Below are 101,406 nucleotides of genomic sequence, written 5' to 3' on the forward strand. Positions count from 1 at the left end.
TGGTGACCTGCAAAGGCCGTTCTTGTGATGCGCTGATTGCAGGCGCCTAAAGCTGTTTCGTGCAAGAATAACTGTTTAGATATTTTACTGGGTTGAAAACTTTGTGAAGAGCAGAAAGTCACCGATTGATTGAAAGTCACAAAGTCACAAAGATTGTTCTGTTACGATTTCGTATGCTTGGTTTGGTCGGGTCAGGTCGAGGTGGTCACCTTCTGCCCTATTTGTGTTTTAGCGATCGTTGGTTTTCGTTTTCAAGCAGTTCAAACAAATCATTTAACTGTCAATTTTGCAATATTGCTGTTGTTGTTTAACCCAACATTCCAGTGTAGTTATATCAAGCACACATATCGGGCCCATGCGATGCGGTTGTTGACGTAATGCAGTAGTTACTGTGCAGATTTTAAAAATAGCTATGATGTAATATTTGTCAAAATTTTGTATATGCGCAAGCAATTCGTGTTGTCGTTTGTCGAAACTCTTGTTTAATTGTCCATGGTTTCAACCGATTGTGATGATACAGTGCACCGTGCATAAAATTTCCACGTTCATCTGAATACACTTCGCTCTGCCGCATAGCTGGGTGTTGTGGTATCACACCAAATACCATGACTAATCTTTCCTCATTGCACGCTTTTAGCGCCGCCCAAGCGTTTTATTATTATTTATGCGTTGGACAGCAGTTATATGCAGTTGCTGAGATGAACCTGCCATTGTTTCATTGAGATAAGCACAGAGCACAGAGCAGAGATGCCAGCTTGTGATTGACGTTGTGTAAGCAAAGCTAGACATATACTTGTATAGCTTTGTCGGTAAGGTTAGGGGAAACTTTTTCCCTTCTGGGTAAGGGTTAACTACCGAAAAAAGGTGCCAGTAGCTGTAACATGTATTGATTATTATTGTTGCACCCCTTGAACTGACAGAAGATGAGCAAATGAAATCGATTGATATGTCCTTTTATTGCCTTCGATTGTTTTTAAATGCCTTTAAAAGTTTATTGAAGAGCCTCTTGTCTCGTTTGAATACTTTCAGTTCAACACACACAGCAATCCAGCATCTATGCGAAAAATAGCCTTTGTTTCAGTTGTGGGAAATACACCGCCACTGTCCAAAATGAATATGTTTATTCGATGTTCCATTGTTTATCGAATAATTTATGTCTCGATGCGAACATGAATTGTTATTCAAAACATAATTCGCCTAATTACTTTCTCCCGCCCGTACCTGTTTGTCGGTAATTACATAGAACATCGAAAATCTATGATTATTACCCAATTAAAACTCTATCGTGAATTTTTCTTTATCACGCAGGTTTAGCGCGTTTTTTCACGCCATTCCGCTTTTACTCTCTTTATATCCATCCGTAACTTTCGACATCGTATTTCATGGTCGCGGATTTTCACGAGACGTTACAGAGGCATTTACTGAATTACTCATTGGAAATAATCAACCAAAGTACTCTTCGTCGACTAGCACCGATTACGTATGTCTGAAAATCCGTTTGAGCAATTAGTACGGCGAGGTGGGGTAGTAAGAAACACGGTATGGCAGGCTTTTGTGTTCCTCACAGCTTGGTTTTAGTCAATACTTGTTTTGTAACAGTAATTGCTAATCAGCATTGGTTTATGCAGAAATAGGTTAGAAAAGTTTAACATTTGAGATGTCAGCGTTATAGGAACAAATCCAAGGAAGGCATTTTAAGAAGACTTTAACTGATCATACACTCGCCAGTTTGTCTCTGGCTCGCGACGTTACAGCAAAAGTCGGGCATGGCACGTGCCCAACTACTCCAAACCGAGCAGTTTATTTTTTTCGGTATACGTGTACCTCTATTTCTATAATAGCCCCAAAATAGAAATTATGTGCATCCGAATGACCGTATATGTTCCAGAAACCAGAAATAGTAATAGATTGAAAAATAGGCTGTCAAATGGCTCGTGTTATTTCATGTCACGAACCGGATTCGAACTTATGTATTGGAAGCCAACCTTTTTTTAACTTCCTGCAGAAATTGAGCGCATAAATTTATTGCTTTTAAACTTATCATGGCAAAGTTGTGAGAAAGATCCATAATTTAGCGACAAATTAACGTAAAAACCTAGCAATACATTTGAAATGAAGATACTTGCGCCAATGAAAGCTTTCAGAAATTTTTTTTGTTTAATCAATAAAATGTTTACCGCTTCGTGGTCAAGCTGCAGTAGGCAAACAAGATTCCACCTGCGGCCATCGGTTTTCGGGCGATGTACTTCCACGCTGAATAATGTGAGTCCCGCGTTGTGTGTTTGTCTTCATAGGCAAACTTGACACGTGGTGTCTCGACGTCCAGCCAATTTCGAAAGTGATTGGTTTCATTAAAGCTTTTGAAAGACAACACTCGCCCGCCTACCACGTGGTAGCTAGTCATTTGCGGGTGTATCGCTAACTAATTACGAAAACCAGCAATATATCCAGGATTGTTTTACCACTGGTATTACGTTTCTGAAGCTTCGTAACCAGCGTCTTCAAACGTATACTTAACAGCGAGCTTAGATTTCAAATAAGTCGTTAGACTTCTAAAATAGTAACCTACTCCGACCTAATGTTTTTGAGAAAAGGTTCATTTAGACTAAGATTTTTCACCGTTTACTAATCCTTGTTTTCCGTTGGTTTATTTCCTTTTGATTCACAGCGAAAAGTTTAAATAAGAGAAATTGACCACGCGCCGTAGTAAGCCACGACTTTGCTTGTGAGTCACAAACCAAGAAGTATTCGACAGGCATTTGGCTGACACTTCCAACCGAATATAAGCGTACTATTTACGTAGGCGCAAAAAATGGACTTTTCCCAATGTGAATGCAAACTTTTGTATAGGATAGCTTCGTCTCCGCATTAGATCATATACGGGATGAGTCCGTGTGTGTTATGACAACCGTACTAACGTCATCCGTGCTATAATTGTAAACCTCATTTCTGTATTATCGTGCACACTGTAATTCACAACCGCTTTAACTATGTAAACTAACACCGAACTAAGCGTATGTTAATAACAAAATTAATAGTTCGATGGTAATTATATCATTTTAGTATTTACGTATAATCCATGTTTTTACAAGTTAACGTAAATTAGCCAAGGCGACGTAACAACTAAAAGTGTGTTAACCATGACGTCATCGCTTCTTTTTTCGTCAAGTGACGAATGAGAGAAAGGCCATCGTAAGTGCGTGTCGTAGTTCAATAGCCGCTTTTCTATAGTTAACGTAGTTGTTTCGTTGCGAGCTTATTCTTACCCTAATCAACGTCCTCCATATCCCGGGCGATGTGTTTTTGTGTTTCAGAAACAGTGTTTTAACAGGTAGGTAAAAATATACTCACTATAAAGATTCAGTAAACTCTGGAGACGTGCTGTTGGTTTAACCATTTGTGTGTAAGCGGACGTTACGGCTAAGTTTGTGCACCTAAAATAGCTTTGAAGTGGAACCAGTCATAGAGTTTGAGTATTACGTGATGTATATCTATGTTGTACAGTCAACCCAGCCTCGTAAGCAGATGTGTAATGTTCAGTCTACTCATTGTGTAGTCGGGTTAGTCACCCAATGCTGTGTCAATCACAGCTTTAGTCTACAGGTCGGTTTACCAGAAGTTCAGCCTAAGCTTATTTCTAGCGGAGTTGTCAGTTGTTTACTGCCGCAGATTTTGTATTCGTTTGTATTGTTCTCTATGAGGTTCTTGTCTTGTATTTGAGGAGTGCGTGATATCTTTACTGCCGTTAGTAGCCGCGGGCGTATTAAGAGACGCGTCGGTTGTAGCAAATAGGTCGTTTCTTCTTCGAGACTTTTCCGCCCCAGTGGTCACTTTCAACCAACTGGTCGTCTCACGCACGCGACTTTATTGTTTTGCTTTTACTGCCTTTTGATCTGGTAAATGTTCCACTTCATTAAAATTTAAAGGCGACTGTAGGAATCGTTTAATTGTGGCTTGACAACCATAGACTTCGGAAGAGCACCACCCGGCTATGACCTACTATGACTTAGAGCAACTTTCTTGTCACCACAGCTGTCGAATTAGGTCTATGCTTTCTTAAACTCGGTTTCTGTCAGATTTTTTTTTTCGAGTCTTAAATTAATCACACCTGTTAGCAATTATGATACGTCATGCTAAAATTACGGAGCTGTGGATGTTGGGTGATACTTTGTAAGTTACAATTAGTCAATGATGGCCGAAAAAACAACCGATGCCTTCCGTACGTTCACTCGAGCCCGTAATTGATGCAATGAAGTGAATGCATTTCCCAGTACTCAATCATCTAACGATGCAAAGCCGTTGTCCATTGATTCACAATTCAGACAATCACCCATGTATAAGTCATTGTAATTTAGTTATACGTAAAATGATACAGAAAGGTGTTCAGTTGTTTCTAGCTATTGCTTCATCGATTCACGCTAGCATGTTAAGCCGTATTGTGCGTTATATAGTTTGTGGAAGCTTTACTAAACTTTGTAGCTGGGCCACACACACACATTCGTTTCGACTTCGCCGTCATGAATAATGTAAACGAAACTGGTGGCAGTAAGTGAATTTTCTCGACCACGGTTAAGTGCATTACAGTTAAATGAAATTAAATTTTAATACCGGCGCTTGTTCCAAAAACAGAATGTATTCAATGTCTGCTGGGGAAAACTTAAAACCTTCCCTACTATATCAGATTCGGCAGACTTGTAATACATTTAGAACGCGCCAAGCCACTGTACAGCAGCCTAACTGGAGTTATTTGCAAGGTTGTTATAAGTGACAAAACGCTTCTATACCTAAGATAAGCTTAACGCCTCCGTCCTCCATGTATTGCATACCGGGCGTGAAATACCTCAAATGAACTTCCTCCGTTTAGACAATTTTAAACCTTTTGGTAATCAATCTCGGTTGAGCTTTTATGTTGGAGGAAAGAGGCAGGTAATTATCGAAAGTTCCAACTAGCTGTGTAAGCTACGCAGTTGCTTGAGATTGATAGCCTTATCGTGCGTGTTTAGCATTGTTTACGCTATATTATGACCTAGTTGTTAGCAACTACGAAATTTCTAACCGATTCTGGTAATCCCCTTTCAAGTTCATGATCAGCTTAACGTCGGTTTTATTCGTATCCGAATGACCGACGAATCAAAAGTGTATTGAATTCAGAGGCAAAGCGTTGAAACGTAGAAGAACAACCGAATTAGTTTGGAAATCCATTGAATATGTGCGACTGTTGCACTGGGCATATTTACAACACGACTGTAATTTCATTTTGTGTGTATTGTGTAGTACCATAAATACGTTCCAGGAAAGACTATTCTTTGTATTGAAAAGCATTTTCTGGACAATCGAAAAGTCCGTAGATTTTTATCTCGATTGTTAGGGATTTCACCCGACGAAATTCTATGGTAGGATCTGTTCTGGATATTTTTGCTCCGCATGCTACTGTGAGGTTGTAACAATAGCAATAAGTTATAACAATAACAGCAACATCTGTTTAATGCTCACACGCATTTATTTCAGCAAAGTGCCGCGATTTGGCGTTTGGGAAGCATTGCCATTAACAATCTGTGCGCCAGTGCTGACAACCACAGCTACGATAATAATTTTGCGCGTACATTTTGAAATGTTAGATGTGGAGCGTAACGAGTTTAAAATTGATACAGAAGGCAGAGTTTAAAGTGCTTAACCCGTGCCGTATGGCAGACGTGGTGCAATGTTTATGCTTAACCATAAAACTAAAACAAAGGATGCTGATCTATTAAAAGCGCTCTAAACTTTAATGTGACTCTCTTCAAGCCGATCTTGTAGATTTCGCCAGCGGTAGGTAACCTGAATAAGAATACGGATATTTCCCTGTGGGAAATTGCATCCTTCTTACGCCAGCGTAGATTATTCTGTTCATTTATGAAGTGTTCACCTGTTTCAATTTTATTGAGCGCTCATTGAGAAAAGTAGGTCAACGCGAGCTCCGGATCATATTATGTTGTTAACATACTTATTTGTTCGATTTGTTTCATTGTTAGGGTTTTAGTGGCCGTAGTTTCAATAATCATTTGCTCTTTGTCTGATCGTATTAGATTAAGCTTACGTAATGTGTTTATACCATACGAGGAGGAAAAATCTCACTACTAAGTAAGATGGGTCTCAGGAGCATTATTGAGTGGGCGTTTGGTACTACCCACTATATGCCCTCTTATAGCATGCCGGGTTGCATAATCATTAAACAGAACCCATGGAAATTTGGAGTTACGATGACCATATGTCATGTTTTTGTTGATTACGCATCAGATTGCACATGATTTGGAGCGTGCATTGTTTACGCAGATGCAGCGGTTTTCATTTCTTGGAAAAGTGTTAATTAGAGGCGAACTGAGTCAGAACAGTCGCGTAGATCACAAAATGCAGCCAAATTCAGCGTTCTTGTCACGATTTCAAAGAGGTAATATTAATAAAACGTCATTTTATTATTTGTGAGGTTTCAGGCTGCGTAAAATACTATGCACATGAAAGCGGCAAAAACTTGTCTATAGTTTTTTTGGTTTTTATTATTGCTGAGTGCCGGCGCTTACACAGAAGAACCACGGTGCACGGTCCCACCAAACATAAACATATGCATGACTGGCTAAGTGTTGCAATTTTTCTACTTAAACCTACTGCACACTTACGAGTTATGACATCTCACTCACATTGACGTCATACATCTGATAAGCGTGACCAGATTGCAATGCAACTGTATGCGTTCTGTATCGTCGTGTTTTTGGTTAAGACGACGTTATTGTTGCGAAGGAGATTAATTGGAGATACTTCTCATCTAAAAATTTTGTTGTTTGTCGAGGGGCAGCCGCTGAATAACAACAAAGTGCAAACGGTCTTAAATTGAGGCGCACAAAGAAAGTCACGTCGGATTAAGGACAAGCTATGTTTGTTCCTTTACTCTTAAAAAGAACGCAAAGCAGTGCTTAATGGCACGATCTTACAATGGGATTTTGATTTTTTTATAGCTTATTGGACTTTGCTGAGTTGTGTATTGACATTTGGTCTATTTTGGCGTGGTTTGTAATATATTAGGACTGTTTTTATTGTATTAGATGTAGTAGTCCTCTGGACGTGTAATAGTAAATATGAGATTTTTATCTAAATATGCAAAGCAGATCTATAGCGTTTTTCCAAAAAGTGTTGCATTTATTGACACCGGTGGCATGGGTATTCGTATTGTATATTCTGCGCCGTGTAAACTGCGGAACCATTGTCATAACTGTTTCATACGTGTACTACCGTACAAGATTAGTGAGTGTTTTTTGTGTAATCAAATCTTGTGTCTTGTCACCTGCAGTTGCATACATTAGCTTTTGAGTCGACTTTTAATCTATCACCATTGCATTGTACGTTTTTTCAATGAGTATATCGTTTGTCGCACATCTTGGACAAATGGTGATGGAGCTTTTTGTTTTGATGGCTTTAGCGATTTTACACGTACAGCAATATGAGATAATGCACATTTATATAACCACGTTTTTGTTGGTCATGGTTTTGCGAAAAACGGTAACTCTCAATTCTCAAAACAGTTTTAAGAGTACAATGGCATTCTGATATGTCGCTGGGCTACAGCCAATTTAGAAACATTTAGAACACCAATGGCTTTCGTGGTGAACAAAACGGTTTAATTTGCATGGGACAGTAGCAAATAAAGCTCCTACTCTTCCTTTTTTTCACGAATGGATTTCATTCATAAGACTTACCTATCCCACTCTTGGCAATTTAGCTCGTGTGTATTGTACGCACGTATTACATCCGTTTGGATTTCGGCTGTCCATCTGACCAATCGATTGCGTGTGACTATTCACGGAAGTAGTAAGACCTGTGATTTTTATGGCCGTGTTCACCGAAGTCGTGACGGAAGTGTTTTACGTGTTTCATAGTACAAAAGGTCTGTGCCCCGGTATAAGACTCTAACGAACCAAACTGATATTTAATATACTCATGGCATTGGCCCAGCATTTTATTGCGGAATTACGCGCTTAGCACAAAATTAGAACATCAGTCGGTAGCTCCAACACACGTAGCTATTAATTAAAAATAGTGACACGCTATGTCTCAAAAAATGAACTGGTGTATTGAATTTTGTTATTCATAGATCCAATGCGTTAATAAAACAACTGTACTCGCTGTTTTAAGTGAAGTAATTTCACGAATTGGCTCAGTGACGATTAAATCTGTAATACAGACGCTTATTTCAGCAATTGTTCCTGTCGCTGGTCTGTACATCAGTCACCGTGTTACGCGTCGCTTTGCTACAGTTTCCTGTGTCTAAACTCTGACATCATTTCCCGTTTTTTTTTCTTTTCTTTACTGTCTCCCATACGTCACACAGCAAAAACATAATACTTCGTGTTCTATTGCACCTCTACTCCCTTCACAGTGCCTACTATTGAGGAAATAGGTTACGCTTTCAAGTTAAGCACAATGATTGAATTAAAAGGCAGTTTTCTGTGTCAACGTTTACTGTTTCAACGCTTCACAGCAGTGAGTTGTGTGGTATTAGGTTGTAATAAGTTAATAACATTTGGCAAACCACCGTCTCAGTGCTTAGTGATTGACGAGCGAGTTCCTGGCAGGATAGCTAGTAGCCATTCGTTAGTAATTTTGTGTAGATCATCTTGTTTGTAAACAACCTATGACGTTTTCCATGCTCGTATAGTATAACATCGCAGTGCTCTAATTGTGTTAAGTGTAGACATTTACAAACTTGAGAGATTACCATATTTTGAGCTAACAACGTTAAGATGGCTCTTTGACCACATTTTTGAATGATAAACAGGTTAATGTTTTGTAATAATGAAAAGTATTGCTGTGATATGTTTTAGTTAGTACGTCAGTCTTATTGTAGGTGCTTCTGTACATGTTTCTTTTTGCCTGCAAGAAAATTTTACAAAACGTTCATTTCTTTCTCAGCCTTACGTAATGATAGACCTAACGTGAGTAAGCTTTGTGATAGCGACTGCGGTGAAAGAATACCAAGCTGCGATAGACTGTACAGAACTTTAAAGACTCTCTAGACGCTATTGTGTTATTGCCATGAAGATGAAACGCTTCTTTGCCAACAAGCACAAAAAGAAGAAATCCACGGACAATTCCGAAACCATTTTTGACTCCAAGTTACTAGAACTGAGCACAGACACGGATATATCTGGCGAGTTTTACGAAGCTCAGCCAACTCAGAAAACTAGCAAAAAGAAACAAAAACAACAGAAGAAGAAACTGAAAGCACAGAAGTCTGCCGAGACCTGCGTCGTTCAAAACCCTGCAGCATTAGAAGCTGGACACACATTTCTCACAGCTAACGGCGCCAATGTTGTGTTGAGAAGAGGTTCAAATACACTGGACGTTCGTCCTCCTGCTGGTCCAGGAAGAAAACGCGACGAGTTCAGGATCCCGGGATCGGAGTCTAGTTCCAGAACTGCATCTTCTGCTTCCTCGCAATCTTTGTCTAACCAGCGATGGTCGGCAAGACGACCCTGGTCTCTCGTGGAGAGTCTTCGCGAGCAATCTTTAACCGAATTTAACGAATCCCCAAATAACCATAACTGCGATAACAATCAGCATAACATCTCGGCTCCTCCAGATATCTGCACTCTTCCGCGAGGAATAGCACTTAATGATTCTTCACTTACACTCAACTCGAGTGGCAAGGAGCAGAGAGTGAGAACATTCACTCTAGATTTCAGTTTCTTCCGCAAACTTCGAAGGCACAGCGGATCGAGTGACAAGAAGTCTCGCCCCGAGTCCGAACCTTTTGCCAGTAACAGTGAAGTGCGGGGTTCATTTCGGTTGAAAATGAAAAGCAAGAAGTTTAAAAACTCCAAATCGACGTCATCTGCATCCGTTTCTAGCAGAAATTCTGCAAGCTCCTTAACCCCTATAACATACTGTGATGCAGAGTGTGCGGATGTCGACCAGTCCGCAACGAACGGTGACTGTTCAAATTACGACCCAACCGAAGCAGATATTCCAGAAGAGCAAGATTGCTGTGATTGGTCGTCTTTCCATGGATCCACGGAGAAAAGATCCCACAGTTCCTCCAGCAGTGCGAGCAAGGACACTGTAATAAGTATCTCTGACACACCAAACAAATTTGCATTTGCACAAAAGGAAACACGAGAAACGAGTGAAAACCAGTGTGAGGTTTGTGCAAATTCTCATCGTGGTAGTGGAGAAAGTTCAGAATGCTGCTGCGCAGAAACTGAAACTGGAACTATCCTATCCATCGTTGATACGGACCCAGTTGTGTCCACAAGGCAGGTTGTGCGTCGTCGAAGCCAAACCACAAACGTAAGCCCAGCGTCAAGCAATTATTCCAGCAATGTTCAAACGGTCTATTCCGCGAGTGTGAGAGACGTGTATCGCGCAAGCACCGAACCTAGTGCGGAAATAGAACCGGCTATTTTGTACGGTGGCTCCCTTAAATGCATCCCCAGAACTCCACCTTCCCAACTCACCTCTCGAACCCTGCCTAAAAGAATCGGTAGGAATAATGTTGTCGTCAGGATTCAGGATATTCAGAAATCCAGCGCGATGTATGCATCTTCTCCTCAGTTGAGCAGCCCTTGTCGAAGAAGTCTTGAACTGAGCAACCTCACCCGACCCAGATCTTCCACTGTGAGATTTTCTGAATATTTTAGCGAAATCCCAACCACTCCCGAGGAATCGGATCAGTTTCCAGCCAGTCAGTTGAAGAATGAAAATGCGATGGTGGACTCCCCTATCAAGAGAGCGATCGGATACCCGGGCGTTGTTCTCCGACGACATCAGAACCGCCGCAACAAGAAGGCCACCCAGCTGAAAACGTCTAGTGCGGAATTGTTGCGGGAACGGCGGGCAAAATTCGCCATGTCTCTTAACATGGAAGATTTACCAACGTACGGACAAGTACAGGAGGATGATCTTAAATGGCGCACTCTCTCTCTTTTCTCTGCGGAGACTTCAGGAAGCAGGATCGTGCCAAAGCGTTGTTCAGTTGCTGGCGTGGATCGCCAGCAGTTACGGACGGCCCTTCTCTATCAAAGATGTGCATCTCACTGCACCAGCGTTGACGACATCAGTGCCATCAGTTTCATGCTCGGAGCAGATCAGTCGATTGAGGATCTCAACAACATGGACGATGATGAATTCCTTGATCTTTATCTCTCGGCTCGCGACAGCAGCTCGAACAAACGTGACTCGCCGCGTACTAGTCAGACGCAGGTAATGATTGATTACGATTTCGCTACAAAATAACCAGTTCCGCTGTTGACTTGTCGTGTCGATTTTGAAAGCAGAATGCAGTCATAGGTGCCAAATATAACCTTGGATCTGCATTTGCATGCAATTACACATCTAAATCCGCATGACTAGTAGGGATTTTCATTCGCAGTTTAGTAAGGGCGTAGAGGACTGTGACTATATTTAGCAGTGGTTTTTAAAGCTATGCCAGAAAACGGAATGTCAGTTTATTTATGCTTTTTATAACGTCATCGTAAATACGATTGTGCCGCAATTTGATTTCTTGTGGTGGTGGTTTCTCGTCAAAAACGCTGTTGTAGATGGTTTTGTCGAGTCGGCGTTTCATTACTGCATACGTCAGGTAGCACTCGCGTGCAAAACCGCCAACTCGAAGTAAATGTCAACATTTCGTCGAAACGTGTTCAAATTTTTCCGCCTTTTTTCTTGAATATTTTCAAGGCCAGCGAAAATGCTTGCTATTATTGCGCCAGTCTCGCGGTTGTTTACTGGACTTACTACTGCTTATTATTATTTTTCACCGAAGCGGTCAACACTCATTTTTTTGTTTGTGAAGTGGAAAACACTGTAATCTGGCAAGAAATGTACAGATCACTTTTCTGCATATTTACATCGTTTATGATAGGACCGTTTCCTCACCGTTTTCAACTCTAAAATGCTTAAGTGGAATTTTTGTGGAGAAAAATATCAAGTTTTTTTTTTCGGCGCCTCACAATTAGAAAATCACCTTGAAAGTGTGGGATATTTTGAACGATAATAAAGGTCTGTCATAATGCATTGTTACTTGGAGAACCGTAATAAGTATGTAGTTTATCAATGACCTTTTCATATAGTCTAAACTATACGCCATTGACGTATACAGACACAGGTTAAATCATTAAATAAACGATTGGAGCTTTAGGCCACTTTACCTCTTAGTATTCAGGGTGACGCCCAACGCTTGTTTAACGGATTCAACGCCCTATTTTAGACTTTGACTTCTTAAAATTAAACCAGCGACTTGGTTCCTGTATGCCTTTATACTAGTTGGCGCAGTTTAGTTATAAAAGATACAATTGTGTGGGCGTGCAGTACAATAATAGTGAAGCTTCTTTGATGTTAGTTATGAGGGTACGTGACGCCTATCAAGATTACTTTAAGGTGATTTTGCGTGGAAGATCAGTTGATATTTGGTATCAAAATTTACATGCAAATGTCGCAACCTTTTCCTAACCAGCTGAAGCTACGTTTGCATCTATCCACTATTTTGTTGGTATTATCACGCCGGCCAGCCAATCGTGTCGGAGAAGCACGTATCGCTGTAACTTGCACACGAGCTGCAGATTAAAATCATGATACGTAGATTTACGCTAACCTGACGTGGTTGATTTTACGTCACATGCAGCTATTTTGCTCACTGTATCATCTTCTGACCCCCACGCTTATGATAGAGGTAACCAATGCTCTGACGTCATTCAGCGTTGGTGGTGTTTGAAGGACCGTTTGTTTTTGCAATGAATCTCTATCGCTTGCTTTGTCGAGCTGAATTCTGAAACCACCCTGAGCTGAGTATATTTACTGGGAATTACCCTCGCTGGAATATTAAAATTATGAATTTTAGTAGGAGACATCTTTACGAAGGTTGAGTTTTGCACGAACGTGATATTAATACGACATTGTCCTTTCGGGAAACGCTATGTATAAACTTTACGTAATTTTTAGCTAATTTTCATACCAATTTCTTATGAATAATGTCACACCCGTTTTATCACAAAACTTCAAGCGCTTTTTGAGAAGCGTTCTAAATTCTAATAACCGCACCTAGTTCGTCATTAAATTACGTGTCACCGTCACCCAAGATTACTTATTGGTCAATGCATTGACCCGTTGCGTCAAAACTTAGTGTAATCCACTGACAAATCCCGCTTTGATTAAAAGTGGCGTGTTAAGAGAAACAAGAGTCGCGTAAGGCGTCATTATCTTTTTTATTATAATTTTATTTCTTTTTCATCTCAAATCTTTGCAATGTGATCATTGCATCCGAGCTATAAATAAGCATCCCATGCTGACACCTAGTGTGTATGTGGTCAACGTTGTCAGGGTATTCACGACCTTTACAGTCGACATTAATGGAGTTTTTAAAACGCCCACAGTAAACAGTTTCATGAAGACGGCACTGCATACGTCGCCAGACTTGGTGGCGTCAGAAGTCCGTAGGTAGTCTACTTGTTTTCAAGTCTCGGCTTGAAATTTCCGTCGGTCGGTTCTATATTGCCGTTTTCAACACTTCTGTGTTGCTACAGCGCCCATCACCTCACTTAGCGCAGGTTAAAAAATACGTCAATTGATCTCCATCAGCGCTGGCAGATGTTTTCGTTTGTTTCGAAGATAACGCCGGTTGTAGTCGGCTTGTCACGGTGTCAGATTTTTCTGTGATGATCAACAAAATTTCAACTTATTTTGATTTACGCCAGACGCGAATAGTATGTTTGTTCAAAGCCGCGATGTCGTTCACGTAATGTCGATCGCTTGATCGCCGTTGTAAACATTTTCCGGTTAGTCATAGCAGCCCCCAAGGGGTCGAGAGATAACTCGTCTTTAACCCATACTGTTTTCAACCCGTTTGTACCACTGTCCAACCTATTGGCACATCATACAAAAAGATCGATATATTTTGAAAATGAAAAAAGAAAAGAGATCAGAGCGTTTGAAAAATACCCTCATATCTGCCACAATGACCAAGCAAACTCTTTCGAATTAACTTTTCCTGCATTGCAAAAATTTAACTCCTTATTTTTGATTGCGGGGTTCTTTCCGCTGTCGTTTTTATCTGTTACCTTACGTGTAAAACAGCTGCCAGTATCTCCAACTAAGTTGCCGTTTCTTAGAAAAGCGATCTTTGAAGCTATTGCAAGGGATCTCACGAAAACCAGCACGCTTTTGACACTCGTATACTATCACGACCCAATCAAACGCACGCAATACACTAAAGCATTTGATCAAATCATTGTAGATCGCGGTTTAAGTCTATAGAAATGATGACGTGTCTCATAAAACTTATTTTTGGTATTTTCTTCAAAGGATTAACCTTATCAACGTAATAAAATTATCATGCTATACCGGTGCTTTTGGTGGCCCGATTACTGGAATAGGAAATGACACAAAGTTCCCACACATCCTAGGAACTCGACAACGTTAAGTGTTAACGATTCCAAGTTTTTCGTTATTTGTAACGTGTGCAAAACTAGATAGCCGAAATACTTTATGGTCGTGTGAGAAGAAACTCAGTTTAATATTTTCCAGATTATGTTTAATTATTTTCAATTGTTCATCCAAATATAGGTTCTAGTTTCTGTCTTACACGCTAATTTTCATTATGTAAATCGATATTTAAGTTTTCCTTGCTTTCTTAGGTGTTACTTATGTTTCTTACATATATAGGTCGTAAGTACATGAAACCGCTGCTTCCGCTTCTCAAGATACATAGTATTGTTCTGTTGTCATGGTTTGCATTTTTGGCGCTTCTGTATGAAATTTGCGAACTTATACTAGTCTTCCCCTGCAACGTTGTGCTTTCGGGTTAGTCAACTACTCTAGTTTCACATGAAACACGCTGCTTCACATCTGCTAAGGTTAACATCAACACAATTGAACAAATGAAATATTTCATGGAAACTGTTGGTTTTGATCTTGGAAACCCACTTCTCATCATATCTTAATATTTTCTTTACAGCAAGCCATTAGTTTAATGTTTTAGATTTTGTTATTTTATTGATTAGTCCGATTGTTGCACTTACGCCATAGTGTCATTATCGTCACATCGTTGTTGACGCAAACTTTTTAATTTCTTCACAGGAACCTAGCTCAAAACGTGTGAAAAATTTAAGAAAATCTGTGGCGTCTTTCGCTAATCTCATATCACCTGGGAAACCTGGAAGAAACAACAAGATACAGGTATGCTTTTTCACCAATTACCTTTTACGGTATCACTTTGTTTGATCCAAATCACAAACCGGATTAGATTTCACAAGTGGAAATATAACGGCCGGTTTTAATGTGGCTGTCACATTTTTGTCTTACTACTTAACTTTGTGGTTTGGCCATTTGATTTACACGTCGAACAATTAGACATAAGTCTTTAAGCTATAAATGAAAAACGCCGAATTGACAAAGTACTTGGTATTAAGGCGTACACGTGGCGCTCTGCACCGAGCATCGGCCAATAATTGGAATAAAAGTCGTTGTTGGTTATCCGAATTTCTAGAACTGATGGGACTGAGGGTCGTTTTTAAACCCAATACGTTAAGTTGTTTCTCTAGCTCTGGGCAACCGAAAATTAAACTCATTATAATTTGATTATGGTAAAAGCGCCTAAAATACATTTGCATGAACTTTTCTGCACGTAATTTTCAATGGTTTTCGAAAGTCGAGATAATGATGATGACTGATGAGCTTTGCGAAACTTGGAAACAAGGGTATTGCTTACAGAAAAACTTTTACAGCAGCTGCTGTTTTCAGGATGTGCGTACTGTTTGCACTCGTGTCGCTGTAATTACGTTGCTTTCAACGATTTCAAAAACCTTGTAGAATTATAATTAATTAATTCTGTTTTGCGGAAATGTTTACATCCGACTTGCAACACGTTCTCCTTTGAACGATTATGTTTTTCAAAGCCGAAGTTCATTAAGTTTTTAAGTTGGACAGGAACTAGTTGAACAATACGGCAATCGCCAATTACACCTGATTGGGTAATGTTTTAGCAATAGAAAACATACCAGATTTGCGTCTCATCTTGGCGCTCGTGGTGCCTGTTACGTGCATGTGGGGTGTTTATCTCTTGGCAAGCGCAATACATGTTTCATGTCGCACACCAAAAATACAGTACCCCGGTTTTACGTCATCACGCGACCCACAAATACTTATGTTTATGCATGTAAACTACAGAAAAACTTGTTTGGGACGTGCGGAGTGTGGGCAGCGCTGCGTATACCTTGTTTGTTTTATGTTGCAATTTACAGATGTTATTTTTGATATTTCTTCTGATGTATGACGTCTCAATTATAGGCTGTTAACGACAGAGCATTTTCAGCGAGGCGCCACGAACAATTTCAGAATGGGTTTGATACGAAATACTGTGTAATTATCTTTGCAGTAATGGCCAGTTTAATGTAAACCGCTCTTTCGTTCTTGTTTGTTTTTCGCAATGAGATGATAGCTATTAACTGCTCGGTAAGTCTGTTTCTTCGTCCGTAATTCATTTTGCTGTGAAAATCGATTACGGTAATGTGGGAAGGTTCTGCAGAATTAAGTTTTTACTTAAACCGAATAGTCGCAAACGAAAGTCCAATTCTAGCTACAGCTTTGTACAGATGTGATATGGCAGACAATTTTCTTCTTTCAATGGTAAGATATTTGTTAAGCTTGATTATTTCACCGTAAGTAGGTCACGCAGTCCTTTGTCGAAGATACAAAGTTTGGTTAGGAGAATGGAGATGCAAAAAGTTGATCTTAGTTCCTTTGGGTTTAATTGAAGTTTTAGATTTATGAAAGAAGATTTATGTTAGGACTAGGACAGTATGTTACAACATTCAAGTTAGGTTAACAAGAAACTGGAAAATAACATCGAACGTAGGATATATTCCAATGAAATAGAGACAACCAAGCGAACCCAAAGCGATTTGTGCTACTGTGCTGAGAATAGTACGGCGCAATTCGATCGAATGTTTAGACTCAATTTAGTTTCAAAATGTGGTTGTTTGTATAGTTCGTTATATATTCTACAATAGTTATAGTTTTGTTGTAATTCTCCAGCGAGCTTGAAGAAAGTCCTAACGGCCTGATAGCGTTTGATTGCCAACAACATTATGTATCAATTTCTCTTAACTATCGATTACTCTAAGGAAGGAAATCGGAAGGAAGGAGTACATTCATGCAGCATTCTATAAACTGAATAAGCCACAACATAAAACATACAAACTTTAACGCGATACATTTCAGTATGAATACTTTCAACCGCTTACGTAATAGCTCTTCTGGCAGTTGCGTATTCTTCTTCGTACGCGCGCCAGATAAAGAAAGCATGCGAGAGAGAGCAACACGATTTTTTCTCAGAAACTCATTTCCACAGTGCAGCAGCTATTCGAGCTACCGCGTGCTGTGTGCTCATTTAAGAGCTGGCCGTTCGGCTACTGATATCATTTTATAGAATGTTCAGTTACCGCGAATTCATCAGAATAGAGACGAGCTAGTTTGAAATGTATATGAAGTAGAGAAGTAGTTCATTTATCAGTCATAAAGGCTAGAAACATCTTATTAGTCATAACCTGTAGCGTGAGTACTTATATATTAATTCTATTTCAGCACATAGTACATAGATGTTAATTCTGACCAATCGTATTAAATATTTATAGTCTCAGACAGTCCTTCATAGTCAACCCTAGTCTTTGAGTTAAATATAAACTGTCGTTGTAACTAAAGAGCAGTAAGTAACCAGTATACAGATACTGGATGAGGTAAAATTAATGTGTAGATATAAAATCAGCTCCAACTTTACAGCTGGTTTAGCCAACTCATGCGACTATTAACTAAATTCACTAAGCTCTTATTTTGTTTTTGCACAGGCCTATAGTACTGACGTAAATGAACTTTATGTGTTTTTAATGCCTAAGAGCAGTGCCACTGAGCCGAAGTATGTCTGACACGGTTAAATTTATGAACGTTTTGCCAAACAAATTGCAACGGTACCTGATGAAGACTGTTAGTATTATGACCATTAATCGCTTAGACGAGGAACAAGCGTTTTTCCACCAGGTGCGTTGAATTACTCGGTAATTTTGGAGAAAATGTACGGGTTGTTTCAGACATGGTGCAGGTGTACACAGTTTTGAATTCATCCAAACCGGTAAACACTGTATGGCGTTTTTGAGAAATTATTCTCCTATGGCGCGACACACTACAGGCAGGCCTGAGTGTTTTAATCTCAAATTTAAACCTTAAAACCTGGCGTTTAATGGTGAAATTATGCGAATCGAATTCCTTTCGTTCGACTCCTTGCAATTAGTGGTTTGCCGCGACGTGTACGCTGTAGTCTCAATTCCATAACGGGTCTAGTACGTGAAAGAGTAATAGCCAGCTCCTGTTACCGACAGTGTGGGTCACCTCTCGGGTGTGGTTAAACTATTTAAATACCCATTAGCGCAGGAAATAAACCTCCGGTATTTTTGCAGAGGTCCTCGAGTTTTAAAGAATCGTCGGCCAACGGTCTGAAACCCTATCGACCTCCGGGCAGCCAGAACGGGAACTCTGTGACGGGCGGTAATACACCTGGACGTCGAAGCACGTCTAACAAATCAAGACGAAGCAAGCTTTGGTGTGAAACTTTCGACCACTCTGGTTTGGACGAGAGCGAAGTCAAACGGCAAGAAGCTATTTTCGAGCTTTATCAAGGGGAATGCGTTATGGTGCAAGACCTGAAAATGGCTAAGCAGGTAAACATATATTTCTTTCAAACCGCCGCAAACTGGTTTCGCCAATTTTATGGTTTCGGTGGGGCAATGTAACTCAGTTCGTATACGTCGTACGGGCTTCACAGATCGTGTATTTATACGCTCATATGCGTTATCTCATTCCTACGACGAGTCGAATAGGCTTGTTGATTCAAGTTAGTCACAGACTGACGATGTACACATGAATGATTCATGCCATTCCTGATGGATTTCGTATTTAGGCCGTCGATGTATTTTGTTTTAATTAGAAGAACTGGAAGGCCAAAGGCAATTAATAAGAAACTTTGTTTTGTTTTTCGTCTTTGTATAAAAGTCCCTCTTTGTTTTTAGACCTACCGCGATTCCATGGTCACCCTGAAGATGCTTAATGAAGATGAGGTGACTCGTATTTTTGGGACACTCGACTGTCTTCTTCCTCTTCATGAGGATTTACTCGCTCGCTTGGAGCGGACGAGAAAGGAAGACGGTTGCACAGATGGAGTCGGAAGCGTCTTCATCGAATGGGTAATTTAAGATTTTTTTGTACCGTGATTTAAAAGAAGCGTTCTTGTTTGCTCGCTCAACATCACCTTTTAACTGTTTTTTGTCTTCAGTTTCCGACGCTTTCCCCGTACAACGAGTACTGCGCCAATCAGGCGGACGCAAAAGAGACTCTTGACTCCGTGGTGGGCAGAGAGCATCGAGTGCGCGACTTCCTTCAGCGGTGTTTGGAATCTCCATTCAGCCGCAAACTTAACCTTTGGTCCTACCTTGATCTGCCTAGGTCCAGACTGGTCAAGTACCCACTGCTGTTGAAGAATATTTTAAAGGCTACGCCGGCGCACCACGAGGACGCTGCCTTGTTGGAGAAAGCGGTACGTTGTGAAATGGCGACACCGAGTCGTATGTCAATGCAATTGTTTTGTCATAATTGCCTATTTATCACGGGCCATTGTGGTAATGCGGATATGTGCATTTTGGCTGGCATCCCGAATAGCTATGTAGGAAGACCATCAACGCAAAGAGTGTTGCCTTATCTATAATAAACGAGCTAGACGTCTCGACACAAACATCGTCGGTTGTTAATTGAACTCGCGTGACTAGTTACCACAAATAGTGTTGCGGCGAACGCTTTGTCGCTTTTCGAAGCTGTCAGTTTCAACCTGAAACAATTAAAGTTTAAAATTGGTAAGACTGCATTATCGACTGAGGTAACACTATCTGTCTCCGCGCTTTAACAAATTATGCAACAAGTCGTGAATGATTTCAAAGACCTTTCAGTGTCAGCACTTCCGTATAACCCTAACCACTCACACTATTCACGGCAGTTTCCACTTAGCAGCAGCAGCAGCGCTGCAATACACCTGCTGTGACCTGTAGATTTTTTGTATTTACTTATTTACATCAACTTGTAAACACGGCACGCTTGCAGTTAAAGGTGACGAGCAAAATATCCAACGCGCGGTACTGCTGCAAGCGTCATTTCCTTTTTGCTCTTATCTGATTGGTTGGCTAATTGGCATGATGTGCGCTCATTCGCACCAATCACATTTGTCAAACGCCTTTCTTATTATGTCACAAAACGTGGTAGATTCTTTGCACGTATTAATCCGCCACAAAATGAAGCCTTCTTAATCCTACATGGTCGTGAGGGCTTATCTATGAATATACAATGTTTCTAGGCACTATTAATATGACACTCACGCCTGCATTATTACGTAATAAAGCTGTCATTATTTGATATCTGAACCGCGCTTGCGAATTCAAATATCTTCAAAGCATACGACAGCAGTTACACAATGAATATTTAAATTTTAATGGGTATTTCAAGAAGCCGCAACCAGTCAGAAAACAATTTGACGGCTTGTGTAGTATCGAGTAAAATTATCATGTATCGTGGAATCGAATTCGCGTTACTTTTACTTTTTTGAATTGGCAAAAACTCGCGCCCAAAGTCCATTTATGCGTGATGCAGAGTTACAATGCCCAGGAAAGAACTAAATTGCAACCGATAATTAAATCCGATGAGAGCTCGCTTTTATCTGCCGGTTTCCACATTAGTTTTAATAAAATAGGATGACGTCGGATTATGAGTGAGACAACAACAGGGATACTCACCGATCTATTATGGGGAATAACGTCTTATTTTGTCCCATTATTCCATCACAAATGTCTGAGTTTTTTGCTAATTATTCAGGGATTATTGACCACAAAACAGAAAACAATAAACGCAATTAACGAACAAGCGGTTGTTATATTTTGACGTGACGTTTTCACAAAAATAATAAATTACAAACGTAGATAAAAATACATGATGTAATGATTGGACTGTGCGACTTTAAGCTCCCAGCAAAGCTGTTCTTATATGACGTCATATATGCTGCGTTGTCGATTTGGTGGGAGTTGGTTCGAGTAATCTCATGACGTCATGTCTTGAATTAATCGCAAGATTGCTTGAGGATGCGCCACTCGAAAATTCAATTTAAACACAAGCTATGAGCTCACTGTTATAACTCGGCTCAGTTACTTGCCTTATTAGGTCGCTTTTGTTACAGTCCGCATTCTTCCAGCTTTGAAGTCATTGCCGTTATTTAAATGTCATTTCTATTCTAACACAGTTGGCCATCATCAACGAAATTATTGTACGAGTGGATGACTTGACCGGCGAGAGACAGTCAAGGTTCTTTCAAAACAAGCTCGAGTACCTCGACGATAAACAACGATGTCCGGAAGTGGAGGAAAGTCGTAACGTCATTTGCCAGGGTCAACTAAAAGGAAGCAGAGGAACGGTATGTCAACCAAGTCAAATCTTACGAAGGAATTTTTACGCATAAGCTGAAATTTAAGCGCACGAAGCTATTCTAAATTTAAAATACTCTATCGTAAATTTCTCACGATTAAGGATAAGGAATGGGTTTTCATAATATTTATTCTGTATTACAGAAACTTCATGTTCTCTTGTTTGACTTGGTCCTTGTTTTAACACGGAATGCTACCAGAGGGGACAAGCTCACCTATCAAGTATATCGGCAGCCACTGCCGCTTCGTTCCTTAACTGTGGAAACGGAAGAAACCGGAAAATTAAGCGGATCTTTCCGTGGCGGAATCCTCAACAGTGATAAAGGTTGGTTATCAAATCGACAATTTTTTCTTTGTTTCAAAGGCTGCCCAAATATAGCTCGTTTACTGTAAGCCCTGCGGTCATTTTACGTTAGTTTTTGTTTTTCTACAGCAAAACATTCTTTCCGTGTTCGCTCAGAAGAGCTCAATATCGCCTACACGTTGGTAGCTTCTGATGAGCACGACAAGAAACAGTGGATTAACTCTCTTCAAGAAGCAATCCATAAGTTTCGATCGAATGCTGTCCAGACGACCGCAAATCGTTCACCGATCGCCCGCAGAGCGGGATCCGAAAAGTCGGCGTTAGATAAATCTGGCGAAAAAAATGTAACTGTGAAAAGATCGTCGTCAGTGAGGAGTGAAGGTGGAAACTCAAACGCGTGGTACAGGAACAGAAGTATGACCCTCACTGGACAAGGACAAGGACACTCGTTTCGCAGGAACAGCAAAGACAAAGACTTCATTGGAGGCGATCTCAAGAAGAAATCGAGATCTCCATTGAGTTTCAGGAGAAACAGCAAACCCGTCGTGACCAAAACAGACAGTTCTGATTCGTTGGAGTTAAACAAACCTATCGATGACTCTTTCACGTGCCGGAGGAGCAGAAGCTTGACATCTTCTCCAATTAACTTCCTTGCCAGCCTTCCAAAACGCAGCAGTCACCGTGGAAGCTCCCGTATATCCAGAAGCGAAAGCTGCACCACCAAGCCTCCAACTGGTCGCGTGTCTCAACTCACTCACGCCTACAACCTCCGTTCTCAGAGTGGTGCCGCATCAAAAACTCTCCCAACGTCACCAAGACTTGCATCAGCAAGATCTACCCCAGATTTATCCATTCTTGAGACAAAGTCCCATTCTCAATTTGAACCGATGGAGACTTTGGCGGAAGTGAAAAAGCGATTTGCTCCTTCTCCTACCCCCGAACCTGACCATTTTTCTTCACTCGATCGGTTGTCTCCAGACATAGAGGTCTCCGTACAAGCCCCAACTCCCGTAGATACTCCTTCAACTTCCACTCAAAATTCTCCCAATGCCGTCAAGCCTCCTCATGCATCCGACGTATCCCATTTTATGATGGACTCTCCAGATGATCCAGCCGCCTCTAACACCTCCCAAAACTTCCCTATAGTGGAGGAAGACGCCCTCTCCCCCGGATACAAATCCGTCTCTTCCCTTCCTTCCATCCATCCTTCACTTTCCACTTCTATCATTATCATGCCAACTATTGCGTTGACCAACTCCTCGTCTGTGCCCATGTTGTCTTCATTACCGAAAAATAACTTTACACAATCTACGTCGTGCTGCACGTCATCCGAGTCTCTCGCGGATGTCTCTCCTCTGATGGATGACGTCACAATGATTTTGGACAATGCGGTGGAACGCTTATCTCAGGACGACGCAATGTCAGAAGACAATGATCTGACCATCAGTGAAGTGGACATGACCACAGACGCAGATCTTGTTGTGCTGGACACTCTCAACGAAATCATAGCCAACGTTTGCGATTCGCAGCCAATCGTCCCCTTTAGCAGTGAAGTGAACTACCACGAGGACTACATTACGATAACCGCCGAAGACGGACTTCCATGGCGTGGTAATGACATTGAAATGATGGTCTGATGACATCATCACTCGACATGACGTTTGAGGCGTGCATTAGTCTCATAACGAGAGTAATTTCGTCTCTATCAGTTCCATTAGTTTGTTTGTTTTTTACTTATGAGCGCATGCAAGTCTTTTGTCACTGTCTTTTGTATTATTTCCCTTTCTCCGCCAAACTGTAGTACTAAAACTCGACCCTCGCCAAGTCGGTTTCTACCACTGACGCGATTAGCTGGTTCTAAACGCGTCAGTACATAATGAAAAAAATACTAATTGACGTCTTACTGTGAGAACAACCGAAATTCCAACCACCGTGTTAAAACGCAATAGAGTAATTACTGTGCTCTAATTCGAACGAACAAAATATTTCCCCAGACCAAATGTGTTTGAAAGACCAACTTCAGGTTGATCTAGAATAATGAAGCAAACGAGCTATTTGTTGAACTTGAGTTTTGGCAAAATCTTTACCTTACTTTACATATCTTTGTTTTAAGCTCTGCCGTTACGGTGTCGTTATTTCTTTACGAAATCTTGCGTTGTTGTGGGCTTGCATTCGCCGCCGCACTCTCAATCGAATATTATTTATTAAAGCGGTTTTCAATTTCAACTACGCTTTATTGATCGATTCTCTCACTTCGTAACTTACATCGTGAATAAAATATCTGAAAGAACAAAAATGACACGTTGTGTTGGAGAGCTTCAGCTTGACATGTTAGTTTTGTTGGTTCGTGACTTGGCTAGAAATGTTCTTGCTTACTTTATCTAGGTCCAAGCTGGTACTAAAGTAATCTTTGTTATCTCGATGCTGATATCATTGTAAGGGGTTCGATAGAACGTTGCCGCGACTGTGGCATAAGAATTCATACTGTGTGCCAGTGGGGTAGAATGGTAGACATTCAAAAGCATATACATATTGCGTGACCATTTAGTAATACAGTTAAACCGGAAGTCTTCACTGCAACGTTCTTCATCTCGTTAGTGTTGTTTGCTGATATTGCTCAATCGTAGAAAATGTTTGAATGCAACGTATCTAGACAGGTCCCCTTTCAAGGCAGTTTTGAGTACAAGCTGAATGTTTACGTTTTGGTTGTTTCACAAAATATACTGACTATCACTGGAAAGTCCTTATTTACAAACAGAATAGCCAAAGCTCGGGCATAAAGCAGATATTATAATATGTTGGAGTGATCGTCTTCAGAAAAAAATTAGCAACAAATCATTTGATACAAATTGCAGAAACAGCACTCGTTGAAATCATTGAGTAATTTCACTCAGTAAAATCTTCTCTTGGCATTTTATATAGGCTACAGTGTCACAAAAGAAATCAGTTATAAAACAGTGATGAGCTCATAAGCGCCTTTACAAACATGTTTTAATTTAAAAAGTTCTTCAAAATTCAAGGCCACTTTTTGCAGTGCAATAACGATTTTAAAATATGTATATTTGTATGTAGGGTATGGCCAGGGCCCTATAGACCACATTCTGAACCTTTTTAAGGGATATCAAGCACTGATATATATATATTTATATGTTGTTTGTATGTTGGTTGCTTTGTCGGCCGAAATTGTTTGAAATGCACTGTGCGAGCCAAGACTTCTCTTCAATCTCGATATTTTTATTGATTGATTGCAGTTTTAGCCAATCTTCGCTTTTTGTCTAGAATATTCTTTAGTTCAGAAGAAATCTCGTTCGGATGTCGCACGCTTCCTTGCACTCTATCATTATTCGCAAGTTCCTTACGAGATCGAAGAGGCTTTAAACCCATCTGTAAACATGGTAAAGAATACATTCGTTCGTTAATTTCTTAAGCACTTAAAATGAAAGTTACTTACACACAAGATCCCTTGGTAGATGCAAAATATATGCTGACTATGGTAAAATAAATGTCTGCAATTGAAAACATACGTACAGACAGTTCTTTCATTTCTTGTACTGCTTTGCCTTTTACTTTGGCATGTCCTCGAATCGGCTTTAAACCACTCCTAAAATTGAATTGTGATGGTCCTGTAGGAGCTGAGGTCCTTCGTAAACAATTGGCACCAAGCGTAGCCGATTTTTCTTTATCGGTTAGTCTTAAATCCTTGCGAAAGTCCGCAAAAATGTCAACAGATTTTTCAGTTGTCTCCGCTCTAGCCAGGGTTGCAGCTTTTGCGTTGCCCAAGTTGAACTTCTTTTGAAACTTTTCTTCATCCTCATCGGAGAAGCTTTCTTCATCTGATTCGGAAATTGGTTTGGTCGCTCGCCTCAAACCGATGTTGCCTTGCTTGATCCTTTTCATCATCTCTGCCATCGCATCCCCGTACCAATCAGCAGACGGTTTAGGCTTGCTGGTTGTGTTGATGTTGCCACCTTCTTCATTCAAGCGAGCAGCCTTGCGGTCATTAATAAGTTTCTGCAGATTGCTGCAGAAGCAATGTAAGTAAAAGTGAAAACATATTCAAGATAGCCACCGTCCTGGTACAATGTATCGAGATAAACTTATAGCGATCGACGATAAACCGCTTGGTTAAAATATTAAAATGTTTTAAAAAACTGTAATAAACTTACTTAAGACTAAAGCCTACTGTGCATAAATTGTTGTTACATAACCAGCTCACATTAAACAATGAGGTGACTCCACTCACTTTAAACTATCCCCGGACGTTTGGGGTCCTGTCTCAGTTAAGAGTGGAGGAGGAGGAGGAGGAGGAGGAGGAGGAGGTGGTGGTGGTGCTGGTGCTGGTGGTGCTGGTGGGGGTGCACCCGACGTACTGGTTTCAACTGAAGCGGAAACTTTACTTTTCGCCTCTTCAAGTTCAGCTTCCAAGTTATCGCATTTGTTTACCAAGGTTGTTTTTACTTCTTGCAGTTCACGAACTTGTTCATTCAGACTTTCAACTGCCTCTGTCATATTTTTTAATTCTTCTTCGCTGCTCGAAGAAGCAATGATCGCTTCCAGTTCTTCAATCTAAAAAAAGATTCAATGAAGGTTATGTATGGTCATGACAGATGACAACTTCAACAGTGATTTCCTTGCTTATCAGGTACTTCAAAAATCGCCATGGGCAAAGTTGGCAGATTGAGATTTGTGTTAGAGCAAAATCTTTTATCCGTATCATCTGTATTTTTATGAATGTGTGCCTTTTTCGGTTTCGCACTTCGCTATATAAGCGCTTTCAATGGCTAACTCAAAAATGGCTTCTTAAGTTATAGGAAAATACCTTTTGACGACTATCAATTTTTTCCATCTCCAGCTTTTTATTTAGCTCAGCTATCTCTTTCAGAGCATCTTTTAGACCCGTGTCATCCGGAGAACCTCTTTTCTTGTCTCGAATAATGCTCTGTCGCTGAATTTTTATAAGTCGAATGAAAATCGTGATCAAGCAAAGTACAAACAATTTTCAAATGATGCGACTTTTTCTCCAGTAGATGTGCATACTAACCAGCCAAGATTTATTTTCTCCATACATCTGAGCTGCAAAACTCTCGGCTCTCTTTCGCACGTGCGATTCCATATCCAGCTCTTTACTTAGTCTCTTTAACTCTTCCGATGCCGCGCTCTCCACTGAAAATCACACAAATGTCGAATTACATCAACGACTCACATATGACATAACGTCTGAAAAGTCAAAAACTGCTACACATTTTAGTACACGGAGCACTATACCCAGAGGTGGGCAGTCGGTACTTTGAAAGTACCGTCGGTAACGGTACAGGTAGCCTACTTGGCAAAAATAGTACCGACGGTTCCGGTATTCGGTATAGGTTTAGATGAAGTATAGATACAGTAATTTGGTACTATATTAGCGCGGTACTGCCCACCTATGACTATACCTATACTTCAGGTAATTGTACGTTTCCTCATTGAAAACTAAACGTCTTTGGTTATATGTTAAAAACTTATTGTAAATGTTTCACAAAATTTTGTTTTAAGAACGTTTTTATAACATTTGACATTTATAACACAGTGTAAATAAAAAAATTGATAAAATAAGAGTGATAGTTTTTAGTTTCATTTGTAACGACATCACATAAATTTAAAAGCGTTCAGGTGATTTTGTAAAGCCAAACTTCCACCGTTCAAATGTTAAAGCTTCTGTTGTTTATACACTACCAAATGAGAGTTTATATAAAAACCAAACCACAATTTGCGGGACCGTATCTTACTCACATGGACACAAGATGCTTAGCTTAGCTATACATCACTGTTGAAATATAATCGATGAAAAGACGCAAAAATTCACGCTTGAGGTACAGCCCTTTTTACCTTATGTAATATTACTACATGCTTCCTTTATGGAGGCGTAGCAATAAATGAACTTGCAAATAAAAAGCCCCATTTAAAGTCGTAGGCCCTGGCCGTGCTTTATAGCAGTGCTTTTACCAACAGCAGACAAATTTATGTTTGACAGGACTTTGACTATAATGTTAGTTCTTTACCTTTTGTATGTTGTTGTATTTCTGCTTTTAGTGTTTCATTTTTCTGAATGACATCCTGCAATTCTTTTTTGAGATCTATGCACTACACAACATAAAAATAAAACAAAAATTAGTAAAAATGCAAAATGCTTTATATTACTGTACAGAAGCATGCAGAAAATTGATTTAAAAAGCTGTTATAATTTTATCCGAAAACCAATGTCTAAAGATTTCCTCTTGCAAACTTAGAGAGTGACCTCAGCAAACGAAGGCGGATTACCTCAGACTTTAACTCCGAGATTTCTTTTTGAGCCGTCTCCAAATCCTTTTCTAGTCTCGTTTCTGCAAGTAGATATTAACACATGTGAGGCTGTTACTATTTATTGCCGTTACGAACAATTTTGTTGTTATTCGAACTCGTGGGAGGCATGGCAAGCTAATCTCACCTGACTGTATAGCTGCGATTTCCTTGATAATTGAATCTTCTTCTCCGTCGTTCGTGCCGCCAAAGACTTCTGCCGGAGCGTCTTCAACTTCGTTTTTGGCCGGAACCATCTCTTCTTCTCTCACGCTCTTGCTTTGCTTTCGCCATCTTGCATGACGGGCGCTAGCACTGATGCGCCTCGATCGATTCTTAATAAAAGAAGAGGTCTTTTTTATTTACTGTCAATATAATACTGTTTATTTTATTGGCGGTAGTCACGTGTTGAAGTAGCTTAAACCCCGTTCAGATCACAGCATCCAACGTATTTATCGTTTTTTACTTAATTTTTAAGCACCAAGTTATTTTTAATTGAAGAATGTTGGCAACAAATTCTGGCTATTGTCGACAAGAAAATGTTTAAAAAAATTTAGCCTAATTGTGACGCATATATAGTGTTTAAATTAATAACGATAAAAATATCCCAACATCAAATACACTCGTCCGTCGATACGCAGTCATGGGAACCGATTTTGTACGCCACTAATAGTAATATTACACTAATAGTACGCCATACCGTACTGTATGGTGTGGGTGTATGCTCTACCCATACTTTGCTTGTTATTTGATACTTGGAAAAGACGTTATCCGAATTGCGATATACTTTTGGGAGATCAAATTTTTATTTAAGTTTAGTATCGCGGTGGATAGTATCTTTGTTTTGTTTTGCTAAATCGTCAGTCGAAGATATCCCCAATATCAATGCATTTGATAAACTACAAGCTTAGTAATTTTGGCTAGATTGGCAATATGTTAGTGCCACTCTCGTTTAAATGATTTGTTCCTTTTGTTAGTTCTTATATACCGGTAGGCTAACATAGCTCGCTACATAACCAGACCATTAAATTAAAATTTACCCAAAACAGCAATCAATAATACAAAGCTCGTTAAGTCGCAGCTTAGCTCGCTATAATTCACGTTCCAGTTTGGATTTCTCTAACTCACTTTCAACAAACTGTTTTGCTGGTAAATATGCGAGGCTATGGAAAGAGCCTTGCTACTCTTCACTCGTTCACGGTTGATGGTGCACTGCAGTGCATCAAACTCCTCCTGGACTTGCTCAGAAACTGGAACAAAATATTTGGCTCATCAACTATGTGTAGTTGTTGGTTTCTTTTAAAGAGTATATTGCTTATAGTTGAATAGGACTGTTTGCAAGAATCACAATTGAAGTACGGGACACACACATATAGCCTACACAGTTCACACAGACATACAAGTCATTCGCCAGCACACAACGCAAAATGAGTTTCGTTTTAGTTCATTCAGCATCACTTCCTCTATACTCAGTAACACATCTTGAAAAGTTCAACGCACACAAAATGTGCGGGTTAAATACAGTATATGTTATATATGTATATATAGTGTAGGTATTCTGTTACCTTCTTCATACTTGGCCACTTTTTCTTTAAGAATCTGAATCTCTTCTTGTTGTTTCATATACTGAAATAGTCAATATGGACATATAACGGTCTGTGCCATTGCACAAAAAAGAGTTTGGTAAAACGTGCTCTATTTATATTTTAAATTTCTATACGGTTTAAGCTTAAAGTTATATACAGTTTACGTATTACGTAACTATTCTTCCGATATAAAACAATGTTGTTTTCCTTCATAAAGTACTAAATTAAATTCTGTTGTTTTGTCATTCCGTATTTAAAACGATCCACAAATTAAGCTTATTTATGTAATAGTTTCTATGCAAAACAATCTATGTATAAAACACGACTGTCTTGACACAAAAAGTTATCACGCAAACTTAGATCATTCAAACATGTATCACTGAAGACTGACCTCCGATTCACTGATTTGTAGCTCAATGCCATCATTGATGTTTACTTCGTTTTCCATTGCTAAACCAACAGTCCAATTTTACACAAAAGTCTTTACCATACCGAAAACATATAAAAGGTTGTGGTTACGCCGATGAAATTCTAAACCGTTTCTTTACACCGCTAGCACTGAATTGATTGAGTGCACAGTAAGCCAACGTCTGATTAATCATTGATAGAATGGTTGACCCGTGGGTTGCGCAATGCCAACGGTGATAACGGTCATTAGATTGTTCTTAGTGAGCAAGCACAATGATCAGATAAGCAGCAGTGATGAATATTAACCATTCACGCGGATATTACTCAACTGCACTTTCCGGCCGATATAGGCTATATCGCTTTGTTTTTTGAACTAAATGTTATACAGACCAATGAACTTCCACCTCTCCTTTCCAGTACGGTGAATGCCGTTTGATATAGAAGCTGTCGTCAACTTCTCCCTAAATTATCTTTCAGGGCAATGTTTTGCAACTAAAAAGTTAATGATTAAACGTTTACATTTTTAAGGAATATAAGCCGCCTCCAGTGTATATTGTAGCGATGGGCTCGCCTTTCGCATTGGTAATATCACTCAAAGAGATGTGGCCAAGTCACACTGCAATAAGTGATAAGAGCTTTTGTGTTATATAGTGCCGAGTCTGTAACAATATGATAAAGTTACCTATCGGGTACTTTAAATCCCAGATTTTGAAGAATGTCATTAGTTCTGGGGTGTACAGTAGAATACCAATAAATATTTCACCAAAGCAGTAAATCAATATCTATCCAATTCCATTGTTACTGCTTTATAAATACATAAAATTAAAAATACCAAGCAACTTTCTCAAAACATTTGGGTTTTCAGCCTTTCTTGCATTTTGATAATTCAAATGTAGACATATATACTGCTCTATTTCAAGTTCTTCACAAAAACCGGAAAATTTTGTGTCCCGACAAGCAATTGTTGAGACACAGACTGTCATTTCTTAAAACTAGGCTTTTCTTAAAACTGGAATTGTCCCTGAAACATCACTAAGATAAAGCAACCTCCTTTTTGTTTCGCTTTAGTTGATATCTTTGTATTATACCACTCTGCAATATTCGTCACATACAACGTCTACATGTAGTATTTGGTCATGCAATTTTCCTATCAATGACCTGGTTCTTTATCTATATTCTATAACTTTCACAACTACAGTTTACGGTGTAAGTTAGTCAACATTTACTGTTACTTGTTTGCAGTTAATAGATTTGTGTTACGTTATGTTGTAATTTTTCATCGTTTCTAGTTTTTTTTATCGTTCTTATGTAAAGTTTTGAAATTTGATTGTAACGTCTCTTGAGGTGGTCTTTTCCGCGTAATAAATCAAGCTTAGAGCAAAGTCTATTCTTTGCTGACAAGGGTGCCTACCTTAATCCCAATGCCGGAATAATTAATCTATAGTTTAAAGTAGGCTTGACTCTATAGTAATAAAAAACTGTTATCTTAACTAAAATGTTTTGGCAATTGACAATTTTTTAGTTTTTATTAAACAATATTGCTCAATACTAATGCCCAAACTCTCAAATTTGTCCTAAAAGTTTGAATCCATCGACAAGTTTCTATTTTTAACTGCCTTGTGTTACGGTCTTATGGTTCTATGGTGTAGGTATATCGATGTCTTTCCTTTATCAAATGATGCCAATACAACTGCAGTTTTGTTGTTGTTTTCGCCAAAGTTGATGCCTTACCAAGCTAACTATAGGCCTGCCTTGCTTTTGCTTAGCCCACATAAGAATCTCCTGACCGCAAGTAATTCATGGAATTGTCTCACCTTATAAATAATATTTATATAAGTTGGATATTGATACCTAAACGTACAAATAGCCTATAGTTTCTATTTAAATGAAGAATTTTGGAATTCTAAAGGCCAGTGCTTTCGGATGATCTATTTTTGAAGAAAACAATGAATTCAGTCGGACTTGTTTTTCGTCAGCACTACAGTATAAAACAGGTTTCCAGTAGGCTACTACAAAATCTGCAGCTGGATCTATGAACATTCAAACGGAAATGTACACGAACTCAAGAAATATTTACTCGCATTTCATCTGATATCACTGCTTTGCGATAAACGTGTCCAATGATCGTGACAAGTGATTATTATAGACAAATTATATATTCATTAGGTTGCTGGAGACTTATCGCGTACTTCACCGGTAAAACACAGCAGTGGCAAGTTTTCAACATTTGAAGTTTGGGTTTCCTTGGTTATTGACGAAATCTATTGTTTGACTTATGTGCTGTGTTATTGTGTAGTACTGTAGTCTATACACACTTCGGCTTTTGATGTATTTTTATAATTGGCTACTGAAGAAAGGGTGCGCATTTTTATTTTGAATCGAAAACAGCTCGCGAAAATAAATCGAACAAGACTTGGTCATTACAGTGAAATGTGACAAAGCTGCACCAAAATATTTAAACGTAACCACTGAGACGTAAAAGCAACATGGGGGGCGACGTGAAGACAATGAAAAACGCAAAAAAGCTGTAATAAAAATGCAGATAAAAGTCGCACTTGCTTTTATGCGAAGTCACAGGAGCGTACCGGTTTATACTTAACACAATGTACAGCGTGGACTGCTTTCCCATTTCTGGTGAAACGCCAACGTGAGACCATGGGTACTAAAATTAAATCTCACAATGGTAGAAGGCAAAACGCAACAAATGGTATGAAATACACGGTCATGGATCTGCGAATTTTTAAGGCACTGTTTGCCCAAAATACAGGCTAAAAGATCGTTAAAAAGTATGAGTACTATTCAACATAAAAGGGTGAAAAACGGCAGCATACAGAATAAGCAAACATACGCGTTGGCAGTCGAAAAAGCGCAAGGGAGTAGATTTAAGCAAATTCGATGGTCGCAACATATCGAGCTATTTCTCCTGTTTGAGTTGTTGGTTTATTTCTGCAATTCTTCTCTCAATTTCTGGCTTTTTTCTCAACTTTATCAGTTGCTCGACGTTCAGTTGAGCTCCGCTCTGGGACTCTTGGTCGAGTTTGTTGATCTGAAAATTTAAAGCAAATTGCTCGTTTATACTTAACAAGGCTTTCGAAAGTCACTATCTATATTGTCTATGTTGGCTTATTATGCACTAACTTCTGTAACAAAACGTGGGTTCATATTCATTTTGACGGAAATTTAATGGCAACAAACCTGGCGAATCATTTTGACTAATTTTCTTTTATCCTTTGCAAGTGCTTCTTCTATGGACGACTGACTGTCTGTTTGATGAAAAAAGTAAAAAAAAATTATTGACATTGTTTTGTTTACAACGTTTTTAATGTAACGACGTTTTCCTATAGGCTACAGCGATTTTAGCATGACACGTGCACGATAAAACTGGCAAAAGTAACACTTCCCATAACGGCAACTACTAAATTCCTAATTAGACACATTTCATTAAAGACATGAACTTTCCGGTATCTGATATCGAAACGGCCCGCGTTTCGGCTTCCAAAAATCGTTCTATCTCCTCATCCATTCCACGGGCGGCAACAACCACATCATTAACTACCGCCACATTTCCCAATCCCGGGGCGTTGATTGGAATCCTTCCTCGACCTAACGCTGCAAAACACATGCTGGCTTAGTCAAACAAGCAAAGTCTGTTGATTTGCAGAAGCAATGGTCAGCATTGTTGGGTATACACTGTATTTAATTAGGTAATTCCTCATAGTCTATTCTTGCTGAAATGTTTTTCTCTACTGAGATTTGAATTTAAAGTTTTTTCTTGTGCTATAAGTATTAAGTATTTCCTTGTGGTAGGGATTTCTCCGAAACTGACAAAAAGTTGGTGCCAAATTTGTAAACTAAAGTCTATATGTTTCAGGATCGGAACAAAAGTAAACTGTATTTTAAACAAATGTTTAGCAAACTGCACAACCCTAAAAAGTTCACTTACGCTTTGGTTGATGGGATGGCCTACTAGCTGGTTCGGTTGGTTTGACTGAAAAGTTAGCGGCAAGCGAAGGCATGGTCGTCGGCTGACGAGACCTTAATTGACTGTATGTTAAATGAAGTGTTGAAATCATGCTGTACGATAAAAATCATGCACATAGTGACCCTTTGTAATAATCATAAAGACCTGTTTTCCTTGGACGGCTTTTGTTCGGGCCGATTTAAGTTTCTTCCTCTGGCCATACCCACAAATCCTGAACGAAGCTGAGGCTCAGTCAGGGGTCTTCTTTCCATGGGGAAGGGCTGCAAAGTTTGAGATGGACGAAGCTCAGAGGGAGTGGCTTGCAATCTGTTGTCAAAGAAAATTGCATTTTTTAAGTGTAAGTGAAGTATTTAGAAATAAAAACTTTCTTGCCCAATTAGAGTCAAAATGTTAACCTTGCTAACAAGTACAGTATTAAAATTTAATAAAATTTGTATGTACAGTATAAGCAAGGTTTTCCTTACAAGCATACAGCATGCAATACAACTCCAAAGAATTTTCTTTCTACCGATCAAGGAATATTCTAATTCTAACTAACATATTCTACCATCTATAAAAGAACAATTACATTCTGGAAAACACTCTTTGTTTGTAATTAATGGTAAGAACAACCAAGAAATTAAAACAAAAAACCGTAATGAATGGACTACATAAACTTGACTTTTAATAAAATTAGAAAGTAATTTACTGTTGTTCTTCCACATTTACTTCCATACGCCATCGTGTGCTGGTTGGGTTTGGCCGGTAATTTGGCCTCCGTTGTTTCTCCTCTTCCAAAACCTATTATAGTTTTCATAAGCACAGACAACATTCGTGAAGATTTAGAAATATAAGGTCACAATATTAAAAAGTTGACCAAGTATTTCTAACAGAAATGAAACTGTCTACTGCATCAAAGGAGGAGTGCAGTTAATCTAGCAGCTGTAAGTTAATGCAATTTGCAAAACAATTTTTGGTTTTAGTAATGCCCAATAACATGTCGAAAGAAAACTTCTCAGGTAAGTTAATCCATGGACCTAGATGTATAATGAATATAACTTAATACAACGAAATTCGTGACCAACAATTATGTCTGAAACCTCTAAATCCCAATCTTCATCGCTGCCAAAATCTAAATCTTGAGAAGGGAGAGGGGGAGGTAGAGATGTACAACCCTTGACTTCATCTCCGTCATCAGAAAACCGTTCTGCAAAACCATTTGTCAGGGTAAGATCCAAAAATTAACACCAAATATTACCAAAAATAATACACTTATTATTGACACATTACATGGAATTTTGTCATTATTATTGACATTCAAAGACAAAACTAGCAGCTTATATTTGTTTCCTTTTAACTAAACTTTTGTCAACCTTAGTATTTATTGCTTTGGTTTATTATAAATATAATCCTTTCGTGCTTTTAAGCTGTAATTCCAAACCGTTTCCTGCTCAGCTGCATAGAAGCCCTTTCCCATCTTCAACTACCAATGAATATTAACTGGTCCTACACTTTAAAACCGGGCTTCGTTTTCAGAGGTAAACCTTTTGTTTTGACACCAAACTGTCTCTGATTATGCAGATGAAATTCCATCCTTAACGCTAGTGTTTGAGAATCTGACAAAACCTCTTTCACATCACAATATTTTGGACCATACCTCAACACAGACAATCATTATCAAGCTCATTAAACCCAATCAAGCAACTGCAAACCTGAGGTGGGCAAGAGTGCGGCCAATTTTGAGCACACTTCTTTTTACTAAGAGTAATATCAATAGCGACGCTTTTTTTTCAAAGTAGGAACAGAACCACGAGCGCACTCCTTTCTAAGAACTGGTTGCTTTTTTGCACAAACAATGCTATGATTGCACAATATGGATACAACTGGTTGGATTAAAAAAAATTTAAGCTTTTTAACTACCGTAAAACTATAATTTTATGTAGTGAATAAAACACTGATTGATTTGAGGCTAATTTTATGAACAATTTTTTGCTCCGCAAAGTTAATGGTGAAAAATGAACAATTAAATATATGTAACACTAAGCACAGAACCATGTGATGGCAGTTTGACGTAAACGCTTTGTTTTTTTTTTAAGCTGATAACAATGGTCAATGAGACTGGTGACAGATGGAATGACAGAAAAATTCACACAGAGTTATCATTACAGTGTCATAATTAGTTTCACATGGCCATTATTTTTATAACTTAACTGATATTTGCTGTGAAAATGAAAAACATTAAATTGTTAAATGTCAGTAACTACATTTCTAGAAGGTTCCGATACTCTACTAGTCTATTAATTAATTATTTGTGGCAGGGGTGACCTAAACAAAACCCTTTAACATGAAATTTCCGAACATTGGCAACAAATGATAAGCAGTTACAGTAGCAGTCAGACAAACATTTTACAATGCAAATTTGTCACGTATGAATGCATTTAATTTAATTGCTAATGCAGGAGCATGAGCGACAAAACGAGCGCACTTTTTTCTATATAGAAGAGTGAAAGTACCAACAACGCACTTTTTTATTGACAAGCGTGGGCGATACTCATTTAGAAAGAGCGATTGCTCAGCTCTGCTGCAAACAAAGCCAATCAAAACATAGAGTTTCTACGAAGCCAGTTGCGACCAATGCATCAACTTGGTTGAATCTGAAATACAACTTACGAGACCCTATTTTTGACTTGAACGTAGCTTAGGATGCCTTCTGACTCCTGTCACGTGTTGACTGACTTAGCAAACAAAAAGCCACCTAGAGTAAATTTCCACATGGAATACTAAATGCAACACCCACCACAAGACATTCTTAAGTGCTACACACAATGAAAATGCTGATTTTAAAATTGTTAAAATGACTCAACAAAAGGAGAGATTGCTGGGAGGATATTGTGAAATGAATACACTTTACAAACACCAGCAAAAAGATACCTCCTTATTGGCCGTATCTCCTAAGCAAAACGCAGTCACCACTAATTCTATCCCGAAGCCGATGTTCGGTTCAACAGTACAAACATATATATTCAATACAAACAAACTACACATGCTTTGTCAAGCAGAAACGCAGCACCCTGTGAAAAGCAGCGGGAACTGATAAACAGCTATCAACTCCCTTCTTACCCTCCGGAGCTCTCCAAAGCAATCAACCAGCTGAAGAGTGGAAAAGTGCAACATCGTAATTTCCAATAACATTGCTAAAGAAGTTCTAAAGCAATGAATATCATAGTATTTACGCTGGTCAAGAAATATCTGCTCAGGCATCCCTGTTTAAGTTAAATAAGCCTGTGGATGATACTAATAACTACTGCTTCCTTTTCTTTTGTACCATTCAAGCTTATGGAGCAACATTCTTGATAAACATTTCCTGTGTGGCTAAATCCTCTTAATAAACTGAACCTACCATACTGCAAAAGAAACATACCGCGAAGAGGGTTGTATGCCACGCAACAGCACCCCAAACATCTCACTTCAACATCAATGCCGCCTGGTGTGCTGATTGGAATTAAGAACTCCACCCCTCCCAATTCACTGTTGGTCTAGCTACCACTCCACCTTTTGCTGGCATACCTGACAAACTGTGGGTAACCCTGAATTGCCCGAAGAAGATCGTTACCCCAAGCTGTAGTGCAGAGTCATAGTCAGCAGAACACTAATCACCATAGCAATGTTCTATGCCTACCCACTGACCAACACATGGGCACTCTATGCCTACCTACAGGACCTGAATGATCCAGACAAAGCAAGTGAAAAGTAACTGATGCAACTGGCCAAGTACATCTGACTACATGCAAAAATGAAAAAAGTTTCATTTTGCATTGTGTTTTTTTCTGAATTCCTCATAGTAGTCAATTCAATAAATTTAACAAACAATTCAGTATTGTGTGAAACTAAATACTTTAGCCTTAAGACCATGAAAATCACTAAAATTTCTAAATCTTGGTTGTGGAGTTACCTTTATTCATTTCGAACTCAATCATCCGTCTATCTGGGCAAGTACTCATGTGCATCTGTAGTTCTGGCTTTGGAACAATGTGTCGTGCATTAAATGGACACACATCCTGCAATGTTAATAGAAAAGCATGCTAACAAAGCATTTATTCACTTCTTAATTAAAAGTTTACAATTGATTTGTTAAACAGAAATGAAACATGTTAGAATGACCTGATCTGCACCAGGGTGGTTCTTCTTGCATTTCAAGATGTGGCGAACATATCTCTTGGCAGAAATTCGATGCACCGGATCATATGGACATACAAATAGTTCATCACTGTCTGACTGCCGCATAGACTGTTGATACACTGATATACTGGCCATGGTTTAATTTGTAGTAATTTGAAGCAATGAAAAACAAAAGAAACTGAAAACTTGCACAGCTAGTTTTCTTGTTACCAATGAACTTTTCAGATAAAACAAAAATGACAGGTATAGACAATGATAAATTTATAATTCTGAAACAGAAAAATCATTTTCAGCTGTGACATAACTGCAAGATTTCAAATATTTCATCACATAACTTTTCATGAACTCTTTTTAGGCCAACAACATTCGGATAATTTTTCATCGTTGCTCATTGAAATTTGGCCAATCATCATGGATGAAGCCAATCTTGCTCATTTATCACGCTTCAATGTTTTTACACATTTTTCAAGTTATTTTAGTGCCTCTTTCACTATGATTATATTAGATCTTTACTTCGTGTTTTGTGCTGATTTTTTTTGATAAAGACAATCTTGTCCACAAGAATACCTGATGAATTTGCCTGCAATTAATCTCTTATGAATGGGTAAATTTGGATTAATTGGCCCCCAAATTAAGGCTTATATGTATAAAATCAAAAGTGAAAAAAGCTTAAATTTAAAATTATCTCGGGCGTGAAGCTAATAATCAAAACTTTAGTTAACGTTAAAACTTTTTTATTTGCAGGATTTCTCGTCAAAAACTACTATAGATATAAACCGGATAACTTTCACAAAGAAAAATATCCAAATTCCAAACTATTTAAAATGTGTGGTGCAGCGGTGCGCAAAGTAATAACAAATCGTCACGGCTGACTGGCCCTAGACCACTGGCGGTGTGCGTGCCAACAGTACACATTTTATTGCTGTATCAATTTACTATCCCACCAGTTCGTGTCGTTTATTTTTCGCTATTGACTGTTGGGAGCGAAAAGCATGATGCTAACGTTGTTGTAGACAAGTTGAACAAGAAATACGCTCACAAACAATGGTTCACGTTAACTTTCCATAAAATGCACTACTTTCTTTTCATCTAGTTCTATTTGAATGCTTTAAAAAATTAACCAACCTAATGGTGTGTTCTTAGTACTTTTTTGTGAGCCTAGTAAGCCGCATCTGCAGCATAAAACGGTGTAGGAAATGAAATAAGTTGTCAGGCTCTACAGCGCTCCAGTGTCGTGCCAGGTTTGTTCCGGCTGCTAAATTTTGTTCCAGACTTTGTTACGTAGAGGTTTGGCATGATTCTGTAAAAGTTTTCCACTCGAAAACCTCATAGATTGCCCTAGGACTCAAGGAAAACTTACAAGGCTACAAACTTTACAAACAAGAAAACAATACTGAAAAACTTATCGGGAATACTATATTTTTGATTGGAAAACTTGCGCTGAGTAATGCGATATTTCCACATCACAATGCCCGGAACAAATTTAGCACGAAACCGGAAAAAATTTGGCATGAAACCGTCAGCTATAAATTGACAATTCCTCCCTTATTAGAATATTGGTTGTTATTCTCTCAGTACAAATAAGGTAAACAATGCATAGATAATGAACAATAATGGATATTACTATTCAGCTAGACGAGCCACTAAAAACATGTCGGCGCGCCGCACTTTGCCCACCTTTGATCTGTGATGATTTTATAAAATTGTTTGCAAATTGAATGCCGCATAGACTACGGAAATCGGCAAAGCAAAGCATTGCATTACGTGTCGCCTATGCATGACTTCCTGTATATCGTTATAAATCGTGACGTGAGTTATTCTTTCATTTATAACTATTCATTGCGTCACAGTCTACGAAGTTAACCATAGAAAGTGGTCGACTTTATTATGTAGCTGTCACAATGTCTTATTTAATGTAATCGTTTAAACAAGAAACAATATAAACAGTTTATACAGTTGTCATGGTGTACAATTGATTCTAAGATTAAGAGAAGCGAAACAACGACCTGAGACTCATTTATCATCGAGGACATTAAGCAATTCTACAGACAAACATTGTAATTGAAGTGATCGTCCTTACAGGATAAGGAACGATAAACAATCATTTCATTACAGATCTATTAGAACAAAGACAGGTTTGCAATACTGTATCTGAAGCTAGCCACAAATTCTTTTTAGTAAATACGCAATTTTTTCTGGTATTATAGGCTACTTGTATTTTCACGCACGACAACGATCAACTAGTAGGCCTAACTATTATCAATATGGCGCTTATTATTATTTGGCAGGGCTTTTACTTTGCTGATATGCTAGTTGGCTTAGTTGGCCTACATGCCTTTCTGATAAAGTGATCAATTACCTGAATTTGCCAAAAACATACATAGGATACTTTGCATAACTTATATGTCAACAGACATGGCTGCACACCTAGCCTACTGCATAACTCATTCTTTGGTGCTGCTACATAAATTTTTTTACCAAATAACTTTTAACGCGAACTTTTCTGGTATGTTAGGGTAACGATGCATGCACTGTGAAAATGGTTGAAAGACATAAATGTTTTAGTCGTCTGACGTAGCCTAAGTTTCAACATGTACGTCTATTGCAAAACCTGTGACAAAACAATGCTTTCCGTAACTTTTTGTCAGGGTATCGCAATGTTGACCGATGTTTTCATTTACTTCATTGTCAAAACAGTTGTCCTCTGCTAAGAAACTCAATGAAAACAACCAAATAGTAATGTAAACCAGAGATATCAGTTTGGCGGTTATCCTAACGACGTCAACTGCCATTTGGCCACTTTACTTTAAAAGCGTTTGTCACATTTTTGACATACCGCTAATTGCCTAATTCAGTGTAGGCCTTCAGGCTTTAGGTTTCTTAAACGCGTGCGTTTTGTGTAGGCAGTCATTCAGTTCATTTGGTTCACTTTGTTTTACTTTACTTAAATATAACTTTTTCCACGGTTTTCATTTCGTGGGCAACATCGGTCTACAATTACATGTTTATGGCAAGCCATACTGGACAAAAATGATAACCGTTACGTACAAGGTGTTAAGTTGAGTTGAGTTCACCAAGTGACACAACAACAAGTAATGTTTGGCTATGCGATAACAAAAATTGGAGTGGTAGCTTAGCATGGCAAGCCATACTGGACGAAAGAGAAAATCGTCAGGTATAAGGTAAATTGAGTTGGCGCAATGGGACAACAAACACTTACTCGTGCGCGTGGGCGAAAGAGTGTGGTCGTGGGTTGAGAACTTGAGATCTTTGTTGGTCAAAGTGGACAAAAAGCTTATTGCAAGTGCAAGCCGTACTTTTTTATTCCTATAACCTACGTGATGTTTTCGTCCAGTTTGGTCAACAATGATCCCAACCCAACACTCCACTCTTTGTTATCGCGTAACCGTCCACGATCCCGCGTTTTTCGTCCCACTTGGCCAACCCTAGGCTTACCATACGTCCCGTTTTAGCCGGGACAGTCCCGCTTTTAAAGGCTTTGTCCCGGGGTCCCAGTCAGTCAACCGAAAGTCCCGCTTTGGCATTTACTCAGCCATCATTGCCCCACACTACACGAATATTAGCATGTTGTGATTGGTCTGTTTAGCTAACTTGCTGAAGAGTGATGCGTGTTCTTGTTTCATTGTATTAAATGTGAAAGTATTCGTTACGTCATTGTAGCTGGTAATTAATCCAGTAGTGAGTTGATTGTTAGCGCATTCGCTTGTTCAGTAATAGTAGGCTAGGAGGAGGAGATGATCTTTTTGCAGTTACGTTATTGAAAGAACTTATTTCGTATACGGTACCGGTACTTGTTTGCATTTCCTTCTGCAAAAACCATTTGAATGTGAAAGCCCTTATCACCTGCAAAATTAAAACTGACTTTTCCTGCTGTGATTTTTATGAGAAAATGAAGTCGAATATAGACTTCTGGAAGAAAGTATTGTCTACAGAAAAGTATGATTGGACGATTATCTAAATTTACAAATGCTTGAACATTGTTTTGTTTCCTAGTAAAATCCATTATTTTAGCTTTTCTTGGTGTCTTACTACTTCAGTTGTCCCTGACGATAGGAATCCAAAATAGTCTCATAGGCCTACTTCTAGTAAAATATGAACCACATTTATCTGATAGGGCTCGTTGTTCTGAAGTGTCCCGGTTTTCAATCACAAAAATATGGTAAGCCTAGCCAACCCAATACTTTACACCTAGCGGTTTTTACTTTTGTCAGGTATGGCTTGCCAACATTAATGCTAGGCGAGAAGAGCATGAAGCTTTTAGAAGAGTTAGATTATCTCGGAGTAAACGGGGCTGTCTGTAATCTACTACTTGTTCTCTACTTAGGGACATTTAGGCGAAGGGATTTAAGGCGATGTTCCTTAAGCGTCTTCCAGGTCGCTTCTCAGTGAGCTTTAAGCCTTTAACCCTACACTTTCATGAGCGTATCTAGAGGATGCCTCGCAAGGTCCTATCCGTCGTTTGCCACACAACATCAAGACAAGCTGTCTGCATCGATTCTAACACAGAACATTATCATCTCATTGCTCCACGCCGCCTCAGTTACGTTGCTGCCAGCTTTAGGTCTGTGATTTAAAAATGTACAATTTCAAACACAAAGCACAAATAAAGTTTTTCATAGGGTTACCGACCTTTTTTCCGCAATATTTTAACGGTTTTTGAAGATTTTACATCATGTAGGCTATAGGCCTCCGATGTTTGGTGTATTTTTTTTTGTTACCCTACTTTTCAGTGGGGAATTCTTTGTCATTTTTGGCACACTGTTCTTTACACGCCTCACCGTGGACACGCTCTTACCTTTTTTCCACTTTTCCAACTCCATCAAAATTCCTTGAAATGCGCTGATCACGTGGTATTTCTCGCAATTTTTTTGTATCTTTTTTCCTCCAAGTCACTCCCTTTTAATTTCTATTGCCATTGTAATAGTCTGGGTAAAGTTAATTGTTTGATGATTAAAACCAGATAGCCGCAACGTCAATGCACATCTACAGTCTACACCTCAAACAAACCATTTTTTTCTAAAACATTCTTGTTACACTGTATTAAAACCAAATGTAGTGTAGTCTGTAATCTGTAATCTGCATACAAGCTAACTAATTTATATACAGTATTCCGAACTTACCTGCAAGATTTAACCGGCATTGCGTAAAAAAGTTCAGGGCGTAATTAAGTTTTTTTTGCTTCCCAACTGTTGGACTTAATGCGTACTTTGTCTCTCTCACAATAACCTGGTTAATGAAAATGTTTTCTTTCACTGCCGATTGATGCCTCTTCCGCTTTCTCTAACGCCGGTTGAAGACAATGCATTTAATTGGCATGACAGCTGATGTGCAACATGAGCAATTCGCTGGACGATCCATTTTATACAAACACAGAATGACACAAACCAAGGAAAAGCGAAAGAATATGTTTAAGGCAATGATGATGCAAAGATAATAACAATGGGTTCAAAGATATAAAGTGAAAAGGTGTTAAGATATTGAAAAAATATGCAACGAAAGTGACTGAAAGTCAGCGTTGATCTTTGATGGTCGATTATATTATAATGAATCGCATACTGTACTTTCTTATATTTTGAGTTTTCTGATCAGCTTGGCTGGAGACAAATGACTGGGCTGAAAAACTCGATCAGGTTTGTGAATTTGAGAAGTGTCTAGTCCAACGATGGGCAAACTGAGCCGCATGTGGCTGCTCGACTTTTTGTTTGCAACTCTTCAATATCCCAATTTAATAGCGAACATTTATTACCTCACTATTTAAATCAGTTTTATTTTGTAGCGTTTTTAGAACTACAAAATACAATCTGAAGTTAGTATAAGTAATTAAACATACTACAAAACGAAGAAGATGACATCAGCAATTAACAGATAACAAAAATACCGAGGTTTTAATCCCTACAATAACACAATAAGTGAGTATACGGCGTTTCAAAATTGTACATCATAAATAGCTAATTTGTGTACGTCTAAATGTGAGATTTACATTTTATCCCAAGGCATTATGAAGCCGTACTTGTGGCAAAAAGCCCAAAATCTTTGCACTTTGCTCATTATGGGTGATAATTATTAATTCCAGGTGAGCAAATTGAATGAAATTATAAACTCAGCTTTCATAAACGTTTGGTTACCCTTTGGCTGAAGAGCAATCCTAAATACGCTACTGATGACGGAGCGTACAAACTTTTTTGAAAGCAAAAAAGGAGGAATCGGACAAAAACTTTTGATAAACACTAGTTTACACAATAAGTTATTTCTATTAACACCACAAGCAGATGTAATGGCTCTCTGTCACCTGTCGTTGTCCGAATCTGGCTCTTGCATTGTACAAGTTTGCCCACCATTGGTCTAGTTACCTTAGCGCCGCGTCAAAAGAGCGTTTGATTACATTGGCCAAGACAAGGATTGTTAATTAATCGATTTCGTGCGTAAGATACAAATAATAGCCTATCAGCAAATTTTGCGTATTTATAAAGTGGAATGTTAACAGAACAATGATATGAAAAAATGTGTGAATAGGCCTATATGTGTTGTGGGAAGTTATAAAAATCAACTTTATCAAAGATAGCCTACTACTGCTGTTTTTCTTCTCGCCGCTTCGTCGGGGCATTTGATCACATCGGCCAAAACAAGGGTTTTATTAATTGATTGTTTTCGTGCATAAAATCAGTGGTGGGATTCAGCCGATTTGCAACGGCTCTTGGAATTTTACTGACCTCCGCGAACCGGTTGTTAACAAACGTATGTATAGGTCTATGTGTATATCGGCCCCGGGTCAATATGGTATGCTGCTAGAGGTGTTTTACTTGAATATACTATCTATATACTGGAGCGGACTTCACTATTTTAACATTTTTCTCTTCACGCCAATAATATTCAATATAATATCCACCCCCATCACAAGTTCATTTATATCATCATTGTTGACTGTCGTTACATCCCTTATTAGTTACAGTACAGTACAACAGAAATATCTGCTAAGCCCAAGACTGAGGCGGGGTCGTAACCAAAGAGTGGATGCTTTTGTTGAACAGCAACCTGCTGTTTTCCAATAGCGCTCTTCTGTTGAATGATGGACAGGCTGCTCTTGGTGAAGTAATCAAAGGCAGGTTAGTTTTCAAACAAAGTGAGTAAATTACTTGGTTTATTTTGCAAGATATGTGTGCCTTAATTTTTAGAAAATGTGATGGTATGTAGTATGATAAAAAAGAATTTATTTAAAGATTGGTTGTGATAGCAACCAATAGCACAGTTCTATTCGAGCAATCACTAACTGCTATTCATTGCGTCATGAACTGCAGCCTATCAATTACTGAGCAGTAAACAATAACAGGGAGTTATTTTAAACAGTAGGCTGCTGTACAACAATAACACTATTTTTTTTGGTTATTACACAGCTTCTCTAAATCACTAATCAGCAACTACATGACGTCACCAATAGCATGCTGCTACTCAAAAACAGCTAGAATTGGTGACTTCATGAGAATATTTTAGCATGTGTTCAGTCAAAACTGCTATTGCTAGGACGAGCCTATTTTACCAAAGTGGCGGAAGTTTTTTGCTAACTTGGATCAGGCAATCAGGTGGCTCTGTTCACTCAGTTAGTAGTATGTTTATGAAATCATTCAGTATAAGCCTAGCTTATGGAAAGAAAGGTTTATTATTCTATTTCGTTCGTTCCATTACCGATATCCATTACTATCCTGATTCCTGTTATCCTATTTCGTTTTTGATGGTTAAAGGATTGAGGTAAAGATATTGTCTCGGCTAGGCTAGCTATAATCTTGAGACTGCAGAGTGTAAACTTACCTGAGGTCTCTTGTACTTTTGCACTCTGACTTGAAGGACTACATTGGAAGGAGTAAAACGGTAATTTTGTCGTTTGCATTTAAAAAGCGGGTCTACTAGCCTATACAACGTTCAAGTACACAACCACAGGATGCCTTTTGTAAACTAGTACTCAGCTATTCATAATGTGACGTCAAATGGTTGTGCAGTTATATACTAAACTCAGCAAAAAGCAAAAAACATTGCAGATTTGTGTGTGGGCCGGGTTGTCGGGTGAGGCCTAGCCTATAACAATCATAGCGCATGTGCTTACCGGAAAGTTACGTCTTACCCAGGGTAGGATAGGTCACGTTAGTATTTGCAGACAGTGCAGCTGACTTTGTTTGCTATAATTTTAGCAGTAACCTCTGAATCTACTGCTTACCGTTACCAGCTTATAATAGAATTATGCTGTGCTCACAGCTTGCACCGTACTGCCGTAATGTAACATATTTGAAAATTTGCAGAAAGTGTGTTAAAAGTTACCAAGTTGTACTACAATTGCAGTTTTTAAAATTAGCCTAGGCAAAAGGCGCCATACATGCAATAGCGACTAGAGTACTACCGACTAGCCTAACGAAAATGTTTGATGAAATTTGCCATAATACAAATTTAAGAAGTTATTGGGCTAATTCATTTTGTTATTTGATCTGTATCTGCAAACTTCCCAGCCAGACTATGGTTTCGGAATTTACTTTCTTAACTCCCGTATATATATATATTTTAGTTTTAGATTGAGACAGTACTTACTGTATTTTTAATGGCATCCACTGTCCCCCTGTGCTTATTGTTTAAAAGCTAATCTGTATATATGAATCAGGAACAAGGTGCTCTTAAAGAAGCCGTGCAAAAGGCTGCAAGTAACTTGGATTATAAAGGAAATAGTCAGGCAGAACTGTCTCAAACAGATGAGATGAATGACAACACTGTACAGGTAAGGAATTGTAACTCCGTAACTTACTTTATTAACTTGTTTTCATTTCGGCAATCGGTTGTCAAACGATTGCTTTGACAACATATCATATACCGGTAGAAAAGCTTGCACTACATTTAATTTAGACACATGGTGCTCAAGGAAAACTTTCTTTTTCAAAAATCCGTGCAACAACTGACAATGGCAAGGAGCCTTCCAGGAAGAAATCAGTAAAGTACGAGGATATGAGGGTTACGAAGAAACCGTCAAAGAATAAAAAGCAGAACAAAGCAATGGCGCACGAAGTGCAGAAGAAGATAAACCGCTGCAAGGAAATACAAGAAAAAAGGCTGGATTTAAGCAAACTAGATTTGGTGGCATTGCCCACCACAATAAAAGACATGCCTCAACTTACTGAGCTTTACTTATACAAGAACAAACTAACTAAAGTACCAGATGAACTGGGCTCGTTAATTCATTTACAAACTTTGGCTTTAAACGAAAATCATCTTATGAATTTACCATTGTCATTACAAAATTTAAAGCAAATAAAAATGCTTGATTTAAGGTGAGTATTCCTGTGCATGACTGAAGAATAATGTAGTAATTTTTTCTAATTTTAACCACTTACTAAAAGCTGAAAATGTCCCAAAAATATTTATATCACATTTCACATATATGTATTGACAAATGTTTTCATGGCACTAGGTGTGATATGTTTTCATATATTTAAGAACAGTTAATATGAATATTAAATTTTGCAGGCACAATAAATTGCGAGAAGTACCAAGTGTTGTTTACCAGCTACAGTCTCTTCAGATGCTATATTTAAGATTTAATAAAATCACCACTATCGATTCATCGCTAGAAAGCCTGAGTAATTTAACACAACTCATCATTCGTGACAATAAAGTCAAGGAAATCCCTTCAGAAATAGGTACACACTATACTGTGATTTTTATACTTAAATGTATGAAGCTTGCATAGAGTACATTATATATATACATAACCAGGGTTATGTTAGTAACTGGGTTAGTTGTGAATTTTTATGAGTCAAGACAAATGTAATTGTAGGTAAGTTAACACAACTTGTCAAAATTGACGTCTCATACAATGAACTTGAAGAGATCCCTGAAGAAATTGGAGAGTGCAAGTTAGTAACGTTACTTGATCTCCAACATAATCGACTAACAACTCTGCCAGAGTCACTTGGTGAGAAATTTTGTCTGCTTTCTTTATAATCTTTTTCCAAAAGGATTATTATTTTAACAAAAGTCTGCCATTCTGTATTATATAGCATACAATTGTAATGAAGACCTTGCGAATGGGTAATTAATCTATTTCGTTTTGGACTTAAATTTGGTGTTTTGTGCATATGAATATTTTGCGCAACTATCGTAGTAAAGTATTAATAGTGCCTACAAGGTGAAGGTGACTGTGTTATAAGAATTGGAAACACTAGTAACCTTAATGAAATTAATAGAAGAAAAGGTTACTTTTTGGTTTAAAATTTTTGAGCTGATGTATAGAGAAATGATCAGCTGCGATGACTCATACATTGATATATAACACTGATGATTTCATCCGTACTTGCAGTTTTTCTTAGTTATATGTATGTAACACAGTTCAGAGATAAGTTTTCTGGTTATATTCTGCCAATATTTGTATATATTATCTACATGACCTTAGCTATGTAACCTCACATACATTGCAATACTGGAGGTATATGCTGATTTCTGTTATTTTCACACAGTAATAATCTCAAACATAGAGTTAGACTGTTTGTTGCAAATAGCCAAAAACTATTTAGGTTAACTATGTTTTATTACATCTATTATTCAGGCAAACTTGTCAAACTGAGTAAGATTGGATTAAAATATAATCATCTGGTTGGTTTACCCAAGTCATTACAGAATTGTGTCCTTTTGGATGAACTAAATCTTGAAAATAATGACGTAGAAGCTCTTCCGGATGTAAGTTGTCTAAATTGCATAGACATGTACTTTATAGAAATGTTAAGTTTTTGATTCTAATTTAAAGCTTTTTAAGTTGCTTTGCTGCAGTGTTGTAAATTGTAATTGTTTAGGCTAGACCAGCGTGGTCCAACATCTTTTCATCGCGGGCCAAAATCAGAAATTTTTTTTATTTTGCGGGCCAATGTTTTTAAATTAGAACTGAAAAACAATGTGACATTGATATTAGAACTGAAATTAGAATAGTTCAAAATTTAGCTATTAAATGTTGATCAATGTGACATCTGCGGTCGAGGTTCTTCCTCGACAATAGCGACTATCAAAGCTGACTATCAGTTCGCGGGCCAAAAAATCGGTGCTCGCGGGCCAACTTTGGCCTGCGGGCCTGCAGTTGGACCTCGCTGGGCTAGACTATATTTGTATTATGGTCAGTTGTATCATTTGTCTATTTTACTTGTTTGTTTGTATCCCTGAACACTTGTTAACAGTTACAAGGTAGTATAATTACATAAACCTGAATATAATATGTAGAATATGACTTTTTAAACCATGCTTGATGCTTGCATATAATGTGATCAAAATAATGGTCCATAGCCCTGTCACTTTCCAATTGGGGTTGATTGTTGGTAAAGTAAGAAAATGTTTTTTGTGAAAGTAATCGTGTTGCTGAAAAATTAAAAAAGTCATTGTGCTAACTGCCATGTAACGAGTATTTTTCATACTGATCAAATAATATATAATTATGCCTTTTCTTTGCAGGGTTTTCTCAGCAGTCTTACCAGTCTCACATCCCTCACATTAGCAAGAAATAAGTTCAGTCTCTACCCGGTTGGTGGACCATCTCAGTTTACTTCATTAGTCTCACTTAACATGGAACATAATCAGGTAGGCTGATAACTTGTTGAGTTTCTGGTCAATCAGTGGATTATCCAGTATACACACTTATTGTATTTTCTTTTCTATTATGGTGATGGTATATAGCAGGGGTCGGGAACCTTTTTGGCGAAAGAGCCATGAAAGCCACATATTGTTAATTTTATTTCCGTTAGAGCCATATAATATTTTTCAACACTTAATGCAACTAACGTGTGCATTTTTAAGCAAAACCAACAATTTTAGACAACGGTAAATGTCTGAATTTACTCTTTAATAACATGCTACTTACTGTTAATGCGATTTCTGGTGCTGCATGGTAAAGAAATTACAAAACTACAAATAACAGAAAAGTTTTATTCGTAACAATTGTGCTAAGAAATGCCAGCTTAGATTTATCTGCGAGCCAGATGCCGTCATCAAAAGAGCCATAGGTTCCCGACCCCTGGTATATAGGCTTGCTATGTTAATTTATCTTGCTTGTTTATGTGGTCTGTTTTATAATATATAAGTACAAGATATTAGTTACATCAAATACAACTAAACAATAATCATAATAAATTTGAACAGAGTGGTGCAGTTGACAGCTGTTATATATATGCAATTAAGGTTTTGGTATCTAACATTGTTAGATCTGTTTCTACCAGTAATGCACCTGCACGTACAATGCGTTTGCTAGATGTAGATCAGGCTGCTATGCTGGCTGCTATAATATAAATTTCTGGTAACATATTGTACTGGAGCTGTTCGAAGCATATCAAAGCAGTACTGGACTGCCTGTTTGGTTATTTATGTTTGTATAAAAGCTTGACTCAAGTAGTTTTATTCTATTTGGGATCAACACCATACATTAAACAGATATGCAAATGTCACAAAGATGTCATGGTTCATTTTGCCATATTACATAAGGTAGTGCATGCTGTAAATAACGTGTGACGTAAATATGTGTTAAAATCATTGGCTGTTCTCACTAAATGGCCTATTGATCTGAGATTTATTAAGGTATCCTATTTCAAAGCTTGTGTGGGAAAAATGTATTCTCCCAAGCCAATTCAGTGTGAAATGTCTCAGAGCATTTTTTAACATAAGCGTTTCACCTATAAATGCAATTTGTGGGGTTTGAAGGATATATTGTTATGCACCATGTGTTCCTGTTAAAAGTGATAGTGTTATGTGTTCACGCTATGTTCAGCTTTAACTTTGTTTGTTCTCATGATTGTATAATATATATTACAATACAAAAGCTTCACACTTGAACTTAGGTATCATTGACTGCTACATCATAACAACGATAGGCTACTTGCAATAAGACATCTGGGTTGTTGACAATTTTTGTTATAATAAACGGACAAGCAAACATTTTTCATCATTATATTGGTTCTACTGACAAAATGCTTTTCTTACTCATTTTCAATCATGTGCATGGTACATATATATGTCATAGCTGTTCATGCTTTCGGAGTTTCAAAGTGGTGTTATCACTCAGAACTTTATGCAAATTGAAGTTCGATATATACCAGTTGGACCACATAACAGTTTCCTATGGGCATATAGGTTAATCTCTTTTCACCAACTGTCTGCCTTACGATCTTCAAAACTGCTTGAGCTGTTTTGAAAATAAACATTTCTAACTAGGTTTGGGTTTGGCAGATGAATATAAGTGTGTTTAATTTTGATTCCTGTGCTTTGTTCCAGCAATGAAATCATAAAATATTATGCAGTGGATTTTTTAAATTGTCATATCACAAATACTGTATATATATTTTAACAGTGTATTTTGTAATGTCGGTTACACGTAGTAAAGATTTTGTGCAAATAGTTTAAGATTTCCTCATGTGTGGCTAATTCAGTTGCGTCTTAAATAATGGTTTGCAAAAAAAAGCCAAGTATTGTCTCCAATGAAGCAAAAGGACTTGATCTATCAGTTACAGCTCATTTTTGAACAGTACACATGCTTAGATGGCACCACTTCCCGTGATTTTTCAATCTAAATTGACATAAAACCTTCGAGCTATGGCCTTATGTTTTATGTAGGTTTCGTGTTAGCATGGTGAGGTGTCCCAATGCCTTTAATTCTATTTTTTCTTTTTTGGTATACATAAAAATTACTGTATCAGTCGGACTTATTGTATTTTGAGCTTCTATTTTGGATTACAGCTTGTGTGTAAGATTTTAAAATACTTCAATGCAGACTAGTATGGCAAATTAATTATGTAGTGTGCGATGGATAAAGAATTTTTTAACATTATTTCATGTCACTTCTCTTACAAGAGTTTGCCATTAGGCACACATGCTCAAGCTGTGATACTTAAAAGGTTTATGCGAAGTTATGGGTGCGTGACCTGTAATTAGATATCATCGTTGTATTTAGCATTAATTGATTGGCACGGTATAAGTTACGTCAACACTCAACTGATTCTATCAAGCTCCAACCTGGTTATTATATATATGACACAAATGCTCTTTTGTGCTCACATTAAAACCTCTGCTAAATGTGTGTGTAATATATATATACAAACACACACACATATATTTGTACATTTTGTAATATATATATCTGCTTTAAAAGAATGGCCCAAAATAAGAACAATGACTTGATGTAATTTTGTGTATTTTATGTAGGCTAATTTGGTGGTCGTATCATCGAGTTGATATACAATCATAAGATGCTTTTGTGTAGTTATGTTTGTGTAAACGCCACTTTTATTAATGTAAAAATGTTTGTTTAATATTACTGTAATCACTACTCTCTTATACAGAAGACTGTGCAGGGTACAGTACATACTAGTATTCCTAAAACTATCTCAATCAAGCAAGAAAAAGCATGTAATTTGCAAACTATTTATATATATAAAATGTCGCAAATTAAGATGAGAATACAGAAATAAGGAGACTTACTACAAGTTGCAATGTTTTTTTTTACTATTTACTTACTACTGCCTGTTCATGCTTTCTCAGTACTGAAAATATTTTGTAGGGGTGCAATTTAATGTGTTATAAATTGTTTAAAAGGTGAGCAGGATACCCTTCGAGATTTTTTCCCGTGCCAAAAATTTGTCGAAACTTAATATGTGCAACAACCAATTGTCTTCATTACCACTGGATGTTGGATCGTGGACAAGCATGGTTGAACTTTGCCTCAATTCAAATCAACTAACAAGGTTACCAGATGACATTGGAGACCTGCAGTCTTTGCAGGTAAGCCTCGAAAATGATACATTGATTGGGTAACAAGTTGTACTTGTACATCATTGTAAACTGTGTTCCATATTAATATTTAAGTCTTTTTGATTTCTGTTGAATAATGAGTAAGTGTAGGGCATATCAACAGCAAAGGCAGTGTTTCATCACATTTGAATACAAGGCGAACCAGCCAGATTCTGACAACTTATTCAGAAAACCTGGCAAAGTCGAATGTGATGAAGCACATAATATTGAGCGACGAATTGCAAAAAGATTGCTTTTTTTCAACGTTGCCTTACGCTGTACAGTGATTTACTGATTATAACTTTTGAACAAGTATTTGTCTTCGTTATTAAAATCATAATTTTGATGTTGGTTTTAACTATTACTCAACTCAATGTCGGTTATGGGTTGTGTTTAGCTTTGTTTACCCGTGCGATTTCTTCGAGGTTTCAAGCACAAATGATGACAATTTCGGTGTGTTAAGGCTCTACTTACTGCAGTTTGATGTGGTGTATTCATGCATTTAAATTAATAGCAAAGCGTCACTGACTTATGAATCTGGCTTGAGCTTAATGTACAGGCAAAGCAATGAGCCAATAAGATGAGCTATTGAAACGCCATTACGGCAGCAGTATCGGGAGTTTGTTGAAACAAATGGGTAATGTATGGCTAATTGTCACAACGCTGACACCACCTAGTCATCTACCTTACCGACTAATTACCTTTAACCCTCCGTAGTTGCTCATTGTTTATTTATCAAATGTCGTGATGCAGGTCATAAAGACAGCTTGTAAGAATACTATCTTTGTTTATACTGCGCATCCTTTAGCGTAACATTGTGCTCACAGTTTATGTTGTTGTTACAGCTTATATATACTCATTGCTTCGCTGCTGCTACTGTTTATCGAAACGTACGTTGTGGGAAAACGTAATAGGGTTAACATTTCAGTTGTCTGCATGCTTCGTAGATTATAAACTGAAAAAAAAAATTTTATTGGCGCCAAATTGACAATGGTATTTCGTGTCATGGATCAAAATTGTTAATATTTCGCTGGGATTGACCATATGATGAACTCAAATACCCATAACAGATTGTTCCATCACGCCAGTCACGCACGCTACATCAATCCCTGACATGCATAGTAAGCGCACTTACACAACCATAATGTCCGCTGCAAACCTTTGCAACTGCAGGTGCCACTGCAATGCTTTTTTTGTCAAACGCTATACTTTCATTTTCTTCTTTTAACACCGTCATTTTTCCTTATCACAGATGCTTGTGCAAATATTGATTTGTTTGGTTTAAAATGCCTTACATTTACATTACTTGCAAGATTCTACTTGGATCCGCTTGCTCTCATTTTCATTTGATATTTAAGCTCGTTTTAAGATGTGTAAGGGCTGTGGTGCCGGCGTTGCGTTGTTTATTTAAACTTTCTTAACCGAGTTTTTAGACTTAACCTACTTTTTTGTCAAAAGAAGACCCTATGAATGTTGGTGGCTTGTAGGGCATCAGATATGTTAATGATTCAGGCGATTTCACGTTCTCTGATTCACTAAATTTATCTTCTGCTTTGACGCAGTTTGTATTTATTTATTCCAGACAATCTGGTCGTATTCGCTACTTGACGTTAAGTTTGGTACCAATGGAGATCTTCCTATACCGTGCATTTTCGTTTTAGTGTTTTTGCAATTAATTTTTCAGCGACCTTTTAGTTAGTCACTTGATTAAGCACACGTGGAAGTCGGAGAACCAAAACACAACGCTTTGTAATGCATTATGCATAGCCTAGCTCTTCTTTCAGAGCTAGCTAATCCAAAGCTATTGCTTTTGCTACATAAGTGTTTTTGTTAATTGAAACTGGAAGTGCGTTAATGTTTGTAGCAACTTATGCAAGAAACCACTTTAGTATCACTTCCTGGCAGGAATTTACCCCTTGTCCTATTTCTATACGAAGCTGTGAAAGCAATGCGGCTTACTGGACAATCGCTGCTGCGCAGTAGGCGGTAGCCATGATTGTATGTTTTAATGCATTGTTATACTTCCGTATATTTTTATTGTGTTGCAAAAGTTTTGACAACATAACGCTTTGCAAGGCAATGCGGCAATGTAAAAGGTAACTGAGAGTGTCTCGATGCCCACATTTGACTTGGTTAACTCAGTTAAGAATTTGTTTGCGGTTGGCGAGACTGAAAGCAATAAAGATGGACTTATGATGTGGTTTGATTTATAAATTATAGAATTTGAACGCTTTAGTTCTTTGTTTTGAATAGAAATTGTTGTGCAGGAGGTCTGCACCGATCTTCTTTATTCCAATGAGAAACGTAAAAATAATGTTAGTAAGATCTACCTAGTTAAAGTAAGCGTTTTAAACTTATGCAATGCAATGCAGTATTATTGCTGTGAGACGAACGCTGTTTATAAGAGCACCGCATTTTTTTAAGTTTTAAAGCTGTTGCAAATTTGGCAAATGCCCTTTCAGATGTTTCATTGGTCGAGCTACTCAATCTTGGTTCATGACCTTTTCGTTGTGAAATGCGCAACAAGGTAGAAATAACACTCAATATGGTAATTGTGTTTGGTTCGTTTGTTTACTTAATCCTTGGATGGATGCTTCTAGTGGTTGCCACTTCTAAGGAGGCACCCCTGCTTTTCAAAGCCGCCTTGACACTGAGTCACTTTAAGCTTTGCCATGACGCAAACAATTCCCAAGTGACGTTTTGCTAAACAAACAAAAGCGTATGTTGAGGCTGCTGGCTTGGTTGGTCGTAACAAGCATAGCCGTTCAATTGCCCTGAACAGTGCCAATGTGAATTTTTGCAGTCACATCTCATATCATACTAAATCCCATGTTATATTCACAACCCGCCTGGAAACAGTTATTTTATCCGTCCTTACTTGCTCACTGCTGTGTATTTTGGGTTAACTGTAGCGCAGACAAATGACACGAGATTACTCTTTTAAGGTCCTAACGGTGAGCAACAACCAGTTGCGCAGAATACCGCCCACGATAGGAAAACTTGTCAACCTACACTGCCTAGATCTCGAAGAAAACAACATAGAGAGTCTACCGCAGGAAATTGAACACCTCACACAAGTAAGTCTGAACGTCTGGGGCTTTTGTACGTCTGCATTCACCTCGTAATCGCCCGCCGAATCGTAGTCATAGAAATAAATGGCGGTTAGGATTTTAAGAGGTAGACGTTTTCATCCTCGTTTGTTTGTTTTGTAATAGGGGTCATGATTAATTATATTTTTGCCTTAAATTCATCCTTATAACTTGTGTGTACTCAGCTACGAAAGTTAAAACTGCAAGGCAATAGACTGACGGTGCTGCCACGTGGACTGGGTCATCTGGCCAATTTAACCGTCCTCGCCGTCGGCGAAAACCAGATGAGAGACCTTCCAAATGAAATCGGTAGGTTTTTGAAGTCTTTTCACATCCTATTAATATTGTGTTTTTCGCATTCCTGAAGAAATTTTGTTTTTCATAATGACGACGCGTAACCATCCCGGTCCGTCACGCTCGGGTTGGTGAACAATTGATTTTTACCCCATATATAGTCGAGTATTATTTGCACATTTAGCAATAGTCGCAGGAATTTAAATGCAGCTAAATGCAATTATAACCTTTTTAAGTTGTCATGTCCATAAAGCTTGATGTACCAATATGGTAGTATGGCTGTCAATAACGTACTGCATTAGTCGCTGGTAATTCCCTTCTTTGCCCGTGTTTAACAAATCAATTGTACTGTAAATCGACTTGAGTGTGATTTATTTGGGCAGTATCGGCCAACTTTATAACAAATTGGTTAGACACGTTACGAATATTTAATGCGGTGTGGATCATACCCCATAGAAGGACAGTGTTCTTCGTAAGACGTCATTAACTTTATGACGCAGGCAAACATTGCTGTTGCGATTCAATCAAGTCTGTCGAAGTCTTGCATAAATGTCATTCGCTGTAACCAATGAAGCCACTTTATTTCGCGTTTCTATATAAGGAATGCAAAGTATGCGCAACGTGGTAATACTTTCAAGTGGCTACATCTTTAAATATTAAGAGTATTGAGAAATATTTTAAATTGTTACCATCGCCAATATGGTGCAACCAATATGCGGCTCTTTTTGGTATCCACGTTGGTAAACCTGACATTCTTTATCCAGGCAATTTGCAAAGCCTGGAAGAACTCTATCTCAACGACAACCCGTTGCAAGTCTTGCCTTTCGAGCTGGCCCTTTGCACGAAACTGGTCCTGATGTCGGTCGAGGACTGTCCACTGTCTCAGATACCCCAGCTGGCGGTAGAAGGTGGTCCAAGTACCATCATGCAGTACCTGAGGGTCCAGGGGCCTTATAGAACGATGGTGTGAAGTTGGCTTGCGATCGATTTTTTATTGAAATCGAATTTTAAAATTGTCCTCAGATTTCAGTGTTATCCGCTTACGTTTGACCGGAGTTTCATGGCAAGTCTATCTTTGCCTATTGAGGGCGTTTAAAATCTCTATTCATACCCGTTTTAATAAGCATTGTCATCATCAGAAGCGGCTTGATGGCGTTTCGTACTGGACCGGTAAACTTTCCTTATAGTACATTATCTAGTATTGAAAGGTTACTCGCTTACGTTATTCATTTCTCGTTTACTTTTTTGTGTTAGACACAATGATTTGCTGAGTAAGCGTCATGTGTTTTAGCATTTTTTCCAGTTATTTTGTAATAACTTTGAAGAACCTTAGTTGATCCTAAAGACCACCTTTATGTCACTGCGTTGTATATTTCTAAAATTTTTGTTTGATTTTGCCGTTTAAGCTTTTTCAGCTTTGTAAATAGCTTTTAAGATTAACCTTTGTCTTTTGTTAAAGTTGAAGTGAAGTTTGCCTGAAACTAATGTGACATTAGCACTTCAGAAGTAAAGGCCTATTGTTTCATCATAAAACGATAATAAAACACGTGAGAGTTTGAAGAAGCAATGATTTCAGCTTTTGTCCATATAATATTATATAAACTGCATTTGAGCCCAAATCTGCATTTTGCTAGTTTTATTTGCACAATTTCCATCACGTTTTTTCGTCGTTCAACGATAAGCATCTGTTTTCACGTCTTTTCATAAAATCATCGCATTGCATCCTAAGCCTACCCCTTATACTGATTGTGACGTTTTTTTCATTTGCCTTGACTTTAACTTTCATAGATTGTACTGCAGTCTTTTTCCTTTTTTTTCATTGGCCTTTGAAACTGCCGTTTGGATTTGGCTGGCGGTAGATCCCTGACGCCATGTAAACGTTACGATCACGCCAAAGCTTTCGTGCTCTGTTAAACGATAAGAAAGCGTGAACAATTCTATTTCGCCCGAATGCCGTAACAATTTCACACTAGTTATTTTTTAAATATACTTCATTACATATATACTATAGCCTGTATATATTACATATGCTTTTTGCCTTTGACAAGGCTTTTCAACATGGAATGCAAACTCTGAGTAAACGTAAATTCTGGAGTTTTTAGTGGTTTTCCATCGCGTAAAAACGAATTAATTATGTATGGCCAAGATGTCTCTGTTGCGACTCCTTAACCTCGTTTTAAATTTCTCCATTTTTGACGACAATTCTCATCATAATCCCATTACCTTTGTCACCGGTTCCACTTGTGGTGATGCTTGCGTTTTAGATCGCTTAAGTATTAAATCTTTTATTCCTATTAATGCACCGTTTTAACGCATTTCATATCATTTTCATCGTTTCTATAGGCTTGGTGTCTGGAGTTTTCTGCCATAATCAGACACCTATTGTATCCGCTTGAGGGCGCTCACAAGCAGTACGGCAGTGCCTTTTCCATCTTGCACGGTTTGAACTTGTATCAGTTGATACTTTTTCATTTTGTGGGATCTTTTCCTTTTTTGATTCATTTTGTATTGTCATTCTTGATTAAGGTTTATAAGTTCCCCAGTTCGGCTGAATATTATGTGTGACGTAATAATCCCGTGAAAAGTGGTCAAAGCATGCACTGGCGAAATTAATTGCTGGTAAGGAACAATGGTTACTGTTACCTGTTGTACATTCATGGCATCGCCGTATGCACTACATTTTACTCGTTTTCATTGATTTTTTAGTAATCTTTCGCCATTTGTATTCGCTGGCAACTTTTAAAGAATAAAAACGGGAAAATTTCTGCGAATTGTGCTTTCTCCTCGTGTATAGGCTCTCCAGCAATGAAGCTCGTAGTTAAAAGTTTGCCGTCGTTTTGAGACTCACTGTTATATAATTTAAAGTCTTTAGATTGTGGTCCTTGACAAGCACTGAGATGGCGAGTGGGTTCGACAGCGAGTCGTCAAACCTCAGTGTCACAAGTTCAAATCAAGTAACGTGGTAAATAGAAATGTCCATGTTTTGCACGAGTGTATTTTTTAAGATATGTATAAATCATTCAACAGTTATCTCAAAAAATATGACAGATACCTATAAAATTTATCGCAATTTAGCAAAAATGCTGTTTACGTTTTCGCTTGTTATAAAATTAGCTTTCGAAAAGCTAAGAAGAGTTGCACCGTGTGTACTGTTCATACAATACCTTATTTGAATAAAACTCAGCACATGCATATGTTTGAAAAATATGCAAAGTTTATGCTGGGCTATTTTAATTTGAAATAACCGACCGATGTTGCTTTCTTTCGAAGCAGAAAAGTTACTTACCGATGTTAAAAAGTACATTAATTTTGCTAGATTGTCACATGTCTGCAGTTTTGTAGCCGCATGCGTTGTTCAGTAGATTTTGGTGGATTCTTCTGTCTTTTATTATTGACGTTAAGCAAAAACCTGTTCATAAAAAAAAACAACCTCTCGTATAATGTTAAATTCTAATAACGAAATATGAGATTATTGGTTATACCAATCAATTAATTATCATCTTTCGCCAAAACAATTGTTGTTTTTGCCCCACTAATTCTGCTGTCGTTCGCACAATCGTTTAGCTATTTCATCGTGCCAAGAAGGAACTGTTGTGAAATGTGCATACATAATCAGCCCGAAACTGGCTTGGTTCGATTATTGCTATTTCCATCTCGCACACAATGCGTGGACACAATTCTGTTTACTTCCGTCACGCGCTTTTACATAATGTAAAAGAAGCCTCAGAAAAAAAGCTCAAGTAGCATTTAAAAAAATACGTACTCATGAAAGCTTAATGCAGGCGGTTATACTTAAACGAGGAAGTCAGGGTATTTTTAGATTGATCGTGATTGTTTTGTTGGAAATGTTTTAGCCATTATTACCAGTCAAACAAGAACTGTAGTTCACGGAATAGGCCCAACTGTGTTTCAGCAAAGCTTAGTTTCTTAGCTTTCATTAATTCTGTTAGAAAGTTATTTGTACATTGGCTTACCTTTACAGTCAAGATGAAACTTCTGGTCAAACTATATGGAGACAAATGGAGCTGGAAAAATATATGGCGCAGGGCCACGTGCAGGAAACGTAAGCAATAAATTTTACGAAGTTATTATTACTGCTGTATAAGTGTTTTAAGTTTCATGCGCATCATCATTACCTGTTCTTGTAAACTGTTTTGGTCATTGCAGTAGAAAAAAACAGCCACTCTTTCACCAAAAAAAATCGAGCTATTAAAACGATTTTACCAGAGAAATATCAACGAAGCCGTACATAACAAATACAATAATTTAAACCGAATCTCGCTTTTCTGGACTAAATAACTAAATTTAAATTTTTACCTACAACTTATTCTTTTTACCCTAACTGCTGCTTACGATGTGTCTGTTTTCATTGCAGCTATACCGAAAAGACAAAAGCCAAAGGTTGGCAACTTTGCTCTTCCTACTGGTGAGATTGTTACATACGAAGACTATGTGAAACAGATGGGAGAAACTCCAGATCTTCTGGAAGCCCGTCCACTGGGATGGGATGAAAACAAAGAAGAAAGAAGAGTGAACAAAAAGACTAGGTACATAGTTAGACTAATAATCTAAGAAAAATATCTAAATGGTTTACCAGCACGTCTTATTATACATTATACCTATTAGCACAAATTTTATAGTTAAACTTTTATATAAGTAATTAATTTTGTCTGGGGAGAAGTTTTTGTTCCATGTTCGCGGTTGTAACGTATTTTGCATTAACAGAAAGGAATTATTTCGATCGCTTTATCTTGCCGGGATTGGTTTTTTCTTGTTTTCTTATGGCTACCACCAGCTGTCGCTTATGCAAAACTATCTTCACGAAAGCGAATTCTTCATGGAGATCAAGTATATGCCCGATTACATGAACACTTACGGCCATGTCCAACTATTAGCAAAATATGGGTAAACACACCTTTGTTTATCAGACCCTTTCCGTTTTCAGCTTTCTATCTGACACATGTTTGTTGTAGCCTATACTAACAACTAACGAAGCCTTGTATGGCTGTGCACTTAGGCAGTGATATAAAAGTATAACAACGTAACTCTATATAGATTTATTTATGGAAATATCTTTCGTCCGTACAGGTTGGCCGCACTCTTAGGAGTCCTCGTACCCTATCTCACGAGGGTTGTGCAGGACAAATGGATATTGTTTGTCGGCGCTGGAGGGTACGGCTTGTTCATCTCGCTTTCATTTTTGGACGCTAAGTACACGATCATGCCAAGTAAGTGACGAAAATTAAGCTGCGGTCCTCAAATTTTTTTGTCTGCTTTAATATCTTTGATTGTTGAATTGAACGTCTATTGTTTTGTTTGGCATGTTATATCTACATATCGTACCTGTTTTTCATTATACACCTAAGGTGTCGCCATTTTTAGGTGGGTTCTTAGCTGGATTGGCTAGCACGCCATTCTTCACAACGTTTAGCATGTACATGGTGCAACTAACAAAACGTCTTGGCGACCTTAACCAAAAAAGGCCATACAATGGTATGAGTAGCATCCTTACAACGTTATGCGTATGTACAGGGAATATGAATCAAGCTATAGCAAGCATCTTTTGCTGGCAAACTAAGTTAATTGATTTTTATTATCTTTGTGAGATAAATCACTTGTTAACTCTGCTTCCTAAAAAAATTTTGTTTAAGTATGCAGAAAGTTTTTCCAGTTTTAGCTTATAGATATCCTGAAAATATAAGCAATTTGTCACCCTATACAATACATACAATATAATTGCAATTGTAATGTTGTAGGGATTCAGAGCAACTGGATGCTGTATATATTAAATACATTTGTATTTGGTGGTTGGTTTCTTGGTTATTCGCTGTCAGCGATGACTTGCACCGTGCTTGTATTTGGAGACATGCAGCGCAACAATACCTGTAAGTAGAATTTGTGTTGCTCATATCAATGTCCAAACTTATTATCGCAACAGCAAGCAAAGCTGAAATTGATTTCCAACTAACCATTTAATGCATTTTCTGATGTAGATATCCACACGAACAATCTTTCGTGCGGAAGGTATCACTGCGATAAACCTTGGCCGAACTGGTGGGATACCATGATGCAGGAAAAAGACATACCGTCCATCGATAAATACTCAAATGCAAACCTGTAAATATGTAGGCTAACGAAGTGTTTCAAATTTTTTCGTTTTTCCCAAGTGTCTAGCGCTGTCTGTAATACTCTTTTTACTTTAGAGCCAACGCTTGTTGTTTAATTCTTGTGATGGGATTTTTCCTGTTTGGTTGCTTGGAAGGGCAAACTACAAAAATTTGGTCTAACTTGAAAGAAAAGGGTTTTGAACTTAACTTCAAACTCGGTTTTAGGGGAGTGTTCAGTTGGAGACGAACCATGCTTGCCCCCACTTTCATCTTCATGGGGTGGGCGACTGATTTCATTGCTTATACTTACCCAAAGGTATGCTGTTGCTTCATAAAAATTAATGGCATAGTTTTGAAACCGTACGTATTTTTCACAAGCCAGAATGGGTACTATGCATATATATTTACGAGCGTATAAACCACATTCTTGTTTCCCCGCAACTAAAATTAAAACGTGCTTTGTCTCAGGCTTACACCATTTGTTCGTTGAATAGCTGGTTACACTACGTCGCTCTTGCCGCATGTGGCTTCATGGGATCGGTGGTTGCGGCCGGGGCGCCTTGGTTGGCTCTTAAGAGAACCGGATGGAACCCTATTTTGATAGTTGCTGGTATGACTCGTTTACGGACTTGCTGTTGTTATAAAAGGGAGACGTTGCTAATTTTTTCTGAACAGTAAATATATTAACAGCTATGCGTTGAGACAATATACTTAATATGGATATTCAAATCTCTCCTTGATCTCAATTTGTTGCTATTGAAAGTGCCCTTCTACCATGCAGTTTTACTAACTTGTCGTAACCCCTTAGCAGCTTCAGTGACTTCCATTATATTTTACTTAAATCTTCATGTAGGTATTTCGCATTCGGATATTTTTAAGAGATGTTTTTAGAAGCTTCTTTGCGGTAAATAGTCGCCCATTGTATTTTCCACGTTCCACTTACAATGTTATTGATGAAGTTTGTTGTTTATAGTTTCTTGCTTTTTCATCTGCTTGGTCATTCTCATTTCCTGGACACCAGTGGCCAGCATCGGCGGATTCAAGTACACAAATGTTTTTCCTGCAATTTGGGAGAAGATCTTGTTTGTAGCTGTGCCCGCCCTCTGGGGGCTTGGAAGTGGAGCACTATATGCTGCTGTTAATGGTGCGTTTGTGTTATATACCGGGCTCATAACTACGGCTGTTTATTGCTCTTTGATTATTATTGACGCTCACGGTAAATCGATATGTTTTAGTGAAAATCCAATTTGAGTATCCAGAGCCAGATGAAATGATACAGATGTTTGTTCTTTTTTATCATTGGCATGCCGTTGGAGTCCTTGTCGGGTATGCCACAAGAAGTACTGCCACATGCACTGGGGTATTAATACTAAAGCAACAAATTAACGTGAAAGTTTTTATGCTTTATAGCCTCGTTTGTCCAGGCATTGAACCTTACCAAGTTGGTGCATGACATTCATTCTAAAAGCCTTTAGTTGAGTGTTTTCTTTTTTGATTCAGCCAAAGCTTTACGGATTACTTGGAACTCTTGTTCTTGCAATCGTCATGTACGTTTGGTACGAACATAAACGCTTGAAGCAAGAAGATGCATTGAAAGTAAGTCAACCTTCAGTTTTAAGGTTACGTCTCAAATACCTCAATTTCACGCACGTTTGTCGCAAAGAAAAATAATTTGCACGCAAACTGTTTGATAGGCCGAAGACGTTAAGGTGATTCGTTTCATCCCGAATCCCCATCCGGATAAAATGGCAAACGAGTCCGATGTTGAGGAGGAGGGCACGTCCACTTCCGAAGAAGAAACTGACGACGAAGGAAATCGAAAGAAAAGGGTGAAAACATTAGGCAACGTTGAATTTACCAATCCTAAACAAATAACTTAAACTCATAAAGACACAACTCATTGCACGCAGATTTGCTTTGAACGACAGCAACTTTCATTTTGAATTATGAATATGACAGAAGACTATAGAGTAGACCAATACATTTTAGAAGTTGCTGTATGGAACTACCAAACCGAGAGTCGTGGTTTCGCCGTATTACAAAAAACGTGTCAGTTTTATGCATGAGACAGACTGAAGGATATAGCCGCGTTTGTTTAGATTCTAGATAAAACAAAATTTCGGTTGTAGCTTATTTGGTGATATGTTGTAGCTTACTCGTGACTTGCTGGTTTTGGTAAATGCACTACTTGCAGTCTTTGTAATATTGTAAACAAATTTTAAAATAATGAAATAATGAGTCTTCTTTTGATAGAAGAAGCCAAATTTTTAAGTTTTGATTCATATCATATGGGTGTTAGCCGGAAACGAAACACTTTACATATAGACAAGCTACTAGTTTTGCGGTAATGCTAAAGCTATGGTAAAACGTATTTATGACTTTTATACCTTGCTGACTGGTTCGATATCTTTTATCAGAAAGAGATCCGCTACAAACGTGTTCTTCCTCCTAACGATCCTAGATTGAGTCAAGCTTGGAAGACGCCTTACATTCCTCCTGATTTAGAAATTCCTAGAAAATACATTACCCCGGACGGCAACATTATGATTATGCCAAAGCACGCCAAACCACCGTTTGAAGTGCAAGTGAGTTACTTTGCTGTATGAGAATTAGGATGTTTATGTAGGTTACTTAGTATTGGCCATACGATTGAGTATTTTCTATTTAAAGTTACCAAAAATTCACATTTGTAGGATGCATTTGATTCGAATTTACTTCGTGGAACCAACGTTGAGAGAGCGAGTCAAGCAGCTCGAAAAGTTCCTTATCACCTTGGCTACGGTGGACAGGCTCTTTTTTACGATGTTGAGAAATTATTGGAGGACGAACGAGAAACCTTTCCTTGCAAGTTCGATGCTTATGGCAAAATCCTTGAAGGAATGGAAAATGAGCCAAATTTCAATGAAGATGATTTGGCCTCCAATGCAGATCATAATGTTCCCGGCAGGTTCGAAGAGCCACTTAGAGCTTTGGCAGAAAAACGGGAAGCAGACAGACAAGAAGAAGAAGAACGACAAAATGAACAGAGACGGGCCGCAGAGTCGCGTGATCGAAGCCACAGGGCATCACAGCCAGAAAACCGTTCTCGTCGCAGAGGTCAAAGCACTTCCAGTATGAGAGATGCACTTCTGACAGACTGACAGACTTTCTATTATTGTATTTACTTTTACAAGTTTCATGTTTATGAAATTGGGTTGGGTTAAGTTTTACCACTGTACACCGGGAAGATATTTACTGCTTGATTTGGTCGTTGATTATGTTAAGCTAGCTGTTAGCAGTTTCGGAATTTTGTACATAGCTTTAACCTTAATGCATAGTTGTTTCAAGCTTTATCTTTAGGCTATTGCTGTTATATTGCCAATAATTTTAGTGTCATGCGTGCTTAATCATCTAAAATGTAAATATGTATACTAAAAAAATATTAAAAGGACAACATGCGGTTTGCTTTGCGTTTTACTCTGCTGTGTATATCGGCGGGCCTTTCCTGTAAGTAAACAATATACATGAAACAAAAAAGAAGCATTAACAACAAAATTGTATAAACAACTCTAAGCAATAACTGGAGCTGCAAAAGCAATGTGTTTTGGTTGGGCTTTGAGGAAAATCTTTGTTTTAATTTAAATTCCTACACGTATCGATTTCGGCGTCGTGCTAACCTCCCATCATTACGTTATCGCACCACTCGATCACATCTTACACGTTTTAAGCTTCCGGGCTTTGCTGCTTTAAGCTTTTTCCCGTTCGTTTATTGTTTGTGAGTGTATTGTTTGTTATGTTTTACAATAACAAGGTAGCACCCACTAACGTATTTAGAGGGGCGGCCATTGGGTCTCCATAACTGTTCATTTATGACATATCCTTGTTTGCGACTACTTATTTCAAAAGTTTAAGATATAAACTGGCAGCTGTTGTATGTATAAACATGAGAATATATTTCCTTCGAAAGCGTTTTAAAGGATTTTTTTGTTGGGTAACAACAAAATTTTGCGCTTCTCGCATTTTGGGCGGGGTGGACAAACATTGGAATTTCAGACTAAGGTTTTAAAAAAATTCCCCCCCTCAATGCAATCCTAAATAAGCCACTGTTAGCACCTTTGCTTCAAACAGTTAATGGCGAAAAATACATGATATGAAAAAATAAACTATGCGACATAAGAAAGTTTGCCAAGCATTAAACCAGTGGTTCTTAACCTTTACAAACACGCCAAACCCCTACAATATTCTCCAAGCTTTCGGTGAACCCCAATAAATTGCGCAACGATAACACAAACAAAAGTTGCAGCAATAAACAAGAACGGGTTGCTGAAACGAAATTAACCAACTAGGCCTATATGTTTACATTTAACAAAGCATTGTTGTATCAATGTGTCTTCTGTTCTTGTTTTTCGGAGACAATCTTGGAGATTCGTGGCTGTGTATTAGAAAGGGCAACCCTTAAGTCATTTTCACATGCAAACCTGTTACGTTTTTTCGTTTTAATCTCAACCAGAAAACGCATGTTCTCATACATAGGTGGTTACAAACGGCGTGAGAAAATCGGGGGCAAACTTAACGATACAGGGATACCCTTCCAGTTTATGGCACCAAAACGTGTAAATCTAGATACGTTGTTGTTTTTCTGTGGACAGTTTCTCCTCACATACCAAAACTATTGCGGTACTTGAGGCCAGGGAAGAAGCCCTCTGAAAAATTTCTTATGCTTACAATTTCCTTTAATTTTTGCTTTAAAGACTGTTCTGTTTTTGCGACTAATCAAAAGTAACACATAACCAAAACGTTTGTTGAATTTTTGCAACGCGAAGAGGACCTTCGTCGAACCTCTGGAACGGCGCTGTTGAATCCCACTGGTTCGATCGAAACCAGGTTAAGAACCACTGCATTAGACATTTTCTCTTTTAGGGGATTTTCCCAATTTAAGCTGCTGCTATACAAATATTGCTGTTATTAAAAAATCTTTGAAGTCAAAAGCGTTAATCTTACTAAACTTAATCAAAGATAATTTACCAAATAATGAAGTAATGATACATAAATTTAAAGCGAAAATATGAAAATCTTTTTCTAATTTTTGGATGTTTATGTGAATAATCACCAATGAAACCTGCATTTTCTGTACTGTGATTCTGTATGGTGTTCTGGTGTTTGTACGAATCTGTTTATTACTCCAGTACTCGGTGTTGAATGACCTTTGAGCTTTTGTTGTACAAGTTAACGGCGAAATGCCTGCCCAATATTTGCACCTTTGAAAGGTAAGCATTTTATTGTCATTAATTACTTACAAATTACGCGTCAGCCGTTTTAGTTCCATAGTGTGTCAGGCCTTAGCAGGGCATAATGTGTTAATATTAATCAATTTAATGCTTACTGAAACTGTAATCTGGTATTGTAATATGATTAGCGATTTGTGTGTTGTGTTGTGTATTGTATATTGTGTATTGTGTTGTGTATATTGAAATAGAGATAATCACTTTCACATTTTCTTATAGACTAGGCTAGCTTAATTGTTTGTAGAGTATGTTTGTTGGATTAATTATCGATATTTTATAGTCTCAAAGTCGAAAATGTATGTAAAATACTATTCCATGAACTAGACTAATTTCGCCTAGATAGCTAAGATTGGTAGTTTGCTAGTTTTGGAAAAAAATGTGAAGTGCAGAGGTAATTAATTTTAAAAAGAAAGTTTTCCCTCAGGACTGCTTCATCTTTTGTTAATTTGCTATAAATTGGCGTTCAAATAACGTTTATTTATTGTTCATTTACCAGTAAATTTTCTGTTGTGTCATTAAATCTTACATGTGTGTGCCTGTGCGCATGCCACACTTTCCATTTTGGCTAATTAAAGGTTTTGAGTATCACTTAAACTTTGAATGAGTGATTACTTTCACTTATTAATATTAGATCACCTTCATTAGACCTATATTTGCATGGGTACTAAACAATCAAATACTGAAATAATGTCTAAAAAGTATCAAACCTCCAAAATACGAACTGTTTCCCTACGTCCCCGATCGTCAAGTTTGGGCTCTTTGGAAAGAAATCATTTTCTTGGCAACCATGATTATTTTATGCCTAAACTAAGGAATCAACTGGCTTACGCTCCACCCATTTATGTTAGTTCAAGTAAGTGTTTTATGATGACAAAGATGAAACAGACCTAAATTGTTTCTAGGTTTTTGCTGCAATGTTTGTGTTCCGTGTTTATGTATAGTTTTTATTAGTTGGCTTGTAAGCATGATGTATAGTATAGTCAAGTCAGCTATACAAAAATGATCCTATTCTGCTTACACAAACTTAAGTTATGCAAGCTTCACTAAATGTACAGCAACAATTTTTATATCATCAGAATTGGAATTTAATCCCTTATATATATATAACATATTTATTTACTGAAATTTCTGACCAATTTTTATTTGCAAATAATATGAGATTTTTGAAGAGTACCCTTAAGAGGCAGTGTCTGACAATTTTTGCCATTGTGGTTGTACAAGATGGCTAATGCCACCTCCACATGTATTCATGTTGATTTCACCCTTTTCAAATAGGGTGGTTTTTTTAACAAGACCTCATTTGTTTGGTATTTTATCATTGCCTGATTTTTACTGCTAAAATCAGCCATGCTTTACAAAATCGTTTAACATGATCAGAAATTTCTTAGGTAGAATTGTTTTAAATGTTTTGGCTGCGAAATGGTTAAAAGCTCAGTCTACGATGCGTAGCTTGTGTGAAAACAAGTAGCCCGTGCTTTAAAGTGTAATATGCTATTGTCATCATTTTGGGCGCTACCGTTATATATCCTTTCGATTTATGATCATTAAAAAAATCAATGCTTTAGGTGGGCAATACCAAATTTAAGGCTTGGCAAGAATTTTGACTTAATGAACCGAATTTTGGAAAAATTTTGCACTTTGGGAACTTTTATAAATTATGCTATTATCATTTATGCTAAGTATACTTATGTCATTGTGTGGAAGTAATGTGGGTGAAAAGTTTGTTAGGACTTTAAATTACGTTTCAAAACTAATGTGGTTTGATGTTGAAATGTGCTCTTTGATTTTATGAAAATATGGTGCGAATTGCAGAATAAACAAAATTGATACCAATATGATTATGTGACTGACAGGTGCTGAATTGCTTGTGATACCTACTATGAAACGTTTGTAAAAATTTCTGCATGTGCGTATTAGCAAAAGAGCATAAAACAATTTCTTGACATGTCATGCTTAATTAACCAATACTAAATATGCACCTTTTGACAAATGTTATCAAGTTTACATGAATTACAAACTTTACATGAAACTTTTATTTTAGGCTCGGGTATTTGCAGCTACCAGAAACATCCAGAAGACAATTTTTTGTGCCGGTTTTATAGAAAGCTCTCCTTGTTCTATGAGAAAGGATCAGTATTTCTGTCAAATATTTGCATCATGTACAAAGCAAAACTTTTGGCTAAAATAAGGTATACCTATATACAGCGTGATCACAATGATCTTATTTTAGTTAGAGATAAAACTATAAGTAATTTTGCAAATCATCATTATTTCATCTATATGTTGTTTTGGGATATATAGCAATGATTTGAGCTGCATGTTTATGAAATATTTTTCTCCTGATTTATTTTAAACTAACTACAGTCAGACCTCGTTAATCCGGACCACTTTGTTTCGTCATAAAATGTCAGTTTAGCTGGGTATCTGGATTATCGGAAAGCGAAAAATCAATCAATCTTGCAAATGCAGCACCGTGTTCAAAAAGCAGTATGCACCTTACTCCAATTTAAAGTATGCGTAGGAGTTTAAAAAGGGAAACTGCAACATTACTGTGTGTAGATAATGGGCTATTGTTTTTGTCAACTAACTACTGTATCTAGGACAATCGTGAATCATTTTCACTTCATTCTCCATAATCCGGTTTATCAGGTTTTATTGCTATTTATTTCGCACATTTGTTCCAAAACTTTTGTGTTGGATTTGGACAGCAGGGTTTCCGGATTAAAGGGGTAAAATGCATAGGAAGAAATCTGTTCCTGGCAGTTTTGTGTTGGATAACGGGGATCCCAGTTGTTCGGGGTTCAGATTAACGAGGTCTCACTGTGTATGCAAAATATTATGCCTTTTTAGTAGGAAAGAACTAATTTTGAATTTCTAATCAATGGGTCTCAATGGAACTATTTTTTATGAATAAATAAACTTAGTTTTATTGTTCTTTCTTACATGATGTGATCCTTTGTTTTAATTGCCTTTCCTAAAACTTTCAGAATAAAGTAATATATGTATATAATAACTTTTAAATTTTGATAATGAATTGCTACATAATCAACCGGTATATGTTCAATTAAGGTGTCTGAAGATTGTGCCAGGCTTTCTACTTTTAGTTGCCGTTTTGGTGGCATCAGCTAATCTGTGGTTGAATGATGCTGACTTAACCAAACTCCTAGTAGCAGTGGCAGTGGTTTTAATAAATCTGGTCTTCATGTATCTGGATTATGCCTGTTCGAGCTATGAAGGTTAGAGTACATCTCATCCCAAATTTACTATAAACGTACAAATATTAGTAAATGCTGAATTGTTGTTGAGAGTCATGTCATGAATTCTTACCAGGAGTCGGAGCTTGCGTAACTCATTTGTGGTGGGGCTTCCTGCTAGGTTCTCTTACATATGGTGCCCATTATTATAGAGTCTGGGCGTATGATGATCGTGACAGACTGGTGGACATGTTGATAATGACCAGCACAGCTATCAAATGTTGCTGTGATTTTTTGGATAGGTTTTTAGAAGTTGTCCACCATAGGTAAAAAAAATTTCAAATTGTAAAGTAAGTCTTGCTCAATTACTATAAAATTTTTATTAAGTATGCTATTCTCTTTTTAATTTAACTGCAATAGCATTTGCCAACTCTTTAAAACTTTCTATGCCTTCTTCAAGATGCAGTGGATACTATCAGTAGTAACCATGAATTTAATTTCTCTTTCCAGGTCAATGTTTTTATTGCCTGTAGAGGTGACGGCATTATTTGGAGCATTGATTGGTGGAATAATTTTTCTGGGTCCACAAGCTGACTGTGATCTGTTGATAATTACTGTAGCATCTGCATTAGTAGTTGCTAATTTGAGAATGAAATGCACATTGGCATTTCTTACTCTCTTTTTGTTTATTGCTATTTCAGGTATATATTGCATATCATTCTATTGGATGTTATGTCGTGTAAATGTGACTAAGTGATAGCTATATGTACTTTACCTTAGGCCTTAACATGAAGTTCTGTATATATGTATAAATATTTTTTAAAACGCCTTGAAAGCTTTGAATTAAAATTGTTTGAATGTATTTTCCTCAGTTTCACCCATTGTCTTGTACAGTACTGTTGCAGTTATCAGCCTTCATATTCTTCTACGAATTCTGTGAACAACAATATTTTATTCAGGAATTGCTGTGTTTGATAATATGCCCATTGTATTGAACCCATATTCTCTGATCTGCTATCACATAAGACTATTTTTCCCACCGGCCACTGATTTCTACTTCTCACCATTATCGGCAATGGAAAGGTGGTCATGGTCCTTCGGAATATCAAGGTATTTACCTGAACTTATCAACTTAGATTCTGATTAAATTTACTCTTGAATAACAATCAATGAGGGAGGTAGTTTATTGGATTTATTCATATCAATCTAATTCCATTTTATAGCTAGACCATAACTAAAAATGGTACATACATCACCTTTATGCGATATTTTAAGTTTTGTAGATTTAGTTTTTATGATTTTAGGTTAAAGCATCTTTGTCTCACGATTGTTGTTTTCATCGTTGAAGCTTTGTTTTGTGCCTTGGCCTTTTTTGTAAGTTGACTAAAATTCTAAACAGTTTTTGAGTTATAATGATGGTTTATTTTGTATAAATTTTTGTAGATTTTTCACCATCTAGTATATGGACTTTCAACTATTGAATGTAAAACTGGTATACTTCAATTCAATTAAAAATTGATTTCAGATCTATATGCTGTTCCAGCTGTTGAAAGTTTGTGATATATTTAGATATTAACACTTGTTTTACTTGTAGGTGATACTTTTACATCCGGAGTATGAGCTTGTGTTTGTAGTTCCTGTTGTGAGTGTAAGTGGACTACTATGGCTATGCACACATTTGGCTTACTTATCCACAGAGGTAACTAAACTTTTATTTCAGCCAGAATACTACATTCTTATGATTGCGAAATGGATGCACTCTACACATATATGTTGATACATCACTAACACTATCCATTGCCTCTTGGCAGTGTAAACTATATGCACGTTAATTTTACAACTGTGAAAAACTGGATTGACGAGATATTTTTTACACAGCTTACACTGGCTTCTAAACTCTCAGAGTGTCAAGATTTTTACCATAAGCTTCCCACAACATCTGGTGGAACAGGTTTATCGCACATTATGTCCAGCAAAGGTGTAACTTGATTTGTGGTTGTTAGAATTTAGAACACATACAATATATATAGTTTGCACTTTATGATGATGTACATGGTGTTGTATACAAACAGATAGCACTGGTTGTTTGAATTAATTTAATTTTGTGTATTTGATGCAAGAGCTTGTGTTATTTCCTTATTTCTTCTAAGCCGATGTGGTGTCAAGCGATGGAATAACTGTCTCAACTTTTTAAACTAATAATGTGGCTTTAGAACGTATAATATGTTCAAGTTTCATATTCACCTAAACTAAGACAGCCTGCGTATTAGTACAATTTCCCTTGGACCGTTCAGTTTAGAGCGCCCGAAGGGGTCAAGACTACACAGCCTACACATATTCACAACACCCAGTTATTTAGATGTTTTTACATTTCCCTCATGAAACAATTCTCTTTATTTTCTACCATGTCTTTGCATTCTTAATGTTAACCCAATAAAGTAATTCACTCTGCACGTTTAAAAGACAGGTTGTTCCTGCCATAATTTTACAATGATTTTACTGATTTTAAAGGCCAAAGCATGCTTTATGCATTATGCTTTCTGGCAAGGACAGGTAAACAAAGTGTCAGCTTGCTTACATTATACATAATGTATTCATTCGGTTAACCGTATCAAAAGGAAACCTCTGCGGTTTACCTTGTGCGCCACAAACATACGTGATATAATTATGACGAAAATATATAAATTATTATGTTTGTTTCAGTAGCTTAAATTTGTCGTTTAATTCAAATCTCTTTTACTTTGGTATGATATGAAACACTCTTTCATGTACAGGGGTTCGAAATCTCTGCTTGGTAGGCCAGCAGATAGTGGCATGCGCGCTTCTCACCACTTTATTTTTTGGTGGCATTTCTTGGAGGCGAGAAAACGCAACGTATCCAGCCCTTCTGCTGGTGGTGATTGGAATAGAGTGCGCCTCTTTCGGAAGAATCAGGGAACTTGCTGTCAAATTGGGTGGCACGTGTGTAGCGTACGCGCTGATAACGACAACTACCGTTGTTAAGTACGTACTTCCAATTCTAACGCCGTGATATGGCGTGCTTCTTACTTTATCTGACAATTCATTTATTTTATAGCCCCAATGCCAAAATCACAATATTACCGGCAGATTCGTTGCAGAAGCAAAATGACAGGGCTACGTCGTTGATAACTGCTATACATAAGTAAGTACACCTATACAAGCATGGTTTGTTTCAGAAAACTGTAATACAGTTCTCATATTCACAATATTACTCTAACTGCAGGTTTTTTGCTTTGTACTTGATCGACAATATCGGGTGCGATTACTCAACCAGCGGCTTAAGCTTAAATGCGGTTGAGGAGAAGCTTCGTAATTTGTTCAATACGAAAACAAAGGAAGGCGACGGCGTCCGTTGCGATACTTATATTTTCTACTACAGCGGTTTAACGGCAGAGGATGGCTCGTGTGTTCTTGCAGGTAAGGTGTTTCCTTTTTCTAGCGACCTAGCCTACACTACACTATACCTTTATTTATGATGCTAAAACTGGAATTTCTTTTGTTGGCATGATTAGCCAATTGTCGTCGACTATACGTTGAGAAAGGATTTCATTGTAATGACCAAAGTTAACTGTTTGTTATTTTTGCCAATCTTAAACTTGATGTAAGGAGAGAGCGCTGTGCAATAGCCATAGAGTCGCATGTACTTTGACCTTTCGGCGCCATGCAACCTACCTTACCCGTAAAATCAGTGAGTTTAAAGCTCAGGGTTGAACATAAAGTTATATCAAAATATGTTGTTTGTTCGGCAGATGGGGCCGTACTGTCTCCAGACCACGTGATTGAATTATGGCGAGATAGTTGCTGCGATGACAACGCAATGGCGCCCTCTCGTTTGCTCTTGATTATGGACGTTGCGACTCCCGATCCGTGGGTGAAAATGGTGGCTTCCCTAAGGCGGGAATATGTTGCTATCCAAACTTGCAAGCTTGCGTCAGTTAATTCATCCAAGCGTGACGTAGAGTCGGGCGGCATGGACATCTTAATACAGCCCGGTAGTTTTACTCCAGAATGGGTGCAGTGGAATTACGATATAACCAGTAAATCAGGACTTTCGCCAAATTCTTGGTTCGATGACGACGTTGCTACGTCATTGAGACCGACGTACAATGTTTCCAGGCGCTGGACTGACTTTGCCTTACGCGTACCGACCTCGAACAACAACGAAATGTCAGGTCACTGGAAAAGTCATTACCCATTCTGCTGCAGACCTTTCCTGACTCTATCCGCGTCATGCGCTAGGCGTCTCAACCTGGTCCGTATGTTGAGCGCTCCTGGTCGCCGTTATCGTCGCTTCAAAATGCGCTGGTTTCCACCGACTGTCTTGGACACGGGGCACGGTTTTAAATTGGTCCGGGCCTGAACGTGGAAGCGTGTTGACTGTATGATGTTCAGATTTTGAGTATGATATACACATTCCTGCTGCTGTTTAGGTGCTACTTCGATGCGTGTGTGACGTTGTTTTCTGTGCTGCTGTACGTGCAGTTTTTAGCTTATTTTGTTTTCACTGTCTCGTCGGTTTATTACACGTCTACAGTTTTTGAGTATTTTTTTGTTGATTCCAACGTGTTTGGCGGGTTTCTTGTGTAAAATTGCACCCTTTTGGAATTGAATTTGGTTGACAAATCGTGGTTGATAACATCGCAGTCAACTTCTGCCAAGTGCTCTTTGTTCAGCTAGTTACACTGTGAAAATCGTAGCAATGCACTTTGATGTCCCTGTGCTTGTATGAAAAATACTATTGTTTTTGACCAATTGGAGTTACACAGGTAAGACCAACAGAAGTAACAACTAATGATTTTTTTCTGGGTCAAGTAAGTGGCCATTTGGCTGGAGTCTTACATACGTGACGTCTGTTTTGGAAAGTTTTCTGACATCATATCAGGCTCTGCACAAGCTAAGTGCCATTTCCTAATATCTTCAGAAGTTAATTTCGGTAGATAATAAGGTGTTGTAGCTAAGTGAAATATGTTATAGAAATATCGATTTTTTTCATTCTTTCATCACAGTCGAGCACTAATTTTTGGCTGTCAAAATTTAAAGTTAGTAAGTTAACCTAAGTTGACGAAAGTATATCTCAAAGAGGGACTCGAGTTACAACACTTGCAAAGAATTACTTTAATAAACAAATCATCTCGTGCTTGGTATGTTATTTTTGATTCACATTCCCGTTGGCATCACGTTGCCATAATTTATGAACACAAGCAGAAAACAATGTTCCCATATCGTTCAACCTTCGTCGTCAATATCAGTCACATGACGTTTCAAAATCCGAGCTTAATAAGTCTTGCTGTCGAGTTCGTTTACTTTCGGTGGCAAAATTAGGTAGCCTGTGGTGTAACTGCTTAAAAAAAGTATTTGCTTTGTCAACATCAATTTCACAACTAACGCAAACATTCGAAGGACGCCTATAACTTTTTAGCATATCCATTTACAATGCAGTCAATGATTTTTGGTCGTCATTCTTTCTTTGGCGAACAAGGTATATATCGTCTTAACCCGTCTGACGAGTGTTTGATGAAATGACAAATAGCGTAATATTTATTGTTCAATCGCTATTGTTAAGTTTTAAGCGCTCGGGGAAGGCACCAGAATGCTGTCTACGGTTTACAAGAGAAAATTGTTATTTATAATCGCAGCCAATCAGCGTGTAGTCTATATAAGGCCAGTAAAACAGAGCCGCAGTGTTTTACAACCAAGCAGGCTATCACCACTTTCTGGAGTAGCCGACATTCAAATTTATTCTATGATATATTCTTCTAACAAGTGTTGGATGTCATAACAGTAAATATTTGTAGCATGGTTTTACCACTAATGATCTTGTATAGGTTGGTGCATACGGTAGTTGTACATGTGTATAGTAAAGTGTATAGTTTGTATAGTTTAGTGTTAGAAATATTTCTGGCCCTACGTGATCGTACCAGAATATGAGCAAATCAATATCGCTTTTCCCAAAGTACTCTACTAACTATATAGCAATTAAGCCTACAATATTTCTAAGGTAATGCTGTGCCACAAATGTTTGCTAACTTTTGTGACGAAAACATACAGCTGTAATGTGTAAAGAATATCTCTATATACGACTAAGTAGGCCCAAATTAAATGTTCGCGTTGTTTCTGTCAAAATTTGGAAGTTTCACGAAGGCCTTGATACGCCTTACCTTGACAGTATAAAAATTAAAAATATAGATTTCATATGGATATTTCCGACGTATTTGTTTAATACAGTAAATAATTTTGTTTACAGAAGCTAATATTCAATTAACATTTCATAAAAGTTTGATGTAGTGTATATAGATATGTGCTTGTGATGTTTTACAAAGCGTCATAGCATAATACGTACCGGCCCTTTAAATTAAAAAATTGGCGTATCACATCATAGCACATAGATAAAATTAGCGTCAAAACTTTCACATGAAACAGAATACAATGGGTAGCATAATGTTTTGATTGTTGTAAAAACAGTTTAACGCCGCCATATCGTTTTAAATAGCTCCATTGTCGAATTATACTTATATCGATTGGATTGCCATCTTGGAACGCTTCAAACAATATATAACCTATTGGGGTTACACGACTGGTCTCGCGCTAAGATCTTGTTACGTAACAACATTGTTACTAACGTATATAATATTTTTATTAAGTACATGGTACTATGTAAAAAATGGTTATGTATACGGTTCCTTCTAAATTCTTTGTGTTTTCAGGATCTACAATGTCAATGCTATGCTAAAAACATTCTGTCTTCAAAGTTGATTGTGGTTGAACTGTGTTAATTGTAAAGCTAGTAGGCTATTACATAATAAATTAAAAAGCGAATATATACAATAGCACTGTACTTGAGTACACCTGATGAAGCATCAAGTTTGTGCTTGCGAATGCTTGTGTTGAGAAAATAGAAATAAAGTAAATCCTAGAGTTTTATCGTATATTCTGCTTTTTGGGACTGCTAAAAACTGAGTGACTTTTGGAAAACATGTTAAAAAATTCGAGAGCAGCTGTATAAAATATTGGTTACATGGCGTGATTTGGCTTCACAAAACCTTTTAATTAGGGTTACGTAACGTTGCTTAAAGTTTCTGCAAAATTATGTTGTCACTTAATCATCGATGTGCTGATGACCCTAAATATAATTCGATTAAATGTGAGACCTTTACGGAAAGAATTGTGTAATTTGATATTGATCAATCGATAAGTGTGAAATAACTTGAAAGAGCTATGACACAAGTTGATCTTTTTCTATTTCAGTCATGCTTGGTCTGCTGCTATTTAAAAGGCCGGGCTATACGTTTCCCTACCTTTACGTAAACGATATTGAATTCTAGGCTTAATAAAAAAAAGCACATGCTGGCTGGTTTTGAAAATATTTCCTATTTTCAAAATGTGAGGTTATGTAGAAGAAAGCAAGGCCGTTACAGATGGTCCACAAAAAGAAACATGATCACGGAAGAGGCCGCCATAATTGATGACGAGGCTATTTGATCCTCATGGGCTGCAAAACTGTGTAGGCCTACCCAAAAATCCAACCCAACTACTGTAGGATTTTATGCGCTGCGTAGGTGTATGATTAACTGCAATAATTTGCATCTTACCTTTGAATTTTTCGTGTAGCAGGTGGTTTGGTAAGCATTTCTATATATCCAAAATGTTAGCCATACTAAAGATAGACAAATTAAGTCGTATTCAAACTGAAGCAAACGATCTTCTACAGGGAGCGGTGATCAGTGAAAGAGGTCAAAGCTGGAATAAGGTATATTAATGGGTGTTGGGTTTATCTTTATTCATTTGGTAGTTATTAAATAATAGCAATATCTACGTTGTGGTTTCAGTTCTCATTCATTTCAGCAAATTTTTTAATGTGTATGTTTTCGGCTGATTTCCATTTGCGCTTCTCTATAGCCTGGTCTGCAGGAAGGGCCAGTCGGTACTTTGAAAGCACCGTCGGTAACGGTACCGGTACTTGACAAAAAAATGTACCGACGGTTCCGGTATTCGGTACTATTTCAAAAAAGTAGTTTGGTATACTTTTCTGGTACTCGGTACCTGTGCTTTTTGTACAGCGGATCCTGTTGCAAGTGCAATTTTTGCCAACATTATAACCTCGCTAAAGGTTAGTTCAGGTCAAAAAATATGTGAACTCACTCTTTGCGACATTGTTAGGCATCTGTAGATTAAAAAAGAACAGAAAGCGCAAAAAATAGCATTAAGATTTAAAAGTTTTAAAAAACATACTTCCCAAAATCTTGAAGTATTCATTCTAAAAGTACCGAGTACCTGGACCGACTTATATTTCTGGAAAAAAGTAATTCAGTAATTTTTTATAAAAGTGCCGATGGTACCGGTATCTGTACTGAAAAGGTACCGTGGTACAGTAATTCGGTACTATAGTACCTCGGTACTATCCACCTCTGCTGGTCTTACTATAATTCTGGTTCCTTGCAGGTTGCAGAAAAATACAAGAAGATGCTGAAGTTAATCTCTAAATCCAACCTACCAGCAAGTTTTGTCGCTCCACCTACTTACAATATGCTGCTGTATGAATCTTACTACCACCTGGGAATTGCATTGCAGAACCTTGGCAGACACAGAGAATCCGTTCATGCTTACAGCAGCGCTATGATGTCTATGAATTTGAGAAAGGTAGTAAATTGTAAGTTTACAAGAGTAAGATGATGCGTTTATTGCCAAATAGGCTTAAGCTAACAAAAATACCATCAAATGTTTAAAAAATCTTTTATTAGAACGGGTGTATGGCTGGTTGCAATTCAAACACTTGTTTTCAAACTCCCGTCCTCGCCAAACGTGCTTTCGCTTACGCGAAAACGGGAGACATAAAAAACGCATTCAGGGATATTGAAAAGGCGGTTGTCCTTGACACCCATAATCCAGACCTGTACTGCGTCAGGTGAGAAATTTAAATGAATTGTGCACAGGATCTTTACTTAAAATCGCGTACCGGAATAATCCCAACCACGCATGTAACCTAATAAGAAACGTATCCAGGCTAATATGGCCTAAACAAATTACCTGATTATATTCCATGGTTTATCTATACCGCAAAGCAATGCAAACAAATTTTAAAATCATCCAAAAATTCGAAGTTAACGTCAAGCTTCATTTTTTTCCGATGAATTTTGTTAAGTAGTGGATTTAATATATAGCGTACAATACAACGTCGTTTATCGATTCTCACCAACTTCTGAGAGTCAAAAATCATGACAGCGTGGTGGTCCAAATACTTTACAAAGTTAATAAAAAATCACTAACATTTTAGAGCAATTCTGTGGAACTCGAGAAAAGAGCCTCAGAAAGCTCTTGAAGATTTGAACCGTGCACTCACCTTCAAGCCAAGTCACGTTTGCGCTTTAATTCTTCGCGGGACCATTGATCAACCAATGCAGGTAGTGCTGCCCGATAAAAATTTTACTCCGTCTATAACAACGTAATTGATTGTTTAAATATTGTGTAAGGTTTGTTCTTTTACTGTATATGCAGATGAGCTTTGGCTTACTGGAAGGAATTTCTATAAACTATAAAAAGGAAATACCAGAAGACCACAAAATGGCCGTTAAGTTTAATCCCGACGCATCGGACTACTTTGACGTAAATGACGTGCACAACCAGAAGGTTATAAAGTTTTGGAATAGGTACAATTTCTTAGATTAACACTTCCGGCAGCCTTACTTTAAGCAAAGAGGATAACTTATTGAATGAATTTTAAGAACGCAAATTGAGAACGGTACTTATAAGTTATACCGGAGTTTTTGTTTTTCTATATTTTATAGGTTTCTTTGGTCGTTAAACATTCCGAGAACCGTTACCCACGTAGACTTGATGTCAAACGTCTTAGCTCAGTACAACACCACAGTAGCTCTATCAGATCAGTTTCTTGGTAAATTATACAATATTTCTTACCGCAAACGCAATAACTATGCTAATGGTGAAGAGATGAATCATCCATGTTGGTTTCTTATCTGTGAAAATTTTTTAGTACAATTAGAAAGGGAATTTTTCTCATTTTTGATAGTAAAGTTGGCCGCATCTTTATATACAGGCCCCGATTTCAGATCTACACCAGCCACCCCACTTGTACCTAACAGAAATCAAAACCCTCCTATCACGTCATATGATATTGCGTCCGACGGCAATAGGCCAAAATCGATGCCAGCAGCTCCATTCCGTTGTGGTACTCCGTACGGATCTGACGACGGTCCAACAAATCGCGCTCGCAGACTTTCATATGGTGAAGCCATAAGAACTTACACTGCAAAAAGACAAGGTTAGAAACCTGTTTTTTTTATATTTTGGAAATCAAAATTGAATTTTTGTTATTGTATGCGTTTGTTTAGACACCGGAGTATCGGAGTATATACAACGTCTGGTGGCACACGCCAGTCGGCCCACCACAGCAAAGAGTTCGAAAAGCTCTCAGCATGAACAAAATACTATGCCAACGATTTCAGTAACCATTAAGTATGTAGAAATTTATTTTGTTTTATAAGCATGACAGAAAATTTTTAGCTTGCTTACATGCAACATTGTGGATTGAAAACTTGTTCATACTTTTATGTGCATTTTTGAAAAGTGTGGTTAGATAAACTGCAAAAGTTCTTCTTCTTTGTAGATCTCCGGCACGCTCACCGATGGTCTCACTATTAGCCAGTAGAAAGTCAAGCGTATCTTTTGAACAACGAGCCTCTCCGGTAACTACAACTGCTGTTCATCAACTTCACGCTCCTACAATTAATCCTCCTTTTTCGAGACGAGGTTCCAAAATATCCGTGGCTTCCTGCCCTATTCCGTACAACCACCAAAGTAAGGAGCTCGCCGAAGCAGGATCCGTGTCTCCAGGGTGTGTTAGTAAACGAAGATCAAGCATCGCCGTTGTTCGACCGAAGCACAAGGAAGCAGCAAAATATGCGTCTACCGTCCACGGCATGCAGGTAAATTACGACAAGACAGATTCTTTTTGGCTATTCAGTTCGTTTTTTTTTCTATAAGCCACACCTTATTTTATACTTTTTTACATTTTAACTCACTTTTTCATGGTTTGCAGGTTTTCCAAAGCGTTAATCTGTCTGACGCGCCTCGAATGTACTATAAGCCTTGGGGCGGAGATAAACTACCGGTCGCCGAGCTCTCGGTCCGAAAGAAAGTGGAAGCATTTCGAGTATAAAGACGCATAGAATCAAACTTTAACTATTCAAACAATTTGCGGAGGGTATAAAAGAAAAGAGAAAGAAATCCTGTAAAGCGAGAAAAACATTCCTTTATTTCAACGTTTATGGGATAACTGATTAACATTAAGGGATTAAGACTGATTTCTGTGTGGTGCTTAGCGAAGGTACGTTATGCGGTGCAATAGAAGCCTAGACTGTATTGAGTGTATTTCGTATACGTAACGCAGTTTACGGTGCAAATTTGTGATGTGGTCACCACATAGATTTTGTTATGGTTATTAAGTCGCACTCGAAATTGATATCTATTTACGTTATTTATGTGCTGCATTCTTCGTCTGTCAGTATACTTGTAAACCGATGGTTTTCTTTTTATCTTTTCAGTCAAATGAACTAGTAGTAACTTATTTTTTCCTGTATGCTGTGGGGATGTGGCGTACTGTTTCCATGCATATCTTGCTCTTTCTCCGTAAATTATTATTCTTTAAATAGCCTACTCGGAAATATTATATTTAATATGTTACTTCATACGTTTTGCTCTCATACAGCACTGCCATACTCATACTGACTCATACAGACATACTCATACTGGCACTGCTCAATGCCCCCTTTATAGGCTACGCTAGCGCGATCAGTATTACGCAATATGACGGTTTACTCTTTACTGATAGGCTTAAACTGCAACAGATGTGGACAGAAAAAATAAAAACAAATCATAATGAATTCGTAATCAACATCAAACTTAAATGTAACTTTTGCAAGGTTGTAATTAATTTTGTTGAAAAACTCTGACCTACTTGGCCCTCCATTTACTCCAGCTACACCTCTGGTCCTGTAATGAAAAAAGCTGGTCCTCATACTACAATAGCGACACTGTAGTTATTCACACCTGTACCTAAAATGAGACTTTTTCTATTATGTTATAATTGCTGAATCACAACTAGAATCGGTACGTTTAGTCGCAACTGCATATGTCACGCTCAGTCTTTTGACTCAGGTAATCTTATCCCTACAAATGAAATCAACAGACCTACTGTACCATGCAATAAGACCATCTCTATTTCTTCTAGATACAGGGTTGTAAAATGCTGCTTTTATTCTGTGTTTTTGTATAACATTCAGAAACATTGACAAACAACAAAAAATAGCTGAACGAACTAAAGCTTTCGAGATGTGGGTTTCCCGTAAATGCAAAGGATAACGAGGACTGTCAGAAAAACTAATGAAAAAGTCTTACACCACATTAATCAAACAGGAAGTTTACAAAAAATATTAAGTTAAGACAGCTAGCCATTCACAGGAAATCTGCTTCGTAAAGAGAAACTGAAACACCTCTCCTTCAGCAGAAAGATCAACAGAAAACATGCTCCAGGAAAACAGAGGTAGTGGACAGTTAAAATATGGATACCGCAGTGGGTTATTCCCACGTCTAATAGGAATTTCATGTGAATTTTCAAACTTCAACAAATGTTTATAATGCACATGACATGATAGCTGGTTGGTATAACCATAATAATTTCGCAAAAACCGCTTCTTTTATGCTACCATTCCATTTGATTTATGAAATAATAGCCTAAGCCTTAGGCATAATAAAGTGACATACAAAATTTCAAGGAGCTCCAAGCAGGATTTTTCGATTAATTGGATTTTTAGTAATTTTACTTTATAATAAAATTAACAAAGAAATTAGACCTTTTTACAAGCATATACCAGGTCTTAATAGAGTAGAATTTCTAGACCAGGGATGTCCAACCTTTTATTATAGTGGGCCGCATTGTCACTTGAAATAATTCATTGGGCCGCAGAACCTATTAAATTTCAAGAAAAATGGGTACACAAAGAGCTGACTGGTACATTTTAATTAGGCTAAGGTTCACAGTTCAAAATACTACTTGGAGTGAAAATGAATAGCGGGCCGCACAAAAATCTCAGGTGGGCCGCAGGTTGGACATCCCTGTTCTAGACTATAGGGAAAATTCAAAAAAAGTGCATAGTATTTATTAGAGGGCAAAAAACCATTTCCAATGATACAAAAAATAGCTTAAACTAATCGTTAAAGAAAAAAAAAACACTTTTAAACCTTGCCTTAATGAAATTCATTACATGAACAATGATAGATATGCTGTTTGTAAATTTCTAGCTATTTCAAAAAACTCCATCAAAGAATCTTATCCAAACATAAATACAGTGAAGCAAATTTACATAGCGATGCTACTGGTCAACACTAAAATGAAGAAACTTTTTGAGGGTATCTTTACTTAATTTACCTGTTAAATTATCTGAATGTCTTTTTGCATGCTGTAAGAACACTCTAACCTTTGTCGGCCGAAAGGTTTTAGAATTATAACAGAAATAGCTTACAAGAAAAGGTTTTTATTATAGATGCTCTACACTTTCTCAATAAAATGATTAACGAATTACATAAGCAATACCACCGCTCATAAAATCTCTATTGAGTGGCAATCACCATATCTGGCTTAGACAACTCATCTGTTGGTTTAGTTGATTCACTTTACTAACTCTGCTCACTGAAAGAAGTACGAGCATGTGGAGCGTGAAAGTGATGGGAGTTAAAGACAATGGGTGATGCATATAGCTAAAGATTACATAAGGAGACATGGACAAATAAACAGTGTTAATGTTAAGAAGCAGGCATTTCAAAAAGAACACTTATCACAATAGATGCTGGAAAGCAACCGGGGAACATACTAAAAGGAGTGTTCACACGAAGTTATTCAGAGCAAGTTTTGAAATATAAATCCACAGATTCCACAAATTTTAACAAATTCTTGATTTGTTAAAGAAAGATATAAATCCAAGTCTTTAACAAAAAATAAATTCATAAACTTCAATCAACAACCGAAAAACACTTTTGCAAGAAAGGATAAACTGGTATTAGAAAATACCACCCAGACCGCTGCAAAACACATGTACATTGTACAACATAAAGTTAAACCAAATTCTGACTAAATGGCGTTTTGCAACAACATCTCATGGTAAAGGAAATGTTGAAGGTTTGGGTGCAACCTGTAAGAGACGAATACGAGAAAAATTCAAGCTCACCAAATAGATCTTTCTAGGTCAAGCATCAACATAGAACGAATTTCTATAACCTAATATCAACACGGCTCATTTAATTAGGGACTCAGCACTCAGGGGGGTGCTACATGCAAACGAACGGTGTAAAGAAAATGGTTCCCGATGCAAACTGGATAGACTGTAGAAAAAATTTTAATAAGGCTTACACGTTGTTTCAAGAAAAAAACATATCTTTAAAATTACAAAACTATGCTCAGTATGCAGATAAAACATGATGTCAGAGATGTGTGGTGGTGCCCAGGAGTGATAATTATATTATCAACAGTGGTCATCAACAAATTTGAGAAACATTCCTAAAATGGTGTTATATGAAAATATAAATTATTAGAGAATAGTAAATATCTCCTCTAAGTGTGAAAAAAAACAAACCTTAATCCAATACATTCGAAAACACACACTACAGTCAGAAAACAAAAGATTTTTGTGACACATCCCGCATGAAATTAGTATTAATCCACAATTATACTATGTGTGCTACTACAGCTATATAACTAAGTACACTACTGCATGTGACAACTGTACTATATGCAGTAGATTGAAAATTGTAATATTTTATAGACTACCCGGCATGTCCTCATACGAATGCGTGATATGAATTCGGATTAGGGATGAAACAACATCTGTTCAGTCTCTTGAAACATCAGGTATATATTGAATTGAAACTATACAAATATAAAATTTCTAAGAATGATTTCAAAAAAGCTCGACCATTTGCAAATGTGTTGATTCCAGGTCCAGTTAATGGAGGACACACAAACTGTTTCTCTACCACCAAAAAGCCCTTCCATCATTTTACCGGCGACTGGACACTAGTTCACCTCCGGCAGACCAGGGGGTAACAGTGGCCTTGAATCAGTTGTCGAATGTTGCAGTCACGGAGCCTTAATCTAGCTTTCCTAATTATTTGTACGATGATAATGCCTCTGTTTCTGACTTGGCGGAGGACGCAATATCTACTGTATTGTGGCTTCTGACTTTTTGCCGATAGTAGCTCCGTCGATAAGTTCGCTACATGTCTCGCTATCAGTTGCTGAGCATCCGGTGGAAGTAAAGGGTTCAGAGACTGCAGATTTCGGCCCTTTCATCGCAAACTTCAATCTAAGATAGGCAAAGAGTTTCGATGACCTTTCTCGACAATCTGTGTTGGGAGAGTTCGCTCATTCCTCGTTGCGTTCTAAATCCCTTTCGGATATTGTCTATATGAGTGGCGTTTGTTTGCAACCACTGCAAGCAAGCACCACTGTATACGTTGACGTTTGGGAGGAAGAACGTACCGAGGCAATGAGTGGTGTGGACACTCCCAACGCACATCGTCAAGAGAGTGACTCGACGCTCTTGGATATTGCTGGCAGATTCACCAATTCGCCACTGACCGAGGTGACTGGCTACACCCAGGTGAAGGACCTGATCCGTCTTCCAGTGACCAGTCTTAAACCGGCCTCGCCCAATCATGGGACAAATGAATTAAGCCTATTTATCTGTTGCAGCTTCTGACCTTTTGCCGACAGTAGTTCTGTCGATCAGTTCGCTACATGTCTCACCGTAGGTTGCTGAGCATCTGGTGGAGGTGAAGTGTTCAGTGCCTGCAGTATGTGGCCCTTTCATCCAAAACGTAAATCTAATGACAAAGAACATCAATATTTTACTCGGTAATCTGGGTTGAAAGAGTTTGCTCGTTCCTCGCCACGTTCTAAATCCTTTTTCGATATTGCATTTATGAGTTGCACTTATTCACTATATAACTCTGAAGGCAAGCAACACCATATATATGTTATATGGATATACCATGTTGACATTGTCAACACACATTGTCACGAGAGTGACACGACACTCTTGGATGTTGCTGGAAGATCAACAAATTCGTCGCTGTCCGAGGTGACTGGCTGCGCCCATGTAAAAAACCTGATCCACTTTAAAGTGACCTTTGGTTTCAAACCAACCTCAACCAATTATTGGATAATTGAACTTATCCTGCTTGTGGGGACATCTCCATGCTCACGCGCAAGGCATCAATAAATATGGAAATTAATGACCCAACGAATAGAAAAACAAAATCCTCTTTATTTCATCGTTTGAAGTTTTGTAAAACCCGAACCAAAGTTGATCCGATGATGGATGTAAAAAGCAACTATTCATTATAGTGCAGAACTTCGTGCATGGTTGCTAGAGCTGGGCAACTGCTTTGTTTAAAAGAGTGCCTATCCAACAATTCAATGAAAACATAAGCGGTGCTTTTTTCGTTCTTCTATAACAAAGAAGCTTGCTCGTTTTACTAAGTCAAATATATTTTCACTTCTGTGCATTTCCGATAACCAATCGCATTCAGATATTGCAAAGTTTTGTTGTAGAACTTGAATATAACTGTAATTTAATAAATGACATAAAATTTCAAGGAATCCAAGACTGAAAAGTTTTGTTTCAGTTACACCTGCCACAAAGAGGAATAGAGTATTAAGAACCTTCTAGAACTGCAATGACCCCTATAATAATAACTGCAACATAAATTTTTATCAGCTAATTTGATAATTATCAGCACCAGTAAAATGGCTAAATTATGTAATTAAGATTTCTTTATCTAACTACTCTTATTTATTTTGTACGTTTGCAGCATTGTTGGTGCAAAAAAAAGCATTAAGCGAAAACATCTTACAAAAGAGTGCACTTATGTTTTCACGCTTAATTTGAAAAAAAACATCGTACTTGACAATCCTCTCTACCAAAAGAAAAATTGTAATGCCATTTGATATCGTACATTTACTTAGTCCACGATTAGGTCTGACCCAAGGAATAAACCTTTTTCTTTCCTGGAAAACTTAGTAATTCAAAGTTGTAAAAAGGACACATTTGTGCAAGCCTAGTGCTTACTCATATCAAAGTTTTATTGCCCAAATGGCATGGTATGCAATGTCACACTAATTACAGCAACTTTCTTGTCCGCAGTCACAAAAATTAATTAGATCCATTTTTCAGTCAACTAATAAACAGCACATGCAAAAACAACTAAATCCGGTCAACGAAAACTTTGACTTCATTGCTATTCCTGGCAAATAGTCAGGGTTGCCATACCGTCCTTATTTCTAAGATTTGTCCTCATTTTGAAGGTCAGTGTCTTAGAAAATATTTTTGTCCTTTTTTCTAAGAAATGTCCTTATTTTCACTTGCGTCCTTATTTTTAGGGCAGAGTTTCGTATTTTGCGCATTTTGACACCTTTAGTATACCATTTTGTACCAAACAGATACAAAAATTGAGAACATGCAAATAGTGTCTCGTTTTTTCATTTTTGGAACATTGATTGCCTTCTGTTGTGCACTGCTTAAGGTAGTATTCTTCTTTTGCTTCCTGTTCGTACTTATTTTTGAGTCCAGACCGATGGCAACCCTGCAAATAGTGATATCTGGCAATGAACCTGTCATTATGATAAATGCTCTTTGGCAAGGAATCCGCTGCACCAATTATTTATCAACTCCTAAAAGAGCGTACCTTTGCTATAGGAATGATTGTTTGCAATTTCTTAAATTGTTTTAAGTAAATCTTTTGGCAAAAAATCTTCTCTTTGGGAAGTTACTGTCTCAAAAAGGAGTTTATGCCATTTTGAGCTAGTGTTTAACATTAGTAGAGTAAACTTGAATATTATATGCATAGGGCTGCATATTATATCCTGTAATCAACTTACTGGGCTGAACAATAGTTTCAGTGTTTTCTCCTAAAACAAAAAACCTCCCATTCACATAGCTTTAACTCTCACATCAGATTGATGATGCGAGCCTATAGTATTCATAACACTAATCATTTATTTTCACTTATCTTAATTGTGACTTGGACAGTAGTTAAATAGTTTACAGTGAGTGTACAAAGGATATCTAAGTCACATTTCATTCAGCGAACAGATATGCAGTATACAGAAGTTCAAGCTTTATAATTATCAGTAACGATAATTTCCATTAAATTGAGAAAGCTGAATCTAAATTTAATATTTCACAATAAAGACGTTAAACTTAGGTTAGTCAGAACTGACTGCTATAGTCAGCTAGTGAAATTTCAACCCGCGTTCGCTCAAACCAATGCACGTTTTAGTTTCAGGGCCACAATACAATTATAACTAAGTGATGCGAGTGTATTTTCATTTGTTAACTGTCTGTTAATTGCTGGTTGTTTTGCAAAAACCTGTGGAAAACACTTGGTTAGGTTAAAAGTTAATTGAAAATATATTCTAAAAGCTTCAACAAATAATGTCTGCTGAAAAAAGTGAAAGGCACATTACAGTTATTAGTTAGGCCCAAGCTAGTGATATTTATTGCATTAGATTAAGTATTATAAATTTTGCATATGATATTGGGCTTTCTCAACCACTGGACAAAGGTTTCTCAACCAGGGGAACAAGCAGAGGTCATGCTAGTAAGCTAGTGTAGTAGTAGGGGGAAGACGAGGCAAAGTGGGACACTTAAGTTTCTCATGTTTTTGTGTTCGCTGTGGAAAATTAGCAACGTGAAGGCTACTGCACAAGCACAAGTGGAGTAAGAAGTATTTTTAAATATACAATCTACATTTTTTATTGATGAACAGTGGCCAAACACCATGAAATGTTGAGAACGACTAGCTTAGACTGATGCAAATATGTAGTAGAACTCCAATACAACGGATGCCTATATAACGGTTAACCGTATATATCGAATGAAAATTCTAGTCCAGATGGTTTCCTATTCTTTTTAGTGCATTTCAACTCGCTTATAACGATACATTCTCTAGTCCCTTTGAGAAAAAACAATGCAAAATACCTCGGATGTAATCATACATTCATCAAATGCAACGAAAGTGATTGTTGACAGTACAACTGCTCTTACCACAGAAGCAAACGTGCCTTATTCTGACCCACTTGATTAACCAGTATGTCAAAAACTTCATTTTCACAGTAAAATAGTGCAAAGAAAAAATAGAGTTGAGTACGTTGTTTCTGAGTTGAAAATGTCTTGTAATTAACGCTAGAACGTGAGACGTAATAGGCCCCACATAGGTTAGCCTAGCTGGTTACGCAATCGGTAATTACCCATTTCGGTAACCGGCGGCTGGTGACATTTCAACTTCAAATGGCTACTACAGCAATTTTTACAAATTCCGATTTTATTTAGAACTTGCTACAACTCTCACCTCTCAGGCTTTCATGACTAACTTACAACGAAAAGATGAATTTCAAACAACATCCAATCACATACTGTTGAAACGACAAACTAATGGAGAACACATAAAATCGATAATAAATTTGAATAGTTTGAAGGGGTTCAAAATATTGGACACTAGAAGAGCAACGAGATTGCTGTGAGCTCTTGTGACGATTACGTCACGAATCACGAGTTGTTTACGAGATGTTTGAAATTTAATTTAGAATCTTGTAATTCAGTTGTTTACCAGACTTGAGTTTTCCTTAATGACGTCAGATAAATTACCTCGCTTGAACTGGTGTGCCATATATATATCGATGCAATGTTTACAATCTTCCTTTTTCATGTGATCGATTTCACTGGTTACTACAGCGCTATGTAACATTCAGTAAGCTTAGCCCGAAGGCAAAAGGCTTTGTGTTATAATAAATAAAATGGGAACTTTATAATTTAATAATTTGTATAGACAGAATCAAGCAACTAACAGCATAGTCACGCAATTTGAGAAATGAGAACTCATCCATCGAAGCAGAAGTAAAACAAGTTATCAACCATCTATCGTCCTCGCTCATATTCGAACAATTACCGCCAGCATATGCGGTCTTTATGGCAGATGAGTTTGTTGTGTAATACTTCACACAAGTAGTGCACAAACGAACTATAATATTTGTCATACTCTTTTCAGGTGTTCAGCATTTACAAACTAGTCACAATTGAGACACAAACAACGAGTCACCTACAAATGCTACGTGACCAAAGTCATGCAGTCCGTTGTCAAAGATAGGTTTCTTAGGTCAGGAGAATGTTTAAACAAAAAGTTAAATTTAGTTATTTAGAGTTTAATTAAAGTTATATTCAGATTAGAGAAAGTGAGATTCTTCTAGCCTAAAACGTTTGGGTTCAACGTTGTTGTTCAATGTTCAAATGTCATTCTTCGTTGACATCTCTTAAGACTCTCACATTTAAATTGTACGACACGAGTTTGCGCCCTGAATAACACAAAGACATCTATGGACTCGATGTCTTTTTGTTGAAACCGAGTTGAAAGGAAATCTTTCATTCCTTGCTAATTTGAAATTACTCGAATTATCAACAAAAATCCGATAGATTGAGCAAGCTTTTTTCACATTCAAGCTTTCTCAGGCTCGATTTCATTCACAATTGTATATCAAGTTTAGATGCACTTATTTTGAACAAAATGTTGTTGAAATCGCTTTTTACGCATACTTGAAATAGAACGAACTTGATTTTTTCTGTTATATATGGAAGCAATTTTATGTACGGTATATGTAACAGATGTATTAAGAAGCTTATTGTTAGATTGTTGCTGACTGTAAATAGCGCCAGTTGTGGCTAATCGCTACCCATAATGCCTCAGCTTGCTTGCCAATGTGCTAACATGCCAGTACGCATGCATTCCAGATTATGCGCCATACACGTGTGCTCACTTTTGACTTTCGTATTAAAATATGCTGTTAAAGGCCTCAAAGCCTGAGTCACTCAAAGCAGAACATTACAGTATATGTCAGACATTCCTGGCTTTGGGCCAGAATGCACAATTGTGATCGATCAATATTTTGGCGGTTGCGTTTTACAAGCCATTCGCTGTTAAGTTTGCGAGGACACCCAGTGTCTCGATACGGATTCAATAAAAATTCAGGGGTCGGCAACTTTTGTGCACAACGGACCGGTTTAAAACGGAAATTTTTTCACGAAATTGCCTTCAAAAAAACACAACTCTGAATACACGCAACCTCTTCGAACCTCAAACTATTGTGGCAGCCGTTACACATTATGATGCAGAAAATACGATCATTATCATGTCCGATAATCCTATAATCGCGGATTTGCAATACATTTTTGGTGACAAAATACGACAACCTTATTGCCCTACAGACATGAAAATGTAATGCACCCCGGTAACGATCTTCTAGTGGACCGCTACCGGGCCGGGGCCCGGTGGTTGCCGAACACTGCAATACATCATGTGATTTGAACTGGAATCTTACATTTACCATATCCTTTATATATGGCATTTTTTATGCTTTTCGTTTTATTTGATACAATTGGTTGTAGTAAATGGCTAAAGAGGTTGGTAATTCAAAAGTTGAACAAAACTTTTCGAGTTGCGTCGTTGCATGGAGATCGGTTGACTGCGACCAGGATTCCACCACATGAAAACGGAAAAAGGCTTTGAATTTTTTGATCATACCTTCCCTGCACTTCGCGACTAGGTTAACAACAAACTATCGTAACGAAAATGATTAAAGGAGATCCATCAATTTAACTTGTGTTAATCAGTCGTGACTGCGCTACCGGAATGGTATCGACCGAAAATATCACCAACAGCCGCAAAATCATTGTAATTTTTAGGAGCGATATTTGGGAGACTTCTGTATGCTGGTGATTCCACTTTCATGGCAGCAATTGTCTTAAATACCTTATAAAATTATACCCTATATACAATTTTTCTTTAACGTTTTCAAAGCTGATCGTCCCAATATCATAATCACATTATTTATATGTTTTGTGTAGACTTGTTTTGAAACTTAACCAAAAGAGCACGTTTTCGCTTAAAACTTAAAAAAAGAAACTGACAATAATTATTTTGTAAATCGTGATGCTAGTCTACGTGAATGTACAACAGTTAGAATACAATTGCTTTACGATATGTGTCTTGGTCTAGTCTAGTCACTACATAAGCTGTTACGCAATTTTTTATGAAGCACGTATCTGAAATCGAAGCTCAAATTTCATTCACAAAACTCAGCTTCATAAGGAGGCGCAAGAAATAACAAACTTTCTATAAGTTATGAAGAAACGTGTTTTTACAACCAAGCTGCAAAGTCAATTGCTGTCGGTTGTCAAATGTTTGGTTTCCATAAAGCAATACATCCCTCCCATTGATGAAAGTTATATGACTATATGCAAATAAATTGTTGTTCTGTGTAATATTTTTTGATTTTGCAATAGGGTGGGGCGCGAGTGTTTTGGCATCGTCAAATGGAGGCGCGTCTAAACGTTTAAGAACCTCTGTTAGCTCTCAGGACTTTGCTACTTTTCCCCGATCATTGATGTTGTGAGCGGATTTCTCGTCTTACCGTCCCATGACAGCTTACTTTTCGCTCCCTACAGTCAAGGATCACTAGTGAACGGTACGAACAACAACAGAAAAAATAACCAGTACATTTGTATAAAAATTTTGACATCTCAAAACGTTTGATGAAAAATTTCATTTTTAACTCATAATTGTTTTTCTATTTAATAACAAACAAATACAATGACTATCGTCTGTCGTCACAAAGCAAAGTTCAGTGTGAAACTAGCAAGAAAAAAAGATGTTATACTCTGGTTATTTCTACTGTCTGTTGGAAGTCAAAAGGAAAACTCTGTGGAAGTTCATTTCGTCCACTAAGGTAAGGCATATATAATAATATTTTAAGGTTATAATGCGTTTGTTCTGATCAATATAGGTGGTATTATCAAATAATTTAATGCATACCTAGTAAGGATACAAACAAGAGATGGAAAAGTTGGTAGTCCTACCGTTCCAGTAGCTATGCATAGCATGGTAGGGTAGTAACTTGCCGTTACACTGTATTATAATAATGGTAACCGTTACAATGCTGTATTCTGATGATAGCCATAGCTGTTACAATCCATGTTAAATTCTAGTTTACTTACTTTCCTTTGCGAATTTTCATTATCAGTATAACCTTAATTGCTAGTCATGTACGCCTAAACCTTGATCTCGTTCATTGGAAAAATTCTTGTCATTAGGGTTTATTTGCGTTGTCTATTGAGTCACACTTGCATCAATAAACGCGAAATAAAACGAAACTTTATGTCGTATGTTGCACATACCAACCAAGATCCGTGATTAACTTCATATGATAATGATTATCATACCATTGTTGTTACAGTATGGTTTTATTATTACTTTAGCAGTTACTGGTATAACATTTACTGCATAACCTGTGGCTTACAAACTAGTTACCGGTCAACGTGTTGATTTCGATTTCAGATTACATTTTCGATAACGGTTTGAAGTTTTATTTGCTGTTACTATTGATAGTCAGGTAAGCATATTCCGTCTTACAGGTGATTATCGTCTTACCGGTGTAGCCTACACTTTTAATAAATTCCGTCCTTGCAATACCTTCACAACAATCAACAAAATACAAACCGTTTTCTATCTCAGGTTTAAATATGGTGACTTGTGGAAGCAAATCTGCTATTTTACCTGTTTCATTGCCAACTGAATCGAAGCCATTTGTTCGGAGGAACGGTTGGCATGCGCCTCGACACCATTATCAGGTAACAGTACTCTGACTTTTCAGATTTTGTTACAAATTTACGGCTAATTTTGCACGGGAAATTTTTTTATAAAAAGCTATACAAAGCGCGTTTAATAAAACTTCTGTTGTACTTGTGTGTAAATTGTAAATTACTGCAAGTACATGTGGCCAAACTTACATAGTAAACTTTTGACGGTAACTACTCGGTAAGTTTTTGGAGGCTCGAAATTCAACGTTTTACATAAAACTGAGTGCGCTCGAGTAGAGTAAGTTAAGCATAACTTGAAATAAAACTGATAGTTTAGCGTACCATTGAATATGAATTTTGTAAGACCGAGATTTTGAAAACCTTGGTACCGGTAACTGGTTTGTTTACAGGTCCTCGCCTGGTTTATCATAATCCTTTTCGCTGGAATATTTTTTGGTATCGAAGTGCCAGCTATGCCTAGTGTCTGGCAATTGCTAGCGTACGCTGTAAGTATAGATATAGTAACCAAACATTTCTGGTAGCTATATTAACAAAACCACAAAGTTTAGTTTAATCGATTTCACCCGCAGATTATTTCACCGCTGTACCTGGCCTTGGTCACAATAATAATCATTGCGACCACAAGTGATCCGGCAGATGACCATGTTATTGGACACATATATCAGCCCTTAAGAATATTTAGGAAATTCGACCGTTCAGCGAGACCACATGTAATCGTGGATCATATTTGCTGGCTGTGCGAAGTGCCCGTGTAAGTGAAACGTTATTGTCTTAGATTGATTTCAATAATTTATACAATTTGTACAACCTTTCTCAACGATCGTGCAACAATTTTTAGTGGAAACAAAAGCAAGCATTGCGGCTCTTGTAACAAGTGTGTTGAAAACTTTGATCACCACTGCCGATGGTTGAATAACTGTGTTGGAGGAAAAAACTATCGGTGAAGTTAATTATGATTAATTTCGGATACTTACGATGCTTTTCTCGTAATATTGGACTGTTTTGCGCCAGTACTAACACCTTTGTTTTTTTTAGTTACTTCATCGGTGTAGTCGTTTGTGCGCTATGCGGCCTTAGTGCGATGGGCGTTTTCTCAAGTTTTGTGTTTGTGAACGCCATCAGCTTCGAACACCTGAATCAGAGTAAGCGTTGAAACAGTTCCATTTTCATTCATGCAACGCATTTAATCTGGATAGTTCATCGGCACATTCACGCACGAATAGAGAAATGTTTTCCAACATTTTCTTACATTTTCCCTTTTCTGTAGATGTTTGGTGGAAAAACTCGGCAGTCCCATGGTTGGTGTTTGAAGTCGTATTAGGAATAAAGCTGGTCTTCATGTTGGTCGGCCTGCTCCTATGGGGACACTTGCTATGTAGTCACATACATCTGTGTAAGTGTTTTAATTAATGAGGTATTTTATTACGTGTAGTAGATGTGACAGTCGCGAACTAAATGATACATTTAGTAGCTACAATTGCAACCAAATAGTACCTCACATCTGAAATAGGCTTTTTTAAAGTTATGCTGTACGTAGTAGATTGCAAGTTGTGTTATATTTTAGACTACATCGGCATGTCCTCATACGAGTACATGATTTGGAAGCGGACGAGGGATGAAACCACATCTGTTCAATCCCTCGAAACATCGGGTACATATTGAATTGAAACTATACAAATATAAGTTGTCTGAGCGTAATTTCACATAAAATCTACCATTTGCAAATGTGTTGATTTCAGGTCCAGATGTCCAGCTGGTGGAGGAGACACAAACTGCTTCTCCACCTCCCAGAAGCCCTTCCATCGCTTCTGGGCGACTGGACACTAGTTCACCTCCGGCAGACCAGGGTGTAGCAGTGGCCTTGAATCAGTTGTCGAATGTGGCAATTACGGAGGCATTGTCTAGCTTTGCTAATTATTTATACGATGAAAATGCCTCCGTTTCTGACTTGGTGGAGGACGCAATATTTGTTGCGGCTTCTGACCTTTTGCCGACAGTAGCTCCGTCGATAAGTTCGCTACATGTCTCGCCATCGGTTGCTGAGCATCCGGTGGAGGTAAAGGGTTCAGATCCTGCATATTTCGGCCCTTTCATTCCAAACGTCAATCTAAGATTGGCAAAGAGTTTCGACGATCTTTCTCGGCAATCTGTGTTGGGAGAGTTCGCTCATTCCTCGTCGCGTTCTAAATCCCTTTCGGATATTGCCTATATGAGTGGCGTTTGTTTGCAACCACTGCAAGCAAGCACCGCTGTATACGTTGACGTTTGGGAGGAAGAACGGACCGAGGTAATGAGTGGTGTGGACACTCCCAACGCACGTCGTCAAGAGAGTGACTCGACGCTTTCGGATATTGCTGGCGGATCCACCAATTCGCCAATGACCGAGGTGACTGGCTACACCCAGGTGAAGGACCTGATCCGTCTTCCAGTCACCAGTCTTAAACCGGCCTCGCCCAACCATGGGACAAATGAATTAAGCCAGCACATACATGGGGATGGTCCCAAATATGTTTCCATTAATATGGAAGACATAGAAACTAAGAAAAGAAAAACGAAATCTATATTTGATCGTTTAAGGATGACACTTCTTAAAAAAAGAGGCAAAGTTCATCCGATCGCGGACGTGTGAAGCAAGTCTATCGCCAAACTTAGTTTATGATTACACTCTACGTTGTTTCATCGTCTTTTGTGATTAAACTTTTTATGCTGAAAAATCATGTGCTGTTTTAAACTATAGCCTATGTAGCTTATAACTAGATGGGCACTGGGAGTAAATCTGATTCCCTTTGAAATGATGAAAGTAAGCGGCTTTTACTACAATTAGTGACTCAGCATATTCGTTAATACCTGCTGTACTATTTGTCCTTGAATACTGCTCATCATCTTTAGGTCTTGCAAGCGGACAATTGTGTTGCATCGGTTCCCAATTGTCAAGCTGGATTAGCATTTGCTTGATATATTTATAAACTTTTTCTTTAAAACAATAAAAAAATTCCTTGACATCACATCAGTTGGTAAATGTTTTGGATGGGTTGCCGAACCCAAACAAGGTCACCCTTTTTATCCCATCATTGCCTGTGTAAGACTGCTTACGTAGGTTACTATTTTTTATGTTTGTCATTATAGTTGACAACACCCAACTATACATGTTGCCGCTAACATACCGGAAAAATTTGTCTGTTCAAATCTTTTTTTTCCAATTTTTTTTTAACCTAACTTTATTGTTATAATATAGTAACATAACCTAATCTTAAAATTTCTTACAGTCTAAATTCCAATTAAAGCCTAATAAAATCAACTTTTTGTAAACCAATTCCCCTTCCGCCTATATTTCACTATGGGCTGCGTGACCTATACTAAATATAGTATACTTTCGGTGAAAAAGCCACTAACAAGCAAAAACGTGATCTAGCTTGCATTTCTCAAATGTTACTTAATCCATAATGGCTAAACTCAAGCTCCAAATTATGATTATGCCTATATCAGGTAAGTACAATAGCATTTCTTGACGTATGACTTTCACACATATTATAGTTACGGTATATACCGTACATAAAGTAGGATTGGTAGAGTTTTCTACTCAATACTCTGAATACTGCAGTGTCTATTGTAAAATACTGCTATTATAAGTTCGCACTTGTTACCTAAGTTCGAATAAACTGATCCGATTCATTGTGCAAACTTAACCGGGATGTTATTTCAGAACAGTTTTCAAAAAGGCGAAACTAGGAGTAGGTCTTCTTTCGAATGATGAAAAAAGCTTTACCAAGCTTGCCGGCCTAAATCGGTTTGAAGTAATTCGAGGACTCTTTCGTCATTCATTCTTTCGCAGTGTGAATAGTAAAGAGATCTATCTATATTCTATTCCAGAAGAATTCCATGCATTGAACACTTGTTAAGTAAAACAAAAAAAGTTATTTCCAGACCTTAGTGACTTTCTTTCCATAGGTAAAACAGTTGTGAAAACGTGTACTTTCTCCATTGCAGTTTCTTGAAAACATGCCATTTTCTGCCCCTTGAGAGGTAGCCTACACATTAATGATGTCAAAACAATAAACGTCCAATTACAAACCTCAAGTGGTATTTTTTGTCTCGGGAAAAATCATACAAGTGCTCACAATCCACCGAAGTACAATAACCAACAGTATCAAGCCAGATACAATAAATTTAATTAATCGATCAAGAATGTGGTGGTCGTTAGTGCGTTACACGTAGTTCATTACCTTTCTATAGTATATGTCTTATATAGTTTACGTTGTTTTTATTGTAAACCATTTCAAAACAAAACTTTTATAAATGACCAAAAGCACATAGCCTACGTCTACAAGGAAGTGAATTCATTGATCATTTGGTATATTTAGCAATGATTCAACGCAACAAAATAAATCAAAATACTAAAATTCTATGAAATTTACTGGGACAAGCGAAATTTTTGATTTTAATAGATAGGCTTTAATAATATGACTTATGGTGATAATATAATTACTAAGTAAATGATATGATGTTTTTCAACTTAAACTTCGTCCATGTCGCAGCGTATAGAACATTTCTAGTTAACTTTATAACGTCATTAGCTATCTGTAGATAGGCTATAGCCTACCAATAAAGCCAAGTAAATTAGAAATTCATTCACAACATAAAATAGGTAAAGGGTGTTAGGAAGAACGCAAAATTTACCATGTGTTTTTGGTTTGCAGAAAAGCATATTTAGGCCTACACTTTTAACCTTATATATGCGGTAGTGTACTCGTATAAGGCAATATACAACGACATTTATTCACAAGTAGGCCTATACGAAGATGCAGTATAGGCAGTATGCAGTAAAGTACAACAGGTCAGAAAACCAAATAACCAAATTATATTTGATGTCGCCACATATGAAATTAATCACAAAACTCTCTTAGCAGAAAAACAACAAACAACATAGCAAATGCCATAGGCCTATAGATTATATACCAAATCACTTCCATTTTGAGTCTGGATCACTTGAAAGTGGTCTGTGTTATTGCCATAAGCCACTTTGTAGCTTGTCACCCAATAAGCTAGGTCAGGTCTTCCGGGAGTTGCAGGTCTTCCTTGGGTCACAACCCCAGTGATCAAAGTCGGTCGTCTTAAATCAACTTGTACCCAATGGGCTGGACTCGCTGTTCTAGAAACGTAATTGCACCAATTACCATCACCTGCGGTCGTGTAGTTTACCAACAACCCTTTTATGTGATTGAACGTGTATTCTCTCTATTGCCACTGTCATGCTCTTAGGTAAGCGGCCAGCAAGAGCACTAGGCTACCTTGGTTCCCAAGCTCCAACATGTGAATTGGGGCAGTTTAAGCATCCTTGTATGGCGTTGTCCAGTCGCGCTAATTTTACGTGATAAGCTGCAGAGTATATGGAGGAGGCTGTCATGTCACTGTCTTGTACTTTTCCGCTTTTCAGTCCAACCGAACAGTATTCAACTTCAAAAATAATTTGGCTGCGATTAAAGAACATGAACTGCAATGTTACTTTATCATAGTCTATACGTCAAATTTCATATTTTAGCGTCGCCAATACCGAACCGATACCTTTGTCGAAATTGCTGAAGAATGTTCTGAATTTTGAAGACAGGCCACTCACACTTACTGCAACAGATAATAATAGATAAAAGGAATTAACCAAATGTTGTCCTGTTTCATCTATTTCATCACCAGCATATTATGGTGTTATTCATAGTTGCTGTAGTAAAGTTTAGTCTACAACGCTCACTAACCGTAGCTGGCAACCTAACGCTTTACCTCTGAGATCGTCAATCTCCTGCTGTAATTTCGCCAGTTTGTTTTCAGGACAAGCGCAATGACCAAGCTCCCCTTTAGCACCTTTTGGTCCAGGAGGGCCTCTTTTACCTTGAGAGGTATCCATTGATACAGAGGGATGCGTTGTCGACGAAGGGACAAACAAATTTCATCATCTTGCGATCTTGCAGGGTAACTCGCAAACCACACCACAGTAACAAGTGCAGCGCAAAACCTGACCATTATTTCAAGCAACTTTTTGGTTTATCTTAGCGCTGAGAAAAACAGTAGGCTATATTATAATATTCCTGCCATTTGATAAATGTTTAGTAGTCTACAATTTCAAATAAAGTCTCAGTTGCTTTGCTGCTTAAACCCACGTGTAGGATTCAAAGTTGTGAGTCGGGCTTGGCTTTTCGGGTCGGGTTCGGATTTAAGTTTGTGAAAAATTCGGGCCCGAATTCTTGCTTATCCTCTCGCAGAAAGCGTTAAAAAGGATGACAGTCGAAGGATATGACATCAAAAGACGACTTTGTTTTATTCAGTAAATCTAACTTTCGGGCTTCACATAAATTTTCGGGTTCAGAATAAAATATAATCCCATTACTATTGGTCTGCTAGGATTGTAATCGGTCATAAATAGAGTTGGAAAGAATAACCAAGTTTTGAAGCAAATCGAAGTAATTTTACCTAGAGTCCTAGATCACATTTCAAAGCATTATCACAAAACAAAATGTTCAATGCATAATGCAATGATAGATATGCTGTTTGTAAATTTCTAGCTACTTCGAGAAACTTCATCAAAGAATCTTATCCAAACATAAATACAGTGAGGCAAATTTACGCAGCGATGCTACTGGTCA

At 37.7% G+C, this 101,406-nt stretch overlaps 9 protein-coding genes and 1 long non-coding RNA gene across 14 annotated transcripts; 6 read left to right on the forward strand and 4 right to left on the reverse strand.

Moving 5' to 3' along the window:
- The first annotated feature begins 8,944 nt into the window (after positions 1-8,944).
- Positions 8,945-24,130, forward strand: LOC143458627 (uncharacterized). The gene is made up of 8 exons (XM_076955442.1): positions 8,945-11,229; positions 15,100-15,198; positions 18,471-18,731; positions 19,080-19,253; positions 19,343-19,603; positions 21,347-21,517; positions 21,672-21,852; positions 21,961-24,130. The coding sequence occupies exons 1-8, from the start codon at positions 9,064-9,066 to the stop codon at positions 23,466-23,468; spliced, it is 4,821 nt and encodes a 1,606-aa protein (XP_076811557.1). The 5' UTR covers positions 8,945-9,063; the 3' UTR covers positions 23,469-24,130.
- Positions 24,131-24,601: 471 nt separating this feature from the next.
- On the reverse strand, positions 24,602-30,300 carry LOC143460970 (uncharacterized). 2 transcript variants are annotated; one of them, XM_076958677.1, is made up of 11 exons: positions 30,124-30,300; positions 29,712-29,772; positions 29,275-29,396; positions 28,295-28,481; positions 28,129-28,190; positions 27,870-27,951; positions 26,873-26,994; positions 26,651-26,776; positions 26,075-26,397; positions 25,360-25,852; positions 24,602-25,215 (listed from the first exon to the last, which is right to left on the reverse strand). In XM_076958677.1, exons 1-11 carry the CDS (start codon positions 30,178-30,180, stop codon positions 25,066-25,068), a joined length of 1,785 nt encoding a protein of 594 aa, XP_076814792.1. In that variant the 5' UTR covers positions 30,181-30,300; the 3' UTR covers positions 24,602-25,065. The 2 variants fall into 2 exon arrangements, with proteins under 2 accessions (XP_076814792.1, XP_076814793.1); XM_076958678.1 differs by lacking the exons at positions 29,712-29,772; positions 30,124-30,300 and adding an exon at positions 29,547-29,656.
- A 2,193-nt stretch (positions 30,301-32,493) lies between these two features.
- On the reverse strand, positions 32,494-38,567 carry LOC143460563 (uncharacterized). The gene is made up of 9 exons (XM_076958133.1): positions 38,263-38,567; positions 38,054-38,159; positions 35,202-35,308; positions 34,811-34,902; positions 34,267-34,428; positions 34,084-34,184; positions 33,600-33,749; positions 33,336-33,403; positions 32,494-33,186 (listed from the first exon to the last, which is right to left on the reverse strand). The coding sequence occupies exons 1-9, from the start codon at positions 38,413-38,415 to the stop codon at positions 33,055-33,057; spliced, it is 1,071 nt and encodes a 356-aa protein (XP_076814248.1). The 5' UTR covers positions 38,416-38,567; the 3' UTR covers positions 32,494-33,054.
- Positions 38,568-46,853: 8,286 nt separating this feature from the next.
- LOC143459332 (uncharacterized) lies at positions 46,854-59,236 on the forward strand. Of its 2 annotated transcripts, none has more exons than XM_076956430.1 (10): positions 46,854-47,056; positions 47,182-47,603; positions 47,800-47,972; positions 48,110-48,247; positions 48,878-49,008; positions 49,768-49,893; positions 52,894-53,079; positions 56,034-56,165; positions 56,363-56,486; positions 57,236-59,236. In XM_076956430.1, the coding sequence occupies exons 1-10, from the start codon at positions 46,934-46,936 to the stop codon at positions 57,439-57,441; spliced, it is 1,761 nt and encodes a 586-aa protein (XP_076812545.1). In that variant the 5' UTR covers positions 46,854-46,933; the 3' UTR covers positions 57,442-59,236. The 2 variants fall into 2 exon arrangements, with proteins under 2 accessions (XP_076812545.1, XP_076812546.1); XM_076956431.1 differs by having other exon boundaries at positions 47,245-47,603.
- A 1,011-nt stretch (positions 59,237-60,247) lies between these two features.
- On the forward strand, positions 60,248-66,018 carry LOC143459000 (protein unc-93 homolog A-like). The gene is made up of 15 exons (XM_076955936.1): positions 60,248-60,534; positions 60,847-61,018; positions 61,197-61,376; positions 61,560-61,699; positions 61,854-61,964; positions 62,228-62,356; positions 62,465-62,588; positions 62,675-62,894; positions 63,047-63,188; positions 63,552-63,722; positions 63,814-63,938; positions 64,079-64,174; positions 64,273-64,407; positions 64,996-65,163; positions 65,272-66,018. Exons 1-15 carry the CDS (start codon positions 60,459-60,461, stop codon positions 65,716-65,718), a joined length of 2,436 nt encoding a protein of 811 aa, XP_076812051.1. The 5' UTR covers positions 60,248-60,458; the 3' UTR covers positions 65,719-66,018.
- Positions 66,019-66,151: 133 nt separating this feature from the next.
- LOC143458998 (transmembrane protein 168-like) lies at positions 66,152-76,194 on the forward strand. 2 transcript variants are annotated; one of them, XM_076955934.1, is made up of 13 exons: positions 66,152-68,695; positions 69,884-70,031; positions 70,912-71,078; positions 71,173-71,362; positions 71,547-71,737; positions 71,996-72,146; positions 72,341-72,410; positions 72,631-72,735; positions 72,915-73,014; positions 73,811-74,039; positions 74,113-74,199; positions 74,281-74,474; positions 74,807-76,194. In XM_076955934.1, the coding sequence occupies exons 1-13, from the start codon at positions 68,500-68,502 to the stop codon at positions 75,415-75,417; spliced, it is 2,439 nt and encodes an 812-aa protein (XP_076812049.1). In that variant the 5' UTR covers positions 66,152-68,499; the 3' UTR covers positions 75,418-76,194. The 2 variants fall into 2 exon arrangements, with proteins under 2 accessions (XP_076812049.1, XP_076812050.1); XM_076955935.1 differs by having other exon boundaries at positions 66,152-67,824.
- A 2,139-nt stretch (positions 76,195-78,333) lies between these two features.
- LOC143460623 (uncharacterized) lies at positions 78,334-82,938 on the forward strand. Its single transcript, XM_076958208.1, has 10 exons — positions 78,334-78,804; positions 79,497-79,694; positions 79,796-79,959; positions 80,329-80,455; positions 80,550-80,701; positions 80,840-80,946; positions 81,109-81,333; positions 81,404-81,527; positions 81,679-81,997; positions 82,111-82,938. The coding sequence occupies exons 1-10, from the start codon at positions 78,700-78,702 to the stop codon at positions 82,228-82,230; spliced, it is 1,641 nt and encodes a 546-aa protein (XP_076814323.1). The 5' UTR covers positions 78,334-78,699; the 3' UTR covers positions 82,231-82,938.
- Positions 82,939-93,728: 10,790 nt separating this feature from the next.
- LOC143461182 (uncharacterized) lies at positions 93,729-94,226 on the reverse strand. The gene is made up of 3 exons (XR_013118015.1): positions 94,172-94,226; positions 93,990-94,082; positions 93,729-93,809 (listed from the first exon to the last, which is right to left on the reverse strand). It is a non-coding gene; the product is annotated as an uncharacterized LOC143461182 (long non-coding RNA).
- On the forward strand, positions 93,763-97,488 carry LOC143461180 (uncharacterized). Of its 2 annotated transcripts, XM_076959002.1 has the most exons (10): positions 93,763-93,903; positions 94,512-94,566; positions 94,689-94,804; positions 95,164-95,259; positions 95,344-95,525; positions 95,613-95,714; positions 95,810-95,916; positions 96,042-96,167; positions 96,339-96,425; positions 96,514-97,488. In XM_076959002.1, exons 3-10 carry the CDS (start codon positions 94,697-94,699, stop codon positions 97,401-97,403), a joined length of 1,698 nt encoding a protein of 565 aa, XP_076815117.1. In that variant the 5' UTR covers positions 93,763-93,903; positions 94,512-94,566; positions 94,689-94,696; the 3' UTR covers positions 97,404-97,488. The 2 variants fall into 2 exon arrangements, with proteins under 2 accessions (XP_076815117.1, XP_076815118.1); XM_076959003.1 differs by lacking the exon at positions 94,512-94,566 and having other exon boundaries at positions 93,780-93,903.
- Positions 97,489-99,649: 2,161 nt separating this feature from the next.
- LOC143459571 (EGF-like repeat and discoidin I-like domain-containing protein 3) lies at positions 99,650-100,670 on the reverse strand. The gene is made up of 4 exons (XM_076956785.1): positions 100,547-100,670; positions 100,337-100,393; positions 100,063-100,228; positions 99,650-99,923 (listed from the first exon to the last, which is right to left on the reverse strand). The coding sequence occupies exons 1-4, from the start codon at positions 100,668-100,670 to the stop codon at positions 99,716-99,718; spliced, it is 555 nt and encodes a 184-aa protein (XP_076812900.1). The 3' UTR covers positions 99,650-99,715.
- Between the last annotated feature and the right edge of the window lie 736 nt (positions 100,671-101,406).

The sequence above is a fragment of the Clavelina lepadiformis genome, chromosome 5, assembly GCF_947623445.1.
Source record: "Clavelina lepadiformis chromosome 5, kaClaLepa1.1, whole genome shotgun sequence".
In the NCBI taxonomy this organism is placed as follows: Eukaryota; Metazoa; Chordata; class Ascidiacea; order Aplousobranchia; family Clavelinidae; genus Clavelina; species Clavelina lepadiformis.

Excerpts from the sequence above, each read along its gene's own strand:
- LOC143458627 (XM_076955442.1), top strand. The coding sequence starts at position 9,064 with ATGAAGATGAAACGCTTCTTTGCCAACAAGCACAAAAAGAAGAAATCC. Across the intron at positions 19,604-21,346 it reads CTGCCTTGTTGGAGAAAGCG|TTGGCCATCATCAACGAAAT; the intron begins GTACGTTGTGAA and ends ATTCTAACACAG. Across the intron at positions 21,853-21,960 it reads AATCCTCAACAGTGATAAAG|CAAAACATTCTTTCCGTGTT; the intron begins GTTGGTTATCAA and ends GTTTTTCTACAG.
- LOC143460970 (XM_076958677.1), bottom strand. The coding sequence starts at position 30,180 with ATGGAAAACGAAGTAAACATCAATGATGGCATTGAGCTACAAATCAGT. Across the intron at positions 29,397-29,711 it reads AGTGGCCAAGTATGAAGAAG|TTTCTGAGCAAGTCCAGGAG; the intron begins GTAACAGAATAC and ends ATTTTGTTCCAG. Across the intron at positions 26,398-26,650 it reads AAATTGATAGTCGTCAAAAG|ATTGAAGAACTGGAAGCGAT; the intron begins GTATTTTCCTAT and ends ATCTTTTTTTAG.
- LOC143460563 (XM_076958133.1), bottom strand. The coding sequence starts at position 38,415 with ATGGCCAGTATATCAGTGTATCAACAGTCTATGCGGCAGTCAGACAGT. Across the intron at positions 33,750-34,083 it reads GCCATCCCATCAACCAAAGC|CGTTAGGTCGAGGAAGGATT; the intron begins GTAAGTGAACTT and ends TGTGTTTTGCAG. Across the intron at positions 33,404-33,599 it reads CGTTTCGATATCAGATACCG|ACAGTCAGTCGTCCATAGAA; the intron begins GAAAGTTCATGT and ends TTCATCAAACAG.
- LOC143459332 (XM_076956430.1), top strand. The coding sequence starts at position 46,934 with ATGAATCAGGAACAAGGTGCTCTTAAAGAAGCCGTGCAAAAGGCTGCA. Across the intron at positions 48,248-48,877 it reads AACTCTGCCAGAGTCACTTG|GCAAACTTGTCAAACTGAGT; the intron begins GTGAGAAATTTT and ends TCTATTATTCAG. Across the intron at positions 49,009-49,767 it reads ACGTAGAAGCTCTTCCGGAT|GGTTTTCTCAGCAGTCTTAC; the intron begins GTAAGTTGTCTA and ends TTTTCTTTGCAG.
- LOC143459000 (XM_076955936.1), top strand. The coding sequence starts at position 60,459 with ATGAAACTTCTGGTCAAACTATATGGAGACAAATGGAGCTGGAAAAAT. Across the intron at positions 61,377-61,559 it reads CAACTATTAGCAAAATATGG|GTTGGCCGCACTCTTAGGAG; the intron begins GTAAACACACCT and ends TCGTCCGTACAG. Across the intron at positions 63,189-63,551 it reads CCCTATTTTGATAGTTGCTG|TTTCTTGCTTTTTCATCTGC; the intron begins GTATGACTCGTT and ends TGTTGTTTATAG.
- LOC143458998 (XM_076955934.1), top strand. The coding sequence starts at position 68,500 with ATGGGTACTAAACAATCAAATACTGAAATAATGTCTAAAAAGTATCAA. Across the intron at positions 68,696-69,883 it reads ACCCATTTATGTTAGTTCAA|GCTCGGGTATTTGCAGCTAC; the intron begins GTAAGTGTTTTA and ends CTTTTATTTTAG. Across the intron at positions 74,200-74,280 it reads TTGATAACTGCTATACATAA|GTTTTTTGCTTTGTACTTGA; the intron begins GTAAGTACACCT and ends CTCTAACTGCAG.
- LOC143460623 (XM_076958208.1), top strand. The coding sequence starts at position 78,700 with ATGTTAGCCATACTAAAGATAGACAAATTAAGTCGTATTCAAACTGAA. Across the intron at positions 79,960-80,328 it reads CCAGACCTGTACTGCGTCAG|AGCAATTCTGTGGAACTCGA; the intron begins GTGAGAAATTTA and ends CTAACATTTTAG. Across the intron at positions 80,947-81,108 it reads TCTATCAGATCAGTTTCTTG|GCCCCGATTTCAGATCTACA; the intron begins GTAAATTATACA and ends CTTTATATACAG.
- LOC143461180 (XM_076959002.1), top strand. The coding sequence starts at position 94,697 with ATGGTGACTTGTGGAAGCAAATCTGCTATTTTACCTGTTTCATTGCCA. Across the intron at positions 95,715-95,809 it reads GTTGGAGGAAAAAACTATCG|TTACTTCATCGGTGTAGTCG; the intron begins GTGAAGTTAATT and ends TGTTTTTTTTAG. Across the intron at positions 96,168-96,338 it reads ATGTAGTCACATACATCTGT|ACTACATCGGCATGTCCTCA; the intron begins GTAAGTGTTTTA and ends GTTATATTTTAG.
- LOC143459571 (XM_076956785.1), bottom strand. The coding sequence starts at position 100,670 with ATGGATACCTCTCAAGGTAAAAGAGGCCCTCCTGGACCAAAAGGTGCT. Across the intron at positions 100,394-100,546 it reads GGAGATTGACGATCTCAGAG|TAAGTGTGAGTGGCCTGTCT; the intron begins GTAAAGCGTTAG and ends TATCTGTTGCAG. Across the intron at positions 99,924-100,062 it reads GTTGGAGCTTGGGAACCAAG|AACAGCGAGTCCAGCCCATT; the intron begins GTAGCCTAGTGC and ends TTACGTTTCTAG.